At 39.2% G+C, this 144,179-nt stretch overlaps 2 protein-coding genes across 3 annotated transcripts; one reads left to right on the top strand and one right to left on the bottom strand.

Annotated features, from left to right (window-relative positions):
* Positions 1 to 25,060: 25,060 nt before the first annotated feature.
* Positions 25,061 to 136,172, bottom strand: Nectin3 (nectin cell adhesion molecule 3). 2 transcript variants are annotated; one of them, XM_041673438.1, is made up of 9 exons: positions 135,862 to 136,172; positions 102,812 to 103,153; positions 100,536 to 100,832; positions 98,904 to 99,021; positions 95,621 to 95,772; positions 79,225 to 79,363; positions 76,166 to 76,250; positions 33,311 to 33,373; positions 25,061 to 32,505 (listed from the first exon to the last, which is right to left on the bottom strand). In XM_041673438.1, the coding sequence occupies exons 1-9, from the start codon at positions 136,025 to 136,027 to the stop codon at positions 32,332 to 32,334; spliced, it is 1,536 nt and encodes a 511-aa protein (XP_041529372.1). In that variant the 5' UTR covers positions 136,028 to 136,172; the 3' UTR covers positions 25,061 to 32,331. The 2 variants fall into 2 exon arrangements, with proteins under 2 accessions (XP_041529372.1, XP_041529371.1); XM_041673437.1 differs by lacking the exons at positions 25,061 to 32,505; positions 33,311 to 33,373; positions 76,166 to 76,250; positions 79,225 to 79,363 and adding an exon at positions 88,204 to 90,009.
* Positions 136,173 to 142,321: 6,149 nt separating this feature from the next.
* LOC121461834 (60S ribosomal protein L19) lies at positions 142,322 to 142,983 on the top strand. Its single transcript, XM_041673162.1, has one exon. The coding sequence runs from the start codon at positions 142,322 to 142,324 to the stop codon at positions 142,910 to 142,912; it is 591 nt and encodes a 196-aa protein (XP_041529096.1). The 3' UTR covers positions 142,913 to 142,983.
* The last annotated feature ends 1,196 nt before the right edge of the window (positions 142,984 to 144,179 follow it).

Raw genomic sequence — 144,179 nt, 5'->3', positions numbered from 1 at the left:
TTTCCCTTCCATGGACCCCACCTACTTATCATGTTTCTTGCTGTTGTGAGGGTCTGTTTAGGCAGCTATACTTAACAAGCATCATGTGTGAAGCTACCCTGTCTTTTCTAGGAGATAAAATCTCACAGCAGACTTCCTGGTCCTTTGGTTCTGGGCTGGGCACCCCATGGTCAGTTAATCTCCACACTAAGACCAGATGAGTTGAGAGGCATTTAAAGCTTCCAGAGCAGCACAAGATAAGGCAGCACTGACCAGGGTCAGCTCAGTATCATTATTGCTCTGTGTTACTTGAGGCCTTACTTGTCACTGGGATACATCTATCACAAGTTGGTTACTTTGAAACATTGTATCTTCTTCATTTTCCCCACCAATCAGCTAACAAAATAACTTCTTTTTTTTTACTATCTACCTTTGATAACGCCTAGGTAATTCTGCGTCTCTCTTCTCGCTTCATCAGCTTCTTCCACTAACTGTTTTAGGTGAAGGGCACAGTGGGCTTGGTGAGTCCCTCCTAAGAAAGAGGAGCAGGCTGTCATGTGAGAGACATAAACAAACATCTAATCAGCACCAGACAGGGAACCAATGACAGAGCAAAAGTAAGGATGCTATGAAAGTCCAACTCAGAAAACCAATAAGTTTTATTGAAGCTATTTAAAGGAGTATGACATACAGGTAAACAGAAGCAGAAATACAGTCACATCACCAAAAGCCTACCCCAGCATGAACGTTTGTTCAGGAAAGCTGAAACCCAGAGCTTATGGCATAAGGTGCTGGCAGGCAACAGACTGGAGAGTATCTTCTCTAGGTAGCTTAGGTGGCTCTACTTTTCTGAGAGTGGCTTCCAGCAGACCTTACGGCATGGATTTAAAATTTGAGGAGAGAAGGGCCTGGTAAATCCTATAATTTTCAGGGACTTCCTGAAATTTGAGTTGCTTGCTTCCCCTGAACTTAACAAGCTTTTCTCCAGGATGGACTATTTTATTTCCAAGGAAATTGCTACATAGCACAGGCACAGAAGTTCCATGGGATGTCTGAAATATAGTCGTTCCTTTTTCCTGCTAAGGTCCTTCTTGTTCTCTAGGGGACTTTCTTCCTTGAAATTCTGTAGGGCAAGCTCTTCCCACTTCTGGAGCTGTAGAGCAGAAAAGAAACAGATTTATCTAGACCTTCCTGGGAAATGGAAGCAAGTGAAGATACTCCTACTTCTGTTTAATGATGAGTCCATTGCAATACTTTAAAGCAGTCTGTCTCAGTAGATCAAAAACACCAATCTTCCTTTTGAATTTCCATTTTATGAAACAGAACGTTTGATGATATTAAGGAGACACCTCTTAACCCCTGTGTGATCACAGTATCTGCCTTTGCAGAGGGGAAGGTGGCTTTGCTGCTTCCCCACACTGGGCTCAGTGCTCTTCCTAAGCCTTTCTAGGCAGAAAACACAAATTTTTCACACTATCCAGGTCACATCATCACCCAGACACACACACACAAAAACACACATGAGCACACACACATGAGTACACACACACACACACACACACACACACACACACACAATTTACAGTGTCAAAGGCCGGACACATCATAGATGCCCAGTGATAACAAGTTACTTGAAAGACCAGTCTGAATTGCCTTTCTCTCTAAGGAAAAGGCCTGCATTCTCACCCTGTTTAAGCTTTGGGGTCACACAAGAACATCCTCAAGGTATTTGAACTGAAGTGATATTCATGGTAAACAGAGATGAACTTCAGTCTGAGATCTCAGAGGTTACACTGTGATGGAGGAGGGTCATCTTTCTATCTGTTGTTTCATTGGTTAAATAAAGAAACTGCCTTGGCCCTTTAATAGGACATAAAATTAGGTAGGCGGAGTAAACAGAACAGAATGCTGGGAGAAAAAAGCTGAGTCAAGGAGTCGCCATGATTCTCCTACCGGACACAGACGCAAGTTAAGATCTTCCCTGGTAAGACACCTCATGGTGTTACAGGGATATTAGAAATGGGTTAGAGCGATATGTAAGAGCTAGCCAATAAGAGGCTGGAACTAATGGGCCAGGCAGTGTTTAAAAGAATATAGTTTCTGTGTAATTATTTCGGGTATAAAGCTAGCCGTACAGGCGGCCAGGTGCCAGGAATGTAGTCCGCCACTCCTATTACTACAACACTGATCTTACACTGAAAAGTGCCTGTCATACCCAGAGAGAGCATCTCAGACTGTGGGAAGACCCTCAAAGTTCCTCAGTCCCTGCTCACTCCTTGATTGGAAATGGCTATTTAAATACTTGGTCAGACAAGCAGTATTTAATTTGAGATAAACTGCCTCTGTCTTTGGCTGACCTTTGGAAAATATGAAACTTACACTGAAAACAGGAGAGAGAAGGCCATACGTTTTAAGTGCTCATCCAATACACAGAGTCTTTGAAAAGCTGAGACAACAACGAGGAGCAGCGTAGCACCCTTGGGAGGAGGCTCGGAGCTGGGAAGCTGCTGAGCTGTGGGCTCATAAGTGGCTAAGCGATTATGTGCTTGGTTCCCACTGGGAAGGAGCTGCAAAGGAAACATCTGCCAGGCAGGAAACGCTGCCAAGTTTAAGCTGGAATCACGAGAGTGGCTTGCAGGGGAATCCCAGGAAGCCCTGGCCGAATCTTCAGGGCATCGCAGGGATCCTCAGCCCAAGTACAGCGACCATGAAACTAGATGGACCGCAAAGTCTTGACTTCACACAACTTTTCCCTTACTAAATATAACTAAATATGATCTAATTTTTAAATTGCAAAGACTTTTTTTTTTTAAACAAATTGAGAGCAAGTGTCCTCCCACATGCTCTGGGGTTTGAGGTTAGGAAAATACAGCCTTAACAGTCAGGAATGCTTAAGTCAGAGCTAGGGCACTCGGTGCTGATGAGGAGGGAAGAGAAGCCAGCAACGCCAGGCCAGAACATCCCTTGCCCACAAGGAGTCTATGGAAGGTTGGCAAGGACTAGGAAAGCTGTCCACACGCCTTCAGTGGGGAGGGTTCCTTGGAAGGGAGAATCCAGAGGCAATGGCTCACTGCACAGCTGCACTGCGGCTCTGAGAACCAAAACCACATGTGGTTCAGCCCAGGAAGGCGGCTGAGGTTTGCCTCTTTCTTTCTTGCCGGCCTGACTCCTACACTCAGTCGCAAAAGCATGTAAAAACGATTTTGAAACAGTTTGAAGACACTCCATGTTCTCAGAGTTCACAATTGCTCTGAAATTTCCGGCAAGCATCTCTAGTATTCTTTGCAGTCCCTCCAAAGAGATGTGCCTTACTCTGCTCCCTTGAATGCACTTCTCAGGAGGCATGCGCAGTGGGCTTCACTGTTCACCCACATATGGAACTACGACAGGAGGATGAGAGCTGGCCACTCTGGTATTTCCTATAGTTTTGTTGTATGGGGTTTATCTCAACAAAGACGACTTACAGTATTATGACTGAGCATGAGGAAGTAAGACTGACGCTAACACGCCGGGAAGCCGGAAGGTGCTCTTTCCCAAGAGCAGGAGCCGTATAACAGGAAAGCTATGCAAAAGGCAGATATGCTTTTTTATTCAGTTCTCCCTCTCTTTCCTTCCCCCATCAGAGCCAGTATCTGAAAAACACTGAACTCCAGCCTATCTACTTTCAGGTTTTTAATGACATTTTTGAGACTATAAAAGCAATATATGCTTACCATGGAAAATATGAAAAAACACAGGAACAAAATACAATGAAAATTTATTATAGCTCCAAAATGCAGTTAGTGTTATTCATGTTTTAGCTGCTTTACCCTGCCCTTATTTACAAAACATACACACACACGGCAAACACATGAACACACCATGACACAGGCACATAACATCACAGAATACAGTATTTTGAATTTTACTGTGTCCACTTAACAATGTATTATTTTCCCACATTAAAATATTTTTAAAAAGTATTTCAACAGTTCCCTGATGTGACACAGCATATGTTATTATTATATATTAGCTTTCTGCTATTGGTGACATTTTGTCTTCCTGTGTTTGCTCTTTTAAATACAACTGGCCTTCCTCACTTATTGCTTACACACCACAGATTCAACCGACTACAGATCAAAACCATTTGGGGAAAACATATTTGTGCAGAACATGTCCAGACACCGTTTCCTTGTCATTATTCCATAGATTCTGCACCATAATAGCAATTGACCCAGCACTTATATTGTGTTAGATTTAAAATAATTCAGAGATGTTGGCAAGCATGTGGGAAGATGTGATTGTATTATGCAAATGCAATTACAGGATATTTTACTGCCAGGGCTTGAGCATCTGGTAGATTTTGGTACCCACAGTTCTCAGGGAACCAGTCTCCCATAGTACAGAAGGGCACTGTAGAAAAGTTAAATAAATATCTTCATCCATGTGTCCCTGTCTGATTATTTTACTATATCCATAAGGCATATTGTTAAATGGAACATTACTGGGTTACAATGAATGAGCCTCCTTTAAACCTGGATGAGAATAAGTAGCTGGGAAGGTTATAGGCCCCAGCGGAGGAACTGCCACTATTTTTGTTAAATACATACACAATATCAAACTGTCTAATAAATACTTTCTTTAGATCCATAGAATAGCGTAGTTCTCAGCCCTCTTTATAGATGCTTCCTTCTGCATCAGACAGTGGTTCACAGAGCCTCAAGACTGGTCTATGTGCAGAGAGTGGTGATTAGTACTCAGAACTGAACGCTCAGGGGACATTACAGAAGATGGGGTGCAAAGAGTCTAAGAATCAGAAGCCAGAGAGGGCCGCTGCCAGCATGTGATCACTACTATGTCAGGGCGGTAACAGTCGTAAGTGCCCAGCAGCTGTGGTGGCTGTCACAAGACCAGAATAAGATAAGCCTGCTAAAATTCCAGCATAACTGGAGAGAAGCTCAAGAGGCCTTAATTGAGGAGCTGTAGGAGATCAAAGATCTGTGAGGAGGAAGAGCCAATTTTCTTCAGGAGTTTGGTCCACAGCAAGTTGCCCATACACATATGAGCAGTTCTAATTGGACTCCATGGGTTATTTTTAAAAAAATGAAGAAGACATGAATTTGAGAAGGGATGTGAGGGGCAGTCACAGACAGTTAGGGAGGAATGAGGGGAGGGTATGAACAAAATGTATCATATGAATATATGGAATTCTCAAGAACTAAATTAAAATTTTGTTGGAGGAGGCCACTTGTTGGTTCCCGGCTTCTTAGCCCCGAAATAATCACACAGAAATGATATTATTTAAATCACTGCTTGGCCCATTAGCTCTAACTTCTTCTTGGCTAACTCTTATATCTTAATTTAACCCATATCCATTAATCTGTGTGTCACCACAAGGTTGTGGCCTACCAGCAAAGTTTCAACATGTCTGTCCTCTGTCTCCAGTGGTGGCTCCATGGCTTCTCTCTGACTCTGCCATCCTTCTCCCAGCATTCAGTTTAGTTTTCCCCACCTACCTCTATTCCCCTATAGCTCTGCTATAGGCCCAATGTAGTTCCTTTATTAATCAATGGTATTCACAGCCCACAGAGGGGAATCCCACATCAAAAATTAGCACAAAAATATGTTATGTATTTGTTTCCTACTTCTAAGAGCAGAATATGAAAGACTTGATTATCTTGTTTTCAAAGCTGAATATTGTAACTTAAAATGAAAAATCACTCTTAGTATTAAAATGATTGCTTTATTGCTCTTTAAAGATTCATAGTTGCTAATGTTTATTTTTTGTAGAACAGACAGACAGTCTGTATACTGAGAGTATAGAATCTTCTAATCATCTCCAGAGGGTCTTTCTTATTATTTATTTATCTATTCGTTTTTTCTAACATAATATTTTTATTGACTATTTGGTAATTCACATAATGACCACGATCATACTCAGTTCAGTTCTCAGCTCTCCCAGGTCCACCTGACCACCCTTGTGACTTCCCGTCCATAAAAAAAAAAAAGAGAGAAAAAAAGGCAAGTCCAATTTGTGTTGCTCATTCATATATGTATTAAAGCTTGGTCACATTCCCAGTGGCCAGTCCATTAAAGAAACCTGAGTCCTTCCCCACTCGCACCCCTGCCAGAAGCCACCAGCTGTGGAGAGCTACACTTCAGCATCCTTATCACAATTTTTAAGAGTTCTCTTTGATGGCTTCCTGTCTAGACTGTTACTTCTTTTTGGGGAAGGGAGGGAGGGAGAGAAAGAGGTTGTCATGGAAGTCATCTATGTCTTTCTCAGCTGTGAGTCTGCAGTCAGTGAAACCACTTTAGAAGAAACGTCCTTGTCCTTGAGTGTCAGCTGGAGCACTGACCACAGGCATCTGTTGTGGAATATGAGCTTAACTATTTAAAGACGTGTTCCATGTGTTTAATTGTATAATGAGGTATTGCTGTTTTGCCTTGCCTGCCTAAGGTCTAATAAGGCACCTAAAAGGCCAATAACTAGGCAGGAGGTATAGGTGGGACATCTGGACAGAAAGAGTAAGTAGGAAGAGGAATCTAGACACACAAAGAGAAAGGGGGATGCTGAGGTAATGCCATGGACAGATAGACATAGAGGAAACAGAAAAGCAGGACACACAGGATGAAATAAAGGTAAAAAGCACTGAGACAAGACAGATTAATAGAAACAGGTTAAATTAAGTTATACAAATTAGTGGGACAAGTATAGGCTAAAGGCCAAGCTTTCATAATTAATAAGAAGTCTCCTTGTCATTATTTGGGAGATGGCTAGCAGGACAGAGAAAGAGCTTGCCTACAGACATCCATATATCCTCTGGAGTCAGTACATGTCATGGACCTCAGCATGGTCTCTTGTAGCAATATAAACCATGGTCATCAGCACAGAAAGCTTTTCTTAACTCTCACGAACAGTGCCATATTATGGTAATAAAAATGGATGCAAGTTTCAGGAGAAATATAAGAAGCCTGGAGGGTGGCCTTTGCAGAATCAGCACACCAGAGTCCTGCTGCAAATAGGCAAAGAGGAAGGGGAGTTATCAAGACCAAACACCATGGCAGGAAACAGGCAAAGGTCAGAACGGTGTTTTGGCAGGGGGACTTGGGATACTGAGATGGCACTGACAGAACAGCATCTTAGGAGATGGATGAGATTCAGACAAACCCTATAACGTTTTGGTTTACTGAGGATGTTCTTTTTTTTTTTTTTTTTGTTTCGAGACAGGGTTTCTCTGTAGCTTTGGTGCCTGTCCCGGAACTAGCTCTTGTAGACCAGGCTGGCTTCGAACTCCCAGAGATCCGCCTAACTCTGCCTCACGAGTCCTGGGGTTAAAGGCGTGCGCCACCACCGCCCAGCTGAGGATGTTCTTAATGAAGGAAAACAGGATAAATTGAACAGGAAAAAAAAAAGTAAAAGCCCTCCTAGAACAGGTGTGTGAATGAGATGCTTGCTAGAAGAAAACAAGGTCAGACGTTCCATGGTGAGGCATCCTGTCGAGAAGCAGATGTGGACAGATGTTCAAATAGGAAGGCAGAGTGAGCCATCCAGGGGACAGGGTGGTGCCACTTCTCCAAGTCTCCATTTGGCATGGAGAATTTCCTGGAGTGATCCTTGTTAGTTGTCTCTGGCCCTTAATTAGACACAAAGATCTAAGTACACTGTTGCACAAACACGAGGCTAGATCAGGGTCTCTATATGAAGAAGGTAGCCCTGAGCTCTTAGCTATGGACCAGGAAATAAATACACAACGGCAAAACTTGGAATATACTCAGGACCAGCACAAATTTTTGAATGAGGCCTTAGGCCCAAAGCATCTAAACATAAAGTCAGATACTGAAATTCATTTGTAGGGTCTAGGCTGGAAAATAATATTCTTAAGGCATGTGATGGTATGGGAGGTCCTTCTGTCTATGTGTTGCTTTTATTGGTTAATAAATAAAAAAAAACCTGCCTTGGCCTGTTGATAGGGCAGAGCTTAGGTAGGTGGGGAAAACTGGACTGAATGCTGGGAGAATGAAGGTGGAAAGAGAGATGTCATGGACCCGCCACTGAAGATAGACATGCTGAAACTTTGCTGGTAGGCCACGACCATGTGGTGATACACAGATTAATAGAAATGGGTTAAATTAAGATTTAAGAGTTAGCCAATGAGAATTTAAAGCTAATGGGCCAAGCGGCAATTTAATTAATACAGTTTCTGTGTGGAGCTAAGCTAGCTGTGAGGCCGGGACAAACAAGCGGGCCCTCTTCCTACAGTGTGACACCTCCCCCTCCACCAATGACACACATTCTTCTGGGAAGGCTTGTGATTGGTTACTGAACCTGCTCACAAGTGAGTGTGTGATAGTTAATCCATGGTACTGACCAATAAGGAGCCCAGAAAATTATCAGAGCAAACAGGAAGACAGATCTGAAGAACACCAACCCCAAATGAAATTCATAGCATTACATTTCCTTTTTCCTATTCAAGATCATTAAGAACTAAACACTTCAAATGACAGATCACAAATTACATATAGATAAAGGTAAATTAAAAAATGTATGCCAAGAAGTCCAGTAGGAAATGAAAACAGATTGCATTCATTCAAGGAGGAAATGAAATGAGCCGCCAAATTCAAATGTGTTTTTGATATCATAAATAGACGAGGAAGCAGGGGAAAGGCTCGTAGGGACACAGTTTCTTTTTAAGGCCGCTAGTAAAGCAAGAACATGAGACTAAATATGGCTTTAAAATGGCTGAGGTACTGAAGTGATTTCCTTCATCTGTCTTTAATAAGAGAGATGGAACCAAGCAGTCATTTCAATTAGTTGGTAATGTAGAGCTTGCAAAAAAAAAAATGTCCACAGCTGGTAGGAAAAACCTAGAGCCTGTATAAATGTGCAGCTCAGAAAGTTTGAATGAGACCTGTCCTGAAAAGTGAGGATTGTAAATAATCCACAGAATGCAGGGGGAGGAGAAGAGGGCAGGGAGTGGGAGGGAGAGATGGTAGGTTGCATGAGAGATGGCAGCTGGTGCCTACGGAGTGAATTTTGTGTGCTGGGGAAGATGGATTATATAGGTGAGGTGTGTGAGATACCATCATCACAGTTCTGGAAGCAGGCACACATGCTTGTGACCCCATCAGTAACTATGTTCCTGGGAGGGTAATCATGAATAAGGGGTTGCAGGTGTTGCTTGGCACCATCATGTTCACCAGCATGTCTTTTACCTGGTCAAGAGAGCTGGCCAGATCATCATGCAAAGACTAACTTAATGTATTAATTTTTTATGTGAGCATACAAAACAGTGGGTTTTATCAAGGCATCTTCATGCATACTTGTAACACTATACTCTCATTTCCTTCATTTTCCCAAGTCAACCTTAAACACCCTTTTTAGACTCTGTCAGTCCAGCAAGTATTTGACAGACATACATTGTTTGCCTTCTCTGTGCTGGAGGGATATAAGTTACAAAAGTAGGCTTTATTCCATCTGTCACTGTGGAGCTTATGGATTTAGTAAGGCAGCAAAACATAAATTAGAAAACAAAGCAAAATAGTGTAAAGTAACAAGTCAGTGGATGTGGTATGGGCTTTGAGAGATAGGCAGAGGATAGTGGTGCTAAAATGAAAGTAAAGAAGAGAAAAGCATCAGGGAGGTGGAGCTTAATACAGACTGTAGGATGGGAAGGTCGGGCAGGAAGGAGAGTATGGACTCTTGTTGGAGAATGGGTGGCAGGTACTGTGTGTGCATCAAGGAAGATGGTCTCATAAACAGCTAGAATAGACATCTTGGGCTGCAATCTCTCAGATCAGAGCAGGAAGGAGAAACACCAGCTACAAAGGGTTAGAGGACTGGAAAAAGAAAAAGACAAGGTTTAGTGAGGAGGGAGTGTTTATGATGTGGGATTTCTCTCTGTGTTCTGTGAATACCATTGGTTAATAACGAAACTCATTTAGACCTATAGTAAGGCAGAACTTAGCTAGGCAGGGAAAACTAAACTGAATGCTGGGAGAAAGAGGGCAGAGTCAGGGAGAAGCCATGGAGCCACCACCGGAGACAAACATGCTGAAACTTCGCTGGTAGGCCATGACCTTGTGGTGATGCACAGATTAATAGAGATGACTTAAATTGAGATGTAAGAGTTAGCCAATAAGAAGTTAGAGCTAATGGGCCAAGCAGTGTTTTAATTAATATAATTTCTGTGTGATCATTTCAGAGCTGAGCAGTGGGAATCAACAAATGGCCCCTTACAACATGTTTACAAATTGAGTAAGAGAGTGGCATAGGAGACCAGCTTTTGTCCAGTCACAAGGAACACAAACTGGATCAGAACATGGACAGTGTTCCTCTAAAATAATCTTAAATTTACCTGCTCTCATTATGATCTATAAGTTCTCAGGTAAATGAGTGAATTATTTCTCTCATTGGGTATTCTGCGGCTGTCTGTGACTCTGTGTGCCTTAAATTCCTTCTCAGGCATCATCTTTAACTGCTATATTCCTCACTCACAGCTACTCCTCAAATATGATTGGTACAGTGTTGACACAGGACTGCTAACTTATATACCTGCTTTTTGTGATTAGATAATTCTTCCCCTTAATGTGCAACCCTTTCTTTTTTCAGGTCTTCTTAAAGGTATTATTTTTTCAATGAGACTTACTATTCTTTTCTCACTACTGTGGCAAAATACCTGACAGAACGGATTCAAGGGGGCAAGGTTTATTTTGTCTCAAGGTCTCAGAGAGTATGGTTCAGTGGGGAAGGCAACTTGGAACAATTCCCATGGCAGCAACGCACAGGGCAGTGACTTGTTTACATTATGACCACAGACCAAGAAGCAGAGAGCAGAACCGGCAGCAGGACCACTCCTAGTCTGCTACTTCAGCCACCCAGGCAGGCCTCACGTCCTAAATACTCACAAAGCTTGAAAGTCACAAGACACGCTGCAGACCAAAGACTCAAAATGTGAGCCTGTGGGGGACATCTCTGAGTCAAACCAAGGCATTCCACCCATGGATCCCAAAGGCCGGTGGCTAGTTCACAAGGAAAAATGCACCCGATCTAACTTCAGAAGTTCCCTTGGTCTAAAGACTCAGCATTGTTCAAAAGTTTAGACTCACTTATGAGGCCCAAGGCAAATTACTAGCCATGAGCATGTAAGACACACACACACAGTAAGCTAAATAACTCCAATGCATAATTCCAGAATAAGCATTCCCATTCCAAAGGAAAGAATGAAGATACAGAAAGGACAGATCGGACCAGGTTATTTACAGTAGATCAGGGCCAAAATTTAAGTCTCATAGATCCTTATCTGACATCCATCCCATGAGGTAGCATGACGTGAGATCCAACAGGTTCAGGTTGGGGCAACCCTGTCCCTATGGCTTTGCCTTTAGTAGTACATATATTTTCTTCTTTAGATTCGCTCCATTTGGCTCCTGAAGATTTCCTTGGCGATGTGTTGTGGCCTCTCCAGCACCCTTGTGAATCAACAGTAGCTTAGGTTTCAACTCCATCTCTTCAGACATTAAATTCTCACAGCTTCCCTGCAGCCAATGGGAACCTATGAAGCACTGCTTGGCCTTACTGGCTTCTTCTGGAACCTAGGTGCAAGCATTCATGACCCTAAAGCTCTTGCATTTTGCATGGTTACAGAATCAGAATAACATGGATGATCTGTTGCTTGAAATGTGGCCAATTATCCTTGGCTACAGCATCTTCTGAGGACAAGGGTGACTGAATCCAGAAAATCATTTCCATAAACAGTCATTTTGGAGCAGAAAATCCCCTATGATTCTACCATTTTCATATACAATCTTTTTAAAGGAACGTTTTCCATATAACTTAGTATTTTCACACCCTAGAGCATTCAGTGGGTCAGGGTCTTGCGTTCTAGACAGGTTTCCTGTTACCTCAGTAGAAAGTATACAGGAACGGGAATGCCTTTAGCAACTGCCACGGTTTTCTCTACAGTGGTTAACTTGTTAAAACTTTGAAGAAGTTTAAAGTCCCTTGACTCCCCACACTGCTTATTTCAGGCCAGTGAGATGGCTCAGCTGGTAAGAGTGCTTGCTTCCAAGGCTGCCGACTTAAGTTTGATTCCCAGGACCCAGTGGTAGAAGGAGAGAACCGCGTCTTCTAAGCAGTCCTCTGACTTCCACAAGCATGCTGTGTGCTGGGGTTTACATGCACCCACGTGACATAGCCATCGCAGACACACACGCACACTAAAAGAAATAAAATGTTTAAAAACCATCAATTTCTCGTGTCATTCGGCCCAAAATTTTTCTCTGAATTTGCATTATAAACATGTTAAAATCGGCCAGATACAATCATGTCACAACCTGAGCATTGTGCAGCCCTGAAATTTCCTCTACCAAACCAATAGCAGCTGCTTTTCTTCTCCCCGTCACGAAATAGCAGGCAGAAGTCAAGTAAGAGAGGAGCGGTTTACGCTGGCTTGGCATTTCAATCAGTACCGTCGATCCTGGGCATGGGAAACATCCATGCAAGGCAGCCGAGAGGGGCTCTGACCGTAAGGCAGTGGTTTGTTTACATCATGACCACAGGCCAGGCAGCAGAGCAGCACAGCAAAGGCAGAAGTGAGTATAACCTTCAAAGGCCCACACAGTGGTCTACTTCAGCCAATCACAGATAGCCCCCACCTTCTAAATCCACAGTTTTCAACCTGTGGGGCACGATCCCTTTCACACGGGTCACTTGAGATTATCTGCACATCATATATTTACATTACATTTCATAACAACAGCGAATTATATTTGTAAGGTAGCAAAATAATAATTTTATGGTTGCGGGTACCACAGCATGAGGAACGGAATTAAAGCAGTGATTCTTAACCTGTGGGTCATGACTCCTTGGGATTGACCGTTTTGCAATGGTTGCATCTTAGATAGACTGCATATCAGATATTTATATTGCAATTCATAGAGTAGCAAAATTACTGTTATGAAATAGCAAAGAAAATGATTTGATGGTTGGGGGCCACCACAACTTGAGGAACTTTATTAAAGGGTCACAGCATTAGTAGTTGAGAATCACTGCTCTAAAGACTTCGTAGACTTCAAAATCATACCACAAGTTGGAGGTCAAGCATTCAAACCATGAGCCTTTGGAAGACATTTCAGATTCAAGCCATAAGTTGCTTTTCCTGGTCGCTTTTTTGAAGATATGAGTCTTCTATCCATCAACAATTTCTGCTCTCTTTCTTTTTCTTTTCCTTTGAAGTTCCTTGGAAAAATTTAATGAAATCTCATTTTTTAATTGTTTTTTATTGCACTATATATTTTCTCCACTCCTCTCCAATTTTCCCCTTTCCCCTTTCACTCCCTCGTGTGACCCCCAAACTCCCAATTTATTCAGGATTTCTTGTTTTTTTTCTTCTTCTTACATAATAGATCCATGTATGTCTCTCTTAGAGTCCTCTTTGCTAGGTTCTCTGGGGTTGTGGACTATTGGCAAGTTTTTCTTTGCTTCATGTCTAAAAACTACTTAAAATGAGTACATATTATATTTGTCTTTCTTCCTGGGTTACCTCACTCAATATGTTTTTTTCTTGATCCATTTATTTTCTTGGATGTCATTATTTTTTACTACTGTGTAATACTCCATTGTGAAAATGTACCTCGTTTTCCTTATGCATTCTTTGGTTGAGGGGCATCTAGGTTGTTTCTAGGTTCTGGCTATTACGAATAATGGTGCTATGAACATAGTTGAACACATGTCCTTGTGGTATGATTGATATCCTTTGGGTATATACCCCAAAGTGGCATTGCTCGGTCTTGAGGTAGATTGTTTCCTAATTTTCTGAGAAATTGCCCTACTGACTTCCAAAGTGGCTGTGCAAGTTTGCACTCCTACCAGCAATGGAGGGTGTTCTCCTTACCCCAAATTCTCTCCAGCATAAGCTGTCATTGGTGGTTTTGATCTTGGCCATTTTGACAGATGGAATCTCAGGATTATTTTGATTTGCATTTCTCTGATGGTTAAGGATGCTGAGTATTTCATTCTTTCAGCCATTTGAGATTCCTCTGCTGAGAGTTCTCTGATTAAGTCTGTAACCCATATTTTTTATTGGATTTTCTTTTGATGTCAAGTTTATTGAGTTCTTTATATATTTTGGAGATCAATCCTCTGTCCAATATGGGGTTGGTAAAGATCTTTTCCCATTCTGTAGGCTGCAGTTTTTATCTTGTTGACTGTGCCCTTTGCTTTACAGAAGTTTCTCAGTTGGAGATCAAGGGATACAAATCAGAAAAGAAGTCAAACTCTCACTATTCTCTGATGATATGACAGTATACATAAGTGATCCCCAAAATTCTACAAGAGAACTCTTACAACACATAAACAGCTTTAGTAATGTAGCAGGATACAAGATATACTAAAAAAAAATCAGTAGCCCCTCTCTTTATAGATGATGATAAATGGGCTGAGAAAGAAATCAGAGAAACATCACACTTCACAATAGCCCCAAATAATATAAAATATCTTGGGGGTAACTCTAACCAAACAAGTGAAAGACCTGTATGACAAGAACTTTAAAACTCTGAAGAAAGAAACTGAAGAGGACACCAGAAAATGGAAAGATCTTCATGCTCTTGGGCAGGTTGAATTAGCAAAGTAAAAATAGCAACCTTTCTTCTCTTAGTGTTCATGCATTGGTATTATTCTAGCATATTAATACAATTATTTTAAATGTTCATTCTCTTTTTCCCTCCAACTGTGCCCATGAGTGGGAACAATTATTTGCTCTGTTTATTTGCATGTTCTCGAGAATCTGGAACAGAGCTTTGAAGAGAGTTCACTGCATTCCTTCAATGACTGCATGGGTGAGTGACTATCACACAAACATAGGAAGATGTGATAAAGATGACAGTGGAGAGAAGCTGGAAGGATGGAGAAAAGGGCAAAACCACAGAGAGACTGCTATTTACACTGGGGCCTTTGGATGATTAGCTGGATGAACGGAAGAAAGTCAAAGTCTCTCAGCAAACCCCTGCAGTCATTTAACATGTCTTAAACACCAGCTGATGAGGTCATGGTTTTATGAAGAAGAATCATCTTGGAACTAAGTAAACATAAATCAGACTCATTAAATAGCCCTCTGCATGAATAAACCTCAACATCCTTTTCCTATTTATTTCCAATGAGGTTGAGAAATGCACATTTTTCTCCTTCTATTTTTAATTATGTTTGATAATCACTGCAAGAGGGTTGTTTTAATTTAGCCAGAATTCTAACATCGGTATGTTACAGTCCTTCAAGAGCTCAGTTTTAAAGTGACATTTTGAAATTTATATGAGAAATACTGCAAACCATTGCTTTAAAGGAGAAATCCCAAGGAACTCATACAAAGCCATGTGAAGGAACACAATACAAGGCAAATGATGTGAAGGAAAAGCAAATGAGTGTGAGAAGAAAAGTCCTGTGGAGAAAGGAAAACAGTAATAGGGTGGGTTATTTTTCCTAAAGTAATGCTATAAATAACATGCTTGGAACAAGAAATGAGATCAGATTAATGAATGAAAAAGCAAACAGGATGGGTGTGGAGGAGGGTGTGCCTGCTCATGACCTCAGATGGATAACAAGGTGCAGGAAGACAGCTTTGAAGAAAATGCTTACCCTGCCATCAGCATCCATCTGGCGATAAGGGGTTCAGATGGCCTGAAGACACAAAAAGAAACAGTGTCCCTAGAGTTCCTGAGTGGGGAACGAAGGAAGTGCATGCTTTCAGACAAGCGACAGGTAGAACACACTTAGATATCAGCCCAGAGACGACATTAGAGCATCACTGTTGTCTTCCCATCTAAAGTCTTGCTGGGTTTCTTCCAGGTGAGCTAGATACCCACAGCTCTTCTTGAGTTGTCCTCTTCTGCTTACCTCTTTAATTTTAGAGTTATGACAAAGGCGCAAAGTCTCACAAAGAACCAAGTGGGTATCATGTTCCTCAGACACCTGCCAAACCAGGCCCTGTGTTCCCACATGTTCACCACAGAGCTGCTTTGGGGATGGAAATATAAGGAACTTGGTAACTGCTCTATTACCTTCATGGTCTTTCTGTCTGTCTGTCTGTCTGTCTTACTCTCTCTCTTTCCCTCCCTCCCTCTCCCCCCTCTCTCTTTCTCTCTCTTTCCATATCTGTCTTATTACTTTTAAAAACTTTCATTCTGGGATATCTTCTTTAGCTTTGACAGAAGTCACTCCTATTCAAACTATTTTAGAACAACAGATTTAAATTCCAGGAAAAACTCCAGAAAGAAACAGAGCAAATTTCCCTTGAGATGAAGAAATACATATATGAGGTCTCTATCATTGAATGACAAAAATATATAGAGAAAACATAAATATAATGTTGTCATGTACAGAATGTTTTTAGCTTGTAAAGCAGTTGATAATCGCAAGAATGCAAGCAACTCCAGATTCCTCCAGTTCCTATCTGGTTGTGGAAGATGAGAAAATACACCCCCATTCCCCTTTCAGGACAGGACCAACTTCCAGGTCCCATCCTCCCTGGCTGACCCATTGCAGAGAGTCACCTCTCCCAAGGATATGCCCTTCTCAGGGGTAGTATGCATCCAAAGACTGAGGGAAGCAGAGGTTAGAAAGTCCAGCCGTGTCACTCCAATATTGGGATATCTGAATGGACCAGACATTTTGTGTTTTTTTTTAATTCCCTTTTGCCACAGATATTCCACCCTGATAGACACCATTCTAAATTCTACTCCACATGCTTTCTATAGAACCTATCTTGAAAGTTTGTTTAGGAATGACCCTAGAAAGCACCCAACTCATAAAAGATGGAACATTGAAAGTTGGGCATGGTAGCTCATGCCTGTGATTCTTGGCATTTGGGAGGCTGTGTAAGAGAACTGTTAGAAATTTAGGGACAGCTTGAGCTATATAGGGAAATTGCAGGACAACCTGTATTACAGTAAAACCTATCTAAATCCCCCAGCACCAAAGAGGGACCAGGTACCTACTGGCACAAAGTGACGGTCTAATGATTGACATGGACTGTTGCAGCCATAGAAGGGAAGCAACCTGGTTAAGGTCAGGAACCCTGACAGAGACATCTGGAAAGACATATCTGAAAAACCCAAATCTCAAATCTCTTTAATCCCAGAGTGTCTTGATAAACGTGTGTGGGCCTGTGTATGCATGTTCATGCGTGCACACACACACACACACACACACACACACACGCACACATGTATTCTAAAGACAAAATATATATCAAAATTTACTCCACATGAATTTGTACTGTCCGATATTTTCTAAACAGGAAAGAATATAATACATGCTCAAATCAATAGTCAAATGTACTATCCAGACCTGTAACCTAATTACCCAGATCTAAAAGAGGTACCATCTTTAACAGTGACTGGAGTTGAGCCCATTACGTGGTTGAGTGTAAATCCTATTAGTTCTGGAAAATGTATGAAAGTCAATGAAGTCTTTCTCATGCCAGGTCATCATACAACTCCATGTGACAAGCCAAACCTGGTACTTCTGTTTTTCCTGGTGTTAGCCAGTATGTATTAGCCGGACTCACAAGTTCTTTGGCAAAGAATTCTGCTACAATCCTACCAAGATCAATATGTCTCTACTGATTATTCTTCAATCCTACCTATCAATCTAGAAGTCAGAATAAATGAGGGAAGTTATTAGTTATGTCTTTAGAGAGAGATTTCAAGTTTTCAGACAAGAAGGAACTATGGGCTCTAATTAGGGAGAGGCGGGTCCCTGCTGCAGGCTCCTGGGTATTGCACAGTGGACAGTGGACTTGGTTTGTTACCAGGGTTTTAGTCCTGAAATATTAACATTCCAGGAAGCCCCATAGATGAATTCTATATGTATGTATGTGTGTATGTGTTTTTGAACATGTAGACCTAAAACATTTGGAACATGAACAGAGAATCGCATTTATCTAATATATCTTATGGAGCTGTCCAAGCAAGAAATGATTGGAAGTCTATAGGCCTTGTCCAGTTGTAGTAATAGGAGCGGCAGGCTGCGTCCCCAGCACCTGGCCGCCCCCACGGCTAGCTTTACCCGAAATAATTACATGGAAACTGTATTCTTTTAAACACCCCTTGGCCCATAGTAAGCTCAGACTCGACAGCTCTCCTCTCGGGAGCAGACGCCTCTGAGAGACGCCATGCCCCGCTCCTGGGCAGACACATGCGATGAAGCTCCGACCCAGGATGGACTTAGGCTAGAATCTTCCCAGTAAGACTGGTGCTCATAGATTATTAGATATGGGTTGATCGGGATATCAGAATTAGCCAGTAAGGGCTAGAGCTAAAGGGCCAAGCAGTGTTTAAATGAATACAATTTGTGTGTTATTATTTCGGGACATAAGCTAGCCAGGCGACTGGGGTGCTGGGGATGCAGCCCCGCTGCTCTTATTACTACAGTCCAGTAATATGAATTCCAGAGATAAATTCTCCAATAATTCAAAGAAGTGAAATTCCAAGCTCAGCCTGGTGTAGTAGCACACACCTTTAATCTCAGCACCCAGGAGGCAGAAGCGGAATCTTTGTGAGTTCAAGGCCAGCCTGAGCTGCGTAGTCACTCTAGGACAGCCAGATCTACATAGAAAAATCCTGGCTTCCAAAAAAAAAAAAAAAAAAAAAGAAGGAAGAAAGAAAAAGAAATTCCAAGTTTATTTTAAATGTCAGTAAATTGTTTAAAACTCTAGTTGTTGAAAGTAGCTATATATCAGTTTTTTATTTATCTTCACCTTTTACCATGGAGAAATGAAATAAAAGGCCTGGGTCTTCTCTTCATGTTCTCCAGATAGAGTTTCCACTCCTGGAGATGCTGCTGTGGTGCATATTTGTGCTCACAAGAAAGTTTTCATCTTTAAGTGAGACTCCTGGGAGGAAAATGATCTATATAACACACCCAGGCTAACCCCATGGTAGGAAAAATGCTTTGTGAACCTCACAGTAGGTTTAGTGTGGAAATCATAGCATAGGCACTGAAGGCCAGGACAAGGGTAAGACTTTTCCATTTATAACTACGACTTTAAAAAAGCTATTCCTAACATGCTACTTTGCTGGGTTCTCTGGCAGAAAGAGCAGGCATAGAGCCCGACCCACCAGACTCTCCCTGGGGCTGAGTGGGATGGTGGGTGTCAAACAACCCAGCCCTCCCCTCTGGTCACTGGGGAGAAACACACCCACTGAGTTGGGAGTCTATCGAAACAGGATCTCATTTAGTGGTATCAGGCAGAAACCCATACAGGGTTATAGTGTGGGTGGAGAAGCTTGGGATGGGCTGAGGTGGAGTAGGAATAAGAGACAATAATATTCTACCACCCTAGCAGTGGTTGGGTAGAGGCGGGTCTATGTCCTCCAGCCAGAGGCAGGTCTTCAAGCTTGAGCCAGGCTTAGGAAGTTACACTAGGCCTCACCAAACTCAAGATAGGCTCAGGAAGTTACACTGTGCCTCATGCCCAGGCCTCATGGTGCCCAACACTACTTGGCTCTGCAGAGATGGCATAACTCATCTGGGGACACCTGGCATAACAGCCAGGCATTCTCATTGCATGCTCAGTCCTCTCAGAACTCACCAGTGATGGCCAACAGGAGGCCATTTTCATGAGATAAGACATTGTGATCAAGTAGGAGCAGGACTTGAAGGCACACAGTCCATACTGCGCACAGCCCACACTTTTGTGCCGCTGCTACACTTGTGCCTTTCTCTCAGATCAACACTGTGGTCAGCTGGTTACAACAGGAACTTAGTTTAGGGAGGTTCTATGAGCTGCACACCTGTCCCTCCATACCTCACACTGAAATTCAATGGGCAATGTAGTAGTACGAAGAGGTGGGGCTGGACACGGTGAGTAGGTAGACTGTCTTACATAAAATTCCAGTCTGACCCCTTCTAGCTCTCTCAAGCCATTGGTTTCGTCTATGAGATGGTGTAATTGGCAGATGTTTGTCCTTTAGTCCTTGACTTTAGACTTCAGAATGTCTAACGAATAAATGACGGCTCTTTTTAACTTGCTCAGTCTCGGGTGTGTTACAACAGCATAAAATAGAGTCCAGCTTCAGGAGCTATGCATGGTTAAATGCATAAATAGTGGTGCAACTGTACTTGTGCAAGAGAGGGGTAGGACTCATCGGAAGTAGTGAAAGGCTGAAAGGGAAAAGGAATGGAACATTTAGGACAAGGGAGCCTCTCATGGGTATACGTGAATGAGTCCAAAGGATGAGGATGTATTATCATGTAACATCCACTAGCAAGAACCCATCTAATTGAAGAAGCAGAATGCAATCACTTGGGTGGGGTGATGGAGCAGGCTGAAGCACACCTGGTGGTCATTAACCAATTAGCCTTGAATAGGCACATGAAAGGATGGTCACAGCGGACAGGTGTCATGAATGTGGCTAGCAGTATGGACTCCTGCTTTCAGCACGACTTCCAAAGTATTGCTGCCAGTCAATAGCCAACCTGCCAGCAGCAAAGAGCAAGTCTGCGTCACCAGCATGGCTTAAGAGATCAACTAGCTTTTTGGAGACACACAAAGCATCTTGGTACTGTCTATCTTAAATAGATACTTCCTGTGTAACGATTTAATTTTCCCTTTCGTAAGCCTTCAGCAAACACAACCTGAGTGCTGAGAGAGCATGTGGCCCTCTGGCATGGCCCCACGTGTGTCAGAATGTTGAGTCACACATAGGGGTTCTTTGATAGTGAAGAAAATGAAAGTAGGTCCAAAAGTATGAGATTCACTGGATATTTAACATAAGATGACATTTAGAAACTGTCTGAAAGCCAGCTGAAGAAATGTGGTCTCACCAAAACCATGAAGAAGCTGCCCTCAAGTAGATTCCCAAAATGAATGTCATTGTTAAGCACGTAAGGCAGGCATGAAGCACCATAGGCCTCCTCCACCAAGGGAAGGCTTGCAAAGCCGGCCGCCAGCCTTGCGAGTGCTTCCACAGTTGTAGACAACGGCTTTGCCTCCCAGAGTGACCCATATTCAACAGCTGATGGAGACAGAGACATATTGGACTATTTGGCCCAATTGTGATAAGCTATGCATGTTGCAGCTGCAGCAGTGACACATGCATTAGATTGGTTGCCTGATACTACTTCCTGTCTTAAGATGCACAGTTACAGATGCCTAATATTTACCCTACACCCCAGATCCTTTTATGTTGTTTGCAGTCTGCAAACACAGCATGCATATTCTGAGAATATATAGAGAAGGTCTCCTGGAGCTGGCTTAGGAACCCCGCCTTTTCCTCCTCATATACTCCACTGCATACCACGTGCACTGGTGAGCAGCAGCCCAGCTGTTTCATTCCTGGCCTTTGATGAATGATATCTTGCTATCCTGTTCTGTAAGTAATCCTTTCTACACAGCAAAGCAGCACTGCCTTGCTCTCCTGATGACATCACACTGCCTTTTTAGAAATGGGCAACTAAAGAGATAGAGATTTTCTTCTTCTTCTTCTTCTTCTTCTTCTTCTTCTTCTTCTTCTTCTTGTTCTTCTTCTTCCTCTTTTCATTTTTTGAGACAGGGTTTATCATCATCATCATCACTTTTTTTCCTTCCAGACAGGGTTTCTCTGTAGTTTTGGAGCCTGTCCTGGAACTCACTCTGTAGACCAGGCTGGCCTTGAACTCAGATATTTGCCTGCCTTTGCCTCCTGAGTGCTGGGATTAGAGATGTGCACCACCACTGCCTAGCAAGAGTGGGGTGTTCTTTGTATTCACAGCAGAGAAGGGTACAGTGGCACCATTTCTCACATCTAACTGCAGCACACAGGAGATGCTGAAATGTGCGAAAGATGGGCTGACGCATGAGGCCATTTTCCTTCAGTCCCCATCTTCGCACTCCCATCTCAAGCCCGGATGTTTGGAGTAGGGCAAAGGGTGCAGACTCTGGGTGTTGAACCCACTATAGTGGGGCCTGGTCTGAGAGGCTCCTATGGGGATAAGCATGCTGATTTTGGAACAAAGGGCCATTCCTGGAAAATCCTGGAAGCCTGTTGGATCACAGCAGGGGACATCTGTGTCAGGACATTTTTTTGCATGTTAGTAAAGGCTCTGCTTTTCCTTTAGCCAGGAAAGAAGTCACAGAGCTGCTTCACAATTAGTCACAGCACGCTCAAGTCTCAGTCTCTATATGCCCGTGTGGGAAGTCTCCAATTGGTGATCTGGCAATGGGGAGCTGTCAATATCCATATGCCTTTCTGCAATTAAGAAGACCATCCGTGCCAACCTATACAAGGTAGGGAGGGCGCACAGCAGCATTGCTGCTTAGCAAAGCTGCTGCTTTCTTTGCTCTGCTTGGCACAGACAGATGCATGGGCAAAGGAGGGAAACCCTCACTGAATTCTGTGCCTTACCACTAGCAGGAGGGAAAGGATTTTGAGAAGAGAGGCGCCCAGGACACCGTAGAGAAGGAAGCACGGATGTACTTAGATACACTACACAAAGCAACGCCAAGTGGGAAATGATAGACCAGAATTGCAGAATTGCAGAGGGCTATTTAAGGTTCAAGTTATGACTGCTTATTTTCTGGGTGATTCATCTAATTTCTCCAGAGCTTTTTCAAAAGATATAGAAGGGAATCCCCTGTCCCCTGACACAACCCCTTGTATTTTGGTGGAAACAGAAATCTAAACTTGAGGCTAAAATTCAGGCATTACTTGGAACCTCTAGAGTGAAGAACAGAGAGGCCCAAACATTTGATCATGCATTGCATGCATGTCTAACCACTGAGACAGGTCATTTGAATTTTGTGTTATCGTTTCCTCTGCTTTAAATATGCACAAGTGATCCATGGGTGTGGAACATGTCTGTGTCTCGATTTGCATGGCCGTCTTTCACCCACGTAACCTCCAGCTAAATGCACTTTCAGGGAACTTTTCTGGGGTGGGTGTCAGAGTGTGGTCCTCCTTGTTTTTTTTATTCTGAAGCAGATTTTTGTTTGTTCTTACATTTTGAGCATTATAAATGTTCATGTGATTTAAAAAATATATGGGACTACCTAGCTATGATTCTAAGATACAAGAACTGACTGAGAAACAGTGAAAGACTGTGATAGTCTAGTGATACAATGAAAGGGGCAATTTGTAGAAGACCTAGAATAGCTGTGTAGATATTAGTTGTATTTACTGGCTACCATGGGTCATAAAGTGGCATCAGGGATTTGTGGGAGGAGCTGGCTCCAGCTCAGAGAGTGAAGGGTGCAATCCTTCTAAGGACCAGGCTCAGCAGTATCACCTCGGGAGCTTAAAATGGGCCGCAGTAACAGTACATACACGTGGGACTCAGGCTGCAGTTATCATACATACATGAGGGAACCAGCAATTGACACAGACAAGTGTTTTGTTTTTTTTTTTCCAGATAAGCCTATTTTTTTTTCTTTTTGAGCCAATGTCTTGTGTAGCCAAGGTTGGCCTTGAACTTGATATGTAGCTGATGGTACCTTTGAAATCCTGATACTTCTGCCTCTACGGTCCAAGTGATAGGATTACAGGCGTGTACCACTGGGATTACAGCCCAGTACGTAGTGAGGTAACTTATTAACTCTCTTATATATTTTCTTTAATCTTCCACGTTGGTTAATGGCTCATGCTTTCCTCTGTGCTTTTCAGCATACAAAGGGTATGTGGGATGCTTGTTTCCATACATTCGTCCCCTAAGTCTACACTTCCAGTGAGAAGTCCAATTCTGGCAGGCATATAGTCTGTAGACTTTCTATACTGTTCATGGACTAGGAATGGAATTTCTTCCTTAAAGAGTTGTATTAAATAAGGAAACATTGAGAGACAGCAGGAAAAGCCCTGCAACAAAAATACTAGGGTTCATATGATCACCAAGACTCAAAATAATTATGATAGTGAGAATGGTACAACAGCATTGGAAAAGCCAACAATTAAACTACAGAGACCACATGACCTGTAGGTCCACTCTTAGGTATGTATCCAAGGGAAGCCAAACCATTCCACATGGAAACTGTATACACATGTTCACAACAGTAGCATTCACAATTCATAATTACTTCCCAAAGGCAAATGCTCTAAATGTCCCATGCTAAAGGGTACAATCTGTTATGGTGACCCTGCTTTAGGAATGAGAGAAGTGTAGGAAGCATCAAGATTATCTTTGGAAGCATGAGGCAAATGAAAGATAGGATCACCAAGGACCACCTATTGGATAATGCTGAACATATGTAATGCCCAGAATAAGCAGCTAACAGAGACAGGACAATGTGGTTTCCAAAAGGCCAAGTCAGGAGCTTCTTAGAAGGAAACTCTAATGTGTATAAGTTTACTCTGGAGAGCATGAACAAATTTAAAAATTTACTGTGGTAATGATGGTTCATAACCCTGTAAATATACTAAAGCCTATGGAATTTAATACTTTTTATAAGGATGAATTATAGACTCAATAAAAGGTTACTTTTAAAATGTGGTTCCTAGATTTTGAGATTTTGGAGACTAGCAAGGAAAATTCTAGAATTTACCATAGTTACTCACTTTGTTCATTTGCTTTTGATAAAGAGTACGCTAAATAATACCACTTAAGGACCACTAACAATGGTACTGATATAATTTACTAAGAAGAAAGTAATTTTAGTGATTAAAAGAATCAAGGAATGATGAACTATTTGCTAACTGGAATAAATGTCGCTTCATTTAAAAAGTAATATGGAGCCTGAATGGATGGCTTAGTGGTTAAAAGCACATAGTGCTCTTTCGGAGAACCTGAGTGTGGATCTTAGCACTCCTATCAGGGCTGCTCCCAACTGCCTAGAAGTCCAGGTCTAGGGGCATCTGATGCCTCTTAGCCCCCAGGGTACCTGCACTCACATGCACATAACCACACTACATGCATATACATATAAAATATGTGATTTTTTATAAGTAACTACAACAATACTAAATTTTCCTATTTATACTGTTTGAAGTATGCACCGCTCTTGTTATTACTTTGAAATTCTTCTAGGAAGGCCTCAAGCATAGAAATGTTTCAGATTGTTTGCAGTTTGTACATTCCATGGTCATGTTAGTGACTTCATATACATTTTGGTAATTTATTTATTGATAAATGAAAAAAATCTTAAATGATAAAAAAGACTTTATTTATATCTAAAAAGTCATATAATCCAAAACTACAAAAATAAAAGACAATTTCTGGAAACTTAAGGACTGTCTATAAACCACCACAGTAACACTTACTATGTAAAATATAATATCAAAGTCTAAGCAGATATTTATGCTTCTTTCTATATAGTCTACAACATCTGAGCTAGAATTTTCTTCTTGGAATACACTGTTGACTTTCAGTTCTAATGCTTAAATTTACAACTTGGGTCTTTTCTCACAAGCAGGAACACATAGCATAAAACCCTTTCTACACAACGAAATAAAAATAATTAAAAAAGCAAGCAATGGATTTCTACTATAAGAAGACAGAAAGGTATGTTTCTTTCACAAACACTGGGGGTAAAGGGATTCCAAATCCAGCTAGATCACACCTACTTGAGGGCTGTCTAGATTGCCCATTTGAAGAACAAGGTGTAAAATGCTTCCACCATTTATTAACCAGGAATCAATATCCAGATATGGGGAAGCAATACCTCAGTTTACATATGAGGAAGAAGGCTTGCTGTGAGGCCTAGACTGAGCCAAAGCGAGGCCTCACTGGCTTCCTGTAGGAAAAGCTAGAGATTTCTCTGCAGAAGACATCATTATTTTTTAATAGCAGTATAAGCGTTGGGGTTTCCACTGAGAGACTTAGTTTTAGGTCAGAGTGAGAAGTTCAGAGCACAGACAAGGTGGAGATTTCAGGGTGAGGGGGTTAACAGAGGGAAGGTTAAAACCAGGATAAGGCCTCTTTTCAGACAGAGATCACTTTGCAGAGGTAAAAATAGCAAAACAAGAATAGAAAAATATAATAGCTAGAGAGATTCTCATTTCTAAGCCCAGACGCTTTTGTAAAATCACTTTGAAAGAAGGTGCTCTCTTGAAGATAGTCCTTAGCCGTCTTATTCCCCGAGACCAGGGTCCAACCCCTGTGAGGTAGAGAGCACTGACTTGAAGGGACAAAGCTAAGAAGTAGGGATGTTGAGAGCGGAGGACCACGTGGAGGTGGTTTATTGCATAGCACTGGGTTAGAGATGGAAACAGTGAAAAAGGGGGCAACAGGAACTTTTACTGATGGACAAGTGGAATAGTCCAGGGATCTAGGAGCAACATCAGCTACTTATACTTTTACAGACAATTAGGGATTTCACGTATAAAGATGATGGACACTGGTCTGGATACTGAAGCACTCAGGTCAAGGGCATCATGCAGTTGTATTGCAGGAGAGTGTGTGAGAGCCCGGGGTACTGAGCCGTGGTGTGGGCTGGCATAAACTAGTGCGTGCACAACAGACTTGCTGCATGTAGTTAAAATATAGAGAACCCTGGGCTACGCATACCATTTCAGAGAGGAGTTTAGTTTGATCAATACACTAGGGCGGATTTAAAAATCCTGCCTGTTCCTGGAAAGGTTATTGAAAACCAAAACAATGGTGTCCAGTCACTTGGAAAACTGTGTGCAACTCTGGGCTTCACAGATCTACTGTGTGTCATTAAGGGAAATTAACCTTGGAGGAAGACAAATAGCCCATCTCCTCATGGCTGTCAGACACATCTGTGGTAGGACAGGGCTCAGTTCTAAGTCACTGTAGCAAATCCAATGTTCTGGGTTTCCAGGGAGGATTTCCCTCTGGCTCGCCTCTAATCACCTTCCACAGCCAAATTCCATGTCGTGGAGATAAACCCAACCCAGGGTAGGTCACAAAACCGGCCATTGTGTTGAGCCGAGGAGATCTGATCCTAGAAACATTCTTGCAAAAGCCATAAAGGGGCAACTGGGTGGCCTTCCACCTTTAAAGTGGCAGAAGACTGAGCTAGCTCAGAAAGTCCTTTGGTGACTCGGAATTGGTTAGAACATTAAGACCAAGAGCAGCTCTTTTCCCATCCGAGTGACCTGCCTCCTATGAAACATTTTCTTGTGACAACTGTGCCAAATCCACTGTAATTGGAACGAGAGGACAGAAGCCTATCAATTTGCAGATAATTTGCTTTTTTCCATAAATCTTGATGGTGCTGACAGTCCATCCTAAAATACAGTTGTTACTATGGATAGATGTCAGCACAACTCTCCAGCCGGTTCTTGACTTCAGTCAGTAAATAGTCCTATCCCATCCCAGGGTGAGGGCATGACAACCTAAGAAATTTTACCTAATTCTGTTACACCAGACTTTAAATTTTTGAAGTTACTTGGAAGTATGCTGATTAGTTTTAGCTCTAGGGGTGGCTGGCTAATATCTGATACACCCTAACCAGGAGCACACGTCTTCCATGTGCTACCAGCAGCTCTGGTCCCTTCTAAGGCTGTTGCTACATGCTTTATTTTCAGTCTAACTTCAGACACTTGGCTAATCAAGCAAGTGAATATGTCTGTGGCCAACTTGGTGGTGATAATGAAAAGTGGATTGGCACACATTGTGTAGGGCTAGCCCTCCCATAGATAAGTCCGACAGACTGTGGAGAAGTCAAACACAACATGGTCTGGCTGACACAATTAGGAAGAATATTGCTGGATTTACTTCTGAGAGCTTTCAGATAGACACGAGATGGTGTTACATTGCCTGGAAGGGCAGACTACGGACTTTCTCAGCTTTATAGGAGACTGGGAAACTGTTCTAGAGCCTCCTGGCTTATTAACACACATGACATAGTAGATTAAATACTGATTTCAGTGTGAACCATTACCCGATGAGGTTGGGGAGGAGGCATGTAGCCTTTACACATCTGTCTACCAAAGGCTACCAACATAGCCTAACAGCTGGCAAAGGCCAGATTATAATATTCTTGAATGGAAGAAATCCAGGAATTCATCAGCTATAAGAGGGTTACTGTTGTTGCACTCTGTATTTGGCTAGGTTTGCAAACATTAGGTTTTGTTTTAACAAGGATAAAAGTCCTGGGTTCTTTTTAGAGTCTTCAGATGACCCAAGGAAGGAAAGGCCTTGCTGTTGAAGCACCAGAACAAGAAAAACACAAAGCTGAGAGGCACAGGTCGTGACCCTGGCATCGTGATCTTTCACCTTTTTATGCTTCTCTGGCTTCCTTCCAGCTGTCCCCAGTATGAGTGTTAGAATCTAGGGAGTTGGATCTTGACTGGACAAAGACAAATAACAAGAAGCATGTTAAATTAAGTCCAGGAAAGAATGATAGACATTTGTGCCCAGTAAAGCCGAACCAACTGGTATGGTCTGTGCTATTTGACTTGACTTCGCCTTCGTAGCTTAACCTAATGTAAGTTAACCTAGTGGACAGAAGGGGAAAAAGTGAGCACATGTACTTACTTTTATTTTAACATTTCTTATAGTTTTATTCCATGTAGGCGCTTGGATTTCTGCTTTAGAAAGAAAACCAAGACAACTATACTGTCCAACAATCAAAGTGGGCATTAAAAAAGTAACAGCTGAATGATGATCTGCATAGCCTACAATGGTGTGATGGGAGAGGATACACCTTTCTGTTCCCATGTCAGCTCCTGAAAGAGGACACACCAGGGTGTGACCCTAGTAGGTGAGATGACTCATGTACAATGATGACCCTAGAACCCGGTCCATACAATACACTCAGTAAAGCTCCTCATTCATAGTTACTTGAAAAAAAGAATCAATCGTGGATTTGAAAGTATGCATTTTCAATCCTATCTAAAGCTGGACGGGTAAGCCTTTATTTATTACTATCATTGCATGTGCATAAGGTGTGTGAGCTCAAGTGGTGGTGAGGGGACCAAGTTGTGGCCCTTACCGTTCCTTCTACTTTTTGCGAACTTCAAGGATTAAACTTAGGTCTCTAGGCTTGCATGGCCCAGATAGAAAACATTTATGGGATAAACGTTTATTATAATAAATGGAATGTCTGAACCTGCCATTGGTTATATTTAAATTAGATCAAATTGAAATTTTCACATGCTGAATGGTTCTCCTACAGAATTCCAGTACTCTAAATACTGGCAAAGGCACTGGAGGTTGAAGTTCAATATGCAACAGTGGAGTCATAGGAAGTTCTGTTTGAGAGAACCCACCATTCCTTAGTGTAATTCTTACCACAGTTCTGAGAGGTTGACGGGGAAGGTCTCTATGTTATGGATGGGGACAGCTGATACGCTACATAGTTTGTTTTCCTTAGTTTTTAAAGTTATGGGTAAAGCTGGGTATTGACCTGTCCTGTTGACTCTGAAAACAACAGGGGATCCTCTAATTTCAAGGCAAGCTGTATATTATAGTAAGAATACCACCAGTGAATGCAAGAAAAGAAGAGCAACAAACAAACTTTTTGAAATTTAGACTTCTACAAAAGACAACTTGGGGAGAAGGACTTGGTCTTCTTTCTCTGAGCAAATAGGACTTATAAAATAATAATGTTGAGAACTTGGTCACTTACTGGGGATTTCTTTTGTCTTCTGTGTGTGTATGGGTGTGTGGGTGCACACATATTCACCTGTTATACAGATGGTTAGCATGGATAAGAGTTTCATATACTCCAAAGAGCATAGAAATGTCTTCAAATATAAAGCATACAAAATGTCAGGCTGAAACGAACTCTCATAGAAGACATAACAAATCACTGCTGTTTGCATTCTTACTTCATTAAGTCAGACTGTTCCTAGCTAGTACACATGCTTCACTGTAGTGAGATGCAAAAAATCTGGGTCTGCTACTGCAGCCACAATGCTGGCAGGTAAAATAGGCAATGGAGGCTGGGAGGAGAGTGAGCATGTACCCGTCTCCTTGGAATGCAGAGTGGCGGCAGTACATGGGAAATGCCATACCAATTTACTCCTGTTTCAGTGAACTTTGACAGAACAGTTATGGGCAGAGCATGAGCAGCTGTGAACATGTCCCTCAACCTCACTTACTGACCTTTAGAGTCTAACTTCCAAATTTAAATGGTACCATCAAGTCTTCTAGGCTCCAAATTCAGAAGTTCAAAAATTAGCAGACTAATTTTGGGTGGCAATATTTGGTTGTTGAGGGGACTGGTTAATCAACCCCCTTTAAAGCTGTTCTGTATTTGGTTAACTTTTTAATAGCAGACAGGAGATACCAGAATAAGCTATTATGAAGCTTATGTGACTGTCTGGGGTCAACAACTATCAAACATAGCAGTATGTCTAAGAAATTTCCTAGCTGACAGAAAGGCGCAGATGATAGTGAACTAGCTGACTGCATGAGAATACCCACACCCTAAAATAGCCTTTTCATAACAATACTAAGATTCGTTGAAAGGGAGACGGTGGACAAGAGGCTTCCAGATCCTTTTCTCGGTCACAAACGATGCCATCCCCTTCCCTCCCTCTGTGTCCACAACTAGCTTTTGTGAAGTGGACTCTATGACCTGCTTCCCAGCAGGAATCTAGCAACTCTCTCCTGTGTTAAGATATTTAAAGCCTTCTAAAGCAGGGGTGCTCCGCAATCTGGCCCCTAATATTGAGGTCTAATGAAATGTTCACTACCCAAGAAAACTATACCGTCTATCTACTGGAAACCAACCCCAAGGAATCTTGTAACTGGAGGTACACTGACTTAGTTAGTGAGTTAGTGGTGGCGTCCTGAACAATGAAGTTGGCCATGGTCCTTGCTACAAAGGCAGACAACTACACCCAGAGCAGCACAGGGATGGAGCAGAGAAGACGGGGGACTCAGGGTGCTCTGGAGCTGTCACCGCTAAAGGCACCAATCCTAAACAAAGAAGTAGGATGGAATTTGAGTATTCTTGCTCCTAGAACTGCTGATAAGGGGAAGTGGTTTGGGTGGGTATACTACTACAGCAGAACCAACTTCATGGCTTATCTGAAAGCCTGACAAACAATAAAAAGAAGCAAAGGGGAACCCAAGGCCAGTGTGGCATGAATAAAGTATCTTTGGTATTTCACTATAAATCTGGGAATGTTCTTATTTCCTCTGTGGTTTAGGCTGGAAATGTATACTGTTTGTTCTGATGTTGATACCACTCTTTCTTAATATGTAACAAGTACATAGTGCTTTATTTTTTTTTTAATTCCTGTGACATGCTCTGACCATCCAGAATACATAGTAAAGTGACATCCTCAAGATGTGCCCATGATCCTTTTGCTTTAGGTTTCCTTCTGTGACCATTGTCAGTCTCAGTGATAGACAGTTGGCAGAGGGAGATGAGAGGATTCCAGGCAGACATGAGCAGGCATAACAGCATCACGGTGTAGCTGTTCACCCTGGCAGAGAGGCTACTGTATTATCCAATTTAGAGTATCTCTTTAGGCTTGTTGACCAGGTGATGTGGGGAGGAGGAATAGAGAACATGCAGACTGAGCCAACATGTCATATAGAAGTAATATTACAAAAAAATAGTTTTCAAATTTTTCTCCTGGCTTTTAAGAGTGGGAGTTATTTTATGGTGATTTCCAGTAGGCTTGCTGGTTTGTTTGTTGAGGTAGATAAGACAGGGAAGAAAAGTAAAGAATGCAGAAGAGTAGCTAGCTAAAGCCTGCGTGGAGGGAGACTGGCTTGAAATCAGTTTAAGAAGTGAAAGCTGAGCTTGACACGTTCAGAAAAAGAAGGGCAAAGCTAACGGGACTGCAGCCCATTTTGACAGGGATTTTAGGACTCAGTTAGTGGGAAAAAGGCTGACGCAACAAGGACAAAGTGGGAGACTTTACAGACACAGCTCGTCATGAGGGGACAGAGGGCATATGGCCCTGTGAAGAAGCCCTTGGAGCCTAATGGCCAGGAAGGACACTTAACATAAAACTGGTTCACAAGCACTCGGAGGCTTGAAGGTTCTCATTGCTTTTGTTGTTTGGAGAGAGGCAAGTCCGCCTCTTTCCTTGGCTTCTGTACAAAGGTATTGTAATCGTACTGAAATGTTAGGGATATCTAAATCCCAGCTTAATAATTAGTGAACTGGATTTGGAGCTCCTTTTCCCACCTGTTTAAATTACAAACGAGCACTGCCTGAGACCCAAGCAGAGTGGCTGCCAGCAGCTGGGCCCTTTCCCTGCAGTCATCACAGGCAGCTGCCGAGATTTCAAATGAACATGCCATTGTAGGACAATGTTAGTAGTTAAACACCAAAGTTACAGAGATGCAAAGCTACAGGCAAGTTCGCAAACACAGCTGGTGGCTAAGAAACCCTTAATGAAGTTAAGAAATCCACTAGTAGTTCAGAGCCATCTTCAAAGTTCCAACACATTCAGACTGAAACTGTTTAGATGCCTCAGTTTCTCTCTCAAATCTAAGAATAAGCATTCGTTAGAACACGCGTTACAACAAGAGGAAAATCACACATAATGTTCTCGTGGGTGGATGTAGGGTCTCTCAGGGTTGTTTGAGTGATGTTTGTGAGGGCTTGGGTCTTGGTAGCACATCTGGTTGTAAAGGGGGTACATCTGCTGAGATCCATCCTCTTGTACTGTGTTCTCATCTTCATAATCAAATCTGCTATTTAGTCCATTCTAAAAAATCAAACATTGCTTACATTAGCAGAGAAACTGTTTACATTCTTCTAGCACACTGACAAAAACAAGCAAAAGTTGAACTCATTAAAGTCCATGTCCCTGATTCACTATCCCACAAGGAGCTGGATGGCAAGGCAAAGTTCAACAGCTCATCATGTTCCAGGCATTTGGTGTCCACCATATTCGAATAAGAGGGTAACTACAAAGCTCCAACTAAGGGGACTGTGAGAAATTTTAGGTTTTGAAATTTGAAATTGGTACCGATCAGGGTAGGCTAGAGAAGAGCATGGCTGTGACCTTCAGGAGCATTTCAAACAGGGTCTCAGCTTGGAAGGAATATATGAGACAGTCAGAGAATTAAATCAAACAAAACAAAAACAAACATCAAGATTCAGCATTGGGGGATTAGGGAACGGACAGAGCAAAGTGAACTGCCATTTGACCATATGCTTGATCAAAGGGAGACTTAAACTGCTGCCCCAACAGCTTCTCTCCACCTTCCTCTGACTGACCTAGAGCCGCAGCTCACACTTAGTCTCCAATGAACTCCCTTTCATGCTCTCTGGTATTTCTGAAATGGCCCCTTCTGCCTGGGCATTTCAATCATCTGCAGACGACTGAAATGCTTCTGGGATTACTTAGAAGTGTTCTTTAGATTACTTGCAAGAGTAAGAAAGTTCAAGGACTTTTTCAAGTCATGTACAGACATGTAAACAGGGAGCAATGGATAAAATTAACTCTTATGGATATCTGACCAGACTTTCAAATGTACTTGGGTGGGCACAACATGAGCTTTACTTACAGAGGACTGAAGACAACTAGCTCCCTTCTCTTTGAACTGAGTCTGCAACGGCAAGTGTTCAGCCTGGAAGACATTAAAAGATACACACTATAAAGTACCAACATATCAACCGATCAACACCTAAGAGACTCCTGTGTTAAAAGAGCTATCATGTCTTGTAAATGTCTACCAATGAAGCAAAATATTCTCAGGAGCATGAAAAAAAAAACCTCATCTACATAGTCTCTTTTTTCCTCTCCCCTGGCTCCTGGCTTCTTCAGAGAAAAATAACCAGAACATCTGACACACAACAGCTGGAGCAAACTGTATGACTTGAGAGTTTTAGGTGTGCGGGTCTTGTCTTTCCCCAGTTGAACAGTTTGGTATTTTGAATCAGGTAAGAAAGAGTGGGCTGAACTGGCAATGATAAGCCTTTATCTGTGGCCACCCATGTGGCCACTCTTTTCTCCCTGATTTCTACCTCATGGGTCATAAAGGGAGCCATCACTTTGAACATAACCTCAGCTGCAAAGGCTCGTCCTTGGCTCCCTCTGCCTGCTACATTAGGCCCCCATTCAAATGTCACAGCCGCTGTAAAGCCCTGTAATATCCACAGGTGGAGGCAGCCACCAGAGCATAGAATAGCAGGACCGTTTTCTCATCAGTCTCCTATCTGGGACTGAGAGTTCTGGAAGGAATCTTGTAAGCTTTCTCTTATCTAACCCTTATAAGTAATTCTATAAAGATGGTCCCCATGGGAATTGAAGTTGTTGGGGTCAAGGAGATCACCACACTTATGTTAAAGATACCATAAAGCCAACAACTGACTTCATGACCACAAGAGTTATCTTCGGCTTTCAGTCATGTTGGAAGCTATTCAGTGCTGACTCCTATTTGACTTAACATCCTGGTAGCTATAAAACCTGAAAAATGTATTCGTAGTTTCCCCTAACCCAGGGGCTAAGGACTGTCATCAAATAGTATCTGAAACCACATACATAGGGCACCCACCCAAACATCTGGCAAATACTTTGATTTACAACTTTCTTCTGTAACCAATAAAATCTCATGTTACTGCTTCCACATTAGAACACAGGGTTTGAACATAGAACACTATGTTCCCTCATGATCAGGCCATGATCACTCATAGTTGACTCCAGAACCAAGGATCTCTTATTCCCTTTGAAGCACAAACTGTGTTTTTCAATCAATACTATTTTACATGTGACTAAATCTGGGGTCAGTGTGGTTAGGGTGCCTCATCTCACAGACGGTTAGTAGGCTGCTACTCAAGCATAATTTTGTCAGATTCTATGTTTTTGAGACTTATGCCCCCTGCTTCGATCTCTATGCAAATACAAGAGGAGGAAGACGGAATGTCCTGTGTAGCATATCTACCATGTCTTTGCTCCTGGTGTGCTTTGGTCTGGAGGTAGTTGAAATCCCCTGCATATACGGTGGCCTGACTAAGATTATTCTTCTCTTCCATGGAGCTTTCTCGCAATAGTCAATCCTTTTACTCCTACTTTCTCCACTGTTCTCTGCATGTCTCTTATGCCTCACATCATAGTTTGCATTGTCTGATAATCTTGAACATTTGTAATCTTCAACTCCAGTAAATATTGAGGCTGTCCTGTCTACTTTTGTGGCTTGAACATTTGTCCTTCTCCAAATGCATTGTTGAAACCTAATCTGTGATGTGATGGTACCAGAGGTGGGACTTTGGAAGGAACAATGACATGGGAGTAGGGCTCACATGAATGCAGTTAGCGCTGCCTTGTAACGCACTGAAGAGGCTAAAGGGTTCTCTTCTAAACTACGAGGTCACAGTGAGTAGGAGATGAGGACTTTCTCCAGACACTAAATCTGCCTGTGCACTGATCTTGGACTTCTCAACCCCCAGAATTAAGTGAGTATCTGTTAGTCATGAGCTTCCTAATTCATGGCTTGTTTTTACAGCATCTCAAATAGATCAGACAGTGTCTGTATCCTATGATCCCTGTATATAGCCTATCTTCTGTAATAACAAGTCAATAGTTAATTACCTGATTGGAATCGAAACTCATTGGTTTTTGATCTCTGGTGTCAAGTTTATTCACAAAATTATCTGTGATAATCCACATCCCCCTAATGTCATCTGCAATATGGTGCTAGGGTGCTTTTCCCATGACCAGTTGATATTAACAATACAATATGTACTGTTTAAAACCGCAGGTGGGTCAGTTTAAAGGACTTGTGGCCAATCATGTGGAACCCTTGGAATTCAATACTCTACAGTATTCATATTTGATTTCTTTCCTGCTTCTCCTATTAGGGAAAGTCTGAATGAAGAAACACTACCACCCTGCAGGAGAGGCATATCCTAGGAACACAGTATGGCTGCATGAGTTTAAGGAGAGATGCACTACGGAAGTTGTAAACTTCCAGATGGTCACTTTAACATGACCAGAAAACACATCATCATCCCCATCTTCCCAATATGCTGGTAAGCCTCTCCTACGTGACAATAAAACACAGAGACGACTTCCTGGAAGCCAAAGATAGGATATCATGAGCAACAATGTCAAATTACTCTTGCCAGGGCAAGGGAGCTGCAGAGGACAAACTCCTTTTTGCTTCAGTATAAGTATGTCAAAGAGCCACGTGCTTTATGAATAACGTAGAATGGTTACCTTTTCCTATAGTAGGCAATAGGAACTTAGCCTTGACAACACTTGACAAAACAGACCTGAAAGTGCCTCTACTCTATCTCACGTTTGAAATGTTAATCATCAAATCACTATACCTTGGGGAACGCATAAGTCTGCAAGGCTGGATATACCAATTTAGATCTTAAGTTAATAAACTGATTTTCATAGGCCAGTTTTATGTTTATATAAAAGCTAAGTGCAAAATACACTTTCATATATCTCTCCTGTCCACTCCATATGCATGTATAAACCCCACCTCCAGGATAACTTCCAACTTCAATGAGGCTCATTTGTTACAAGTGGTGACTTTTGTACACACTCTTATTGTTAGAGTCCAAGATTTATATTTGAATTGGTTCTTGGCCGTGCACCTTATCTGGTTGTTAATAAGGGTCTACTGCTACGATGCATCATTCTATCATTACATACTTGATAGTTTCACTGTCACTCAGATAGTCATGAGCCACTATGTTGGTGCTGAGCATCACCCACAGGGCCTCTAGATTGGTAGCTCTTATTGAGCTACTTCTCCAACCCCTAATTATCTTTGTGAAAACACACTCCATTTTCTTCAAGCCTTTTCCTATCATGCTCTCTTTAGCCGCTAGCCACTGCAACCTAACTTTTCTCAGATTTTTCTGAGAATCCAGAACTGCCTCTGCTGCCATTCCATTGGTTAAGACCATACTTGTCTTCTGACAGAAGATTGGGCACTTAGATCAATGCTTTCTGCTCTCTGCCTGTGCTATCATTTTACCCTGATGCTAAAACTATGACATCTTATATCCCCATCTTGCTTTTGGGTCTTTCTCACCATTCCAGAAGTCCCCATGCCTGTGAGCATTTCCCCCCTTTCAGATCCGGGCTCTGTAGCATGCTTACTTCTTTTGCCACTCATTTTCCTCAGCTTTTCTCAGCTGTGAGAGTAGCAGCTTGAAAGAGGAGAGATATATTTTGGCTCATAGTTCAGTTCTTGGTTGGCAGGATATCTGTTGGTTTGGACTTGTGCAAGGCAGAATAGTGTATGCTTCTGTGAGTGTGTGTCAGAGCAGGGTGCTCACACCATGGTCGGGGGAAAAAAAGAGAGAGGGAGAAGTGTATATCAAAATATGCCCCAGGGACACATTTTCTCTAATCAGCCCTATCCTCTACTTCCTAGCATGTCTCAATAATGTTACCAAGCTATGATCCTACCAGAGAATTGATTAATTGGCCTACTTATCCAATGGTCCCTTACTAGCTGGGTCTACGACCTGGTGACAGAGCGTTGAACACATGAGCCTTTGTGAGGATCGTTCATCCTCATAGCATCACATCACTGACGCTTCTGTTCAGCATATCATCTATTTAAGTTTCTCCCACCATAAAAGAGAAAGGCAAGTTCAAGGTTCTTAGAATTTTCAAAGACATAACATTTCAAAAGCCTCTGCTCAATAGGATACAGTCAGTCCTTTCTCCTCAAAGACCCCCGTTCCCAAGGCTGCTAGTGAAGACACCCTTAGTGTTGCTCGCTCTTCTGTCCTCCACAACTGCCTTTCCAGTCCCAGCATTTGCTAAGTTCTCTGTCCCAGCCATGGGGAACTTTCCACTGCCACTAATAGCACACTGGATATAACTACATATTTTTTATAACTACATATTTTAATACACACTCAAATTTTTTATGAAAGGGGAGAGATTATATGAAGAAATCGTGAGTAATGAACACATGACTTAATTATATTGACTCTGCATATTGTCTCCAGTTCTGATGGTCCATAGAACAAGAGTTTCAAACACTGGATAACTGTGTTGCACAGAGGTAAAATCCCAGAGAGTAAGTCTTTTGATAGTCCTGAATTTTCTGTCAGCTTCAGGAGAGAACAACTCAAGATGATCACAGTGTCTCGCTGAACTCACAGGGAAGAGCTCCACTTTTAGGAAAGTTGAAGTATCTAGAATCTGGCGACGGGACCCGAAAATGAGACACAGCTAGAATAAGCTCAGCTACTGACACAGGGGAGGTCATTTGGCTCAATTCTAGTCTGAGCATACATAAAACAGACAAGTGAATAGGAGAGAAGGAGATATTCGAAGGGAACTATAATTTTAACCACTGCCAGATCCGGATTAAAGTTGAGAGATGCTAAATTTCTAACCAGCCAGAACAGAAAAGGCCCCTCTCAACATGATACTGAATTACTTCATTATTGGTTACTACCTCAATAAAAGAGGTTGCCTTTGGCTCACTGTCTTGTGAGTGTAAGAGAGGGGCTGCATGTAATGCTGGACTTCTCGCTGGCAGAGTCCTGAGGTAAACCAGGGAATCATATGGCAGGAGACAGGGAATGCACACAGGGGCATGTCTAGTTCCCCCTTCCTATGAAGCCACCTGTAAAGGATTTAGCTATGGGGATCATTTTTAATGGCCTTATCTAACCCTCATCACTTCTCAAAAGCCACCTCTTAACATGATAGTTGCAGTAAGTTTCCACCCTCTTAATACAGTAAGGATTAAATTTCGACAAATAAAGCCTTAATAGATATTGAACATATATACAAAATACAAAAGAGACAAGACTTAGTCCTCCTTAGGGGTAAGGATAGGCTTCTAGAACAAACCCCCAAAATTGAACATAAGCCTCTGGAAGATGAAGTTGAGTTTTAAGTTACCTCTGACAGAAAATAACCCAATTCTTTCTAAGGAATAACATTAAAATTAAGTAAATTGATGAGACATTTACAATGTCCAGTGTCTAATATTTATTGACCATGAAAAAAGTGGAAAAAATAAGTCAACAGAAATTAACCTGAAAATGATAGATACAGTACAATTTGCTCGCCAATACTTTAATATATCTAACATAAGTCGGACATAGTAGCACACAGCTATAATTCCAGCACCTGAGATGCCAAAGCCAGAACAGTATTATTTCTAGGGTAGCCATACTATATAGTAAAACTTATCTCAAAAATAAAACAAAATATGGCTATTATAAATATGTTTACGGCTACAAAGGAAATGGGATTATTAATAATGATGAAAAAGAATCAAATAACTGTGAAAAAGTCTCCATGAGATTGTTGTATAGGCAAACCTGTGGGATATTTTCTTAGCTAGTGATTGATGTGGGAGGCCCCAGTCCACTGTGGACAGAGCCCATGGTGGTCCTGGGTGCTATAAGAAAGCAGGTTGAGCAAGCCATGAGGACCAAACCAGTGAGCAGCACCCCTCCATGGCCTCTGCTTCAGCTCCTGCCTCCAAGTTCCTGCCTATGTTCCTGCTCCACCTTCCCTCTGTGGGTGTGACCTGAGAACAGTGAGCTGAAATATGCCTTTTCTGCCCCAAGTTGCTTTTAGTTACAGTGTTTATCACAGCAATAGACATCCTAACTAAAACAGTAAGTTAAAAATGAGTTTGCTAAGTGTTTGAGAAATCACATAAATAGTAAAAATAAAAAGTAATAATTCAACAGAGAAGTTAATACCAAAAGACTCACCTAGTTAGGGAGAAGGCAGGGAAAGGATGAGGGATATAAAGAATAAAAGAATGAGAAACGTAAGATGGTGAAGTTAGTCCTATTGTAGGTCTAAGAATGGAATACACATAGCAATAAAAGGCAGGAATTTATAGAGTGAGTACACTCATCAAACAGCACATGACTGATATAAAATTCATTCGAGGGACAAAGAGGTTAAAAACAAAAGAAAGCAGTGTGTGTGGGCTCATGCCTGCAATCCCAGCACTTGAGAAGCTAAGGTAGGATTGCTGCAAATTCAAGGCCAGCCTGGGGTACAAAGCAAGACCTTGCTTCAACCCTCTTCTCTCTCACACCCACAAAATAAGAGGGGAGTCATACCAGGGAAACACAAGCCGCTAGAAAAGCATTAGAAACGTTTAAAACCTGGAGTGATTATACTAATAGCAGGCCGAGTGATCTCAGGACAAGGAAGCTTACTAGAAATAAGAGAACTTCCATAGTGGCTGGCCGGATCAGCATTGCAGGGAATACTGCTTCTCTCAGAAGCTGTAGCATATTAAACAAGAAGCTGAGTGCCCATGCTACAATCTGTAAGTCAGAGAGGCACAGAGTCCCTAAACCAATATGCAGTATTGCCATTGCTGTTGGGTGTACATTAGAATGTGAGGGTAGACCTTGCTGCTGAAGACACTACATACTTAGGTCACAGGATATAGGAAAATCAAGTTAGAACTGAGCTGGAAGCTTACTTTCCCCAGGCTTGCTTTCATAGTGGTAGAGGATTCCCTCCACAGCAGAGAATTCATACCTGGGACTGTAAACCTGGCTAAGAGCCTGGGGCTTGGGAGGTCACCCCCAAGAGAACCTTCTCTAACTGTTTTGTAGTGGACATAGTATCAAACTGCCTTCTAAATACTTTCTATTCTTAGATCAATACTTTCATCAGAGAAGTTTTTTGTTCTCTTTTGTTTCTGCAGTGGACAGTGGTTAATGAAAAACTCAAAGCCAGTCAAATAGCAGAGAACTTGTGACTGTGCAGTCATCAGCACTAAAGGGGACATTGGTGTCACCCCCATCAACAGTCCCATGGCTCAAGGAACATCATGGAAAAGGGGGCAGAAATAATCTAAGAGCCAGAGTTTGAGGAGATTGCTGCAAAACTATGTCTTCTGGAAAGGACATGGCTGATATGCATGAAACTTACTGTAGCTTTGGTTACCAGCCCAAGCTTAGGTGCCCTGCATTTCATATGGAAGCGGGGAAGACTCATGAGGCCCTACTCCCAGTAGAGGTAGGTAGGGTCTCCCTGCGTCCTATGATCTCCCCAGCCACAGGTTTACAGTACCAGGCAGGTATGAGTTCCCTCCTGTGGACTGAACCCTCTGGCAGTATAAAGGAAGCCAGTAAAGAGAAAAAGAGTAGCATTTATGAAGTCCCACCCCCTATGGGACTATTGACAGACAACAGTGTCTGGAGGACGGGGTGTCATTTTCTTAGTGGTTTAGTCACTGATAAATTATGTGTGCCTCAGTAAAATACCTCCCACCCATGCTCAGGCAGGCAACCCTATTTAAACATAGTGAGTCACACAAACATCAAAGAGTCATGGAAGTAGGAGGGAGGCTTGTTGAGAAGTGTTTTAGCAGAAAAAGGAGTGAGGGTAAGAAGAGGGAGAGGGCGAAAGGACTGAAATTTATTATATGCATGTATGAAACTGTCAGGCAATATTAAAAAAGGAGCTTGGTAAAGAGAAGAGACATAAAGCAATGCTCAATGCATATGAACCCAACAGGAGAATTACAAAATACATGAATAACTGACAGAGCTAAAAGGAGACACAGATACACTTGCATACACAGCTGAGACAAATATTCCTTTCCTATCAACTGAGCATCTGTATGTGACTGAAAGACTTGACCAACTCTCCTAATTAAGTGACATTTGTAGACGACCACAGTCAACCACACATAATGATATCTGCTGGGTTTAAAGTCTCAACATTAAATTCAATAGTCATTTTGATAGCTATTAATTCTCACTGAATATATATGCATATATCTCTAGAAAAATAATATCAGGCTAATAATAAAATACTTGAAAAATTTTATAATATCTATCAACTTAAAAACATACTTCTAGCCTGGTGGTGCATGTCTTTAATCCCAGAATTTGGGAAGTAGAGAAAGGTGAATTTCTGTGAGTTTGAGACCAGCCTGGTCTACAAAGTGAGTTCCGGGACAGCCAGCTAGTGCTATACAGAGAAACCCTGACTTGAAAAGCCAAAAAATAAAAAAAAAAACAGAAAACAAAAACATAATTCAATGATTGAAGGATACAATAAGGGAGACCAAAAACTGCGATCTCTCTCTCTCCCTCTGTGTGCATTTACACGCTTATTTGTTGAGGTGCATATCTGCAGGCCAGAAGACAACCTTGTGTGTCACCCTTAGAGTCCCTGTCAACATTCTTTTGGACGAAGCTGCTCCTGGGCCTGAACTTCATCTATTGGGCCTGTGTGGCTGGTCAGGGAGGAACCACCTGCCTCCCCACCCTCAGCACTGGCATTACACGTGCATGCCAGGAGACGCAACATTTTTCTTTAGGAATCTGGGAATCAAACCTAGGTCTTCGCACTTGTAAAACTAATGACTGAACCAGTTCGCAGCCTCATACTCTGAATTTAATATAATAAAACTGTCAGTTTGAGATTTCAAAGAATTGCTAGTACTTTAAGTGTTTATACTAAAACATTTCTACTTTAAATGCTTATACTAGAAAACTCATATTAGAAAAAGAAAAACATCTTAATCATCTATAGTCTTTCTTTAAGGAAGAACAACAACAAAATATCAAATTAAGCCTAAGGAATGAAATAGTAAGAATGGAAAATTAGTAAGAACGAACAGAGAATTTATGAAACCATAAACTGCCTCTCTGAAAAATAAGAAAATCCTAGCAAACATAAAGAAATCTGGGAATGAAAACAAATGGTACTACTGCACTCATCCACATAAATTAATAGGATGAAAAGATACAAGACAGCAATTCTCAACCTGGAAGTGGCAAACCCCAAAGGGGTTGCATATCAGATATCCTGCATATCAGATATTTACATTATGGTTCATAACAGCAGCAAAATTACAATTATGAAGTAGCAACAAAATAATTTTATAGTTGGGGTCATAATAACATGAGGAATTGCATTAGAAGATCATAGCATTAGGAAGGCTGAGAACCACTGTTATAAACAATTTGATGCCAATCAACAACCTAGATGAAACAGACAAATATCTTCAGGATACAAAATAGATCCTTTGCATAAGAAACTCCTATCTAGATGAACTCAATAATACCCGTCTGAACTCCTTCAAGAAATGGGGAGAAAGAAGACACATCGAACCCTCTTGTGATATTGGCATCATGTGGGTTCCATAGCCATCACAAGAAAATCAGCTAATGGACATTATCCACAGTTATTCCCAAACCTTAAACTCCCAGATTTTAAAACAAAGCACTCCTCAACAATTAAGTAAATTTAGAAGTTTGTGAATCAGTAAGATATATAGTCATTCAATATGAACGAATCTTAAAAACATCATGTTGATCAAGAGTATCGAATATAAAAGAGCACAGACTCTTTTATGTGTGGGTCTTGACAAAAGACATACCTAATGTACTGCAAGAGAAATCACATCAGCGCTTGTGGAGGGAGAAGGAGCATGTGTGAGAGGAGGTGGTGATGATGGACACTATGTGAGAAATGTTTCAGGTCACTGAAATGGCCTTTGCTGGGGGAGGGGTACAAAATGCATGCATCTGGCAATGTTTAGTAACGTTTACACTTAAAATGTAGTATTGCTATATAAGTTGTACTCAGTGAAGTTGACTTTTTAAAAGCTGTATTTCTCTTTCATCACAGTTCCCCCACTTAGGAGGAACTCAAGTAAAGAGATGAAGTAGACTGGGAAGTTATTCTGGCATCTGCCACAATAAAGCAAATTCTCAGTTATAACCTTGTCTGACACAGAAAATTTTCTGTTAGTGTATCTGAATGTGTATTTGTATTTTAATGACTGAGTTGCTTATCTTTGCAGATGCTTTCTCTATGCTAATAGAGAAATACATAAAAACTAGCTACTATACATAATTCATAACACACAGACTCTCCCAAAATATGATATTCTCCTTCCTTAAGTTCCCCTATGAAAGAAAACAAAACCTAGCTGGGTGTGGTGGAGTACATCTGTAATCTCAGCTACTTGAGAACGTGAGACAGGAGAATGACTTGAAGTGAGGAATCAAGGTTAGCCTGTACGTCACAGGGAGGCCCTGCTTCAAACCCAACAAAAACCCCAAATAACACTGCTAGGAAATGGTTCTTGTTCATTCCTTTTAGTTTTTACTTGAGAAGCCGATCATTCCTCAGGAGCAATATCCGTAAGGATGGGGTTCTGATTAAGCAGCATTCACATGAATCAGGTACCTGTTCAACAAGGTAAGTAATCACTACACTCTCCTGACAGTCAGACCCAAATGGAAACTTACAGACTGTCTCTTCATTTACCAATAGGCCCTCAGTATCTTAAAGACTGGATGGTATCAGTTGCCAGTGCTCACAAATGATCGTAAGAGGTATATGCCCGAAGATAAATTGTACTTTTGTTAAGAAATCTGGAGTCAAGACCAGAGAGATATTCTTGATAGGATCAATCAATTAATTAACCACCAAGCTCAGTGACCACTTAATATCCAACCTTAGCTATTATTTTCAACTTTTCATGACATTTTTGTAAATACAGAGATATTTGGAGATGTGGGGCTTCTGAGAAGTTTATAGAGTATCTTCTGGAGGTCCTTTGACTTCCCACAAGGCAGGGAACCCGGACTGCTCTTCAGGCTGATGAGGGAGGGGGACTTGATTGGGGGAGGGGGAAAGATATGGGAGGCTGTGGAGGGGAGGAGGCAGAAATCTTAATAAATTAATTAAAAAAAAAGAAACTAAGAAGGAATTTAACTTACAATTCAGTAAATAAATGTTTAATAAATGGAAAACAAAATAAAATAGCAATCACGCAATTCTTTTTTTTTTTTTTTAAAGAGTATCTTCTGAATGCTTGGAGAAGTGTTGTGTTGCTAAGTTTGGACTTTTCCCCTTGTTTTATTAAAATTGCTTCTTGGTTCTTTGGTATCTGCAGGCAATCATGCTCACTGTAGACCGCCATCCCACATTATACACGTTAACTGTGGAAAGTTTGTGTGGACTAGACAAATACTTGAGAATTCCTTGCATAAAGCCCTTCCTTCTTTCCAAATGTCTGGCGGTTAAGTCTTACCCCTACGTACATTCTGGAGGTCTCATCTCGTCAGCATTCTCCTTAGTTTTGTAGGAGCTTGGCAGTTGCTCTCTCAAGCCTGACACAGAGCAATGCACAATAAATCCTTGCAGAGCTGCTTTTGAGACATGGAATCTCTTCTGTGTCCCACTCCTAGTAAGGGATCCCCACAGACCACTGGGACACTAGACAACAGATAGTACTAGAAACCTTAAGTTCTGAATTACTTTCTGCAAAGATCAGGGGAGATAAAAGGGAAGAAACTTCCTAAAACGGGCTCTCAATCCTTGGTATTCCAAAGTATTATTAAAATAAAAACCAGGAGAGAAAGAGAAAACAAAGGCTGGCTCTGTAGTGCCATTGATAAAAAGAGACATCACCAGATTTGGTGTGATAAATGTACACATATAGTTTTTAAGGAACACAAAAAAACTCTTCCTTTACTGTGGTCCTCTCCATTGCAATTCGAGACTAAAGGTTTAAAATGAAAATCCTACACAAATAATACACTTACGCCAACAATTATGATCAAACAGGCCTTGAAAAAGAAAATCTAGATGTACATATTCTTAATATCGTTGTTATGTTATGGAGGAAGAAATGGAGTCTAGAATGACCAAGTGATGCTTACATTTGTAGAGTAAAGATTTAAATGCATTTTGGTGTAATATCAAAGTCTGTATCTTCAAGCATCATATGAAATTGCCTGTCTCGAGAATATCTAGCTTTCTTAATTTGACTGCAGAAGACAAAACATGGAAGTGGAGATGGCAGATAATCCAAGGAAAGATCTGAAATGCTCAATCCTCTTTGCCAGTTCCCTACTTTTTCTGGTTCATCTTTATATGATCAGATAGAAGCTATGGCATAAGTGGTGTCCCAACACCTACTTGGCTACAGCTTCTGGGAGGAAGATACAGACAAAGCTTTTCATGAACCATCGTGAACGTCATCCCAGAGGTCAATACAGAGTGGTTATCTGTTGTAGGCTAATGCTTTACAACAACTGGATTGGGAAGCATTTCTCTCTATCTTTTGGACTGTTTGCTTATACCAGGAAGAGACACAAGTTATTATCTTAAAGTTCAATACCCAATTCCCTAACTCAGGATATTACAGATTTTAATGAAATAGTAAAGGAAGAAATGACTTCATGGAAATATTTTTAAATATAGGCTTAAGACATAAGGCTTATTTTCAAGATAGAAGTACATTATCACAGATGGTGCATGGGACTTTTCTGAATCTGTCATAGGACTCTAGGACTTTAGGAGCTTCGTTGCTGCAAATGTCTCATCTAGAAGGAAGGCTGTGCTCCCATTTCTCTAGGGTTGATAAGTGCACAGCTTCTGCTGAGTAGACACCCTAGATTTTAATTTTTAAAGTGAAATTTGATAAGACATATTTTAATGAAATTTCTTCTCTTGGGTTATAGTCTCAATCCTTGCATGAAAATACACAAGATAGCAAAAAGTTTACTTAAGTTGCAATATGTATGCAAAGCAAAGTATCTGACTAAAGTGGACAGACGAGAAAAAGAGATAAAAAATTATTTATAAGCAAACTAGTCACCCACATGCAATTCTAAGATGCCCTCCACTCAGGAATCCTAACCATTTCTAGGGAACAAATCAAGAGGATTTGTGTGCCCAGAAACTAGTTCTGACAATCAATATACACCACACGTTTACATCAGAATGCTCTAAGATCTATGCTCTGAGTTGTTTTGCTCTTCTCCTCATAAGCTAATCATATTCCTAATAAAGCATATGCCCCAAGCTATGTCAGAGATGGCTTATACAGAATGGTGAAATTCTCTAACCTAAAATTAGAACTGACATCAGGTCCCCTCTGGAGATCATCAATTCATTAACATGAGCCTTACTAAACTTCACATATAACCTATGATCTAAGTGTGCATACCCATGGACCTGAGTCAACACGCCGTACACTAAGACCAGATGTTGTTTCCTCATGGTTCCTGAGAGGAACCATGTGCTGGAAGTGAGCTCATGAGTTAACATGAGACAGCAGCAGTGACTTGCATGAGAATACATACAATGTGGTTCAGGAGAAAAGTGAATCAGGTGACACCAAGGAGGGGAATTCTAGGGGACATAGCTGCTTAGTAACAACAGGAACAAGTCAAGCGGTTTTTCTTATCTTTGGCTCAACCTACAGCATTCATACTTGTTACATGGTGGCACTACTTTATTAGGTGTTATTATTGCTGAGGCAAGAAATCCTGCATGCCAAGAATAAATGACAGTTAAAAGCCTTTCCTTTTCATGCATACATAATTCATATGACCAAACAGTCAGAGTATTTCACTACTGGCTTCTAAGCGAGGCTACACAGCAAATAAGATCATTCACTTAGTATGAGACTAGTAAATGCCTTTGCAAGATGACATTCCATTACTTGAGAGGAAAGGACTCAGTCATTCTGTTAGGATATAAGCATTTCCATTATTTAACAGAGAACTTCTGAGCAACAAGTCAAGAATGCTTAGCAGAATACTCACCAGCAATTTAGTGCACTCCATTCCCTGCACAAACTGGAACAGCCCTAGCCAGCAGATGACTCTGGATAGTACTGACCACACCAGGAGGCCTCCTTTGACATTAGGGATCCTGAAGCAAAAATAGCCCAAACCTTAGTCCTATGCATATAGTACAAAAGACAAATGATGGGATGTTTATGGAATTGAGCTTGAGATAGGATATGTTGGTTTTGTTATCTGTAAAATGAAAGCAATGAAAGGGAAGTAGCTTGAAAATTTATAGTTAATTGCCTACAAAGCCACACATTTGTAACACTCTACTAAGAGTGTTGAAAAGAACTCATGGGCCTGCGATCACCAGGAATTTATTAATCTGATTCATGTAGGTTTTTTTTTAAATAGTTAAGATATTGTGGAAGTAAGCAATATGCTATTGTTATGCTCCTTCTTTTCCTCATTTATGATAGTTCTCAGAACACAGTAAACCCATGATATCTAAAGCTATTAGGGCCAGACGTAATTGATAATTAGAAATATGTATATGTAACAATCGAATCAGTGCAATTAGTCTTTGTATTTAAATCTTCAAATGATTCAAACGTATAGTTATTTTTAGATATATACTACATTTTTACAAACTGTTGTTCCTCTGTTGTTCAGCAGGTGAGTAGAACTCATTCTTCTTACCAAACTTCATGTTGGTACTGTTCAACTTTTCTTTTCAACTGCAATAACAGATCAACTGTTTTATAGACTACTTATGAGATTTTGTCTTTCTGTTCCTGGCTTATTTCTCTTAACATTGTATAAAATAATCCCTGAAGGAGGCTGACCAATATTAGCAGGGGCCCATTGGTGGGAGAGAGGAGCACTGAAAGCACTGGACTAGGAACAGTGGGCTCAGATCACACAGAGAAAGACTTTGAGACTCAAGCTCCCAGAATTACTCACATAGGGAGTTGGGGCAACAATCAGAGTAGGACCTGAGACTCTAGTCTGACTGATGTTGAAGATGATGGTGGTGCTAATGGTTGTAACAGAAATGATTAGGTTCCCATCATCGTTCAGAATGCAAGATTTGATCACTAACAGCTGGGACTGGAGAAGGGAAATAAGAGTAAGGAAACAAAAAACACCAAAGAACCTCAACCAACCCATGCAAGCAGGAGCCAAAGGAATGCGGAAAAATACTCACAAATGCAAACCTTTTATTCTATTAAATAAAGGTTTGCAGGGTCAAAGTGTATATATCAGCGTATCAACATAACAGAACTAATACTACAGATAAACTTCAGAGTAAGCAGGGTCAAGTTCCATCAAGGAACACAAAGGGAGAATGCCAGGTCAGTTGGAAGAGGGCTTGTACTGTGGGGCACGGCTGCTGGGGAAATGACTAGTTCTCAGGAGGGGACAAAGGTATGAAATCCCTGAGTTATGTTACAGGCACTGAAATAACTGTGAGGTTTAGAAGGAGGGGTAAAGGTCTAAGGCTGCCAGTCTCTGAAAGAAAGAGTCAAGGTTTTATGGGCCCCATAGAAAAATCCTAATGAGAAAGATCATGTATGATTATAAGTGAAAAAAAGATCCACAAGAGGTAAAAGCTGCCCACAGCCTGAAACATATCAGAATAGGTGAGGGCCTATGTGTTATCACATGTGAAGAGTAGGGGCAGACACAAGTCCAGAAATAGACCTTCCTTGTTAATGGAGACAAGCATCTTGGACCAAAGAGTGATAGGTCTCTCCTTCCTAAGAGACCCACAGCGGGAAACACATCAAAGACAACATGCTCTACCTATGTACTGAGGGCATCAGCTCTGGCCAGTTGTTTCCCATTCTGCACCACTCCCCACAGAATGTGACATCTGTGGGCAAGCTGTTTGGAGCAGAGGAAGAAGAGGACATACTCAATGTGAGAGGCTTTGAAAGCACAAAAATTATCACCTTTCTCTCAAAATAGCTTTGAGCAGTTAACTGAAAACCTGCTTTGGGAGTTGGAGAACATATTACAAGGACTCAAAGAGTAGTATAGAATTTCACCCTGGAATGCAGAGAAAACAGGAAGCTACCAATGTGTACGCAGCAGGGCAGATCACCAGGACAGGACAAAGTGAAAAACATCCCCGATGACTTGTGGGTAGAGAATTTTCTAATGAATATTATAGGACTATTCAGAATGAAGCCAAATAATGTAAATAACTTTGTGTTAAATACAATTCAGGCTAACTTTGGACTCTTTTACTGTGTAAACATGAGAGGAAATAATTTTATTTTTGTACTTATTCTTCCTAATCCAAAATTTAAACATGTTCATGCTATCTCAATGTATTTTGATTTAGCAACATTTAAGATTCTGCATCACAGTAATGAGGAGCCTGATGTGGCAGTGCCCTCTGTGTGCTGTTATTACCATTAATGAATAAAGAAATTGCCTTTGCCTGTTGATAGGACAGAACTTAGGTAGGTGAGAAGACAGAACTGAATTCTGGGAGAAGCAAGCAGAGTCAGAGAGACGCCATGAGTCTGCTGCTGGAGATAGACGTGCTGCAACTTTGCTGGTAGGCCACAACCTCGTGGTGATATACAGATTAATAGAGATGGATTAAATTAAGATGTAAGAGTTAGCCAATAAGAAGTTAGAGCTAATGGGCCAAGCAGTATTTTAATTAATGCAGTTTCTTTGTGGTTATTTCAGGGCTAAACTAGCTGGGTGGCCACAGTTTAACACAGCTTCTTGCTGTTTGCTGGCAGCTTGCTGCAGTTCCTTTAAGAGAGATTTTCCTGATCCAGCCATAGCAGGAAAAAAGCTGGAGTTGTTTTAAAATTCTGGCTTTCTGACTATGCTGCTAGTGTGACCTCTGGAGCTTTTAGGAGACAGAGAATTTGAGTGGGGTTTATGAGCAGACTGCTGCAGCTTGCTTAATGGCAGCATGTGCCTAGGAGATGGGGCACTGTGCATGTCTCTCAGAGGCGGTGAGCAGCTCTGCCAGTCTGGACTGTGCTGAGCAAGCAGGAAGTACCTTATATATCATAGTAACAGTGCCGCTTAAGTTTTAGACTGGGCAGGCAAGCCGGAAATACTGTATATATCATAATAATGGTGCAGCTTAGGTTTTAAGAAGCACTTAGCATATTGAAAGTGTTCCTAGACAGTAAATAATTACAGGTATGCAATAAAGACAAATCCAGATAAAAAAGGGCCTATAAATGGGTCACAATGTTGGATAAATGTATGTAGGCTTGGTAGAGAGAATAAAATGAGTATAAAGAGTTATAAAAAGAAGTAAATGGTTTTAAAAAAGACAAAGTCTTTAAAGAGACAGAGTACAGACAGTTATAGATTAAAGTAAAGAAAAATAAGCCATGTAAAAATGGAAAATTCAGAGTCTGGATTATGTATATTATTGTATTATCTTTGAATTTTTTGACTGTGAATAAGCTAAGTACAGAGACTTATGTCATCTTATGGGCTGCTAAGCTAAACCAGCATGTATATTATAAAGGCATCTTGATTCCAAAATTTGGAAAAGAGGTTCTTTTGTTTTCACAGAAGATGAGAACCTGTGGATTGCTTCCAGACCAACATAGTTTCATGGAAAAAGACCCCCTGAACAGTCTCTGTGAACCCCCAAAAAATACCCTCAAAAATTACTTCACCCAATAAACAGTAGGAAGCAGTTTGGAGAGAAATAACTACGCCCATATTTCCAAGTATTGTCTATAAATGTTTGTTTACATTTAAAGGGTGATATGCTATAGAGATTTGCATTAGTATGGATCCTGGCTCACTGATACAAATATAAGGTCAATGTTTTGCTTAGTTATGATAAAAGGTAGATATATAGTAACTGTAATTATTGCTTGACATCTGTATTGTTATATGTAATTTTTCTATGTTAAAGTTATAACCTTCCTTTTTAATTAGACAAATAATGGGAGGTGATGTGGAAATCCCCTCTGTGTGCTCTAATTATTATTAATGAATAAAGAAACTGCCTTGGTCTGTTAATATGGCATAACTTAGGTAGGTGGGGAAGATGGAACTGAATGCTGGGAGAAAGAAGGGTGGAGTCAGAGAGATGCCATGGATTTGCATGGGAGATAGACATGCTGCAATTTTGCTGGTAGGCCACAACCTCGTGGTGATATACAGATTAACAGACATGGGTTAAATTAAGATGTAAGAGTTAGCCAATAAGAAGTTAGAGCTACCCCAGCAGCACAGACATTAAGGGCAACATTGAATAAATGGGACCTCCTGAAACTGAGAAGCTTCCGTAAAGCAAAAGACACAGTCACTAAGACAAAAAGGCAACCTACTGACTGGGAGAAGATCTTCACCAACCCCGCAACAGACAAAGGTCTGATCTCCAAAATATATAGAGAACTCAAGAAACTAGACTTTAAAATGCTAATTAACCCAATTAAAAAATGGGGCACTGAACTGAACAGAGAATTCTCAAAAGAAGAATTTCAAATGGCCAAAAGACACTTAAGGTGATGCTCAACCTCCTTAGCAATCAGGGGAATGCAAATCAAAACAACTTTGAGATATCATCTTACACCTGTCAGAATGGCTAAAATCAAAAACACCAATGATAACCTTTGCTGGAGAGGCTGTGGAGGAAGGGGTACCCTCATCCATTGCTGGTGGGAATGCAATCTTGTGCAACCACTTTGGAAATCAGTGTTTCGGTTTCTCAGGAAATTCGGGATCAACCTACCCCTGGACCCAGCAATACCACTCTTGGGAATATACCTAAGAGATGCCCTATCATGTGACAAAAGCATTTGTTCAACTATGTTCATAGCAGTATTATTTGTAATAGCCAGAACCTGGAACAACCTAGATGCCCTTCAATGGAAGAATGGATGAAGAAAGTGTGGAATATATACACATTAGAGTACTATGCTGCGGTAAAAAACAATGACTTCTCGAATTTTGCATGCAAATGGATGGAAATAGAAAACACTATCCTGAGTGAGGTAACCCAGTCCCAAAAAGATGATCATGGGATGTACTCACTCATAATTGGTTTCTAGCCATAAATAAGGGTCACGGAGTCTACAATTGGTGAAGCTAAAGAAGCTAAATAAGAAGGTGAACCCAAGGAAAAACATATAGTTATCCTCTTGCCTATGGGAAGTACACAAAATTGCCGGAGAGAAAATTGGGATCTTGGGGGTGGGGTGGGATGGGGGTTAGGGGAGATGGGGAGAGAAAAGTGAGAAGGGGAGGATGGGGGGAACTTAGGGAAACAGGATGATTGGGATAAAGGAAGGTTGGATAAGAGAGCAGGGAAGCACAATTCTTAGTTAAGGGAGCCACCTTAGGGTTGGCAAGAGACTTGAACCTAGAGTGGCTCCCAGGAGCCCAAGGCGATGTCCCCAGTTAGTTCCTTGGGCAGCTGAGGATAGGGAACCTGAAATGACCCTATCCTATAGCAATACTGACGAATATCTTACATATCACCATAGAACCTTCAACTGGTGATGGATGGAGATAGAGACAGAGACCCACACTGGAGCACTGAACTGAGCTCCCAAGGTCCCAATGAGGAGTGGAAGGAGGGAGAAGATGAGCAAGGAAGTCAAGACCACAAGGGGTGCACCCACCCACTGAGACAGTGGGGCTGATCTATTGGGAGCTCACCAAGGCCAGCAGGACTGTGACTGAAAAAGCATGGGATAAAACCGGACTCTCTGAACATGGCGAACAATGAGGGCTGATGAGAATCCAAGGACAATGGCACGGGGTTTTGATCCTACTACATGTTCTGGCTTTGTGGGAGCCTAGCCAGTTTGGATGTTCACCTTCCTAGACATAGACGGAGGGGGGAGGACCTTGGACTTTCCACAGGGCAGGGAACCCTGACTGCTCTTTGGACTGGAGAGGGAGGGAGCAGTGGGGGGAGGGGGAGAGGGGGAGGGGGAGAAGGGTGGGAGGAGGGGGAGGAAAATGGGAGGCTGGGAGGAGGGGGAAACTTTTTTTTTCTTTTTTCTTCCTTTTCTCAATAAAAAAAAAGACAAAAAAAAAGAAGTTAGAGCTAATGGGTCAAGCAGCGATTTAATTAATAAAGTTTCTTTGTGGTTATTTCGGGGCTAAGCTAGCTGGGTGGCTGGGAAGAACAAGCAGCTCCCTCCAACAGGAGCTTGCATGATGTTTAACATGTGTGTATGTGAGCAGCTCTGTGTGCTAAGCAGGAGGTCTAAGAGTAAGGGAGGATGGAAAGGAAGAAAGGACATCATGGCAAGAAGCAGCTGCTACGTACAAAAGGGAAAGAGTTTAGGATTTAAAGCATCTACTGTAGGATGCATGGAGAAGCTCATAAAATACAGCCATGTAGCCAATGAGGCCTATAACAAAAGCCTCACTATCTTCGCAACATTTTCTCTTTTTCTTTCTTTTTCGCTCTTTCTTTCTTTCTTTCTCTTCCTTTCTCCTCCCCCTCTTCCCCTCACCCCCTTCCTCCTCCTCCACTCCTTCTCCTCCTCTTCCTCCTCCTCTTCTTCTTCTTCTCCAGATTTTAAATGCATGAGTATTCTGGTTAATGTATATATATATATATATATATATATATATATATATATATATATATACACACCATACGTGAACATGCTTTGAGGACAGGAGAAGCCACCTGGAATTGGAGCTACAGGCAACTGGAAGACTATGGATGTGGGTGCTAAAAATTCTTAATAGTTAAACCTTCCCTCCAGCTCTGTCATTTTAACTTTTAAATGTTATAGTTAACCTATATTCAATTCAAAGAGAAAGCACAAAACATTAAAAGACTAAATCAGAAAATCCAGAAAAATGCCTAAATGTTTCCTAATTTTTTGAAATATATAAAAGAAATCACCTTAATTATTTCACTACAAATCTATATAACAGACCTTTACCAAGGCAAGGAGGATGACCATGTGAATTTTTCTAAGAAAACATGTGCCTTTACACTGGAACAGATGGCACAGACATGCATAGACACTTACACTGAATGTGCATGTCCACAGGCATACATGTCAGTGTTTTTTTAAGTTTTTTTTCCTTATGAGGGTCTATACATGCTAACATCCCTGAACAAAGAGCTTTCAGTGCCAACACACACGGTTACATAGAGCTGTGTCCCACAAAGAAGCTAGCCATGTGATACACTGGGAAAGGACATGCATTAAGTTGCAGCAGTAGGATATATTCTGGGGACAAACTCAGAAGGTGTGGGATGCACAGCAGAAGAGGTTCACAGCATCCTCAGTTGATGAATCAGAAGGTGCTCTCTCACACTGACCTTTTCATCTTGGCAATTCTAAAATATCAGTGCAAGAACCACAGGACTTACCTAGAAATGCCCCCAAGAATTACCTAGAAACAAGCGCCCTTTCTTCTTGTACGAAGAAATGGAGTCCCTGAGAGATAAAAGCATTTTGCTCAGGGTTCACCTCTAGGAGACTAAACAATGAATCTAAATCCATATTCTTTGACTCCCAAGGCACTGGTTACAGCGTGGGCTCTTTCCAGGTGGCCAACACTGACGAGATGGTGTTACTCTAGGAGCTCACTTCTCTTAATACAATGGTCTGTGCTACACAAGGTGGTTATGAGGATTATGAGTTAATACAATTAAAGCACTTAGAACAAAGCCTTTCATTTTAAATTGCAACATAAGTAGATGCTATAATTAGGATTAACATATGTTCTCTCAGTTGGTAGGTAGTAAGGACAAGAAAACCTCAAGCTCAGGAACTATCTCTTAGAGATGACCTTGGAAAAACTAACCCAACAGATTTAGCTTGACTAACCTTACGCCTACTTTCTGAATCTTAGCTTACGTTTCTTTGTGCATGTCCGGTATAATCCAGTTCTTCCATCCTTGTTAAGATAATCAAGCAAAATTTCTCACCCACTAATGAAGTGGTCCTCAACCTGTGGGTCATGACCCTTTTGGCAAACTTCCATCTCCAGAAATATTCACATATGATTCATAACAGTATCAAAATTACAGTAATGAAGTTAAAACAAAATAATTTCATGGTTGGGGCCACCATAACATTAGGAACTGTATTAAAGGGTCGCAGCATTAGGAAGGTTGAGAACCACTGCTCTATTGTGTTAACTTGGATAGTCAGGTCCTCACCCTCCTTGTCTGGTTGTGTTTGATCCATCACCCATGCCTCACTTCAGCAAGTGATGGAGGAAGGTCATTGGCTAATAAAGGAACTGCCTTGGCCCATTTTATTGGTTAGAAGGTAGGTGGGAGGAGGAGACAGAACAGAACGCTGGGAGGAAGAGGAAGTGAGCTGAGTCTCGACAGCTCTCCTCTGGGGAGCAGACGCCTGAGAGAGACGCCATGCTCCTGGCTCCTGGGCAGACACATGCTATGAAGCTCCGACCCAGGATGGACATAGGTTAGAATCTTCCTGGTAAGCGCACCTTGGGGTGCTACACACAGATGATTAGAAATGGGCTAAATTAATATGTGAGAATTAGCCTAGAAGAGAATGGGTCAAGCAGTGTTTAAAAGAATACAGTGTCCGTGTAATTATATCGGGGCATAAGCTAGCCAGGCAGGCGGCTGGGGTGTTGGGGACGCAGCCCTGCCGCCCATATTACTACAAGCAAGAATCTCCTTGTGCCTGTTTTCTCATAGTAATTTCCCCCAGCCTCTTCTTTCCTGTTTCTCACCCTACTGTATTCATATTTATGCTAATTCTCTCCCCTGTACATCCAGTTGTAGTGGGACCTTCACATTCTGGTTGTGCTACCTAAACCTCTCTGTGCCACACTTTAACATCTATTGCTGAATAGTTTTCTTTAACAATCCTCAGAGTCTCAATTTCCTTACTGATAGGAAGACAATAATTCTGATCTTAGGATAAAATGAGACAGCTTATGTAAAACGCTAAAAAGGGTACCTGCTATCTAAGTAATACTAAGTAAACAATATTGCTTGCAATAAAGCAATTTGAGAAAAGCTTTTAGCTTTAAAATTTTTATTGCTTGAGAATTTTACCTAAATATATAATATGCTTTGGTCAGGTCTCTTCCCCCATTCTCTCTCCTCCAATTTTTCCCTTATCACCAATATCACTATTACATAAATTCAAGTGTTCTTAAAAAACAAAACATATTCTATTTCCATCCATTTGCATGCAAAATTCAAGAAGTCCTTGTCTTTTACTGCTGAGTAGTACTCTAATATGTATATATTCCATACTTTCTTCATCCATTCTTCCATTGAAGGGCATCTAGGTTGTTTCTAGGTTCTGGCTATTACAAACAATGCTGCTATGAACATAGTAGAGCATATACTTTTGTTGTATGATAAGGCCTCTCTTGGGTATATTCCCAAGAGTGGTATTGCTGGGTCCAGGGGTAGGTTGATCCCAAATTTCCTGAGAAACCGCCATACTGCTTTCCAAAGTGGTTGCACAAGTTTGCATTCCCACATAGCGGACAATGAGGACTACTGAGAACTCAAGAACAATGGCAATGGGTTTTTGATCCTACTGCATGTACTGGCTTTGTGGGAGCCTAGGCAGTTTGGATGCTGACCTTACTAGACTTGGATGGAGGTGGATGGTCCTTGGACTTCCCACAGGGCAGGAAACCCTGACTGCTCTTTGGGCTGACAAGGGAGGGGGACTTGATTGGGGGAGAGGGAGGGAAATGGGAGGGGGCGGCGCGGAAGAGACAGAAATCTTTAATAAAAAAAAAAAAACACAGCCTCTCCAGCAAAGGCTATCCTTGGTGTTTTTGACTTTAGCCATTCTGACAGGTGTAAGCGACTTTACTTGGTTTAGGTTATGTCCACATCTCTCTAAACAACAGAGGTGGCAACCCAGGGAACACACCTGCACCAAACTGCAGATGCATTCCACTTTAAATGATAGAATAAGTTACTATTCCTGGCACCTTTGTAACTCCCATCTTGGTGGCCAGTTTCTACTCAAATGTATCCAGAACATATCAGGACACTGGAGGCAGGGAAGTGACCTGCTCTGAACTAGGTTTAGATACATTCACAATAAGGCAAACTGTCCTCTGAGTGAACGTTTAAGAAAAATCCCCATGCTAACCATCTTAAGCTTATGCTTAATCAGGTATGCATATAATTAAAATCAGATGCATCATGGGAAGGGACATGCTCAGTGAACAAAGTCTCACATAATCAAGCCAGCCAATCAAAACAGATTCATCCACATACACTCCTTAGCAACTAACTCTTCCTGTTTCTGGATCCTTTAAAACAAAGCCACAAATAACAACAGCTGAGGCCTTTGAGTGCATAGTTCATTTGTGGTATGTCTGACCTGAAATATCACTTGGTTTTTTAATAAAGTTTACTTGCCAATTTGTAATGTGTGTGCTCCTTGGATAAAATATGAAAAACCTGAAAATTACCAACTCGGAGAGAAATCCCCAGCAATAAAGGCACAATGTCAGCTGATTCCCTCAATTCCAGTTTTGGAAAGCAGCTGCAGTGAGTGGCCCAGTTCAAGCCAGATGAGATCTTTCTAAATTTTCTACAAAGAAAATGGGTTGATAACTTGTTTTGAGGTCAGTCTGGAGATAACTTGTTGGAGGGTTGTTCTTTTTGTTTTTCATGGGTCATATTATAGGAAAACAGGCAAGGATCAGAGAAGGAGCCCGGCAGACATATATTCTTTGCTGATATGTGGGTCACTTCTTTTTCTGGGAACTTTTATTTCATTCTCTCATGTTCTTGAAGTTATGTGATAGGTATGCACCACACAAGCAGGTAAGGGGGAATGCACCTAAGGCTGCACTGAATCATGGGGCAAAGCTCCCTTCCAGCTCCTGGGTGGACTCCAGTGACTGCAGAATGTGTACTGTTGTGTAACGGAGCTGGTCAACAAACAGAGAAAGCTGCCTTGAGTCACCGCCAACAACTGCAGCAGACCCTGGGCACAGCAGTAAATGTTTGTCTTCTATCAGCTCCTAAAATCAGAGACTGCTGGTTCCCTGGAATAACCAAGCTTGTCCCTAATGCTGGAGGAGCCACATGCGGTAGCTCAGGAAGAGCTCCGTTGTAGGATGAGTTCAGGCTATGGTTTCTGAGTTACCAGTGGAATTCAATTAGCTGTATTTTACTGTCTTTTCACTATGGATAGCTAAGAGCTGGTTATTGTAGCAAGTGAAACAGGATCACTTATACAGTTTTATAACAATTATTTAAAAGTCTATATAATCTAATAATTATATTTTATTATATTATATACATTTGATATATGTAATTTTCTCTCAGAAGAGAGTTTAAAATTAACTTAACACATTTGGCTGCAATTAAAACCTATTTCCCAATACTGTTCTAGAAAAATACAAAGTATCATTAATTTGTGATTCCATAACTAGAGTCTCCCATTATGCTTGTGCAAAGTAGCCACATTAATTACCTCTCACACACGTAGAAAGCATCCAAGTTGACTTTAAGGGAGTTCCTGACTCTCTGTGGCTGTCACATAAGAGAGGGATCACAGGAGACTGTTTTAAACATGGAGAGGACAGTACAGATCCCGTTTGATAACGAGCCAACTAGGTCATATCGTCTCCTGTTTTTTGCTTTGAGTTGGTTTCATTGTATCTCATACTAGCAAAGGGTTTAAAATCAGGAAGAAATTTAGTCTTGAGTGTAAATGAAAACTTGGCAACATGCACTCATCTAAAATAAAGGTGACATTTGAGGGAGAAAAGATAATTAAATTAATAAAGTATGATGACAGAGTTTGAATGAAGAGATAAAATAAGGGTTGTAGCAGGTTGTAGTACACAAATGCACACACACACACACACACACACGTGTACCCATACAAATGGAAGTAGGTCAATTAGCTAGAAGTACAGGGAGTAGGAAAGGGGAATATAACTAAGTTACTTTAGCTTTACCACACCATCTTTTCTTTTTGGTCTTTCGAGACAGGGTTTCTCTGTAGCTTTGGAGCCTGTCCTGGAACTAGCTCTTGTAGACCAGGCTGGCCTCGAACTCACAGAGATCCGCCTGCCTCCCGAGTGCTGGGATTAAAGGTGTGCACCACCACCGCCTGGATCCACACCAATATTTTTCTAAACAAAATATAACACGACACATACGAAACCTATTTTGATGGTTGGTCCACAAAAGGAAGCTATGTTACATTATATAAGGAATGGGGAGGGTGGGGCAAAAGGAACATTTCAGGTTTTTTTCTTTAAAAATAAAAAAACAACTGATAAAAGTCCATGTGGTAGTGGCACACACCTTTAGGCCCAGCACTAAGAGGCAGCAGCAGGCGGGTCTCTGTGAGTTTGAGGCCAGCCTAGTCTACAGAACAAGTTCAAGGACAGGCTTCAAAGCTAAGCTACAGAGAAATCCCATCTTGAAAAACCAATAAAATGCCAAAGGGGATATTATCACTTATAACAATGATAAGAGTGACTCCTGAAATTAGAAGGGGCTGGGAACGTAGCTCAGTTGGTAGAGCACTTGTCTAGCATGCAGGAAGCCTTGAGTTTGGTCCCCAACACCAAAATCTAAATGTGGTGGTGCAGGCCTTCAAGCCCAGCACTTGGAAGGTGGAGGCAGGAAGATCAGAAGGTCATCCTTAGGCTATTTAGACTCCATCTCAAAAAATTAAAAAAAAAACCTGAAAGAAAACTAGATTTCCAATTTTCTAGTAACTTTTATTCTATATGCATTGGTGTTCTGCCTTCATGTATGTCTTTGTACCATGAGGTTGCCTCATGCCTGCGGTAGTCAGGATAGGGTTTCAGATCCCTTGGAAGCCAAGTTAAAGATAGTTGTGAAGCACCACATTGGTACTGAAAGAGCAGTCAGTGCTCTTAACCATTGAACTATCTCTCCACATTTTTGAGATGAATAATAGAACGGAAAGTCTTGGGAGGCAAAATATTACTTTGTGTTTTAATTAATGCATGATGACTAGCTTTTGAGATGGGGTAGTGTTAGAGGAATTTTTACCTAGAGAGAAAAGACTGGGTTATGCAATCTCAAATGGTTTCTGACTTTAGAGCATGGTTCAGAATTGCCATATGTTCTAAGTCCTTTGACAAACCTGCTAACAGTCCTATAACAGTTTTCGTTTTAAAAGAGTGGATTATCAATAGCTAGCTCACTATAGGAAACTACCAGGAAGGACAGGTTTACTCAGTAATAGAGAATGGAGTCACTTTGTGAAGCCCCAAGCCTTGCCCATCTAGTTCTTTGGTGTAAGAACCATAATGGGAGAAGGGGTGAGGAAATCCCGTTTTAGTTACTTTACTCTATGACAATGGCAACCAAAGAAGTGTAGTGTCATTTGATTTGTATTTTAATAAATACAGCTTGCCTGATGATCAGAGAGTAAAACAGCTCCACTGGTCAGCCTTATAGACCAGAGAGTGGTAACACACACCTTTACCTCCAGTAACAACAATAGTTTGCCACCGAAACCATGTGGTGCATGCCTTAAATCCCAGACCTAGAGAGGATTATAAAATGGGAGGAGACAGCTCACAGTCACAGTCTGATTCTGAGATTCCTGGAGGCAGGACCACCATTTTGGATTGAGGTCAAGGTAAAAGCCAGTGGCTGGCTGCTTTGTGTTTTGAATCCTCAGGCTGAACCCCAATATCTGGCCCTGAACTTTTATTAATTGTGCTTCAAAGAAGCGTTTAGTTGGGCATGTGGTTTGAGGGAAATCAAGTCCTTAGTGGTGTGGAAACAGGAGCATGAGATGACATCAAGTTCACGGGAAAGAGACGTGGATGCTGGTGCTCACCGTTTTTATTCTGCCTGGGATGGTGCCAACCACATTCAGGGCAAGCTTGTGTATTCAGTTAAATCTTTCTGAAAATGTCTCACGGAAACATTAAGAGGTAAGGCTTCTAGATCAGTCTAAATCTAGCTAAGCTGATAACGAAAATTAACCCCTATAAGCCCTAAGATCAATAATCTATGGCTTCCAAATATACGCAATTATCTAAAATAGAATATAGAATAATGTACATACTTGCTTAATAATAATGGAGGAGATCAAGTATAAATTGTTTTATATAAACTAAATGAATAAAAGAGCAAACTTATAAAAGGTAAATCAGGAGTTATTATTATGATAGTAACTCCTAGCTCAATCAATCATTTTAGCCTTAGCCAATCTAACCGGAGTGACACAGATATCCATTTCAATCAGTTGGCTTTTCATTTTGATTTAATTTATGTCTCTGATGATTAAAGATGCCGAATAACATTTACTATATATACATTTATTTCTCTGATAAAATAGCTACATAAATCCATTTGTTAAAAATGGAGTCACCCTGTCTTTGTTATTGAGTTGTATGATATTGTATATAATTCTTTTAATATATATCAAAACAATTATGATTTTTTTGTCTGATACGTTAAAATATTCTTACTAACCGTTGGTTTACTTTTGTTTTCTTAAGGGTGCCCTTTAAAATAATAATTTTTGATTTTCAGTTCAACTTATTTATTTTTCTATTTTATCTTTCTGTGTTCTAGTATAATTAATTAATTTGGTGTATGCAAACATACACCTTACACCCAGTCATATTTTAGTAAAATGAAACCACAGCAAACATATTCAACCTTGTAGTTATCTTTTCTCAAATACAGCCTATGATGTCTCAGTTTCTAAAAACAAATAAAGCTAATGTTTTGCATCATTTTTCTAAAGAAGTTTCAAGCAAATGCATTTACATGCCATTTTGTTTAATAAGAGTGACAGTCCACAAAACTACTGTCTATTAAGAACCTGAAGTTGAGATTACCTTCTGTAAAGTGCCTCTCACTTCCAATAGGAACTATCACAATGCTAAGTATTTTACTTTGAATACTTTTACCTTCTACCTCCTTCTACACTTACTGTAAAAAATATTCTGCATCTAGCAGAATTTATACTTTATGTAATAGTCGTTGTTAAAGCAATGGTTAAGGTATGTGGTGTGCATCTTCAGCTTTTCTTATCTATATGAACAGAATTAAACGTGCAAATTGTAGTGGTCTGAATGAGACAGGCCCCATTGTCTCACATATTTGAATAGTTGGTCTCCAATTGGTGGAACTGTTCGGGAAGGATAAGGAGGTGTGGTCTTATTGGAGAAGGTCACTGACTCTTATCCTCTGAAAGTGTAAGCAAGCTCCCAATAAACTCTTTCTTGTGTCACTTCCCCAGTTATGGTGGGTTGCCACAGCAGTAGAAAGGTACCCAAGCATAAGCCAATGCATAAACTGTATTTTAAGACGAAAATTCTTTTGTTCTTGAAAAGGGCGAGAAAAAAAAAAAGCAACAACCTCTCTGAAGGAACATTTGTTTTTTTTAATATTGTTCTCTAGGAAGACCCATTAGTATTTGGAATCAACAGTAGCTCTGGAAATTAAGCAGAATAAAATATGCAGAGTCATGCTGATACTGCAGTTGGCAACTCTTGAGCTAACTATTCTAGTTTGGATTGTGAATGTTCCTGAAAGCCCATGTGTTAGAGGACTGGTCCCTAGGATGGTGCTACAGAGAGGAGGCAGCCCAGTGGAAAGAAGTTAGCTAACTGGAGGTGTGATATGGAATTATGAGACCTCTCCCTCTCCTTTTCCCCTTTTGTTTCCTGTCCATGAGAAAAGAAATTCTCTTCTGCTACCCTGTCCATGCCACAGGAACCACCACCAATCAAGGATCCAAATCTCCACAACAGTGAGACAAAATTCAGCTTTTGTCATTATACTTAATTTGGTTATTCAGGTACATGAGAAAATCTGTATTATTTCCTCATGGGAAACAAAGGTTCAAGTCAAGAAGGAGTCTTAAAAACTCAACTTTAGGGTTAGAGAGATGGCTTGGCAGTTAAGAACACTAGCTTCTCTTTCATATGACCTGATTTTGGCTCCTAGCAACCACATGAAGGCTCACAACTGTCTGTAACTCCAGTTCCAGGAGATCCACTTTCTACTCACCTCTGCATGCATGTGACACAAATACCTTAAGGTAAAACATCTATATACAGACGTAAAAATAAGTGAATTAAAAATACTTTATTCTCATTAGAGAAGTGGCTTCTTTTACCTAGAGTTAGGGCTATAAACATTAACACCATCACCTCTTATGGGATCCACTTGCCCTTTCCTCTAATCACTAGAAAGTCTTCTTTAAAGCGCATGCTCAAGGGATCTCTCCCTGCATCTTCACCTTCATGTCTTAGCCCTGGGCTACAAGACAATACAACAATTATACTAAAAAAATCAGGAGAATACAAAACAAATGTCAGAGTTTGGCTCTATAGGATAAGACAGATAAGCAAGAATGTCATTCTTCCAAATGTTAAAAGACCCAAGCTGGGTTTCTTAGAAAGTTACAAAGTCGAGTTACAATGATTTCACAGAAACTCTAAGTTATTGTTCCATTGCCATGGAAATCATTACAGGAGATGATCCTGATGTAAATGTGTTACATATATATTTGATAATAACACAAAAGGAACAATGGTGGGTTATGACACTTTAAAAGACTTAACTCATCCAACAGTTTTGAAAATTATTTGTTAAGCAACACCAATGACTCAAACTAAAGAATCACTCTAGATCACTTTCCCCACCTCCAAGTAGTTGGTTTTATTAACTCATCAATGATAAAATGGTATTAGTCTGATTTACAAGATTAATTTTTAGGACCAGCTGTTGTAAATAGGGGAGGCGGGGCTGCGTTCCCAGCACCCCGGCCGCCTGCACGGCTAGCTTATGCCCGAAATAACAAAACACAAACTGTATTCATTTAAACACTGCTTGGCCCATTCTCTTCTAGGCTAATTCTCACATATTAATTTAGCCCATTTCTAATCATCTGTGTGTAGCACCCCAAGGTGCGCTTACCGGGAAGATTCTAGCCTATGTCCATCCTAGGTCGGAGCTTCATCCCGGGAGCGGGGCATGGTGTCTCTCTCAGGCGTCTGCTCCCGAGAGGAGAGCTGTCGAGACTGAGCTCACTTCCTCTTCCTCCCAGCGTTCTGTTCTGTTTACTCCTCCCACCTATCTTCTAACCAATAAAATGGGCCAAGGCAGTTCCTTTATTAGCCAATGACCTTCCTCCATCAACCAGCAAGATAGCTCTGTGGGTGATGCAATTTGCCATTAAGCCTGATGACATAAGTTGGATCCCCAGATGGTGTTGAGAGCTAATTCCTCCAAGCTGGTCATGGCATATGACTCTTCATAAATAATAAAAATAAAATTAAAAAAGATTAATCCTTTAATCTGCCTGGTCACAGAAACACGTAAGTTACTTGTGGCCTAATTGATCCTTAAAACAAGATTCAAAAGAAGAAAAATTGACTCACCGATAGGCTAACTGCTTGCTCAGAACATCTCCTGTTCAGCAAATGCTAGTAAGTCAGTAAACTACTGCGTGTGAGACTGAACTGTGTGTGTCTTGGTTTACCAACGACACAATGAAATAAATTTGGAACCATGTCACATCAAATGCAATCAGTGATGAGAAACACATTGCTGGGACCTAGTGTGATAACCTATGTCTACCACTATGCTTCAGAGCATGAAATTTGTACCATGCTAGCTTAGTAGCTATGGAAACTCATCTGACAGGTTGCCTAGGGGATGAGGTGGAAGACTCCCAAACCCATATAAGAAAATAGAATAATTCAGTGTTTGTAGATGAATAACAAAGGACAATTTACCCACAGATAAACTGGTCATGACCACTGTACCCTAAACAAATGTTTCCTAGTTTTTCTAGCTATTTGATTATCTTTAAATTTTTCTTACATTTTGGTGTTTTAAAGATTTCTCAACCAATATATGTATTGAAATTAATTTAGTATAGCTAGTGTCCCTTTTCTGCAGACTCCACATTCACAGATTCAATCAACTAAGTTTGAAAATGTTAAAGTAATTTCAATAATACAAATTTTTTATAAATGCCTACATACATACATTTATTTCTTCATATTGCTCCAAACACTACAGAATATTAGCTATTTATAAGCATTTATGTTGCACTAAGCAAACAAGAGATAGCTTTGTTTCTTAAATTAACTTTACTTTTTTCTTCTCTCATATGTTACATCCTGACCACAGTTTCCCTTTTCTCCTCTCTTTCTAGTCCTTCCCTCCCAACTTCCTTCTGCCCCAGATCCACTCCTCTTCCATTTCCCTTCAGAAAAGAGCAGGCCACCAAAGGATATCAACCATATATGGCATAACAAATCTAGGGACATATCAAGGTTCAACAAGGCAATCTAGCAGGAGGAAAAGGGTTCCCAAAGTAGTCAAAGGAGTCAGAGATAAACCCCACACCCACTGTTAGGAATCACACAAGGAAAACAAGCTACACAACCATAACAAATATGCAGAGGTCATAGGTCAGATCGATACAGGCTACCTGATTCTTGTTTCAGTGTCTATGAGCCCTGGTTAGTAGATTCTGTGGGCAATGTTCTTGTGGCTCTCCTCTGGCTCCGACAATCCTTCCTTCCCCTCTTCCTAAGATTGCCTGAGCTCTCCCTTAATGTTTCGCTGTGGGTATCTGCATCTGCTTGCTCCCTTTGATATCTTAGCTGGTAAGGCAGAAGACTTTAGGGTTCATGTTTTGGCATTTAGACAGTATGCTGTTATCTAGAAATGTATTGAGTGACAGACATCCAGAACCATCCTACCATGCACACAGTCTGTGGGTCACAGGTGAGACACAAATGAATTAAAGTATATGGAAGATCTGCAAAACCCTGTGTCTTAAATTTCATGTTAGGACTCTAAGCGTACCAGTATCTGTGAAGTCCTTGAATCAATCCTTTTCAGGCATTGACTGATATGTTGATTCTTATTTCTAACTCTTCCTTTGTTGAAAATTATAGCCTTTGTTTTAACTGCTGGCATTTTTATACTTATTGATTTGTTGGGATGGGGCATGATAGTGTCATAGTATGTATGTAGAGGTCAGAGGACAACTTGTACTTGTCAGTTTAAAAGAATGTCAATACAACAATTTGTCTACATTATACCAAGTCTAAATGACCACATTCAAGATAAAACTGATAATGTATGAAATTTCATTTATAAGAAATCTATCTTTAAAAAGCAAGCAAAAAACATGAATCCCCCAAACTTAGTCACTCTTTCCTGAACATCTAAACCAGCCCAGCTCTGGGTCAGCAGGAAGGTTTTAGTGGGTAAAAGTGTTGGTTGCCGAGCGCAGGGCCGGAGTCAGATCTTTGAGATCCATGTGAAAGAGAGCTGACTCCCTCATGCTGTCCTCTGTCCTCCACATACAGATTGCAGCACATTCATGAGCTTGCACACACACAACACACACACACACACACACATACACACACACACACACACACACATACACACATCAAATCAAATCAAAACAGTCCACTTCTGTGTTCAGATATTTCTGAACCTGAAATAAAATTGTTCCCTTTAAAAAGGATCATGGGTGCTTCTTGGTAAGGAAAGGTATTAGTCCTTTGATATCCAGGAAGAAATCTCAACTTACATAGCCTCCAGTATTTAACTTCAATCAGTTTCTTACTGCCTCTTACTTATGAGTCAACCAAGTCACCTCTAATTAAGACTTAAGTTCCCTAATGGTAGTGTGAACTTAACACAAGTCTAAAATACACCACAAGAATTTAATGCTCTGATTATATTTCAAGTAAAAATAATCTAAATTTAATTCTTTAAAAGTTAAAAACTACAGTCTTAGTAAATTATTGATTCAAATAATACCTTTCTATAAAAGTTTCTAAGTAGCACTGAGTCATTAAAATTTTTTTTGCTTCCAAAGTTTTGGAATTGCATCTGTGTTAATTCAAGTTTTTACTATGGCTTATGCAATGCTTTAGAATATTTTTATGAGGCTGTGATGTGGCTCAGTTGATAGAATGCTTGGTTTTTATATATGGGCAGTGGGCTGGATATTATCTTTAGAATCTACCTGAGAAGACCAGGTGCTACGGTGCATATCTCTAACTCCAGCACTTTGAAGATAAAAGGCATCAGATAAAAGGATCAGAAGATCAGGGTCTTCCTCAGTTATATAGCAATTACCAGATCAGTCTGGGATTCATGAGACCCTGTCTTAAAAACATTCCCATCTTAAAAAAATATTAGTAATATTAAAAAGCAGGTCAGTCTCTGCTTATTATGAGTTGACACTGTTAAAAGCTTTTAACTTGACATGACCTAGAAACTGGCACCTATTCCAAAACTTACCACTTCTTTTTCAAAAACCATACACTATACAATTAAAAATCAATTACACAGGGAGAAGTAAAAAGCGAAATGTAAATAGCTTTCCAAGCATCCCCTGCCGCCATCCCAAATCTCTATCATGTTCAGCTGGATTGGGTACTGATTTCTATGAACAATGAACTTCACTATCACTGTAAGGCAGCACCTTTAGAGTAACCATGGTAAAGGGCAGTTTAGTAGATATGAAAACACATGGTACAAATGAGGTAATAGTCACAGTTTCTTCTTGTAGAGCTGAATAAGAATACAGAGAACAAGGAAGGAAAATATCCAAATATAGGAGGACAAATAGTTACCTTTTTTTTTTTTAAATCATCCTATAACTCAGCTCTAAAACTCAAAACGAAGGAGGAGGCTGGGGGATTATAATGTAGACAGAACCACATGGAGTTAGACTAAGGAATCTTAAGGAAAGGTAAATTAGATGTTCTCTTTGAGTTGTTCAGACAGACATAAAAGGATGATTTCTATTGCTTTGCTTTTAACCATCTGCTTCATTCTGATATTGGATACTGGTGGCTAGAATGAAGTCAGTTTTTTCCAATCATTAATTATGCAAAAGTGTAATTTAACTATTGTTAGATATATTTCTGAAGGAATCATTACAAAGCCCAATGTTTATTTTACTTTCTTAAAATAGTGCTAATTAACCTCCCACTTGGAAGCAATCCAGTTACAAGCCAGAAGTGACTATTGCAGTCAGATTTTAACTCCTGTACCTAGTGCTAAGGTATGTGCTCAGTCTACAAAGGGTCCCTCGGTTAAAACCCCAGCACCAAACACAAAATCAAACTGATAAAAGCCACATATTTAGTGTGTCAATACTAACAATTTCCACATTACTAAGGATTCCACATTAATAAAATATTAAAAAAATCAATGAATGTGGAATCTTTGCCTAGAAACCACCACTGTATAAATAAAATGAAAGAAAATAAACCATATGATCATCTCATCAGATGCTGAAAAAGTATTTGACAAAAATCCAACATTCCTTCATGATAAAGGTCTTGGAGAGAGCAAGGATACAAGAAACATACCTAAACATAATAAAAGCAATAGACAGCAAGCCAACAGCCAACATCAAGTTAAATGGAGAAACGTAAAGTGATTCCACTAAAATCAGGAACAAGACAAGGCTGTCCACTCTTTCCATATCTATTCAACATAGTTCTTGAAATTCTAGCTAGAGCAATAAGACAACAAAAGGAGATCAAGGGGATATAAATTGGAAAGGAAGAAGCCAAACTTTTGTTATTCATAGATGATATGATAGTATACATAAGTGACCCCAAGAATTCTACCAGGGAACAACTACAACTGATAAACACCTTCATTAATGTGGCAGGATACAAGATCAACTCAAAAAATCAGTAGCCCTCCTAAATACAAAAGATAAAGAAGCTGAGAAAGACATTAGAGAAACATCACCATTCACAATACCCACAAACAACAAAAAATATCTTGGGGTAACACTAACCAAACAAATGAAAAACATGTACAACAAGAACTTTAATAAAGAAAGAGATTGAAGAAGATTCCAGAAAATGGAAAGATCTCCCATGTTCTTGGATAGGTAGGATCAACATAATAAAAAATGGCAATCCTACCAAAAGCAATCTACAATAATTAAGATAACCCAGACCCAGAAAGACAAATATAACAGGTATTCACTCATAAGTGGCTTTTAGACATAAAGCAAAGAAAAACCAGCCTACAATTCACAATCCTAGAGAACCTAGACAACAAAGAGGACCCTTAGAGAGACATATATGGACCTAATCTACATGGGAAGTAGAAAAAGATAAGATCTTCTGAATAAATTGGGAGTGTGGGGATCATTGGAAAGAGCAGAAGGGGAGGGAGGAGGAAGGAAGGGGAGCGGAGAAAAATATATAGAACCATAAAAACAATAAAAACAAGAGAAAAAAGAAAGAAAAACAAGAACAACAAAATCCCAAAACACCAAAACCCAGTGGAAGGCAAGAAATAGTAAAAATGAAAGGAGAAATTAATGAAATAACAAAGAAAACTACACAAAGAATCAGTGAATCTAAGAGTTGTTTCTTTGAGAAGATAAACAAGATTGAAAGGACCAATTAATCAAAAGAAAGAGAGGACCACAAATTACTAGAATCAGAAATGAACAGAGAACTATCACAACAGACACCAGAGTATATTAAGGGAATACATTAAAAAACCTGTACTCCGTATGCTGGAAAATCTAAAGGAAATGGATGAATTTCTTGATTCCTCCAAACTACCAAAGTTAAACCAAAGAGATTAACAACCGAAACAGACTCATAATAAAAGAGGGGATTTAAATAGCAATAATAATAGCAGAACTCTACTATATTTTCAAAGAATTACACCGAATACTTCTTAACTACTCAAAATTGTATATATATATGGATCATAGCCAAACCCGTCCTATGGACCCAGTCTTACTCTAATATCCAAAGCAGGTAATGACACATAAAAAACCAAAACTACAGCCAATGTCTCTGATGTTGTTCATAGATGCACAAATAGCCAATAAAACACTATCACAAAAACATAGGCACATACCAAGATCATCCACAATGAAAAAGTTGGCTTTATCACTAATATTCCAGGATGGTTGGTTCAATAAATGCAATAAACCATATATATGGATTTAAAGACAAAACTCACAAGATCATCTTAATATATGCAGAAAAAGCCTTGAACAAAATCCAACATGTTTTCATAATAAATGTCGTAAAGAAAGCTGGACTGAAGGGAACATACCACAACATAATAAAGGCTACATATAACAAACTCATTATCTTAAATGGTGAAAAATTGAAGCAATCTTATTATAATGAGGAATGATCCCAGGCTATCTGCCCACTATCCCCACCATTTTCAATATAGCACTAGAAATACTAGCCAGAGCAATAAAGAAAGAGAAATTAAAGGAATAAAAACAGCAAAAAGAGAAGCCAAATCACGCATAGTTGCAGATGAATATGATATTACATATAAATGACACCCAACAAGTTCAGCACAATGGCAATGTAGAAAATTAAGTTACAAAACGCAATAGTTACATAAATGCTAGGTAGTTGTGAAGGTTCACCTGTAATTTGAGCCCTGAAAGGCAGAGACTAGATTCTGGAGTAAGATGACAGTGAAATCACCAAATCAGAGAGTTCTGAGCTTGACTAAGAAAGAATAATGTAGACGAGCCATTAGGAGAAGAGGATGCCCCACATTAATATTGGGCCTCTTCATCATGTGCACTCTCACACATGAAAACATCTACATATAAATGTGTGTGTGAACACATGAGTGCAAGAAAGAAAAAAATAATCAAGCCCCCAAAAGGACAACAAAATCAGGAAGAAAACTAGATATTCCTATTAGTTACAGTGTGTTTACTCTGTTGTAATATGCTCTTTAGTTGAAGAGCATGAAGAAAAATCAGCAGCACAGAGACATGCAGGGAAAGGAAAGCCTATTTCAATAATTACTTTAGGTAAACAGAAAAGCTCTGCAGTACTGCACCAAAACTGTGGATCTCGTTTCTTAAGGTTACTTGCTATACAGAATCTTTAGACTCATCAGTAAAATCCACATTCTGTTTCCTAAGTACAGAACATCTATACATATGCCCCTCCACACCCCAATCATAGAAAATGTTCTCTATAGTCAGTCTTACAATAGAAATACTACTCAAACATTATTTTCAGTACTGTTAAAAGTTTTGCATTTGCTAAAGTCATCTGACAGATGACAGCTTTACATGTATACTACAAGGACTAATATTAAAAAAAATCCTATGTGGTTTTAGTATGAATCTTTGTACATGTTAGCAACAACCCTCTAGAAGGAGCCATGGAGGTAGAGACAGGGAGCACCACTGGCGATCAAAATGCTTAATCTGTGTACAATAAACCTAAAGAGAAAACCAAACACATGCTCCAGAGAGGAAATGTAATTTCTTTTCAGAAAGAAACACCAGCATGAAGGCCTCTGTGATTTCTTGAGTTGTGTTACCACTCAGTTGTCAGATTGCATTAAAGTAATCCTTAACTTCAATACATGGTTTTATGAAGTCTGGGGAGTAACTTATAAAGTCAAAGGAAAAACTGACAAAGAAATTTGCTCCAGTAAATAGTAAATCATATCACCAACTCATGGTTTAGGAAGAGAACACAAAAATATAACATACTTAGACAAAATCTCAGAAATGTGAACGACTGCTCATCTCACTGGTTAGAACAGGCCTCTACTTGAAATCCCAAACACAAAATTTGCAATTGTAAAGTAAAACATAAAACCCATCAGATATTTCTAAGATTTAAAAATATACTCTGGCCAGGAGAGATAGAAAGGAAACTTGTTCAGACCAAAATACAACCTCCGAATAAATACAAGAAATTGATCTGGTTGCAGAAATCCTACACAACACCACGAATTTAAAAAATAGGAAATAGCCGGGCGGTGGTGGCGCACGCCTTTAATCCCAGCACTCTGGAGGCAGAGGCAGGCGGATCGGGAGGCAGAGGCAGGTTTCCAGAAACCCTGTCTCGAAAAACCAAAAAAAAAAAAAAAAAAAAAAAAAGGAAATAATGTTAGACAAAGGACCACATTTACATCAGAATTCCTAAAAAAAGAATCAATCAAAAACTCAAAACACAAAAATGGGGGGGGGAGTGCAAATAGTAACTGGTAACTAGGTTCCACTTCACCCAAGAATCCACGGAATGTTTAGTTATAACGCCCACAGAACACCTCATGCTACACGACAGAGAGGGAAACAGGTTTCGTATGCTATATGTAAGAATGTATACTGTGGCTGATAATATGACACCTTTTGTAAAAAATACAGTGATTCTACTTCTTGGCATAATTCTCATGAATACACAAACAAAACAAAAGGCATAAAATATTTTCACTATAATTCTGTAACAAAAATAAGGATGTAATTGGATGAATTTTATGTATCAATGTAATGGAATAATTTGAAAGTCACCCTGAGTGGGACAGAGATATACAAACAGAACTTAGTCTTGAATTCCGTTAAAACACCTAGTTGGCAGGGGCATGCTAACTGTTAACAATCCAAAGTAATTGAAGCTGTGTTTGTGAATACTCATTGAATAACCCAGAGTATCTTGATAAAGCCAACTGCATTGGTCAGTCTGAAAAATACATTATCATGGAAGACATAATGAATAAGAGAAAAAAATTTTCAAAGAAAATATGTACTTATAGCTCTACCTGTTTTAAAATAATCATTCACAGGGAAATATGAACATGTATGAAGTTAGGTTATGGAGAGGAGTGTGGCAGAAGTTTAAATCTTCAGCAGCAGTGTTGTCTAAGGGAAAGGGACTGGGGGGATGAAAAACAGATTTGCACAACTGATCTTTTAAATTTCTGTAAGACTGTAATTTATATTTTATATGATGAGTATCCTTGTGTATGGAATACAAGAAAAATAGACCATCATAAAATGGTAAGACACAGTTTAGTGTTGCAACCTTGTATGTTTCATAAATAAAGATCACTTCTGTCAGATGTTCATTTATGAAGAAGACACGCTGGTATATTTAAGTGCTCTTTGCTTTCAGACAAAACATCTCTTCTGATTTCCTGAATATGTGCAAGGCCCCTCCAGACATCTTCTCTGTATGAGAACAGTTCCCACTCAAGAAAAGTGTCTCTTCACACTTCCAGGGTTCATTTTCCTGAATAACTTATATCTGGAGGGAAAGCTCTCAGGGATTAATGCAGGCACTGCCACCGAAGTAACTACTACTCATCACAGTGAGCTAGCATACATGGGTAGGAATCATTTCTTTCCATAGTTTCTCAAGGAAAACCACCAATGAAAAGGTCAGCACAAACAAACTCTCAGAAAAAGAGTCGCACTCACTATAAAGATTCAACAACGCTGACTGATGGATCAGAATTTGATTGTTGGAACGCTCCAGATCTAAAGTCAATGGTTAATCCCCTTAATAGACATTCACTGCCACTTCAGTGATAGACCTAATGTTCTTGTGTTCACGCGGTCAAAGTTCTAATAATGCATTAACATAACAGACAAGTAGCTTCCACCAACTGCAAAGGTATGAACACCATCACAAAGCACGGAGCGCCTACATTAGAGAAGTCTGCACTCTGCTGGAGTCTATCTGCTTCATGATTCCACCAGTGTGTTTGAGATTGTGTCTCAATTTAAGATTTTCTTTTGTTCTAACCTCGTGTCTACACTGGCGCATGTCATTTGAGGCTACTCTGTTTCTGGGCTGTGGGCATCCATATTTGACTCAAGAATAAACTGTCTTTTATCTTCTTTGAGGAGAGAGTGGTTTTTAATGTTGACATCAGACTGTTCCTTAAAGTTAGGCTGGCCTTTAGGGAACATGACACACATGTCATCAGGCTGGTTGTGAGAGCTAAGTAATGAATTCAAGTAGAAACTATTAAAGTTGTTATTTTTTGAATAAGAGCATGGCCACCATAAACTCACAGATTCCATAGTAACCAAGAAACGTATATATGCTTTGCATTTCTTTTGTAAAATAAACTCAAACATATGCACACAAACAGTGGAAGACAGTATTTGTAATAGGAGTGTCACAATAATAAATTAATTTTCCAGAGCTTTAACTCTATCTCTAGATGCACCTTTAAAAGAATATAGAATACGACTGATTTCATGTCCAACTCACGTTCTGATTCTCCTATATTTTATAGATTTGGCTTTAGATTTAGAAGAAAACATTGGTGACTAATGCTTTTCACGGCTCAAATTGAATGAGGAAAAAATTGCAATAATAACTGGTTGCTTACTTCTAAACAGCCGACACTGCTAATCTGTTTATAGGTGTTTTCCCATCAAGTTTGCTTTGACAAAAGGTATTGACTACATTTTAATGTCATCCTTCATCTGCTCAGGATTATTCCTGTTACTAAACTTACAACAATTGAATTAATTATTTTTTCTGAGTACTTTATCTTGTACCATCCCAGCCAAGCCATCCTGGAAGCCCTCTGCTTCACTGTCAGTTCCAGTCATGCAAGGTATTACACCTTCCTTTTGGTTTTATGCAGTGTCTTATAGTATACATGTAACAGTTATATTTTAACTAAAGCCCAATACATATGATCTGAACCAAATAATTTTTTTTAACTCAAGCTTCTATAAAGTCATCTTGAAAATACAAATAGTAAGTTTCATACGAACTGATTTTCCTGACAACACTTAAATTATATTCAATTAAGGTTATTCTAAAGACTAATAATAATATCCTAAGAAAAATCAGCACAACAGACTCTGGACACCCACAGATTAACGTACAATTTAGCAGTTCTGGTCAAGGTTTCCAAAGGCATTTCATGCTATTTATCACTTTTATTTATTTGCTAAAGGCTATACTTTGTGTGAAACAGAGCTCTGGAAAGATGACACATTCCATGTCCCGGAGGACAGCGAAGCAGGAGTCACTGCCACTGTTACATGGCAGGTGCTCCACATTCCTGCCTGCCTCACCCATGCTAACAGCAGACTGACTGTATGGTGAGTGAGTGAAGAACAGAAGCAAAGATATCTTCACAGAACCATTTCTTTGCAGTTCCCCACCAAATTAAGTGCTGTGTGTATTCAGACAATATTCAGGGTGAAGATCCAGGGCATACCTTTTAAGGAAAACAGACTAATCGAGGCAAATCTCAGATACAAGGTGAGAACCCAATACACTGTCTAAACAACAGAGAAAATGGTAGCAAAATAAACTAAAACAGTAAACAAAGAACAAAAACACTGCAGTTGAGAATGAAAGAATTCAAGTATTTGTTTTAATCTTTCTAAAACATCAAGCAAAAATATTAGCCCAGGTATTGACCCAAGATGACAAGTGTTGAACCTGCACATGGGCTACTGCACAGACTCCAGCAGAAATGCTGAAGTCACCATAAATGTAGTGTGAGGATCCAATGCTCGTTTTCACTGTTTTAAACTGGAACATACACCACCTGTTTCTCAATGAGGGAATGCTAAAATTTAGACCTTTTCATATGAAAAGGAAGAGTAAACTGCGGGGCTCAAAGAAAAGCAGATGTCCACAACAATCTACCAAAGACACTCAGGGTCTTTACTTTTTATTCACATAAAAATGCCTATTGTTTACAATAGATCTGTGGGTCAATACACTGCATCCACAGCCAGTCTCTAACTGCAGCTTTTCGGAAGGACCAGTACAGCAGTGACTTCCTGCCACATACTAGCCGTCTCGTTTCTCACTAACGCACACACTAAGTCTGACTCATCACTCACAGGCTTCAGAGTACATGAACATGTTAAAAAGTATGCGCCATTACAAAATAGAAAATGATGCTTTGAAAAATTAATACAGATGGAATAGAGTTAAAAAAATTTATTCACTTCAATTTTCACAATGGGGTCTCCTGCAGGCCAGGCTGGCCTCGAACTCACTGTGTAGCCAAGGATGACTTTAACTTCCGGTCCTCTTGTTCCAGTTTCTCACGTGCATGGGTCACAGTTGTGCACTGCAACAGCAGGGCAGATTTTCAGAAGATAGTTCAGGTGATGTTAAGTGTCTTCACAAACACGTACCTGACACAGAAGGCCTTTTTGAGGCAGAGAAGAAACTCGTTCTTCATACACAGGGGGCGGCTTATGTGTAGGTGGAAGGTCAATTCTGTGTTCAAAATATTAAACAGAAGTGTGTGAGGGGGTTCCAGGGGGAAAAACAAAGAAAACAAGGTTCTCACAAATCTGAAGGATGTTTTCTTCATACTATAATACATAACCATTCTTTCTACTCTGCATGCTTAATTAAGTTATATTCTGTCAATGTGTCAGGAAATAAAAAGTTATCACTGTTTCCAATACTTCAACACCAAACTAACTTATTCACATTAAAGAAACAATTAAAATAGAAACACTGAAAATTTTATTATTAAACAAGTATCTTGTGCATGAGCCACCTGCTTAAGTTTGGCATATTTTCACCTCTGATTACAATGACAAACATTTTAAAGATAGTATTTTTTTTTTTTTTTTGGATTTTCGAGACAGGGTTTTTCCGTAGCTTTTGGTCCCTGTCCTGGAACTAGCTCTTGTAGACCAGGCTGGCCTAGAACTCACAGAGATCCGCCTGCCTCTGCCTCCCAAGTGCTGGGATTAAAGGTGTGCACCACCACCGCCCGGCTAAAGATAGTATTTTTAAAAGATCTTTATTTATGTATCTGTGCATATGTCTATATATCTGTCACATGTAAGTTGATGCCCACAGAGGACGAAAGAGGGGTCAGATCCATGCAGTCAAAATTACTGGTGGTTGTGAGCCTCCAGGAGTGGGTGCTTAGACCCAAAGTCAGAGCCTCTCCTGAAGCAACAAGCACTCTTACGTCATTAAGCCATCTCTCCAACCCCCAATGTGTGCGCTATTATGTTTTTCCAAATGGTCATAGAAGTGACATGGAAAATTGACAAAGGCTTATAGTATGGAACTGCTTTCCAAGATGGATTTTCAAAAGAGCCACCTCGGGGCTGGAGAGACTGCTCAGCAGTTAGTACTGCTTGTTCTCCCAAAGAATCCATAATAATTTTCCAGCACCCACATGATGATCACAATCACCTGAAAGCCCAGTTCCAAGGGATCTGATTTCTTGCCTGACCTCCATGCGCATCAGGGAGAGCATGGTATAGAGACATACATGTAGACAAAACAAACATGCACAGAAAACAAAAATCAATAAATCTTTTGAAAAGTTAAGTTTTTCAGGTACAATTCACGATAAATTATGCTATCTGAAATAGACAAAGGGCCATGGTTTGCTTAAAGAACATATTTTTGATGATCTTATCTGTAAAATTCCCTAATATTCACACATTTGTTAAATGTCAGATATTTTAAAAGCATTTATGAGTCTATAGATGTATGTTTCATAGAAAATAATTTGTCATATATTTCAATGATTTGAAGACTAGAGCTGTGTTTCCAATACTTTTGATTAGCAAATAAAATAAAAAGTAATCTATATTAATAGATAAAATAAGTGAAATCTTTAGATGCTAAATAATAAATGTGGCATATCAACTCATTTCTCAATATGGGAATAAAGTAGCATTTTCCATTGAAAATAATTCAATAAGTACATAAAACAGTTTACTATAAAAGAACTCCAATTTTACAATTATCAAATTAAAGCAGCATGTTACCATCTTTTACTCATAAGCAGTCACTTTTCTTTAATGAAATCGCAACAAACTTATAGCAGCATTTAAGTATAAACCCAAAGCTATGCTCATGATGAATGTTAGCATTCAGGCATTATGCTGCCTGACCTGTCACCTGGCAGGATGCGCTTGCCAGTATTCAGGCAGTATTCTGACCTACACAGGCCCTGACAATGTCAGTAGCTACACTGCTACAGTTACATCATCTTTGACAGCAATGACTACATTATGACAGGGTCTATAGTCCCAAAAGACTAGCGCAGTGACTGTCAGATTGAAGAAGTGGAGGTCTACCCCAAAGCACTTTAAAGGAATGTATAATTTGAACACCAGCCTCATGCCCTCACACAACAACAGATTGCATAGGAAGATCCATTACTCAGTTCAGGAAATAAAATCATTCTGTTCCCAACACAGCCATGTGAAATATGGAAAGTATCATACAGTTAGAGATAATGACAAGATTAAAATGAAAGGATATGTTAGTCATTACATTCTTCAACAAGATACAATACTTATAATCTAATTTCAGTGATTAGGCAAAAAAATTATTTAAATGAAAAGATGCTTATTTTATAACTAAATGAAACAAAACTTTTTTTCTTAAGAAAAAAGCTTTAAAATGAATGTCTTCAAAAATAATTCTTGGTAGTTTAGTTATATCTATATATAAGACAAACATATAATCAATTAAACCTAAGATGTTTCTAATACTGAAATTAGCACTTAGTACAGGTCTGAATTCTATTCAGGTTTGACAACATAAGTTATCAATACAATGCATTTGGAAAGATGTCTAATGGTATGGGACAATTCTGTATTCTGTCAATTATGTTTTAAATAAACACTGATTGGCCAGTAGCCAGGCAGAAAGTATAGGCAGGACAACCAGACAGGAAGTGTAGAGGTGGGGCAATGACAACAGAGTATTCTAGGAAGGAGGAAGCTCTTTCTCCAGTCCTGTCCAGACACCGAAGAAGCAGGATGTGACCTGCCCCACTGAAAAAGGTACTGAGCCATGTGGCTAACATAGATAAGAATAATGGGTTAATATACATTACAACAGTTAATAAGAAGCCTGAGCTAATGGGCCAATCAGTTTATAATTAATATAGACCTCTGTGTAATTTTCTTTGGGGGTTACTGGCTGTGGGAACTGAGGACAGAAACCCCAACAAGCAGGCCCTCATGTTACAGTCTAATGCCTGTGGATGAGGAGCTGCCTAACACGTTTGCTTTCAGCAGTCCTGTAACGACTCTCATTTACTAGGATACAGTGTAAGATGTTCTGATGAAATCAAGTCAACGTGGTCCAACACTATCCTTATTTCCATCTGTTGAACACTGAATATAAGTAACATAAATGTGGACATAAAGGCTAATGGATAATGGATGCTCACAGCTGAACACAAGTAAAAACTGCTACCTACACTTTGTCAAGATAGGAAGGTCTCTTCTTCCGCGGTGTTAGCAACACAGTCACAAAGACAGCGATGATGAAGAGGGCCAGGACAGCTCCAATCACAGCTCCAGCTACTGCTATGGATGAAGTCTGCTTAAGTGGGATGTCTGTTAAATAATAAAAAATTAGACTTTTCAAACAATTTTTAAAAGTTGCATGCTTTAACTTTTACAGTGCTCAATGGCCACTGGAACTATTTACCCAGCAATTAATTTAGAGGACCCCAAATTTTATCCATCCATTTTAGAAGCATCATGTTAATACCCTTATATTTTTCGTAAAGCTCCACAACCTTGTTTAACTCAAACTATGGAAAGAATATCTCCAATAAAGCATTACTGAATACATCTATTTTCTACAGTCAAATAATGTCTAAGGAAAAGATAAAAAAGATGAAGATAATGTTAAGTTCTCCTTCAATCAGGCAATAAAAAATCAGTTGACTAGTAATATACACACTTACCATTTTATTCTGTTAAAGTGAAAGAGAAACACTATTAAAAATAGGACTATATTCAATAACCAAAAATCAAAAAATCATATCACAGATGTAGTATAAAAAGTTACAGTGCGAACTTTAAAAACTTTTAAAAATGTTTTAAAATAGAGAATTTCAAAAACAGTAGACATGCCAACAAAAGCAGTTCTTTCCTACGTGGTAAAGGCTACATTTCAATATATTTTTATACAACATTTATATAAGTCCTGAGTACTAACTCACTTCTCAGGTTGAAGGACACATTTTGTTAAGAAGTTAATATAGCAGCATCTCATACAAAAATTTAAAAGACACTACCATTCATAAACTCACAAATGGAACCACTGCAATTCAAATGTAATGACTAATATTATCTGTTTAACTTTGTTAATTCTAACCATATGAAATCCAACAGTCCAATTTTGTGAAGTGACTCATAAGTTATAAAGTTTTGTATTATTTTTTGTTTTGAGATTGTGTACCATGGCTTTTTTTTTCCAGGCTATTCTGGCAGTTGCTGTATAGCCAACGGTAACTATGAACTCATGATACTAAGTGTGAAGCCTTGTAAGTGGGGGTTGCAGGCATCTGCCATGATGCCCAGTTTGTGTTGCCAGGGAACCAAGCCAGTTTTGTGCCTGGTTAAGAATATACTCCACCAATGAACCACACCCTCAACCCATAAATTTCACTTTTCTAACCAATAATGTAGACAGTGGGAAATGCCACTTTGAAAATGATGACCAGACTCTAACTCAGCCTGCCCATAGTCACCCAGCTAATGAGCAGTAGAGGACAAAAGCCAAAGCAGGGGCAAAATCCAAGTCTCCAGCCAGTGCCTGTGCTCTGATCTGGGGGCTGGAGTGAGAGGCATCAGCTGATACAGCCTTGCCCTTTTGCTCCCTATGGGAAATCAAAAACTGTTTTCATTTCAATGATTTAGTCGCATGTCTTACTCACAATTATTTCTCAGATCAGACCTAACAAACTGAAATGGAACTGAAGCACTAGAATGTTAAAATTTTTACCTATCAAAGTATTTTTACATTTATTAAAATGTGGTTTGGAGCTGGGGGCATGGTGGCATATACCTTTAATTTCAGCACTAGGGAGACAGAGGCAGATGTATGTCTATGAGTTCAATATAAATCAATACATAGGGTTTTACATGGCTGAAAAGTTTTTACTTTCTAAAGTTTTCTTTAGCAAATTATAATAAGACAGTTTATTAGTGGGTCATTTCATTAGCTTCATTTTAGACTCAAACTCTTACACTTTAGTGCAAGTCATTCACTTGAATAAACTGTCAACCAATGAATAAAATCTAGACAGTGTGGGCAAGTAATTACAGTCAAGCTACAACTTTCAATTTTAACACAACTGAGATTATCAGTCTAATCACTAGCACATTTGTCAGAGCAGTGAAGAGGATTTAGTGCTTGTAAATGTGAGAGAGAATAGAATCGTTCCACAACCACTTTCTTCAACATATAAATTCTATTTTCAATCACTGCACCAGACTATGATGTGGTGGTTTAGTGCTAGGCCAACTGAAATTGGTCCTATTAATCAGGTCCACATTAAGGACCTGACCAAGCAAGGTCAACCACCTAACAGCAGTGCCCAATTGTCAAATTTGCTATTTATTACACAGTAGCTCTTTTAAATGTCTTTAATGCAATCTTTCATCTGATATGGATAAAATGTCCCTAGCATTCTGCCCAAGGACTCGGAATTTAAATGTGTGAGCTTTACAATGACGCTCACAGCATAGAGCAGCAGCACTTCTAAACTGTTTCTCAACAGCTCAGGTCACTCGAGTATGAGTGCAAACTAAGATTTTCAACCCACAGAACAGTTCACTTCACACAGGCAAGCTGCTGCCACATGTGTATGTGATGTATCACATTTCCTTTCCTGATTCTTCTACCAATTATGGAAAAGAAAAGAACACAGCATATTTCAGCATACTCCAGGGCTTTAAAGAGGTAAGTTGTTGAGTGTCAGAATGAAATACAAAGGAAGCTGTAAAATCTTTTGCATTCAAATTGAAGTATTTTGATGGAAATTTGAAATTTTGCTCCAATAGTAATACTGTTGTCTCAGATACACACACACACACACACACACACACACACACACACACAAGCTACAAAAGCTCCTCATACTGCACAAGTACAAAAATTCAGTGAGGAAGTGAAACCTGGCATTTAAAATCTAAGTCAGTGACTTGAAGGAAGATGAGATTACCGAGGGAGATGGTCTACAATGTTGAAAGTGACAGAGAGTAAGAAGCACTTTACCACGACAAAATGGTATATTAATCTCTATGAACAACTGACTGCTGTCATCACAGTACTTACATCAATCACCTCACATACACTGGAAACTCACCCTCCCACCCAAAAAGAAAAATGACAATCCCCCATATGCCAAAAAATATCACCTGTAATTATAGATAGCAAGTGTACATCTTCTAAGAAAAATATTCAAAAACAAGTTATCAGTCAACCAATGTATAAGGAACTTCCCAGAAAGCATGCACACAGTAAATAGTATAGATAGCAAATACAATTAGTTTTGTTTTTATTACCAATACTTACTCTCATTCTACACAGAACAGTCATTACCACCTTCCCTATAAATAATCCTTGCACATGACAAGCATGTGATCTACTTCGGAGCTACACTGCCACCCTTCTGTCTTCATTTTCAACAGCTCCTTTATGCTTTCAATTTGATACCTAAGCTTGTAGCCATGCAAAATTTATCTCACCTTTTTTTCTCCTGTAAACACCATATTTAGCTCAGGTCATTTTCAGTTGTTCATTAATAAATTACCAGGCATCTACGTGAACCACTTCACCACTGCTAGGAATACAAGGGTGAAACAGGCACAATCCTGATCCTCACAAGAAAGGGAAAGGGTCCCAATGTGAGGTTACAAATTCACACAATGCAATCCAGCCACATTACAGAAATGGAACTTAGATTTAAAACATATTTAATAACTCAGCAGTAGAACTTATCTAGAATTATCAGCAAATTACCTTCTCCTCCAAGGAAAAGCACAAATAAGCAACACTGGTTAAAAACAAGTGGTAACTAGCATAAAATACATAAATTGGCACTATCAGCCTATGATCCAAGAGTCCGCTGCTCACCCACCACTTGGGGCTGTACATTGGAAGAACAGAGTGGAACACTCCCACAACAAATGTAAATTGAGGTACTTCTTCTAGTCCTTCGATTATGTGTTCCTTCTCATATAATCAACACCACGACACATGGGGTTTAGCCTACTGACCCAGTATTTATTTTTAACACTAATGGATCCTATGTGTCAGGTGAGCACCCAACCAAATGAGGTTACCAAAACTCATGTGTGTACACACTAGATAAGCAATCATGCCTTGCATACGCTATCTTGCAAAAGAGGTGGCATCATGAAGGTATCACCCCATTCATATAAAAGCAGTGCCAATATCTTACTCAACACGTGAACTTCCAACATTAGAGTATGAAAGTAAAACCATGATAACCGAGTGAGCTATGATATACATCAACCAAACATAATTCAAGTACATCAAGAGACCAATTAAAACACATTTATATTTTCTTAGTATCAATTACACTCATAATAAGCCTACATAGGGTCAAAAGCAGAAAGTATGTGAATTTACTGCAATTTTGCAAGACACTGAAAAACAAACATCTTGTACATAAAGACAAGCTCTCAAACTAGAAGCTGTGACAAAATAAAGTTCTCAACAATGTTCTTTTTCCAAGCCAATCAAGCTGTCTTTGAGATCACCACATTAAGTACCAAAATATGTACTATAGAATGAATAAGGTCTTTTTAAATTATTGAATCAAAAAGTCTAAAAACCAAGATTTTTAAAATGAAGCACATTTAATCTTTTTTAAATACCAATTTGTGAGAAAAGTGATTAACTTTAAAAGTGAAGCACATTATGCATCCCAAATAGCGACAATGACATTGACATTTAAAAGCATTTATGTTATCAGAGTTAAAATGTCCACTTTGGACTAATTTAAAATACATACAATTGAGTTGCTCTAGTAGCACAAATATATACGTAATACACACTAATTTTTTTTTAGCTCATGTTACAATCAAGAGTTTTCACTGATCTACAAAAGACAGGCAAAAACAAGAATAAAATGTAAACATACAAGATGATAGAAAAGACCATGGTTGGCATTTTTTAATTCTGCTGAAGTATCATCAATCTGTCATTTCAGATACACTTACATGGACTGGCCTTCCAGTGTGGAAAACGGGACAAGGGGGAAGCATGGGTAGACTTATTCATGTTTCAGGCACACCACATATAAACGCACATTTAATATATCTGGACATGAGTAGGCCCTCTGTTACTGTGGCTCAGCATTGAGGACCAAATGGTTGCTAGTGTCAGAGCAGAAAAGCAAGTATTATGAACCTCATGGTGGAAGAATGCATCATTTCCTATGAAGTAACCCTGTCACACAATGAAATTTGAATGAAGCAAGGCTTTAGACCTTACCAACAACTTATAAACATGCAGAAGATGCATTCGGGATGCAATGGGACAATCCACACAGGAAAACTGTAGGAAAGTGAAGTCATTTTTAGAAAACAAACAAAAGGAAGGAGGGAAGGAACTTCTGGCATGTGGGCCAGAACACATGAAAAGGTATTTCTAAAATTACAATATACAGATTATACTTGGCATCCTGATTAAACCTTCTAAAACATGAAGAAATGTGAATACTTACTGCTTGAAATTTGAGAAATATTTATTTTTGGTATAATAAACATACTATGAAAAGTTTTTTAAAAGATACTATAGCTGATTTTTAGAACTATTTTTATCTTTTAGAATGAATGACGATTTGCTGTCAATGAGGTAATGGCAGGAAGGCTGATGTGCTTAAATTGTGACATTAGTGACAATGAACAAGCAATAACCAAAGTAATTGGATTCAAAATAAAAAATTAAAAAAAATTCTCCAAAGTAGGTTTTCCCTGAGACATTTCTGGTAATTGGAATGGTATAATTTCTGTACTAATGTATATCTATTGAAATAATATGCATGTAAAAATATGTCTTTGGATTGTTCTCAAGAGTTAAAGATTACTTCTGCTGTAATGTGACCACTCTCAAGTGTGCAGCTAGTGAAATGCTACTCTCTTCCCACAAAGAAATATGCTTTCCTCTTCCAAAGTCAAGCAGACATAATCAGTACCAAGCTTCAATAAATGGCCCCTCCATAAAATATAGTGCGATGTTTTGTAAAAGTAGCCTTAGTTTCACTACTCATCTTCATGTTCTAAAAATGTGGATGTAATATAACAGAAGAAAACAGTCATATGCAAACAGAGACGTTTAAAACTTTAGGGGTACTGTCGATATTATCTAAAGATGCTTTCATGAATCAATTTTTATTGGTATACCACAAGGTGAACAAAACAATCCAAAGTGTATGCCACTTAAAGAAATGGCTACTTGTTCAAAAATAGTTTAGAAAAATATATGCCACTATTAGAAATAACAAGCAGTAAACAGGAAATTGATTATAAAGTGTGATTTCTACTCAAAACAGTTCATAAGCAGTAAGTAAACACCACTAAAAGACAAGTTAAGATTCCTTTAAAATGAGCTGATCTGAAAACAAAAACCAACTGGTATCTATACCAGGGTTCCAGGATCCCAAGATGCCAACATACAGCAATGTTCAGATCCCGAGTACACTACGAGATGAACATAATCTGTATAAATCCTCCTATGTACGACTCATCTTCAGATCCTTTAAAATGCCCAATAACTTGTAAATTCTGAGCAAGAGTTGTAAGGAGTGTTTAAGAAAAGGTGAGACAAACAGGCTGCACATGTTGGGTGAAGATGCAATTTTTTAAATATTCTGAATATCTTGATGATGAACACACAAGATAAACATGTTAAAAGCAAACTGTGTAATGGCTAGCTTGTCAATGTGGCTAACATGTCCACTTAGAGGCACTGTCAGAGTTTCCTTAACTCTATCTTTAACCTGATATTAGTAGTTTGGGAAGAGAAATAAAGTAGATCCTAATTCCTAAGATTATTAATTGCATTTTAATTGTTAATTGAAATGAAAATGGGTTATACACACATGAACATACAAACACAGTAGCCAATATGAAGAGCAAGAAAAAATACAGAATTTCATCTCACTTTAGAAATATACCACTGAAAAAGCTTTTTTTTTTTTGAAACTTTATGAGTTACTACATGGCAATGAGAGCTAACACCTAAAAACCTAACTTAATTTAAATAAGAAATGGGAGGGTTATTGATTAAAAACTAAAATTGGAAAGTGAAACCCAATCCCACAATGTCAAAACAAAAAAGCTGAGAAATAGAAATAAAATCCCACCCTTTTTTCACAGGACATTTCCAGTTAACAAGTGGGGGGATAAATCTCTACTTTAGACCCTGTAAGGTTAAAATCTCCCTCTGTGGACCATTCTTTCCTTTCCCGAATTGCATGTAAACTACTGCCATGTACAAATAACATGTTATATTTATATAGACTTTAACACTATCAAAATCACACTAACTTTTTTTCATATGAAATGACATTTTTGTCAAATTTTGCACTTATTCTAATTCCTATAATCCTATAATAATGTAAAACGTGGAGCTTTAGCTTCTTTCTAGAACTTTCTCACATATGAATGACTATCAGAAGCAGTAGTTACTACTAAAAGAACCTTAACAATTTCTTTATATATAGCTTTGTATGTGTGTGTGTGTGTTTGTGTGTGTATGTGTGTGTGTGTGTGTGTGTGTGTGTGTGTGTGAGAGAGAGAGAGAGAGAGAGAGAGAGAGAGAGAGAGAGAGAGAGGGGGGGGGGGGGGGGGGATCGGCACAGCAACACACATCTCCTATCAGGCACATGGTTAAATACTAAATGTTCAAACACAGTCAAAAACTAGTCTATAGCTAACTTCTAGCTTATGGAAGCTTTTGTATTTTAATAAAACTTACAGGAAAAAAAACAATGTGTTATTGAAATATTTTAGCAGTAGAAAAGAAACCATGAGATAAATATAAAAATGGAAAAACAGTTCAAAACATATCTAAGTAACAAAAGTAAACATGGTCTCTATAGGGTAAAAATGATCTTTCAAACACTCCACAGAGATAGATTTGTATATACCTGACAATCAGCTGTGCACATCACTAGTATTCACGTGAATACTCATGTTCACAGACAACTCCCTATGTACAGTGTACATACACAAAGCTTTATCAACAGTGCAATGCCCTCTAAAAGCCTTAAGCACCAGTCTAAGATTCCTAAAACCTGCCAAGCTCCCAGGATGCCAAATAATCCAGATTATGAATACAGAGTATATTAAATACGTCATAGATTTCCAGATTGCCTTATGCCCACAAAACCAAACTAAATGCCTAAAATTAGCCACATAATAGGCACAGCATGAGAGGGAGTTCATCATCAGTAGGTATCTGTACTTTAGAAACACAGTTCTTAAGCACTAATTTCTTTTAGGTTATATATTCAAGTCGAGACTTATAAAGAATACTACATGTGATCACTCTGTTTGGACTCATACAGCATATCAAAAACTTCCTTCTCAAAATAAAATTTTGATCAAAAGAGCAATAAATTCTTATCTTTCATTGAAAGAAATCTTAGGCCTATCTTTCTTGTGGCTCATAGCACTACTCATACTTAAATGAACATCAAGTTAAGTTTGTCACAGTGTATTACTACTAAGGAAGTGACTTCCAATGACTCAAACTAATGTGTCTTACTATTTGTATATTAGATGATTAAATATATTAAAACATATTTTCAATGAGATATTGATGAACTAACCATCTTTCTTAATCTGATATTATTGCCTTATAATACACGTTAGGGTAGATCCTCTAATTTCTACAACAGTGCTAAAGAAAAATAGTATCTAATTATTCAGAATAAAGCTTTCACTACTTGTTATATTTTAGGAGTATGCCACAATTCTGTCTTCTATACGAAATATATAGAATGGAATTTTATTATATATAATAAAATTCATGTATACATATACATATATATGTATATATGAAAAAAGATGATTGGGAGTAGGTGGCTGGTGAAGAGCATTTAATTTACATTTTTATTAAAAATAATTTATCTATTCTGATTCATTTCATAACATCTTCACTGTCTTTCCAAGACACTTGTTCTATACAGTCCTTTTTCATTATCAATAGAAAAACATTCTTTGGGCCTTAAAACATTTGCCATTATCACAATTTTCAGAACTCTACTGCAGCATTAAGTTACCATACAAAGGTTAACATCTGAAGATTTATATAACATGTCTCAAAAGTTATATGATACTGGAAAGAATATAGTTAATGAGCTATGTGATACAAATGAACAAAATAAACCCAAAAATTCTCATGATATGTTTCCAGTTTTAATTTGAAAAAAAAAACAAAAATGAAAACAAAAAAGTTTGAAACATATACATACATTTAGGAGGACATGGAGAGAAAAGGGATGAATTACCAATAGTCATCGGCAAGTGTTATCAACAACTGGTTCTATAATTCAATTTCTTTAATTAAACCTCAAGCTTCAAAGTTTATTTTAATTGCTTTTTACAGTTACCCGTTTGAACAACACTAACATTAAATACTAGATCAAGATTATCTAGAAAATTCTTCGCGTAGATTCCTAGCTGAAACAGCTCATGTCTAAATCTGGCACACGAATATACTCAAATACTCTCTCTGTACTTATCTGTGTACCATACTTTCATCACTATTCATATACTTAGCAAATAAAGCATTAAAATAAGGCCAATGCTTCATATACCAAAACCATGTTCACAAAACAACTTAAGAACTTTCTTCCAGAGATGAAAAAAATTAATAATTATTGTATTAGGAGGCATATATTTTATTACTCTTGCATGTATTGTGGACAAAAATATTGACCTGCTAATTATGCTCTTCCAAACATCATATTCACTGAGTTTATGGCCATGGTTTTAGTGCAACAAAATATCTTTGAAAAGCCACTCTACAGAAGTTATGGCAAGGCTCATTAAAATTCAGAGGTAAAGATTCTATTAATATAGAAACTTAAAAAACAATGTTTGAAAATGAAAGATACTCCATCAGAATGAATAATTTTAGTATACTAAAAATATATAAGCATTTCTGAATTAGATTTACTGTCAATTTTGATGGAGCACACCTAGTGGTGATACGCTCTGAGAGGTACCATGTTACATGACATTATACTTGAGATTATAGTCTTAGGTAAACATTTAATACACAATGCCAAGGTAGTTTCATTTTTTTCTGTTTTTAATTTTTGTACCAAAAACGGCATACATTTAACGTTGACATTTCTTCTTACCTGTGTGCCTCAGACCAATAAAGTACTCTGCATTAGAATTTAAATCTTGAGACAGTAGTACAGCAGTGAAAAAAATTGTAAAGCAGCTCAGATACATTGAACCCAGATTTTACATTTTCATTTGTCAGATCAGAATATAAAAAGTAAGCTTGAAATCAACTTGGAAAAGCTTATTCTTCCTCAAGAAAAAGTATGAACAATCTGAAAATGATCAACTAGTATGAATGAAACATTGTACATAGTGAAGTCACATTAGTGGTTGTTAAACATACCACTCCCTCCTGGAAATTACGGAACCATCTACATGGGAAACTAAATCATCTTCATTTTCATCGTAGCGTTCATCACTGACGAACTTCATTCCCAATTTTAGATCTTCGTAATAATCCATCGGTCTTTCAAACCTAGTGAGATTGTCTACATTATTCCACTGTGTTTTCTCAGGCTCCTCTAAGTAGTCTTTACGTATTAGATTGTTCACTGGATTCTTGTTCTCTTTTTTTACACTGTCGGGGTAAGAATCAAGCTCATCTTGTTGAAGAACATCGATTTGCGATTCTTTTTGCATGTCTGATGGTGGAATGTAGTTTTTGGCAAAGTAGTCTCCACGAAACGTCCGTCGTCTCCTATAGCAGAATATTCCAGCCAAAACACTCACAAGCACTATGAAGAGAGCCCCACCCACTACACTAGCAATGATGGTGCCAATTGTGTCATCCTTAATTGTTGCCAAAGTTGACAATGGAAAGGGTAATTTTTTAGGTTCTGTTGCTAGATCCTCGATGTCAGCAGTTGAGGGATGCCACTGAACTGTAGGCTGAAGGGTGGTGGTAGTAGGAGGATCTAATGGAAACAGTAAAGATAGACAAGACACAGAAAGGCAGAGAATGTCAATGAGGCTGATCCAAGAGCAGTGAACAGGCAGCACAGTTAATGAATACATATTCACAGTAACAATAGTTTTTCATTCTTAAGATTGGAAAGTAGTGTCACTTACAAATACTGAAAATCAAAACAAAACAAAAGAACTGACACTTAGTCAGCTGTCAATGAAGTGAGAAGAATGAAACCGACAGTGTAAGTCCAGGGTATTCAACCCACGTCTGAGTGAATACTGTGCTCTAAGAACGGCAATTGTCTCAATGTAGATGTAGATTATTACTTAAGGCATCTATACATGGCTGGCTTAAGAATGATCAGAAAAAATTCAATTAAATTAAGTATTCAAGTGTATCTTCTTAGCCAGTAGCAAAAGGAAATAAAAAGACAATAAAAATGAAATGTTTTCTTAATATGTATCTTTACTTAGTCTGTAAGATAAGAACTTATCTTTTAAAAGAATGAAAAACCATAGAATCTTGTTAAGTGAGCATACTATATAAGTCGTTGGTTTAATAATTCTCTCAAAAATATTTTAAAATAAAAAGTACTATAACTTTTTATTAAATATATATAATAGTAAAGACTATTATTTGGTAATCTTAAAACACAAAAAGCATATATTTAAAACTGTGTCAATCAAGTGCTACAATCAAATGAGACTAACACACAAATTTAATGTAATAATCGCCTCTAATAACCAATGAATAGCATATATGAACATTTGTAAAATGAAGGAATTTCAACTATATTTGCAAAATTCCATGCAATTGTTTTAAGATCGACTGTCAAAACGAATATAGCTAATATTTTAGAGAGAACATTCTAATAATATTTAAATATTAGATGCAAATGGACTATTTATTGACATTATATTACAGAGTAGCCGTTAATATTAAGAAGCAACTAAACATAAATAGTAAAAATTAAAGAATGGTTAACTGTCCATTAAGTAGTATCTGTAGGCCAAGTTACATAAAGTTCTAGATTTAAAAAAAAAAGATGAGTTTAAAAATGTTGAGTTTTTTTCATAGATTAAAAAAAAATGACCCAAATGGTGATCTCCTAAAATTAATTTTTATGTGAGTGGGTCTGACAGAGCTTTTTAAAATGATTGTTAGAAAAATACTAAATCTACATGGGGTAAGTTATTCTAACATCACAAGCTAAAGAAATGTACTTACTGAAACAGGTTTCATCACGGAATGCCATATGTATAGAATGTGGTAAAAATTTAGCAAGTACAATATTAAAAAAACAAAAAACAAACAAACAAAAACCCCAACAAACCACCAAATACCATAGAAGTCTTGTTCCTATGGTTTTAAGCTATTGCTGGGTGCTATCAAATGCTACGTGTATGTGAATCTAGGTAGACTTTGTAAGAGTCTTCTCTAGCTGAGCAAGTTCATTCTGCAGAAAGCAATTGTAAGATTGATGGATTCTGTTCAGTGGAAAGCAGTAAAGCTTCATGTGGTCCAGCTTCGATGAGTTTAGGTACTACAGAATTAAGTCAAACATCTACATTCCTTTCTGAGACCAGTTATATGTTTAGGGGACTAACGGGTTGGCCAAATCACTGAATAGTACATAACACTGTAAAAAGAAATGTACCAGTACATTGAAATAAAAATACAAACTGCCTACATTAATTATTTAAATATATAATGTTAATATATATTTATATAATTATTTAAATATATATATATTCGTCTGTATACATGGAGATTTCCAAGGCTTATGACAATTCCTGATGCCCTAGATTTCTCAGAGCAACGGATAGATCTGTGCAACAACCAAGCAGAAAATATGAAACTAATGGTGTTACAATATATTGCTAAAAATTTGACATTTTTATTTCAACTTGCAAAGTTCTTTAAATGTACACAAATCTGTTTTTTTCTCATATTTAACAAAATAAAGATTTCAAAAAAAACTAACAAAAATTTTTAAAACTTATTAGTGGCCTGAGAAAATTTTCAGTTTACTATTCTCAACTAGTGTTAAAGGTAACATAGCCATAATGTTATACACATAATGAGTTAACACTTCACTGTACATTTTAAGCAGTGAACATATGGAATATATAGCAGACCTATCTTTTTATTTTAATCTAGAATGAATCAGAGTTCATACATGGAGTCAAAGGTTCTAATAATCATCAACAGCTACTTTTCAATAGTGATCAACATTCTTATTGTTTCAATCAGACATTTTTATATTCTTTGTTAAAGGTTGGACATATGAGAAGATGATAAAGATTTGCAGTTGATTCTGAGATTGCTACCAAAAAAAGGGCCTTTGAAGTCTGTTTCACCAACTAATTATAATTAGTTTTGCCAAGTAGTATAACATATAGTACATACAAGAATGTCCTTGTAGCCACAAGGTACAAGTCAGCCTAGTGGTAACAGTGTTAAAAATTACACATATTGACTTTCATTTCTTTATACTATATATAGGTTGTTTAAATTTAAAAAAAAATCTTAAAATCAGAAATTGTCATTTGTAGATCCTTGAATTTACGCCTGGATCCTAAAATCAATAATATGACATTCACCTTTACAGAGGAGTAAGAATGCTAAGCACGGGGTGATGATCTGAAACGTCACAATGTGCGGTTCTACTTTCAGAGAAGTAATGAATCAGTTATGTGAGAGTACACACAAACAGCAACCCAGAAAAGTACCATTTCCAGCACTCGGCTAGCCTTACCCTAAGAATTGCTCGAGAGCCAGGAGAGTGACACTAGGCTAGGATACAGTGCAGCAACCTAAGCTGAGTACTGCAATCATGAGCCCATGGCCTTCTGTTCAAAACCTGATGGCCATTAATGTGAGAAAACAAAGATATTAATAATAACTTCAAATTTTCAGAGTTGTTAACTCTATTTTTCTAAGCAAAGCTTTGACTCTTGACATTAGATTACATATTTTTAGAAGTTCACTTAACGCTAAGATGAGATCTCACTACGTCAATTACAGCCTCTTATCCTGATAAGAACCCAGGAGGCTAATGACAAAGCAGCTCTGTAAAAGCAGCAGCACATCTAGGATGCTAACAGAGCACGAGCCACAATGGAGAAGGGAATGCGCCTGCACAGAAATCAGACCACAGACTCCGCAGAGAAAGGTAAAATCTGATTCTTGATTACTTGGTAAACATCAGCACTACTTTGAGGTAACTGAATTGACTTTTTATATTTACCTAAAGTTTTCACCCCAGTTTATAACACTTAATATATTTTAATTTTAAAACAGGATTCGTTATCAGTTCCCTAAACAACAAAAATAAGGTTGTTGTGTTACCAAATCTAATTTTTTTTTCACTCATACAACAAAAATGTAATGAAAAGCTATTGTATGTCACAGATTATTGGGCATGGCAGCAATATAGCCATGATAAAAATGGATACAAGCCCATGCCCTCTTAAGAATTAACTTCTAGTGGGATAAAAAATAGATAAGCATATGGATAAAAATATACAGTACACCATACTGACAAGTATGAAAACAAGGATAAGGCAGAGGACAGGAGGTAGTAAAATGGTACGAAGAATCATAGAAAGAGGAGAGATTTTGTTGGGAAACATGACATTTTGGGAAAGCTGCAAAGATACCTGAGGCGAGCTACTCAGGCACAGAAATAGAAAAGGCCAACTCTCAGACAGAAGCATACCTGTTATGTTCAGTGAAAATGGAGGCCCGTGTGATGAAACCATGAGCAAGGAACATAGATGATGACATGATGTCACAGAGTACACGCGGAGCCATTACTTACTGTGAAGATCTGGTTTTTTACCACAGGTAAGTAAAGTTGAGGGACGGTTTTAAGGAGGAGTGATATAATCTAACGCACTCTTTAAAAGGATGACTGGCTGCTTATCTGATTAAGGGCTGAAGGGTGACCGGTCCAAAGAGGGAGATTAACAGCTTTCTAGGTAAAAAGTCCCGGTTGTTCTGGATCCTAACAGTAACAGCAGGAGAGGTGTAGAGTGGATAACACTACTTAGCTTCTAAGAGAGCTAAGACAGGTCTGCTGAGAGAACGAGGGAGCAAAGGACAAAGAGTGGAAAGAAGATTGTCAAAAGGGCTGTTATCTTGAGTGACCATGACAGAACTCACAAGCACTGAAAGGAGGGACAGACAAGATAAAAAGGTGTGGATTAAGGGACAGACCTTGGTTTTGAACAAGGTAAGTTATAAATGCCTGCTCAATTTCTGTATATATTTAATGATTCTAAAGAAGCAGCTGAAACAAAAGTGGAGAATTCTTAAATAAAAATGAATAAATAAATGAAGTCTAAGTTTAACTATCACCAATGGACTCAGTATACATATGTAAAAGACCAATTTGAACCTGGTATGTAAAGAAGATAAAATGTAACATTTGGGCTAAGATCAAATGCCCCACAGAAAGCTGTGTAAAAGGAACAAAATGTAAATAAATACTCTCCAGGAAACTAAAATTTAAGTTTTTAATATAATTTAAATTTACACTGATTATGGCTTATCCTTGGGGGGAAAAAGCAACTCATATACTTTAATTAACTTCCCACTGAAGTGCTGTTACTAAAGAGCTGTATGTGGATTTACACAGCATTATGTTCCTTGTGAGGATCATACAAAAAGAAAACGGGAGTCTGTTATATGCTAGACACTAACCCATGTCCTGAGCACAGTTGAACATCAACAGAAGCATGCCACTAGCCTGCAGTGGTGCTGGGGACAAGCACAGGTTCATACTGCACTGAAAACATAAGCACAATGCTTTCTAAAATCCATAACTTATTCATACAGTTGGAGAGACTGAGCCATAACTATCCATTCCATAATACAAACCTTCATCTCAAAGTCCTCCTTTTGATCATCCTCATTTTCCATATGTTAGATGTGAAGATTGCTATATCCTTCTGATCATTAAGAATTACTCAAATATTTAATGTATTTTTTCCTACATTAATACTTCATGGGTAATTTATAGATATTAATAAAAAATGTGGATTCTGTTCATATTCTGTGAATGCTCAAATTTATACTAAGCAAAATTAACAAAACTTTCATAGTGAAACAAATAGTATATGAAAAACAAATACTTTCAGGGCTGAAAATAATGACCAAAAATAGCAAATTTTACATCATTAAAACATTCTTACTTCACCTCTCATTACCCTAAAATGGCAGTCTCATTTCCAATGGCAAACAATGTTATTTCACAGCCAAACTAACAAAGTTAATATTCCATTTATTAGACAATTACATGCAGAGCAGCAAATAAAGAAAAAAAACAAAAATCAAAAATACTTTATTAATTAAACACCAAAGCATTTAGAAAGGCATGCCACCAGTCAAAGAAATGTGCAGAATTTGTTGTATACACATGTTGACATTTCTTTAAAAAAAAAACTGCTACTGTGTATACATATTTAAGATGCTATAACTTCCATGTGTCTTTTGTACTATCTTAAAACTATCAGTGAATCTAAGCTGTTGAGAATAAATGACTGCACAATATTACACTGTAATTATTATGATAGCACTACTTTAACTCATCTTGGAAGGAGGCAGGAGCTTACCTGAAATGTAGATGATCTTTTGATCACTTCTTTGACCAAGGGAATTTGTCACTTTACAGACATAAACACCAGAATAATTGAAATTCAGTGGATGGACAAAATGAAGAGTATTGTCAGAAGCCAATAAACCATCAGGCCATTGCCCATCCAACCTAGATGTTTAAGAGGCATGACGTTATTTTAAATAGCTTAAAATAGCAAACACTGACAATTATTAAAACTGTCAAACTTTTAAGATGCCAATAAAACTACCTATGTGTTGGATATTAGTTATGGATGTATATAAATTTGATTCCAACTATTTCATCCTTAACTATCCAAGTCCATTAAGTACACCCACTTCTTTAGAAATTTATTCTATGTATGTTACACAGGTCAACATAATGAGAAGATTTTCATAGCCTTTATTAAATTTCTTCCACAATTTCACCAATTAAATATATGTTGTACATATATTTGCTGGTAACTGTCATCCACAACATCTCTGAAGTTCCAAACCCCTTTTGCCTGACCCCTGAAGAGTTGTTTTTCCTATTCATGTCTTTTTGTGTCACACTGAGTTGACCAAGGTTATTGGTGTGACCATGGATTTAGAACTATTCCCTGGAACCTAGTGGGCTCATCTTTGGGTACCTAAATGAAGACAACACATTTCATCCCTCTCCCCAGAACACAGGATATCCAACAGTTCAAAAAGCAGGGGTTGTGTCCTATGAGTCCCTTCATGAACAACGACTGGCTGGAGACAGGTCAAATCTAGTGCAGCGTCACTAGAGGCTGCCATAGCCTGCACTGATTGTGTCAGGGACAGAAGACAGTACTTCGCAGCTCTTTCCCCATCTTCCTGCTTTTTGTTTCCCTCCCACTCTTCAAAATATTGCTCGAGCATTTGATGGGGTGGTATATGTCCCATCCAGGGTTGAGCACTCAACTATCATTTGATCTCAGAACCTTGAGCAGTCATGGAGCTCCGTATTCAACACCACTCACTGCAGAGGAAACTACATCTCTAGATGTCTCCTGGCACAAAAAACAACTCTAATTGGATGAAAGATCTCGGCATAAAACCATTATGTTAGAGCGAAAGGAAGCTGATGTGGTACAAGATGCAGCCATAGGTAAGGCCTTCTTAAACAGAATTTGAGTCTCTTTAAAAAACAAAGCCAAGAACTAACAAATCAGACCTCATGAAATAGCTTGTGTACAGCAAAGAAAAGTCCTTACAATGAATGAAAAAATCTTTGCCAGCTCCTTATCTACGGAGTTAATGTATACAATACACACACAAGAAAATAAAACATCAAGAAAAGAATCTAATTTAAAAATAGGCTACAGAGGGAGCTAAGTCCTAGTTTGCTTTAACTACCAGTCTGCTAAAGCGCCGAGTCCCATAAGAAAAGACTCACAACTGAAAGATTTCTCAGATCAGACTGGATTTATGGGCATGAATGGGGAGATGTTTTGGCATTTAATTGACTGTTAATTGATATAGGAAAACCCAGCCCACTGTGGGCACTACCATCCTTAGGTAGATGGACCTGGGCTGCACACAAAAGTTAGCTTTTTGCTTCAATTTCTGTCCCAACTTTTCTCAATGATGGACTGTAATCTATAGATGGGAATAAGCCATTTCTTCCCTTAATTTACTTTAGGTCAGTGTTTTACCATAGCAACAGAGATGACACTAACAATATAAACAGATAAATCTCAAAGGAAAAACAAAAGAAATACAAAGGACTAATAGACATTTTTAAAAGTTAGATATTGTTAGTGACTAGGGAAATTAAAACTACTTTGAAAGTCTATTTCACTGGAATGGTTATCATCAAGAAATCAAATGAAGGGCTGGAGAAATGGCTCAGCAGTTAAAAGGATTTGCTGCTCTTGCAGAAGACTTGTGCTTGGTTGCTAGCACCCATATAGTCCCTCACAACTGTCTACTTGTCTATAGATCCAGAAGATTGTAATGCCCGTCACTGGCCTCCATGGGCTCCTATATGAAAATAATATACATATGCAAGCACACACACATAAAAACCAATAAATAAAATGTAAAAGAAATCAATTGACAACAAATATTGTCCAGGATGTCAGAAGAGGAGAGCACTTATTCACTGTAAGTGGAAGTGCAAAGCAATGAAGCCACTATGGAAATCAGTTCTTCAAAGGGCTAGGAGCAGAATTATCATATTACCCAGTTAGAAATATACTCAAAGGACTTATATCCTACTACAAAGATATCTATTCAACAATGTTAAATGATGTTCTATTCACAACAGCTAAGACAAGGAATATCGATAAATGGATAATAAAAATGTAGCAGACAGATACAATATAATTTTATTCAGTTGTGAAGGAAATAAAGACTTACAAGTAAATGGAACTAGAAAAAATTATGAATGAGATAACCCGGGACCAGAAACAAAGAACTCCATGTTCTGTCTCATTTATAGACCCTAGTACTAAATCTTTAGGTTTGTGTTTAATCTGGAGTATCTGCAGAAGCCAGTCAAAAAGGGCCACTGGGATGGGTGTGCCGAAGGGGTGTAGCAGAACATGAGTGATATGCAAGCAGACAGAAAGAATACTAGAGATGGAAAGTTGAAGGTTAGGGTAGAAGATGTAGGGAGGCAACAGGAAGGGAGTAATTTCAATGACAGGAATGGGTAATCTCAGTGAAGTATATATGAAAAGGCCATAGGGAGCCTCGCTAAATTTAAACGTAGGCCAGAAACAAGAGTGAGAGTTTGAAGGGTGCCATTCTGCAGGGCGTGGACAGTGCTACTCTTAAAAGCCAGGATCATTAAAAGCCACAATCCCAGCACGAGGTAGATGCCTCTTTATAAGCCACTACTTAGCTAGGCACTAGAGGCCCCAAACTATATAACTTCTTGCTAATTCCTGTTGCCTACCAGAATTAGATAAGACTAGATCTACTGCTGCAGATATCACACTCCCTAATTATTAGGGTACAGAGAAATCAAGTTAAAACTGGAGTAGAAGCTTCCTCTCTATGAGCTAGCTTTCATCAGACCTATGATAGCAAACAGAGGGAAAAAAGAAAAAAGTTAAGTCTCTAACATTGCCGCCAGTAAGGAACAGAAATGCTAGGACAGGGTGGTGAGAGATAGCAAGAGGGTAGAAAAAGACTGAGAAACCTTTTGCTTAATTTCTTCAGCTATTAATTTAATTACACAATACACTGATTAAAATTAATCTTAATGCATTCAAAATACCTTTCTCCTTTTAACAACTGGCTACTGTGCATTTTACTCTGTATTACCTGCTCCATACGGACTTGAAGGGTGGAGGATTTGCATCAGCATTACATTTGAGGTTAACACCTCTTCTTCCCACAAACCAATTTCCATCATATCCTGTAACTGAAACTTCAGGAGCATCTAGAAAAATCAATGAATGCAAACATTATCATCCTTTGTTAGGAGTACATACAGTATACAATGAAAAAACATTAATGCAATAGGTAAGCTTTAGAAGAATGGAATTTATTTTTCCTTATTTTCAACATAATCACCTGGGAAGACAATATCCAGTAAACAGTAGTTGACTAAGACAATGAATGGATGAATGGGTGGATGGATGGGTGGAATTCAATACCAGATAAAATCACATATGGCTTTATTTAGCAAGAATGCTGAATGTAAGACTTCATAACTAATATTATAAAAGAGTAGACTCATAAACAAAACAAACATAATATATTACTTAATTAAATATGGAGACGTGGCATGTAGGTACTGCCTTAGTACCAAGTTCCTTATAAAACCATCTGGAAAAGGATGTTTAATCTGAGAGGAGTAAATTCATATTACAATTAAGTAATATTCATTGTAAATATAGAGGTGTGGCACATACTTTTTGAGACTATATACAAATACAATAAATATCTAGAGCTTCAATGGCAACAAAACAAACTATTCACTACAGCCAAAAGGGTCTTTAGCATATGTACAGCATAATCAATTTTAATTGTAATGAGTAGTGTAATTTAAACCCCTAAGCATGGCATTTCACCAAAAAGTAAAAACAACAGAACTTCAAAACCTCAGCATAGATGACTTCAATCTGCATGTATGATAATGATAGCAGACCTAAACACTTGCTGTTGTTATCTCCAATCTGCCTAACGTTAAGTCACTCTTGAAAGAAAGCAACAACCAATTTTACTCAAAAATTTAAAATTTCAAACAAATCACAATGCATCAAAACCAGAAACTAATGAAAAGTGAAATGTGGGTACGCATGAAAATATGAGAACTCCTCAGTACAAAGGAGGCAGCTAGGACTCTGGTATATAGTTTCTTACTATTCCAAATCATAGCTTTAAAATACTTTAACTACATAATAATTATAATATCAGTAAGATCAGCGTAGAACAATACTGAAGAAAGATTTTCAAACTAGCTAAAATGTACCTATAAAGTAAAAGATAATCCTTTGTTTTGTTTTTCAAGACCGGGTTTCTCTGTGTAGCCCTGGCTGTCCTGGAACTTGCTCTGTACATTGGGCTAACCTGGAACTCAGAGACCCCCTCCTGCCTCTGTTTACCCAGTTCTGGGATTAAAGGTGTGCACCATTACTACCCAAGTAAAGGATTCTTACTGAAAACAGTAGGACCCAGAGGCAGGGTCAGCAGCCTGGTTATACACAATGTAGTTGTTTGTCTTTTAAGGAGTACACATCTGAGGTACAAGTTTCCATAGCTTCCTTAAGGTTAGCCTCCTTTAAAGCCTCAACTTTTAGTTGAGCATCACTGCATACTCAGTACTCAAACCAAAGGCGATTTGACGAAGAACTCTGACTACAGGAGAAAACGCGGTGTGTAGCTTAAGCTGAACGTAGACACTGGTGTAGACACCGGATGTCTAGTAAGCAGACCTTGGCGTGTACTTACATTGGATGTCTAGAATGAAAGAGTATCGGACATCCTTTTCTAAGGCTGGATGTTTGACAACACAAGTAATTCGCCTTCCTCTAGCAAATCTCGTGGGAAAGAGCTTGTACTGGCTGACAATTGTGGCTGTTTCATTGGGAAAGGAAGTTGTAGTAGATTCCATTTCACCAAGATCACCTTCCCAGTCAATACGTGCAACTGGTTTTCCAGTGGCTGCTATACAAACGGCTGCTACTGTTTCATTTCCTCCATCAATTAAAGAGTCTGGCCCTTTTATCAGGCTCACCGTAGGTTCAACTGTTAAAATGAAAAAAAAAATATGTACTTCAATTAATAAAGTATTTACAATTTGTTCTATCCACATCTAAAAATAATTATAGTCTTAGGGACAAATACAAATAAAATCATACAAGTATATTTTAAGTAATGCCAACATCAACTGGATACCTGGAATAAGAGGTTAAGTTTTATATTATCATCACAAAAATGGCTGTCCTGATAAAGTTTCACCTTTTGAGATGAGTGAAATATAATCAAATTAAAAGATTTCTATGACCTTGATCATAATTTTCTTTAAAGTCTTTACTTCTGAAATAAAAATAGCTTTATACATTAAATACATTATATGTATGTATATATTACTTCATTCTAAGCGAACTTTAAAGCAAATAGCCTTTAAATAAGTTACTAGTTTTGTCTGTCTCTAATTCACACCTAGCTATTATTGCTCTCTATTTTACCTTAAAGGCTATTAATATTTCCTTAAGTACCCTTCAAGCAAAGGGAAGGGAAACAAAGGGAAGAGAAAAGAAACATACATAATGCATATACAGAGCAAATATCCACGTAACCACCACATGAACTAAAAATATGAGCAACTCATAAGTTCCTTGTCTCTCTGTGTCTTACCCTATCAACTTTAATGTGGAATCATAACTCAAACTTGGTAAATGAATTTTTAAATATCTTCTCAATAGAATCAATAGGGCAAATCCAAGCAAATCCAAACCAGACAGCCTTACTTTACCTGTCCCTGGAGTATATAACAGAACTGTTGTTAATTATATGTCCCAGTGTTTTGTTTTTAAGACATGGTTTCTTTGTAGCTTTGGATCCTGCCCTGTAACTAGTTCTTGTAAACTAAACTGAAGTCACAGAGATCTACCTACCAATGCCTCCCAAATGCTGGGATTAAAGAAAGGCGTGTGCCACTACTGCCTAACATCAGGTTTTCTTTGAGTCAACAGATTCACTTCTTTAGCTTTATTATTTTAAATTCACTTCAATTATTCATTTTCCCATGATTTAGATCCATGTGGAATTTTATTATCATAGAACTTATTTATACAATAAGTCATTTATTTATACCAGAATTTATTACGGGTAGATGACACTAGGATTTTTCTCTGTTTTTATAACTCATTCATATACATATCTTGGTGTATTTATAAACAACTTCCTCTGACTTGTCCCCAAACTAAAACTGCTTGTATCCTGGTTATTTTCAATTTTACCCAAACTTACATGAGGTGCCAATTAACTTGAATCTTCAAGGTATGTATCCATATATTCACCAGCTAATGTTATTAAACTATTCAGTATTCCAACCTCACATATGTCATGATGCATCATTAAGATTTACATTTTTCAAGTTATGAATGAAGGTGGAGGGTATCACATATGCTGTAGGGTCATTTTCAATTTCCTTTTCTGCCAAATGAATTTTGAGGTGAGGTGGTTTTTTTTTTTCCTTTTAACTGGTATGTAAAGGTTGGACATAAATCTTGGAAAATAATTTCTTCTAAGTTAGATGTAGCACAGATTATTATTATCAGTCTCAAGCTTATCTTTCTTTTTTCTGCTTCGTGTCTTGTTTCGTTTGATATTGAAGTAATAAAAATGTTATAGCAGTTCAGTTTTTAAGAACAGGATTTCATTCTGTAGCCCCAGTTAACCTGGAGTATATGGCAATAACCTGCCTGAGCCTCTCAAGAGCTGGAATTACTGGTGTGAGTCACCACTGCCAGCTGAAAATCACATCTGTTATTACAGTTCCACCTATTATGAAAAGAGCCAAAACTGTGTGGCATTACAGGCAGGTACACACAGGCTTTGCTTACATTAAGAGAGCCTAGAAACAACATTAAGACAGAATTTGAGAATGTATATCTGAATGTTTTTAATTTAAATCATATTTATAGAAATCTTTATTTTATATGATTGAAAACATTCTCAATAGGATATCATAGTCTCAAACTCAACTCAAGCACACCTACCTAACACAGTCACAGTTGTAGAGGACTGGGCATTTCCAAGTGGGAACGTAACAGCTTTGCATATGTATTTTCCAGAGTCTGAGAAGCCTATGTTATGCAGAGTAATTGTTGCATCATTAAGTGAGTAGTTTTTAAACAAGACTCTTCCCTGATAATCTCCTTGAACAGAGAATCCATACTGAGGATGATGAACTGCAACAGTCTGTGTACTTTTGCCATGTATCTTCTCCCATGAAATCTGTGTTATAGTTTCATTCACTTCAATTAAACATTTCAACGAAACATTCTTTCCCCACACTGCTGTGACATGTGGCTCCACGATAATTGATCCAGCTAAGGCACCTATGAAGAAAACAAAAACATATGTAATACAGTTTTGATAATGGAAAACGTATGCTTACATACAGTCACTCTCCCTCTTTCTTTACACACATACACATATCCACCCACCCATCCCACGCACTCACACACACACACACACACCTGAACAATAAGATCCTGAAAAGAGCTGGGATCCGGGCCAGCTGGAAGTCAGATACAAATGACCATCAAGCCATTCAACAGTGAGCTCAGCAGAAAGGGAACTACACTGGAGGCAGATTCTCCCACATCAAGACTTCACATGAGATTTCAGACATAGCTGCCACCTTGACTGCAACTTTGTGAGAGTCTAAACAAGGGTGCAGCTGAACTATGTCTAGATGCCCCTCCCCACTGAACCAAAGAAGAGTGGATGCTATTTCATAGTTAACAATTTTTAGGTATTTTTTAATATAACAATAAATTCCTATGGAATGCTAAAATTCTCTATAAAAAAACAATCTTGTGAGATAGACCAACTTCAAGAAAACACTGAAGAAATATTTATTATGAATACAAAATTGTCTTTTTTTCAGCAGAGTGAAAAACATTTCACAAGCAAGTTTAAAATGAAATGACACCAAACTTCTCCTAAATGCCAGAGAATCACGACTGTCCTGAAGGAGACCAATACTGATCACTGTATTGAAGACACTGCTCAGTAAATGCTTTAAAACATAAACAAACTGCCCTCAGAGAGCTCACCACACGTCACCTGACAAGGAAATAACAAAAACTATGAAGCCAAAGTAAGTCCTCAAAACATAAATTGCAAAAACATCTTTAAAATAATGTCATTTCTAACATTTTAAATGAATATACAAGTGCAGAAGGAATGAAAATAATTTTTAAATGCATTAAATTTTATTCAAACACTATTTTCTTTCTGTTTTGTTTTGACAAGGCCCGCTACATAGAAAAGCTGGCCTTTCGCCTGATGACTCATAGCCCACAGCTTTCTTCAATCAGGACTAGACAATGGTCTTAAACAATATTCTCTCTTTTCGGGGGGGGGGGGGAATATTGCAAAAAAGTCAATAAAATGGAAAAAGGACCTTCTAACAGATTACTATAGGAAAGGACTAATATTTATTATTTATAGGAGGAAACCGATCATTTATAACACTATCTTTAGCAACCACGAAAGAAAATGTTTTGGTGTTCTTTAAACCATTGCTCGTTATCATGAACCCCTCAATTCATCATCACTCATTATTGACTCGAAATGTCGAAAATAACTAGCTCAAGATGTACAGTATTCTAAGGTATTTTAGTATGAAGTAGGGTAAAGTTAGGCACTAAGCCAGAAATTACGCAAACTCATGAAAAAGTATCATGAATATTGACTTGACTGGAAGACAGGAACAGGACTATCAGATGGGAAAGGAAGGGAACAAGTGGGTAAGGGAGGGACAGCCAAAACTAAAGGCCATTTGAGAAGTCATATGGAAGTCTAATATAGTAGAATCCTAAAATATATACATAATTGAAGGTCATCTAAATGGAATTGCTAACAGGGAGACAGAACCAACTGGACATCTCTCTCATTACCAAACGAAGCCTCCTGTTCTGGGAATGGGGTTACATCTAATCAGTTGTTGGCCAAACAACCCAAGCCACTCTTAGGGCTACTGGTTGCTATCCACAAACTGACAGTAAGGCTCCACAACTCTTCAAGAGAAAAGGAGAGCTGGCCCTTACTTTAGAGCCTTCACTCCTATGGACTAATGTTCACGGCACCAGAAGGGACCCTGTGTGCACAAAGGCAAAAAGGTAAACACCAACCCAACTACAAATCCTTCGATCTACAATGATGTTCCATCTGCAAGATTCTCAAATGTAATAGCGGAGCTAACCAACCAATAATATCTGATTGGACTTAAGGCCCACTCCAAGAAATGGAACCCTTTCTTTCCCATCCTTTGGGTAGCCAAGCCAGGGACTAGGGGAATATCAAATACCACTGCTTTTCCAAGGAACATAGCAATAAAATGGTAGAACAAAATGTTCTACTATACTCATAGATCAGGGTTTTGCTCAGTCATCAGAAAGAGAGCCATCATCAGAAAAACCTCCTCCTGCAGGAAATGGAACACATACAGAGAGTCACACCTGGACAATAGAGAATACAGAGTAAGACACCTTGAATTAATCCTAAATGGATCTCAGTCAATTCCTCCCCCCCACCCCAGGACTCAAGAAACCCTAAGAAAGAGAAGATGGAAAGATTCTGAGAGCCAGAGGAACATGAAGGACTCCAAGGTATCAAGCCCTCTAAATATGTATGTACATATGAACTCATAGAGACAGTGGGAGCATGCAAAGGGCCTTTATAAGCTTGGGTCTGATGGGGTCCCAACACTGAGAAGTGAATATAAACACTCATTCCTAATCCAGAAGCTAATTCCAATTGATAACCACTCACAAATGAAAAAAATACATAGTTTTCTTCATTAGAGTCTCTCACTGAGGAAACAAACACTCTTAAGGCCAATCCCCATGCCCCATAGCACATGGCCAACACAGAACTAACTCAATGGCACCTTTGAAGGTTCTTTGTCTCATAATGTTTTGCCACTTATTTTTTCAATTGTTTTTGTTTTTTAACTTTTCTTTACAGGTCCTTTCCATACATATTACGGTTTTCAGTTTTGTATTTTTATGGAATACCTGTATTTGTACATGTGTCTCAGTGTCTACTGTGTTTCTTGAGCTTTTTGTTTGGCTTTTTTTCTTTGGAGTTTGTTTACTTTGTCCCATTCTGGTATGTTTTTAACCTAATTTCATTTTATTATTATTTGTTTTAAGATGATTGTTTGTATCTTAATGAGGGAAAAAAAGGGTAAGGATTTGAGTGGGTGGGTGGGTAGGTGGGGAGGAGCTAGGAGGAGCTGGGGAAGATAAAATCATAATCAGAACTAAAATTTTTCAACAAAGGTTTTTTTTTACAATAAATGCACATATCATGATACATTAAGCTCTATATTTTACACATAAAATATATAATACCCAGTTGAATTTTTCAAGAATATAAAGATACTTTTTGACAAATAATAATGAAAGCTGACACAATTTTCTCATTTGATACCAAAAAAAGGAAATTTAGTAACAATGAACACTTATTGCCTGTCTTTTGTCAAAGAAAAAGCTAACTTCTAAGAAAACAAGACCTCTCAATAATAAAGTTTGCAAAACAGTCACCATCATCATTGGGGCTTGAGCACAGTATGGTGCATACACAAGTGTCTCCAAGCTGTGTAGAACCCTGCACAGCGAATTTAGCTTTTACTTATACAGACGGGGGGGGGGGGGAGGGGGATTATGGCAAGCAGAAGAAGCATACAAGGCCACCACCTTGATCCTAGGCACACATGCTTAAGGTTCTAAAAACTCCCCTGATTTTAAAAAAAAGCATTATAGACACACAGTAAGAAGATATTCAGATATAAAAGAACTCTAAATTGGTCATACTGTATTTGATAAATGTACAGAGGCTTGGGAAAGAGAAAAGAAAGAGTACAGTCAAAGATTAATGGTTTTGCCAGGAGCCATTTCCCCCAAAAAATATTGCAGGGACCATTGTCCTGAGGAGTTTGCAGAGAGCCCCACACCCCAACGGTATTAAGAACTGTTTTGTTGGCAGAGCCTACCCCACACCCAACTATCTTGAGAACTAGGTGTGTCAACTCGTGACTTCCTGACCAAGGAATCGTGACCTGACCAATGATAACCTCCTGGCCGACGACCTCGTGACCTGCTCGAACCATCGCTGCAAGATTCCTTCCTGCCCATGCCCCTGCCCCCCATTCCAAACCAAATTCCTCATCCAGGGGCTATATAAGCTGCAACCATGACACTAATAAACGAAGGCTTTGACACACCTTGCTTGGCCTTCTTCCTCTCTCCCGCCCATGTCTTTTCAGATAGTGCCTCTCCAGGATCCTGGAATAACTGACCTGCCAGGCAGGTTACAATCCCTAGACTAACTGACCCACCAGGGCGGTCTACATGGTTTTAAAATCCTTAAAAAGGAATAGAATTTTATATGTATTAAGCCAGATAAAGATGGAAAATATACGGAGTCAGAATTAATATATATTATTGTATATTCTTAGAATTTTTTGACTGTTAATAAGTTAACTGCTTTGGTTATGGGAGGGCTACTGAGTTAAACAAACATATATATTTTAAAGGTATCTTGACCTCAAAATTTAAGTCTAAGGATATTTTGTTTCCACTGAAGATGAAAACCTGTGAATTCCTTCCAGGCTAGTATGGTTTGATTGAAAAAGAGCCCCTGAAACACCTCTGTGAACCCTAAAGATACTTTATCCACAGACAGTAGGAAGAAGTTTGAAGAAAATAACGTCTATATTCCCAGAGTTGGGGGTGGGTGGGTATGGAGGGCCTTTGGTTATTTGGCAGGTTAGGGGTGTTTGTTATATTTAGGGAAATATAAAAATAAGATAAAAAGAAAACCATTAATCTCAGATATTTTACAGTGACATGGACCTTTGGCACAATGATACAATTTAAAGTAATTTTGGTATACTGTATATATGTTTCTATTCTTGTTTATAAGATTTTTGTATATTGACACAAATTTAAGGTCAATTTTATTATACTACATGTATATTCCTACTCTTGTTTAAAGTATTATGCTTATGCAGTCCATTTAAAAATATACTAGTCATCTATAATAGTCAACCTTATAGACATGTTAGTTAGGTTTTCTAGACTTGCAGAGATATATTTGAAATGGAAAGGTAGCCTTTAAAACCTTCAAAGACCTACAGAATATGGCATTTAAGATATTTTAATAATTTTAAATTTTTTCAGTGTGAGACACTTGCTCCTGACAGTCCCTATTACTTCAAAGAGGATGATGAGCATTGAAGAAATTTGTTAGAGATTGCCTTCTGTGTGGCAAGGCTAGTCATTTGGGCAAGAGATTGCTCTTGCCTGGACTGCTTGACTATATGCTATATAAACTGGACATGCAGGACCCAGGGGAAAGTGACTGCTGAACTTGAAGATGGGACAGTCCTTCAGGATTCCTGCTTCATAGGAGATTCTTCCAGACATTCTATAGGACAGAGGAAAATAACTGACAAACTGTCAACATAGGCAAGACAGTTACAAATTTCCTGCCTCACTGTTGTAGGAGGCCTCTTGTTCATTCCCAGCCACTTAAGACCCAGAATAATCACAGAGAAACTATATTATTTAAATCACTATGTGGCACATCACTTAAGCTTATTTCTGGCTAATTCTTATATCTTAAATTAACCTATCTGCATTAATCTGTACATCATCATGAGTTCATGGCCTACCGGCAAAATTTCAGTAGGCGTTTGTCTCTGGTGGGGTTACATGGCTCCCCTGACTCCACCTTCTTTCTCCCAGCATTCAGTTTAGTTTTCCCCACCTAGCTTTGTTCTGCCCTGCTACAGGCCCAAAGCAGTTTCTTAATTAATCAACGGTAATCACAGCATACAGAGGGGAATCCTATATCACCTCATTGCAAAGTCTGCCAGACACTCTAGGCCTACAGGCTGAAAATGGATGCCCCAACATTACAGAAAAACTTTGGGTGACTGTCCAGACAGCAAGATAGCTCTGTCATTTCTAGAGGTTTAAAAGTTGCTTATAATGCATGTCCAGTTTACTTAGGTAGTATTATATCCTTCTGTTGTCTTTGAAGAGCTGAAGACAAGATAGTTATAATTATAGGTTTCCTAGTTATGATAAAAGATAAATTAGATAGATATGAAACTTTAGATTAATAATAAGATAGAGTATTTCCTTTAATTTTGTCAAATATAAACTAGGTATTCTACCTGTAATTCTTGCTTAATAACTGTTTTATTAAATGCAATATGTTAAAGTTAAAACTTTCTTATAAATTAGATAAAAGAGGGAAGATGATATAGGATGTCCTTCTGTATGCTGTGAATATGTCTTTCTCACTGGTTGATGAATAAAGCTGCCTTAGCCAGTAACCAGGTAGAATAGAGCCAGGTGGAAAATCAACAAAAATATATGGAGAAAAAGAAGGCAAAATCAGGAAGACAACATGTAGTTGCCAAAGGAGTAACATGCCAGGGCATCACAGGTAAAACACAGCAATGTAGTGATGCAGACTAGTAGAAACAGGTTAATTTACAAGTGAGAGCTAGTCAGTAATATGCCTAAGATATTGGCCAAACAATTAAAATTAAGCTTAAGTCTTTGAGTGGTTATCTTATAAGTGGCTATGGGGACCAGCGGTGGGAGAAATCAGTCCAGTGGGTCTGGGTGAGATGGAGAAAAGTCTCCATTTACACAATAGTACTTAAAACAAAAACTCTCTGTTTGACAACAAAGATTAAAAAAAGAGATCAAGAAAAAGTCTCATATACTGATACACATGGTCAGAAAAAGTAATCTCCAAGTACATGTAATGTTAAACTTCTACTGGAGTCTGTTCTATTAGTGGCTCGCTACCCCATAAGGAGTCACAGGACAGACTAAATGCAGGAGAAAAAAATCATCTGACTATCTTGATGAAATGGATAGCAGTACACATATAAAGATTAATTTTGGTGTTTCTTTGCTTAAAGTCTTAAACCTCTGAGCAGGCTCTGCACTACCCATCAAATAGTACCCTCTGGCTTTCCTTAAGGCTCTGTGAGGTTAAAAATTATAGTACTTTTGTTTGGGAATAGGGTTTTTGCTTCCTTCTAAGTAAGACTACTTTTACACATTTCCATTACTGGATTAAACCCACAGGTTATAAACTTCTGAATAAGATTTTCTCATTTGGAACCTAGAAACTGTGGAGGAACAGATTTTCTGTTCTAGTTCTTAAGCCAAACTCCTCTTTCCCCAGGAAAGAAGCACCCATTGCCACATAGTAAACCCACTCTCTGTCCCTGTTTTCTCACATGAAGCTAGATTTAACTAAAGAACAGAGAAGTCCTTGAAACACACAAAGGTTTATTAAGAAATACCTTAATTCTTAAAATTTATCATTATTTATAAGTTTAGAATCTGAGTCTAAGGAACAGCAAAAACAATTTTCCTACCAAGAACGTAGGAGCAGATAATGAGAGAGCACAAGCAAGGAACTCAGGACCGCAAGGGGTGCACCCACACACTGAGACAATGGGGATGTTCTATCGGGAACTCACCAAGGCCAGCTGGCCTGGGTCTGAAAAAGCCTGGGATAAAACCGGACTCGCTGAACATAGCAGACAATGAGGACTACTGAGAACTCAAGAACAATGGCAATGGGTTTTTGATCCTACTGCAGTAGTACTGGCTTTGTGGGAGCCTAGGCAGTTTGGATGCTCACCTTACTAGACCTGGATGGAGGTGGGTGGTCCTTGGACTTCCCACAGGGCAGGGAACCCTGATTGCTCTTTGGGCTGATGAGGGAGGGGGACTTGATCGGGGGAGGGGGGGAAATGTGAGGCGGTGGTGGGGAGGAGGCAGAAATCATAGATAGATAGATAGATAGATAGATAGATAGATAGATAGATAGAAAAAAGAACGCTGGCTTGGTCATAGGTGCTTCTGGCAGGAAAACCATGCTAAAATACACTATTTCTGCTCTATATCTCTTCGTGATTTACAAGCTAAGCTGTGTACCATTAGCTAATTAATTAAGTTGAATGTACTATTATTTCAGACAGGAGGGTATCTGTTGACCCATGAAAGCACTACAACCACAAAAAAGTAACTTTTGTATATTTTTGTATGTTTGCAAAGTCAGTCAGTATTCATGTCCCCAGATACAAGGCATCTGGAAACTTGCAGCTGAAGAGAAATTGAAATACCACATACCATAACTAGACGGGATTAGTTCTTCAAAAGCAAGCATCTGTGCATATGCACTGAGGATTATATTGCAGGGCCAGGGAAATATGAAGAAAGAAGTAGTGGTTCCTCACCAGCCTGCAGAAGTACAGAACTTCTCACAAATTTGGTCATATATCCTTTAATATTATCTGATATCACATCTCAATTTTTACCTCTCATCTATAACCAACTTACATATTTTAAGTCCCACTTTCTTTCAAATGTTAACATTTATAAGGTAAGTATATGAAAATATTCTTTAAATAAAAAGTTTATGGGAGGCTGGAGAGATGGCTCAGCGGTTAAGAGCATTGCCTGCTCTTCCAAAGTCCTGAGTTCAATTCCCAGCAACCACATGGTGGCTCACAACCATCTGTAATGAGGTCTGGTGCCCTCTTCTGGCCTTCAGGCATACACACAGAAAGAATATTGTATACATAATAAATAAATATTAAAAAAAAGTTTATGTTCAAATTAAATAACTCTAAGGATCATTAAAGAAAAAAGTTTACCGAGAATGTCAAGAATTTAGAGTAATTTTAAGAGGTTTACTGAAAGAGGTTTGTGTATCTCATCAACTCCAGTAGGCTCCAAGAAACACATTCTGAATGAATAATCCAAATTATTTTAAAATGATAAATATCATATCAATGTCAAACTTCTAATAAAAAAAGGCTTCTCACAGAGATTCCCCCAATTACTTAAACAGAATATTGGAATAATAAAGTGAACTAAATCACTCTTTATATACTGCAAACTCAAATATTCTTCCAATGGGAAAGAATGTCCTTTCCTCATTACTAGAAAAGATGAACTCTGAAGTTCTATTCTTAGGAGAAACTTGTGCCATATACAAACATTGAGAAAAACCAATCATTCTTGCATTCATCAATATGTATGAAACATATACTTTGGGCCTGGCACATTTCTAAGTACTGGGAACACTTCTGGAGCAGAGAAATCCTAGTTTTTAATGAGTTCTATATCCTGATTCAGAAGTAATATTAAGGAAGTAAAATCACACACATACATATGTTAACTAGACCTTTGGAGGGAAATGAAGCATGACAAGAAGGTTCACTTTAGGGTAGATGAGACCAGAGGGTGATGGAAGACAGCTTTAAGATAATACTGTAGCAAAGCCTTTAAAAAGTGAGAGATGCAAAGAACAATTCATGTTAACTGAGTATAATGAGTCCAAGAAATGCAATGAAGCCACCAAAGGAAGAGCGACCAGATCTGGATTATTTCTTGAGTGATATGGGAATTTCTAGGATGAATATGCACAGTTCAAACTTAAATTTTATAACAAAGCAAAATTGAAACAAAGCAAACATCAATCACACAAAAGTTAATACAGAAGGTGGGCTTAAACTACATTCTGAGAAGCACTGTAGATAGCATGAGCAAGAGAGTTAAGAGGAAGCTGATAAGGCAAAATTCCTCCATGGTTTCTAGTCAGCACATGTATAATGAGAGGAGATTACATCTATCAGACAGAACCAGCAGGTATAATTCTTTGAAGAACAAGAAGACAGTTCCAACGCACAGTTTTTAGACTTCTTGTATTTGTGATGTCTATTTTATAACTAGAGGGACACATTGGGAAAGCAGCTAGATCTATAACAGAATGCTGTTCTGGATAAGCTGCCAGATTTCATGCAGATTCCTAGTATCAATTTACAAAGACCTAGGCCTATGAAGACATGAGAATGCTTAAAATCATTTAAAGTTAGTAAGAATAAAGAGGAAACATAAATGCCAGTATTGGTGGCCCAGTAAAGTCCAAGAAGATGTGAAAGAAGAGGAGAATTCTACAAAGATGATAGAAGAATTGATAGGGGAGATGGAAGAGTCAAACATTCTGTATATCAATTTAAAAGTAAGAACCAAAAATGAGTGCTAAATATTCAAATGCTGCTAATACATCAAAAGGAAGACCAAGAAGTAATTACTGTTTTAGCAACTGCAATGAGCATAAAACTCTCATTGGGATACCTTTAAAATAGAGTCGAAGACTTTTTTTCATACAAAAAAAGTAACAAGATTCACTCTCCTGTATGAAACCACCATTTCTGAGAGTAATCAACAGTTAAAAGTATAATGGGCCTTTTGTCCACTTGTGGATTCTTTATCTGTGTACAGAAATATTGAGAGAGGAAAAAAAATCCTTTAAAGGTCTCAAAAGCAAATATTGACCTTATTGTGCACTGAACACCATGTTAAATCCATCAGTGAAGGATGTGTAGGATACTCTGTGCTATGGTTCTTCCTCCACTTCATAGGTTCTCACAAACAATCTGTAGAGATAATCTGATTTTTAAAAAACATACCAAAACAAGCAAAACAGAGACTGTTTAACAAGGGCAATGGACATCTTTATGAAGAGTAAAGAACAGTGTACATAACTGACTGAATTTCTACAAACTAACAATGAAAAGCCAAAAGATAAACATTTTAAATACTACTATCATTGGTAGCACCAAAAAAAGAAATGGTGATAAATATAGCCAAAAGCATCAAAAGCACTGCACCAGGTGAAACTAACAACAAGTATAAAGAGAAATGTAAAGATCTATGTAGAGCGATAGACTCTAGTCATGAGTCAGAAACTGTACAGTAAGATATATGTCTCTCTAAATTGATCTGTACACTCAAGCAATCAAAATCCCACTAGAATTTTAGAAAGAACTGACACGATGTTTGTAAAATTCACGCGGAAATATAAGAGTAATCTTGGTTAGGCAATAATCTCTCAGTTATGCAACTTGAAGAATATTGGTGAACACCATCAATAAAGTTCTGTTTGGTATGACACTCTTGGAGAAGCCTCCAAATAAAAGGTCTTACAAAAATATGTATCTAAAAGAGATTATCTGAAAAGGGCCAAAATGCATAAAAGCTCAACAGTTACTCTATAATTGGAAAGGCAACACTTTACAGGTGCAGATGGAGAGAAACAGCACCAAAGATAAATGCCAAGGTACAGAGTTGATTAGCATTACTAGAAAAATACAAGCTGAGGTCACAACAAGATGATCACTCTATACTCACTACTCTTACAAAAATTAAGAAGAATGACTACTCCAAATGCTGAAGAGACCGTGGACAAACAGAATCCCTCACACAATGCTGCCTGAGTATAGAATTATATGAACACACTGGAAGCATCAGATAGCTCCGTCCATACACTATGGCTTCTACATAAATGTACACAGCAACTTAATCCAAACAGCCTCAAACTGGAAATAGCTCGTTGTTCAACAAATAAACAAGTTGTGATACATTACACAATGAAATATCACTCAGCAATGAAAGAGGAACCCCCAAATAAGAACAAGCAGCAGGAACTTCCTCAACTTGAGAAAGGACATCTACAAACAAAACAATATAAACTCAGAACCCACCAGTCAGAATCTGCAACACAACTTCGAGTGTTGCTCTGGAGTTTCACTGAAAATGTTAAGTCGATTTGTGAAGAGTGAACACCTTGACACATCAGGCCTTCCTATCCATGAACGTAGCGAATCCTTTCATTTACATAGCTTTTTACTTTTGATCAGGATTTTGATAGTTTTCTGCATTAGAGTTTTGTATATGAAACTTTGTTAGATTCTTATATGAACATTTTAGAGATGTTCATGTAAAAATATTTTCCCCAGTATATTCTAATTAGGTTTCCCCTTCGCCAATGCCAACTTCTCCCAGATCCTTTCCCCTCCTCCCATCCAATTCTATGCCTTATTTCTTTCTCTTCTTAGAAAACAGATTCCACATGTTCATTGTAATTCGGTTTTTAAAAAATGCAATTTTAACAAAAGCAGTTTGAAGGATAAAACTTCATGGCTTGATAATGCTACTCCTAGGAGCTGTGGGTTAATACTAAAAAATTCTAGTGCCAACTATAGCGTATCTCCATATGACAACTGTGGATCAGAGAGGTCCTACGTACACCCAAAACAATGCACGATGGCATTTCCCTTGGTTTCCCACCAGAATTAGAGATAGGATCCTATTTCTGATGACACAACACACCTTGGATGAATGATACAAAGAAATTAACCAGAAACAGCATTGAATACTTCTTCTTTTCTGGCAGTTTTTATAATATTCAAGATGTTATACAGGCTGCTGGTGGGGAAGGAGCACCAATGATCATATCTGGCTATGAGTCCAACAAATGTAATATGAACTACCCAGACTGGAGGAGCCTACTTGTGCAGCAGTGGCATGACTAGGAATCGCCAACAACTCTGGATTTGACATCTGTTCTACAAAAGGAAATCCATGCATGGTACTATACACCTGGTCAAAAACTCATGAATGGGAAGTGAAAGGTACTTGGTGGGAACTTACTGCTATTGTTCACCTAAACTGGTACAACATCAAACTACCTTCTAAATGTTCATATTTAGACCCACAGTCAAATGCTACTACGACCCTTAAACAGATAGTCTCTCTCTCCAATGAATAGCAGAGAAAATCATGGATGCTCAATGTGTCAGAGTGAGTGGTAGCTGAGTATTCAGCCTTAATCAGAAAAATTGGCACTACTCCCTTGGATGTTTAGGTATCATTGATGAAAAGAGGGTGGAACAAGCCAAAAGACAGTGAGAAGGGCTGAACGCTGCCATCTTCTGGGCAGTAACAGTCACTGTAACCCTAATTCCTGCATAAGAATTGGTCAGTGAACAGTCAAGCATGAATAAGACCCTATTCACCTCACTGCTGAAAATTTGGTTCCTGACTGATGCTGGGAGAAGGAGTCATTGTCTTCAGTTGTGTGCCTAGCTGGATGGTTCTAGGCCCATGATCACACACAGACGCTAGTTAAACTCAACAACATGAATCTTGGAAAGAAACTAGTGTGGGATGAAAGGGATAAAAGGAAGGGAAGGGGGAAAGAGTAATCAAACTGCACTACTGTGTGTGTGTGTGTGTGTGTGTGTGTGTGTGTGTGTGTGTGTATGAAAGTGCCAGAGAACACATTTAATTAACAACAATAGAAAATTATTAATGACCACATAGAAAACTAAAATAGATGAAGGATAAAATAAATTCATAGCCTACTCATGAATATTACCAAAAGAAATAAAAAGATCACCAATGTGAAGGAGAAAGTTAAAACCACAGAAGAAAACTTCAGCACGGAAAGTGAGAGGCAGAGATAGAAAACAAATAATAAACAGTGAGTCATCAACATGCAAGATTAAGTATAAGAAAAAAATGAAGCCAGACAGTATCAGTTAGTCAAGTAAAAACAAAAATAATCTAGACCAAACCTAACAAGAGCCCAAACTTAAAAATATAAGAGTAGAAATGTTCATATAAAAAGTAGAGGGACAGAATCTATTCAATAAAATTACAGCAGAAAACTTTCCAAATCTGAAGAATTGACACTTCCCACAAGGTACTTAGAACCTAAAATAGACATGACCATAGAAGAACCACTCTATAACAGTGCAATGAAAATTTCCAAAAACATTTAAGAGAAAAATGTCAAATCACTTACAAAGGCAAATGGCCTTATTAAAGATAGCTTCCAAACACATAAAATACCTAAAACATCTTAACAAAGGAATGAAGGATCTCTACAATGAAATTTTCATAATATGGAATAAACTTGCTTAAAGATAGAAAGATTCTCACGAACATGGGTTAGCAGAATTAATATTGTAAAATGGCTATGTTATAAAAAACTATCTTCAATGATATCTCTATTAAAATTCCAGGGATGGTCGTTATACACAACTACAAAAACAATCCTAAAATTCCCATGGAAAAACAAGAGACTCCAAAGAGGCAAAGAAATCCTAAGCAATAAGAACAACTCTGGGGGCATCAGAATATCTGACATCCGACTCTCATAGACACACAGTAACAAAAACAGCATGAAGTGGGACAAAGGTAGACACTTAAACCAATGGGGTAAGACAAAATGACCTACAAATAAACTCAAACAGCTATAATCTTACACACACACTTGTGTGTGTGCACCAGGAAAGTATAAAGGAGACTGGAAGCTGACTGACTTATTGGGGAGGAAAAACCTCAAAGAGTCAGCAATGGGATATTTGTGAGATGAAAGAGAAGGGGGACAAACAGAGAAAGGAAGAGGACCAGTCACACGGGAAAGGATGGCCAAAGAATGGAGCTGTATACAAATAAAATGTGAGATTTATGTATGAAATAATGAAATCAAATCTTTCCTATGCTAAATTTAAAAATAATTAGCAAAATAAAAGTATAAAGCCTTATCATTCACATACAATAAAACCTTGAGAGATTGAGTATCTTTAGCCATTATCTAACACTTAAGGCTTCCATTTCACTAATGCTAACAGGAAAATTGAAAAGTGATTCCAAATATATTTACAACTACTGAAATTAGTTTACCTTATTCCTCTGAACCACTGAACACTTTTTATTACCTCTGAGTCCATTTCTGTATTTTCTTACTGCATAAATATTTGCTATCACAAAATTTGGACTAGACCATGAAAGGCCTAAATAAAATTCATTTTCTAAAAAAAAGTAATTTTTTCCAGAGAATATCATCTAACTTATTTTATAGGGTAGTAGGGTGGTGTTCCTCCCATATGCCCAGTTCACAGCAAAAACAGTCAGGAAGCAGCATTTTGGATCTGAAAGGACATTTTGCCACCCTCATCATGTTGTGCATAGTACGTATGAGAAAGCTTGCAAAGTAATGCAGAAAGAGAAACTCGATTACTTATCCAGTTTTCCCAAACTTTGATGACTTCCAAAACTAAAGGCAGAGAAGGGTTGTGGCCCACAAGTAAGCGTTACTTTCACCACAGGCAAATGTGTAAGGATTTTCACAGTAATTACTAAGCCTCTGCCCTTCTGATTTCTGAGATGGTTAATACTGTCAATTTGACAGGTCGTAGAATCACCATGGAATCAAGTCTATGGGCATAGATCAGGTTAAGTGAAGGGGAAGAACCCACCCCTAAATGTCAGTGGTACCATTCCACTGAAGGGGCTGTGGGTCGAGACTGTGCATGAACTCTAGTTGAGAACATCATCTCTTCTGCTTCCTGACTCTGCAATGTGACCAGATTCCCCAAGGTCCTGCTGCAACGACTTCCCTACCATGATAGGACTGAGAGCTAAAATAATTTCTTTTTTCCTTAAATTGCTTGTGAAGATATTTTGTCTCAGTAATGTTATATTTTAAAATAATGAAATTAGTTATAACTTTCAAATTTTACTCATAATAAAATGTATGACTCACAATACTTCACTGATCATAATTAACAACAGTAAACGATTTTCAACCAAATGAATTGTCTTTCAACCATACTTCAGAATTCACTTCTGACTTCTTTTGGTTCCGTATTTCTGATCTTAAATGTACAGCAGGTAAAAGGAAAGCAGGAACTCATAAGCAGGCAACTGTCATCTCAAAGCACAAACACTATCTTTCAAGGCACTAATCTACTCTCAAGTTTTATATATATATCAATTAGCCCTCTATATAATTAAATGCAAAATTTTGTATACAAGTTAATATGAATAAATAATCTTAAAAACCTCACTTAGTGTTAAGGGCAGAATGCCCAAAGCAGTACTCAGAGCTTACAGCTTAGTGGTGTACTTTTCAGTTATCAAGCAGAGATACAAAACTACTGGCGCAGATCAGCAGGTGAGCCCCAATGGGAAACAGCACTTGCCACCAAGCCTAATGGCCTGAGCCGAACTTCTAGAGGCCACATGGTGGCGAAGAGAACCAACTCCACAAATTGCACACGGGTGCCCACACAATCCACACCCACATATAACACCCACTTTCTACATAAATAAATACAAAGATTTTAGAGTGTAGGCAAGTAAGAGGGTGGAAATACAAAACCATAACTTTGAGCCAAACTTTGTATATTCAAGAACACAAAGATTCTCTAAATTATCACTAGTGACACTCAGGGTATTTAAGTTTACCTTACTACTTAAAAGACACCAAAGTTACCACCTAACTAGCAAAGTTTCAGCAAAATAAAAAACAAAAAGAGAACAGAACAAAACCAAAACCAAGCAAACAACAAAAAGAAGTACTAACTAAGCACTAGAAAGAATTAGCAAAAATTTTTTGAGGATCAGATTAAACTAGTTCAATTCTACAGTGCACCAACCCGTTTTCCTTCTGAACCTGGAATTTGGGCATCTCTGGTGCAAACAAGAGTCAATGGTTACTGATATTTTGTATTTGCCATCACAGCTTTTCCTGGGAGACTAGCGAAAAAAGTACTCTGGAAGTTTGTGTTTGGCTTTCCCCAGGCTGCCTTATGACTTGTTGCTTCTAATGCTTGTACTGTTTTGTTGTATGAAACTATGTTGTGTCCCAAATTCCTGAGAAACTTTCTAACATAGAAAACAAACATCAGGGCTGGATGGCTCTGCAGTTAAGAGACTGGCTGCTCTTCCAAAGGTCCTGAGTTCAATTCCCAGCAACCACATGGTGGCTCACAACCACCCATAGTGGGAACACTTATAGTGAGATCTGATGCTTTTTTCTGGAATAAAGGTATACATACATAGAGCTCTCATTTATATAAAATAAGTCTTTCAAAAAAGAAAGCATCAGTTGGTGTGCTCTTCCCTGGGACCTGAAAACATATCCATAAAAGTAACATTATATAGGCTGAACAGGTTGTATTTAGAAACATGCCCCCACACACACACACCAAAAATGAAAAGGAAACCACGAATTTGAAAGACAGCAAGGAAAAAGGTACACAAGAGGTCATGGAGAGAGAAAAAGGGATAAGGGAAATGATGTAATTAAATTACATTATAATATCAAAACTAAGAAAAATTTAAAAACCATCAAGGAACTATTTAGAGCACTGAGATAAAAACATGATGTATAGAAACAAGTAACAAAAAAGATACAATGTGAAGAAGTATTAGGAAAACTTTAAACATTTCCAGCATGAACCTTGCTCTTCATAAATTCATAAGTTTTTTTAAGTATGTTTATGGGCAAGATATTCATAAATGTACAAGTCCACTAAGTTTAAGTCTGTCTGTCTGTCTGTCTGTATGCATGCATGCATGCACATTCCGTATGATGTGTGTGTGTGTGTCAGATTCAGTACAGATTTAGAGCTAACAAGAGCAAAATTGATGAGATCTTCACTTTAAGGTAACTAGCAGAAAAATATGAAGAATCTGGAAAAGTCTTATATGTCTGTTACATCAACTTCAGGAAGGTATTCAATAGCATTTGGAGGCAAAAACTTTGGGAAACAATGAGGTTCTACAGGTACTCAAAATCGTAAGAATTCTAGAAAATGCCTATAAAGATACCTTTGCATCAGTTAAAGTCTGTGGAGAATTAAGTGTTCAGTTTAAGACAATTGTAGGATTATTACAGAGATGTATTCTCTCAATATATTCCTGGAATTAATAATAGCAACAACCCTGGAGGATGAGGAGATAGGCGTGCAGATAGGTGGTGTGTGAATCCATAACTTACATTTCACTGATGATACAGCACTACTTGCTGAAAGTCCAAATGAGCTGCAGGCCATGGTAAACAGAGTGAAAACCTTGTTATGAAAGTAAACATCGAGAGACTGAGATACAATCATGGGAAGGGTGCACAAGGATTTTAACACTGTAGTATCGAATCAGAACCTCAAGCAAACAGTCAACTTCCATCTGAAAGGAAACCTCAGTTCAAAGGAGGAAACTATTTCAGGCATCAAGAGGCGGATAGGGAAAATGAAGGATGTATTTCAGGTTCTAGGAAAGGTTTGCTCACCAAGAGACACAATGACAACAACAAAATTACTAGTATATGAGACCCTTGTCTTGAGCTGCCTTTTTTACAACTCCGAAACCTGAAACACAAAACACTCCTCAGACCAGCGGCTCAGTGTGTTTGAAATGGCATGTCTCAGGAGGATTCTAAGCATCACAGAAAGATACAGAAATAGCCTGCACAATGATGACATTAAGAAACATTTCCACCTACAGAAGGAAGTAAACTATAGGATATGGCAACAGCGCTTAAGATACTTCGGTCATGTTATGAGAATTAATGATGACAGATACCCGAAGATAGCACTGCTTTGCAGAGTGCACTGGATAAGGTGAAGAGGAAGGCCCCCAAAACGCTGGATAGACAGCATATAGGAAGACTTTGGAACCTTGGGTATGACAACAACACAAGCATCTCAGAGTGCACAGGATAGGAACAACTGGAGAACCGCCATAGACAGGCTGCCCAGGCACGTTGAAGCATTGCTAGGGCATAAATGATGATGATGATGTATGTATACTGATAATAAAATATTACCACTGTTTGTCTAATTAAATAAAGCAAAAAATAAGCTCCTACAGAGCAACTTGACTGTTCATACACAACAGGGCAATGGTGACAGTAGATAGTCAACAGAAAATAAAATATGGAAGCTAGTATTTATATTTATAACCGCAGAAGTAAATTCCATCTTTCTAAAGGCTAATCCTTTATGATACTATATCAGTGAAAAACATTGATTTTGATGACCTGACCAAAAGTCAAAATTCCATTTGTGAAGACTTCATTAGTAGGTGAAAAGCACAGAAAACATTTGCAATATATAAAGCTAACAGAGAGTTCAAACCTAGCACACGTAAAAGATTCCTACAATTCTAAACGAAGACAACCCAATATAATAAAATAAGAATAAAATGAACACATTTCACAAATAAGTATTCACATGGACCAAAATTCTGAGACCCAAGCCACTAGGGAAATATAAATTAAACTCATATTTTAATATTACACAACAATTAGAATAGCTAAAAGAAAACATGCTACTATAAAGGAAACTCTCATACTCTACTGGTAAAAGTATAAACTGTTAGAAGCCTTTTCAAAGCAAAGCATGCTTAAGTGTGCCCAGAAATTCTACTACCAAGACAGGTGATGCGAATGCTTATAGCAATACTATTCATAAAAGTCTTAAAAGTGAAAACAACTCAAAGAAACATCAGAACCCTAATAACTTTTACACAGTCAGGACAAAGAAAAATATACAATGGTTTTAAAATAAACGGTACTATATAACAATGTGGGTCTTCAATGTTGATTCATAATTTATTCTTCATTATGTTTTACTCTAATTTCCACCAGCTCTCACTAATACTGACTTATCCTCAAAATATATCATTAAAATCATTAAAGATCAATTTCTCCCTATAACTTTCCTCTCTCCCTGTGATTTATTCTTTTCTACTTAGAAGGTGCTTTAACTACTAAGGTCTCTTAAAGACTAGCCTTTCCCATTTTTCTTTTCCTGAACCTTGCTATACCCGATGTGCATCTCCCATGTCTTTCCTCCAAATTTATAAGTCATAAAAATTAACTGACGAGAAAGGGCTTTTCTTATCATTGTCTGTATACATGGACAACTGTGGGTAGTGTACTTTCCTGAGCTACAGCAAAAACATCAAGGTCTGGGGACAGAGTTTAGTTGGTAGTAGCAACTGAACATACAGCCTTCTGCAGGCTACCCAAGTACTCTATGATCAAGTCCTATCTCTAGACTTTTTGTCGACTTTTTTCAAAGTCTAAGTTGTCCTAGAAGGCCTTGAAATGAATGATCCTCCTGCCTTAGCCTCCCAAGTAGCTGGTTTTACAGGTCTGCACCACTAAATCTAACATCCAATTTCAACAAATTCAGTGTCAGAGGTAAAGCTAAATTTCAATGATTTTAAGAGGCAGCAAGTCTGAGGAGATTGCCTTCATGATGGTGTTGGCATATACTTCTAGATGCCCAAGTGGCCTCCTTCTGTTCTTCATTTCCATATCTGCACCACTCAGTATCCTTCCATCATTTACTTTAGCCAGAGACAAGTTCCTGGCAGTTCTTAACCGAGAATTCTTAATCTTAATGTCTTGTCTTGAGCTGCTATCGCAAGGGTGCCAGCTTCATTCAGTCCTACTAACAGATGATTATTACTTTCCTGCCGTGCTACCCTTCCAACCTATCCAAACTCGACCATCTCCTGATGAACTCACCACTAACAATATCACGGTGGGGATTAGAAGTCAACATGAGACACACATATATTCAGGTCCTAATGAAGTGACTCATTCTTTTTCTCTCAATTTGATTTTTCCCAAAAGTGGGTCCTAGCCTACATCCTCACTAGATAATTCATTGGGATTTGGCATTTTCCCCCAACTGCTAGGGCTTAGAGAGAGGGCTCCAAGGTTAGGAGCACTCACTGCTCCTAAACGTCCTGAGTTTGGTTCCTAGCACTCACGCTGAGCAGCTTACAGCCACCTGCAACTCCTGCTTCAGGAAATTTAGGGAAGCCAATGCCCTTTCCTGCACTCCAAGGCCATATGCATGCACACCTGCACACACACAAATAATCTATAAAATAAAATTCTTTGATGCTTCAATGTCTTCTTCCTAATTAATAAATCTACTGGTCTACTTTATTAAAAGCTTCTTTTATTCTTTCTTCCTCTCTGTCCACCAAGTCAGGATCTTACGTATTTCAAATTGGCCTCAAATAAAGACTCTTGATCTTCTGATCCTCCTGCCTCCACCCTCCCATGTGCTAGGATTACAGGTGAATCACAACATGGAGAGACTGCACAGGGTCCACGTATGCTGAGCAAGCATTCTAACAGCTGAACTATGTTTCCAGCTGTAGGAGAAAATGCAGGCAAGAGCAGGCAGTCAGTCTCCCAGGCACACTGTGCTTCTAAAGAAGGGGCATGGCACACTATGCTCCTAAAGTCAGAACACTGAATTCTGAAGCAGTGTATAGAACTGGGAGCTGGCTTGCTGAAGAGTCTGCATTCTCCACACCTCCTTTAATGTGCTTCTTCCTCATGGAGTCCCTGGTGGGAGTAGTGCTCACTATTCAATCTGAGGTGATATGCTGACAATCACAGCTGATGGGTTTCCACTATACAAGAGCTTGCTCACTTGCAACAAAACAGACACCGTTGCCTGAAACCATTTCCCAAGTGGTTTATCTCCACACCCTTTACTGTCCATGGGCACAGCTGTCCTGTCCTGTCCGGGACATCCTAGTAAAGACAGCATATAGCCCCTCCAGGTTATCATTGCAAGATGTCTCACTTCTTTGGCATCTCCAAAAACCCAGGCTTCACCTTCATAGCTTCCCAGGGCCTTCACTTGAGAAAATTAGCCCTGTCATACATTACTTGGACTCAATGGCTCTCTGAAACTGGAAGAATAATCCACTACCTTCTCTCAGTCTTTAATCGTGCTTGTTTCTAAACACAGCAGGATGTGAGGACATGCCAAAGTCTGCTGCCAGCTTGGGATGGACCCTGCCCCACACGGACCACATTTACAGGAGTGTCTGTAAAATGAACAGAAATGTCCACAACAAGCAAAGGTTTTCTAGGAACAAGAAACCCCTTGGATCTTTTTTTTACACATTGGAGGCATAGCTGGGTGGGGTCCTGCCTGCAGGAAACCTTCTTATAGTAGTACAGAGAAGACTTCTCTTTAAGGCCCTACTCTCCTAACAATTACTGCACTGCCTTTTTGGCCCACGACTCTACTGCAACCCTAAATTTCCCAGTGTTCTGTTCTTTAAAACACCCTTTGTTTTTGTCCCACTTGCTTTTTTTGTCATTGCACAGTTGCCTAAGAGTAATAACCATGCCACAGACTCAACATCAAACATCAACTATCCTCAAATTTTCTCTGCCAATGAAATTAGTTTGTTACTTTTTGATTTAGCTTCATACAAGTTCTCAGCACAAGGGTAAAATGCAACCAGATTATTTGCCAGAATATCAAACAAATGGCCTACAGCCCAATTGCTAACAAGAGCCTCTATTCCTCCCCTGAAACCTCACAAGCCAGGCCTCCCCTGCCCACATTACTCCCAGCACTACTGCTTTGCAGATTCTCTTGAGCTCTGTTTTTGCCAGTCCAATTCCAGAGTTCTCTAAAGTCCTTCAAAAAACAATGTGGTCAGGTTCTTCACACAGCACTCATTTCCTTCTGGTACCAATCTTGTTAGTCACTTTTCTGTTGCTGTGGAAAAGTGCTGGCTAATTGCAATTTAAGGAAGAAATTTGTTTATTAGGGCTTATGGGTTCCAGAGGGATACAGTCCATACTGGCAGGGAAGAAAAAAGGTATGATGGCAGGAGCAGGAAGCAGACTGATGATGGCATCTCCATCCATACACAGAAGGGAGGGACAGGAAACAGAAGGTGATGGATTTCCTCCAACAAGGCCATTAACTCCTAAAGTTGACATAACTTCCCCAAACGTCTATTGGAGATCTAGTGTTCAAATACATGAGCCCGTGGGGGACATTTCTAATTCAAACCACCATAGCTCCTAATTGTCTGCCACTCTAATCTCAGGCAAGACAAGAATCACTTGCCTTCATAAAGTTCATGTCTGAATGCCACAGTGATACTGATTCCTTCTGGGATCTTCACGCCAGTGGTCTTTTCAACCTACTATCTTCTATCTTACTAGATTCCCATTACTAATAGTAAAAGGAAATGTAAATGTCTTTTTCACAATTCAGCTAAACTGTTAGATCCTCCTCCAGTCTTCCTCTATCAGCAGTAAAAATATTCCTTCTATAACCCCACAAGCTTAACTTTCATTTATTTTTATGGCGCTGGAGACAGAAGCAGAAGGCGCCTGATAGTTACACATGTGCTCTACCACTGAGCGATATGCTCAAATCTCTTCTCACATTTTCCTTAGAGGCAAAGTCTCACTGTGCTGCTAGGCGGGTGGTCTTGAACTTGCCAACTGAAATCCTCCTGTCTCAGTCTCCTGAGTAGCTGAGATTGTAGACTGCACCACCAGGGCCTATTGCACAGACTTTACACTGGTTTTGTGTAGACCTAGAGTGCGATCTGACTTTCACAGCAATTGTGTGAATGAAGTATAATTTAGTCAATTTCGTAGATTTTGAAACAGGCATAAAGTAACTAGCACTCTCTCCTCTCTCTTCCCAGCCCCTCTGAAGATCTCCTGACACTTCAATTTCTTAGATGAAGGGTATACAGCTTAGTGGTTCACTGGGAGAATGTTTGTCTAGCATGTTCACAGCCTAAAGTTTGAGCCCTAGCACTACACAAAGTAAAAAAACAAACTGTACATGTCTTAAGGGGAGTATTACAAAGGCATCTTCTATGTTCAACAAAAGGGAGGAAAAGTCTTTCCTATTTGAAATAACAGCTTTACCCTTTTAGACCTTACTGATCATATTTTAAGCTATAACTGGTATGTTTTTACAGATATCACATATTTGTTCATATATATGTATAAATTTTATTAGTCTTACTACTGAGCTTATAAGCCTAAGAGTAGCTATCATGAATCTACTATGGAACATGGATGATTTCTATTGTGGTTTGATTAATAGTCAGTGAACAGCCTACCTCCTGCTCCTATTTCTAAGCTCTTCGATTTTTGCATAACAAGATCAAGTGTTATAATTACCTAAGCCTTATCAATAAAATATTTAATACATACATAATATTCAACCCACTCAAGAAACTTAAAGTTCACAAGTCAACAAGGATGTTCTCTAACCATGTCCCAGGAGAAATAGTTATGAATACAGACACAGTCACTGCACCATAGGACGGTAGAGGGCAGCAGAGCAACAGGAGTGTCCTAAAGAAAATCTGCTTCTTAAAATACAACTTCAAAATTAAAGCTTTGGAGGACAAGACACTGTTTGAATATTATAAAAAAAATAGCAGACATATATATATATATAAACATTTCATATACATCCAGATCCATGTATGTGTATTTATACATACACAATTACAATGCATGGCCTCAAAATAATTACAATAATAATTAATTACTTAGTTTTCTCATTAAAACTATGAAAATTATTTCTGAACTATCTTCTTAAATGCAGGAAAGAAACAGTTTAGCCAGACAGCTTTATTTTTCTAAGGAAGTTGTGTTCATTACGATAGCCAACCACAGACTTGATAGACCTTTTAAATTTTAAAACCAGTCAACTACAGGGTCTACAGCAGTTTAACTAGAAAGGTAACCCTTTGACATCTACTAATGTACAACACACAGAAGAAAACTTGTGAATGAACTGCAGCTCTACTGCCATTTCTATGTCAGATTTCCTTCCGTTTGAGTACTGCTTATAAGAACGGGGAAACTACTATGAAAATTGGTATCTAATACAAATGCATAACTCACATGTCTCTAGAGTCTTGTGCTTGGGATTTGTTTACCTCTTTCAGGTTTTACAAGAATTGCAGAGATCCAGAGTAGCTATTCCAGTCATTAACACATGTACAAGTTAGTGAAAAAATGCTGTTGAAGCATACTTGAACCAATGTTCAACTGTTCTGTGTGCATTATCCCCTACTCCACCCCTGAGACATAATCTCTTCAGAATTAAGCAAAAGGTATTAAGAAACATTTTTTTCTAAATAAGCATCCAACAGATTTCTAAACCAGCTGAACTCAGAACTATAAACAATCATCTCTAATTTAAATCAAATTGAACCACAATGGTAATACCATTATGAAATGAATTTTTAACCTAACTCAGTGTAGCTATACCTAAGAAATGTTATTCTGCTTTCAATAACAATGGTCCAAAATATTTTTTAAAGATAGTCATTGCTATCACGCCCAGTTCACAGAAATAATTCATGTATAAAGTTGATCTTGTCACACTTTTCCAATACTGCATTCACTAATACTTTTGTTCTCTGAAGAATGAAGCTCATTCTTAATTGTAATTTTCTCAGTGACTGAGTTAAAGGGCTAGCTCCATAAACCTAGTTTTATATTTTCACTTGATACTATCATGTCTTCTCAACAGCAGCTCTGGCATGATTCTATTGTAAGATAACATGCTATTAACTATAAGTGCACCCACTTCAGGGCACATCATAAAGGTATGCCCCCACTGGAAGCTGCTTAAACTACATCCACACTAGCGAAATACACAGCTCATGTTACAATACCACTGAAGAAAAAAAAAAAAAAAACAATACCACTGAAGAAAATTTACATTTCTCCAAAAGGTTAATTTTGAACCTCTTCAAATTCAAAATAGGAATACCAATGAGAAATCAACACACAAAACAAAACAAACCACAACGCAAAAATCATCTCAGTTAACAAAGCCAGGCCTATCAATCTTCCCTGTCTGTACCTCAAATTTAAAATACATCTCAACAGTTTCTTATCTCCCATAATGTGTTTTTTATAGCATAACGTTTATAACATAATAATAAGTATTTCACAAAAAAAGAGTTATAATAGAATATCTCACAAAACAATTTCTTAGACCACTATATTTTAATGCACACTGTGACTTTTTGTGTGAGGGGTATTAATTATATAGTATAAACCGTTTCTCATTTCCAAATAGGTATTTTCTTCCAAAGAAGAATGTTCCATAGAGTACTCCTATCAACACTATTCTAAACATAAAACCTTTGGAAAATGGACTTATACTCTCACTGTATGTGTAAGCAGTGGTGAGGGACACCTAAATGAGGAAAGCCATTCTTAGAGCAAGCACTTTAGGATTTAAGTTGGTAGAACAATATGATTCTAAACCCAAAGCACATAACCTACCCCAGAGACAGACAATTTATAGTTTAGGGCTTCACTGTCTGGAGTGGTGGCCATCAGCCACAATGCACCTAACTACTAAGTGCATCAAGTGTAGTATCCAAATTGAAATGATCCATGACACTTCAAAAAACATAATATGAAGCAAAATACCAATAATTTTACTATCAATTATATGCTGACATGGTATTTGGTTATGTCTACTTTTCAAACCCTCTAATGTAATATTGGGAAAACAAAATTATGTGGGTCCTACAGTACATATGCTCACTTAAGGTCCTACAGTACATATGCTCACTTAAGACTAAACTTGATCTTGTTGCTAAACTTTTGAAGTTAAAAAAAAAAAAAACAAAACTTGAGTGTCCCTACATGACAAGCACACAAGAGTACGAAATAGTGAAGAAAACGTGTATTTCTTTCACAAAGTATTCACATCCGGTCAAGTTGTAAACAAAGGCCGTAATGGTAAAAGTCGTCTGGGAGACAAATACGAAGATGTCTCTCAAAATACCTCAAGTTCTCCAAGCCTCCTGAAATCTGTTGACCTCATGTCCACAGCAGAGTCTAGTGCAGTGGGATTTTCAGTTTCCCTGGTAACTGAGATTTGCAACCATCCATACACTCTACTCTCTGACCCTGACCATCTGAGGAATTAGTCATACTGGCCTTCTCTCCTTAATTTAGCTATTTTATTTCTTCTGGGAAGAACCTAAATAGCTAACCTATTTAAAATGTTTTTTTTCCTGAAGCATTTTTTTTAGTTCCAAAATTTTTTTTATTAAAAATTTTTATTAAAAATTTCCGCCTCCTCCCCGCCCCCCTTTTCCCTCCTCCTCCCCCCACTCTCCACACTCCATTCTCCTACCCCTCCTTCTCCAGTCCAAAGAACAGTCAGGGTTCCCTGCCCTGTGGACAGTCCAAGGTCCTCCCCCCTTCCATACAGGTCTTGGAAGGTGATCATCCAAACAGGCTAGGCTCCCACAAAGCCAGTACATGCAATAGGATCAAAACTCAGTGCCCTTGTCCTTGGCTTCTCATCAGCCCTCATTGTCCGCCATGTTCAGAGAGTCCAGTTTTATCCCATGCATTTTTAGTCCCAGTCGAGCTGGCCTTGGTGAGCTCCCAATAGATCAGCCCCACTGTCTCAGTGAAGCATTTTTAAAGGAAACAAAATAACATTATAAAACTGCCATCTCTTTTTAATCTATAGAATCACATGCATAAATTATTTTAAGCCTACAGAATCACAAAATATTGAAACCTTTACTTCCATTTCTAAGCTATCCTATTCAATTACAAGCTGATATATCTTGTACATGTCTCTTATTCCATTTTAGGATCTAATCACAACACAACAGCTCTTCCCTCATCCCCTGGTTAGTAGAATGATGGCAATCAATCAACAGGTATACAGGAAAAGTAACCTCCTTGCCACTATGCTAAACACATGAAATTCACAATATAAGCATAAATTATTATCCCTTCTAATGTGCAATACAGATGAACCAAGACAAATGTGAGGAACCTCTCACTAAAAGTTCAAGTTGATGGCTTCTAAGAGAGCCATTTAGGAAAAAACTTCAAATCCACCCTGAACAGGTTCCAAACAAACCTAAGTTAATGACTTAACTGTCAGAACGTACTAAAACTGAAAAATCATGCAGGGTTTGGGAGAAGGCTCAGTTGTTAAAGTGCTTGCATACAAGTAAGACAGAGAACTGGAGTTCAGATCCCCAGCACCCACATAAATGATGGGAGGAGAAGGCAAGCAGATCTCAGGCTAGCCAGACCTGGGCTCAAGTATGGGTTCAGGTGGGAGACCTCAATGAACAACAAACAACAGACCAAGACTGCCAATCTCTACCTCTGGCCTTCATATACACACCCATCTGAAATATCTCTGCATACACATGCATGCATACTGCATATACACAGACATGAAAAAATATATAAGCTGGGTGTGGTGACACACGCCTTTAATCCCAGCACCTGTGAGGTAGAGGGGCATCGGAACTCTCTTGAGTTTGAGGCCAACCTGATCTATGCAATGAATTCCAAGTTCCTCACAGTTACACACTGAGACTGTGTCCAAAAACAAAGAAAATAAGTACTTTTAAAAAAGGAACATCACAAATTTAATGAAATTCAAGAAAGTTTATGTGTTTAAAACTTAAAATTAAAAGGCAATTTTAAGCAAGTATATTTTAAAAAACCAGAAGTATGACAAATGGTGTTTGGACAGTCAATTTTGTGAATGCTTGGTATGAAGAATGTTTAAAATTCCATTATTGTCTTAATGTTATTTGATTTTACCCAATTTACATACTAATAATAATTATTAAATGCCTTTTGAAAATTTATAGCCCTGTCAATTTTTAAGACATTAAAGTTAACACAACAATCTATAGAAATACACTTGCTACTTTTAACAGATCAATTATAGAATGTCAAAATAATTTTTATTTAAAATAAGACTACCATAGATAGCGTCTCTTCAATTAGTTTTTAATGAATACCTGGAAAGTTTTAGTTCTCTAAGTATACAGATTAAAGATACATATCACAATTTGTAAGTTACTAATGCGTGTGTATGTAAATGTATGAACCATTAGCTAAATCCATTAACCAAAAAGCTACAATTCAAATTGCTCCCCCAAAAAAGTTCTTTGCACATAATGCCTCAAGTCTAAATTCCCATACAATGCACAAATGACTGAAGACATATGAAGTTACTGTAAAGCCAAAAAGCATATGAAATTTGAGCACATTTCCCTTTTGGAACCTCAGTCCCATCATGATGGTATCTACATCCACATCACCTACGTGTATAACCCAATACTCGACTCTCAGAGGCCAGAGAGATGGCTCAGTAGTGAAGAGCACTTGATGCTCCTGTAGGGGATCCAACATCAGTCCCCAGCACCCACAGGAAAGTTCACAGCTATCTTATCTCCAGTGCCAGGGGATGTGTCACACTCTGCTGACCTCCATGAGCACCAGGCACACATGTGGTATTCATAAAGACAAGCAAGCAAATATTCATACACATGAGATAAAAATCTAATTTTCTTATCTTAAATCTGAAACATACCTGTTCTCAAGCATTTCAAGTAAGAGATCTTCCTAACATAAATACGGCATGCCAATAAATACACCTTATACTAGCACACACATCCATCTCTATAGCTAGGCCCCTTTCTGACGCTATAGACAGAAGAGTTTAATTTATTTGCATCTAAAAGTGGTTAACACTCCAATAATTTATGTTTTACAATATAGACTCACACAGACCCTAACTTGGTGGTATGGAGTCTACGGAAAGTAGAATCCAAATTGTGTCTCCCTTCCATTCTCGAGCCCTACATGTTCAACAGAATCACTGATTTTTCTAAGTTACATATGAAAAACTCCAAAATCTTAAAATACAGTCAACATTGCTGAGGAAGGATTTAAGTAGTTTCCACACTAATACACATTTAATTTGACTATATTCTAATATTTGGAACTAGCTACGTCTTTATAGAAAATATATCTAATAAATATTTCTGAACTACTATTTATTACACAGTCATAAACATGCAATTGTCAATTAATTAGAAAATTCAACTATTTAGGATTACGAGTCAACTAGGATTGACAGTTTATAATGTACAATGTAATAAAAGCTAGCATGCCAGCTAACCACACCCATGGACTCTAAGTGCTTTAGTTTATTCTTTCATTTAATATCGTAAGAACCCTATGAATAAGATGATATAAGTAAACTACCAGTGAGTGATTCACTTTTAGTAAGTGGCAGTCTTCATTCAGAATCAGACTGACTTTTTAGTGATTAAACTGTAAACTGCAGGAAAAGAGAAAAAATGAGAGACACAAATGTCTTAAATCATTAAACTGTCTAACCTCAAGAAGACTAACTCAATTGATTTTGAAGTTAATTTTAAAGTCAGGATTTTTAAAGTAAATCTATCTACTTGCTGAGAATATGCAACTCCCTGGATTTCATCCAGACAAATGTTCACACACCCGTAAACATATACCCATATACACAGACAACAGAACAACGAAGTGAATTTTTCCCTCATTTATGTCTTTTAACCTAATGAGTTGCATTCTCCTATCCCATGAAACTCACAGGATATCATACACATTTCTACAGAAACACCAAACTGTCCTGGAATCATCTACTTCCTTTCTGTCTATCAGCACACTGCAAGCATGTTGCGGGCAAGACACTGCCAAGTGTGTTCCCAAGTGTTTATAAAGTACCTAAAAATAGTCAAACTGTTCTTACAGAATTGTATTATGTGATAGCTTATTTTCTACCATCTTCTAAACATTTATCAGAAGATCAAGTCTTGGTACAAAGGCACAGGCAGTGTGGCCGAATCCCAAAGATAAATGGGGCTCTAGAAGGGTCAAAATTTCTATCTTCTAATTCTTCAATATTCTCAACCTCTCAGGAAAATCGTAGGAAGAAAAAATGAGACACAATTGGCAATTATCATCAAAAACAATATGGAATTTCAAAATTAAATTATGTTTGCTGAGTCAAGTATCATATAAACTTGGTCCCTTCGACCTTCTAACTAGAAATGTCTTGGACTTTAAAAAACTGGCAATTTCTTAACCTCTGAAACTCTCATTATAAAAACTCAGCTCTCAAATCAGAAATGGGTTTGCATCCTTAAAATCCCAGAATTTAGGAGAGTGAAAGAATTAGATCAGGAATTTGAGGCCACTCTCAACTAGATTGTATGATCCTGGCTCCTCATCCTGGAGAGAAAAAGTTTAGTTCTTCAAATTCAAGTAAGATAGTACAGAGTCCCTAAAATAACAGTAACTCTGGTATACATATACATTATAAAAAACAAGTTCTACCAGTGATGAGGGACATTTTTAACAGTCAAATTTACATGATGACATCAACCAAACTAGTTAATGCAATAATTTATAAAGAGAAAAACAAAACTACAAACGGGATAAAAACAAGCACAGCACTATGATTAACAACCAGGTAGAGTCATCATCTTAAAGTCTAAAATCTTTTAACTCTAAAACTGAGTGTACTCAATCAAAGAGTGAGTATGAGCCAAGTCCTGTTAATACTATGGAATGCTAATATTACCATCATTCATAGATCAACAGGTTGGGGGGGGGGCACTTACATGAAGAAAATTCTGTTTCCATACTCATTAGCATCCCCCTAAGTCAAGACAACTGTGCCCTATTCAAAGACTGTTTTCTAAAATAGAGGCCGATTTTTTAAGAGTCATAAGGGTTCATAAATTAGGATATTATAACACAAGTCCAAAAGGCAGCCCTTTAAATGAACAGCACATATTAACATAGCTACTGCCTATGTCTATAACAGCAAGCAGAGCTGACTAAAAACTCCAATGTACACTTCCTCTAAATCACAGTACACTTCCCTACACTGCTTAGTTTACAGGGTTCTAAGATAAGCTATCATCCGCCTCCACTTGAACACTATACAAGCTCTCCTCCAAACCTATTTCCTTCTCCTATGTAAAAATTAATGTGAGTTCCTGAAACTAATCAACAACTCACTCTAATGCTACGATGAAATTCTCAAATGTAAACTATTTTGGGGATCGACGTTTACATAGCTTTCAGTCTCCTATTGGATTTGGTCTAGACAAAAAGCCCTCTAGACCTACAAATACTCCTTTGGTACTGAACATAAACTAAGTCATGGCAGTAAAATGCTTCTATCACCCCCAGGATATCCAAGTATCCCGAAGTCATACGCACCACCCACCACCTACAATCCTCCTTAATGGCTTATAAGAACAACATACCAATTCAGTCAAGAATCTCCTATTAACAGAGGTAACCGGGCTAAGAACTGTCTTAGAACCAAATATTTGCAGAGTAGGGATATGCAAACTATGGATTAGATAGCATAGCACTGATAACGCTGCATTCCTCGTAGATCAGAAACTTGCCTCCCAGCACTGGAAATGGACTGAAATTCTCAGTCTGTAAGTGGCACTCAATCTCAACATAATTTCGTCTCCCTCAGAACCAACTACCCTGACTCACCTACCAATTATAGGATTTCCTTTCTTCTGCATTACAGTACAGACATTTGAACGTATCTAAAGAAATTTGCACATATCTCTCCTTTTTAATAAATACTGGTAGAACATCAGCTTTATAAGAACCAGTGTCTGAGCAATCTAAGATTTATTCCTCAACCTTTCCCATCAGCAATCCATAAATGAACAACATCTTGCAGCATTTTGATATTACCCAGACATTTACTCTCCTAGACTGGTGGCTTTCTTTCCTTTCTTTCCAAATCAGTGATTATCACGTCTGCTTCTCTTGCATGAAAAGTGAATTTATCATTTTTTTCATCCTCTTTAGAAAGTAGGAATCTAAACTAGACTCATATCCAGGGAACAGAACTTACAAAGAAATTAGTAGCTCCTAAGCATGTCGTGAAAAAAGACACACGGGAGAAACCCGGGGCTACTTGTTTCAATAGTCAGGGGACAGCAGACGCAATACGTATTTCAAAGGTAAATCCTGGGTCCCGGAGAACAAGGTTTTCTAAAATAAGCAGGGGCAGCGTGAAGGACGTCCAACAACTGGAAGGCTGTGTGTGGATAGCATCTGGACTCAACCCAAAGATACAAAGGTTGCCAGTGCTCAAATGTGGCTGGAAGGGGATGCTGCCGCAGGGTGGGTTTTAAGATGGTGCCTTCTCCCGGAGGCCAGGAGGCTTGGACCCGAAGGCTTCAGGGCTCCAGGCTAGTGTCCGAAGGGTTTCCGGACTTGCGGCTCAAGTTTCAACAGAGAGAAAGGAGGAGGCGGCAACGTGCATCCCGGCATCCTAACCTCTCTCAGCCCACAAGTCCGCGCTCTCCGCTTCTTCGGCGCACCAGCTCGGAAGTAACGGTTCCCGGGGCGCGCGGGGTTCCGCGCACCGAGCTCCACCGCTGGCCCCGGGGGCCCAGCGCGAAGATCCGCGCGGCCTCGGGGGCGGGAAGCCAGAGGCCGGCGCCTCGTTCGCTCTCCCTGCCCTTCCCGGGCCTCGCCCGGGGCGCGGCGAAAAGTTTTCCAGGCAAAGTCCGCGGCGGCCGCTCGCGCAGCCAACCGCCCGCTACAACCGCCTCGCCTCGCCTGGCCGCCCGGACGAGCGGCCCGCGCCCGCCCGCCCCGCCGCATCTCCCTCTGCCCCGCGCCCACCCGCTTCACTTACCACAGAGCCGGGAGAAGAGCAGCAGGGGAATGAGCAGCAGGAGCAGCGGCGGCGGCGTCGGGGCCGGCAGCAGCAGCAGCAGCCCGGCCGCGGGAGCAGAAGCAGAGGAAAGTTGTGTTTTGCCGCCTCCAGGACACAACGGGGCCGGGCCCGGGGTCCGCGCCATGCCCGCCCTGCCCCGGCCCACCCGCTCGCCCGCGCCCCGGCGCCTCTGGCTCTGGGTGGCGGCGGCGGCGGCGGCCGCGGCGTGGAAGGGCCAGCGCGCGTGTCCTCAACCCCCGGCTCCTGCGCCGTCGCCGCCCGCCGCCACTCGGCCGAGCGCTCGCGGCTGCCTCGACTCCGCCGTCGCCGACGCCACTGCCGAGGCTGAAGCGGGAGCCGCCCGCCGCCGCCGCCGCCACTCCCCTCCCCGCGGTCCCCGCCCGCCGCGAACTCCTGGGAACTCGGAACGCACCACCCCGCCCTGCGGGAGGGGGAGCCGCCGCCGACCCTCACCGCCGGGACGAGCCCGCCCTCCTTCCCAGCCGCCCGGCTGCCCGGACGCCCAGCCGCCCGCCGAGGCCCCTCCCACCGCCCTGCCCTCACGCTCCTCCCCTTTCAAAAAAAAAAGAAAAAAACTTCATCCACTTGGAAAACCGGGCTTTTCCCGAGGCAGAGCTATCTGGACCAGGGTAGGCGGCCCCGCCCCTCGGCCCCGCCTCGTCTCCCCCCTTCGCAGCGCTGGAGATGGTCTCTCCCACTCCGCCCCTCTCGGGGCCGTGGCGGCCGGGGCACACGGAGGCTCACCCGGGTGGAGGGCTGCGGGACTCCCAGTCTTGGCTCCCTCTTCTCCCGAGTGGTGCGGTTCCCCAGCCGGACCAGGGACGACAGGGGGTGGTGCGGGGAAGGCAGGATTCAGATACCCACTCTCCGGGGACCGGAGCGGGAGGTGCCTGTTTGGGAAGCTGGATGCCTGCCGCCCGCTGGACCAGCCAGCATTCTCCCTCTTCGCCCCGGCACGAGACAGAAGGGAGACACTCCAGTCCTTCCTCCTGCCCGGGGCATCCCGGCTCTCCGCTGTCCCGAGCCTGCGTTAGCCCAGGCATTTAGCCTGCTCCTTTCTCTTTGAGGGCGGTTTGGTGGAAGGGTCAGCGGAACTGGCGGAGGACACTAGGGGCCCCGAAAGGTTTGCTTTCTAGCTCTTGCTTCTCTCGGGCCGCCGGGTTGTCCACTTTCTGCGCCAGGCGACCGGCAACAGGAGGCCATGGATTTCTCCCTTCCGAAGGCTTCGAGTGCGGTCGTGTTTTTTCTTTGATCGTTTGCATGTTCGCACGTGTCATTTTATTTTCTTCTTTCTCTTTGAGCTATCCGCAGAAAAGTGAGCTCGGGAAGTATTAAACATTTACCCTTAAGAGGAGCTTTTTTGAGTCACCATAACCCTCCCTCAACCCCAAATGGTTGTCTGCTTGCCCTCATCTATCCACCACACACACACAGCCACAGTGACTTGACCTTGAAGCCCCAGCCACCTTAGCGTCTTAGGAGGAAGAGGAAGGATGGAGGGTTTGTGCCCTCTGCGGGGGCAGTGGAAGCGGAGGACACCGTCCCAAGGCCTGACACCATTAATTTTCCTTAGGTCCTGAAATCTCCACCAGATGCTTTCTGATGAGAATAAGAGCAGCCACCAGAGATGAGCCTGTGGCGGCTAAACTAAAGCTTGCATTGTGCCCAAGAGAACACTGTGCTCAGACTTTGAATTACGGGATCTCTTCACCTTCACACACTGATTTATGATGTTTTACTCACCTCCAAGACCACACAGCATCCTACCCAGTCAGTCTCTCAGACTCCCCTCCCCTTCCCCGCCCCCCCCCCAATCTTCCTCCTCACCTGTTTCCTATGTTGTCTCCCAGCACTGGGGCTACTTCCATTATTCATTATCACCACCCCTTCCCCCTTTTTCTCCTTCCATCAGCCCAGCCTTCCTGCAATCAGTCCTTTCTATCACCTATCCTCAAGGTTCGCTTATGAATAAACCTTACCCTGCATTGCTGGGGAGATCCCCTGATGATGCTCATAATTGACAAAATGTAGCTATTGTGACATTCCTCAGCTGTGCTGACACCACTGTTTCCCTTGAGAACATTTCTTTCCCTATTTTCACATTCCCTAAACCTAATTTCACTGCTAAATTTAGGCAGAGCCCACTGCTGCAACTACTAGCTAATTATCTGTTTAGATAGCACTTTAACACGTTGTTGCGATTCAGTTAAATGTTAAACAACCAAAAATTTAATATTGTTAGCCAATTTCATTTCTCCAGTCTTTCCCTGATGGGTCCAGATTCCAGGAAAAGTAATTTAGCTAACATTTTCAAAGGTGCCAAAGGCTTAATTCAGGGGCTATTGTGCAATTTGCTGCAAAAACCATAGGAAAGTAACAGGTTGAGGATATCTCAAAAGGATGTGGAACTTCTAAACCATTTCCTCCAAATATGGAGACAGTGAATAGTTGCTTGCTGTGATCATATTCTCTCCCCTAAATTGAAACAAGAACATCAAAGAACAGTACTTATAGGCATGATATGAGTAAAAAGAGCATTGTGCTGGTGTTTTGTGTGAATACATACTTTATGCTCTAATAATAATAATCTGTGTTGCTGTGGCATCTCCAGCCGGAGGTGTCAAAGCTCATGTTCATGTCACACGGAAGGTGGCAATTACTATTATCCCGACTTGACAGCTGGAAGAACCTAGGCGCAGAAGTTAAGTGTGCTCTGCAAACCCTGCCAGGCATGTGCCTGTTTTTGCTGCCAGACTGCCTCCCTGCCTTCCAGTGGTCACCACTGAGCCCTCGGGATACTCTTTGAAGTAAAACTGTAATTAGGTGATGTGATTTTCTGTCTTCTCGATGGCCAGTCTGAGGTGACATTCTCTTTACCAAGCTCTGTTTTTCCTGATGGAATTATTACTAGGCACACACACACACAAAGATGCTACATTTCATAGTAAAACTTCCCCCCCCAGACTAGAATTACTGATTTTTTAAAAACCTTTCACATGAGACCATTAATGGGCCTTATTAAAATTTTAGTTGTCTTTTCCAGATAAAGTCACATTAAGAAAATGGTTGAAGAAATAATCACAACTAATCCATTAAAGTTTTTGACACCATTGCATATTGAAATATGTATCTGCATGTCAGGAAAATTATCTGAAGAAAAAGTAACCCAATTCTAATGCCAATGGCAGTTTCATTGTTTCACATTAAGTATTGATGGGGTTCAAGCCCACTTTTAGTTTTAAAGATGTTTGCCAAATATCAGAGTTCATTCACTATTAACTTAAAATCAAAGACTGTTGTGTAAACAATGAAGTAATTCTGTGCAGTGCGGTGGATTTTAAATTGGTTCAGAAGTTTGAGACTAGTAAACTTCCGTGACAAAGTCAGCCATTTGTAGAGCAGGTTGGACAGCATATGCATTAACTAATTGGCCCTAGCATCCGCAAGCTTAACCCATGTAAGCATAACTTTTCCTTAATGGAGGAAATGAACAATGGTTAATGGAATGTTTGAATGTTAGTACCATATATGACACTATAGGTGATGTTAGCCACTTGACTTCCAGGATTCTCAAAAAGAATTTTCAAGCTACAAACCCACAAAGGAGTCTACCTTTGAGAAGTCTTCTTTGAGAAGTTTCAACCTCATGTTATAGCAAATGCAATTCTTCTTAGTAAAGAAATCGTTATTTTGTTTTCCCCCGCTTATTTCCTTTGGGTGTTTGCTCAGATTATCATTGAATTCTCCATGGACCACCTGTGTGAGAACTACCTCCATACCACTCTGTTTACATAATTTACATTTATTTTCTCCAGACATGTCTATCGTCTTTCCCCCTTAGAGTGAAAGTTTATAAAGATGCACAGGTTCCTTCCTATTTTTTTCACTACTAATAAGTTCTTAAAAGAGTACCATACAGATCCCAGATTGGATGGTTCGATGATCACTTTAACAACATGGCATAGTATGTTTCTGTGCACGCATTTCTTGCCCCTAACAGCGTCACCTTGGTGGTTATACACTATCATTCTTGTCATTAGTATTCAGACTTTCAGTTTTATACTTTAAATATCAGACTATTCATGACCTTCCAGAGATACCAGCTCTCGCCAAACTATTCCCATTCCTCAGAGGGCCAGTCCTGAGCTCCTCATTTCTCCTCTGGACTTCTGAGTTCTGATAAGAACATTCCTCCTTGTTCCCAGAACTCTAAAGGTGATAATAACTTCCTTCCTAGCAGATAAGTACCCATCTTTAGGAGGTTTCTCACACACACACACACACACACACACACACACACCTCTTTTTTTTTTAATGTAGAGACTCCTTTAAACCCCTGTTCAATATTTTCCTCTATTAATTTATTGCATTTAAATAGTTTGTGCCTTCCTCATTAGACCTCAAGTGACTCAGGTTTTCTTGGATTATTTCTTTATATCCGAACTTATGACAGCTGTTTTTCTCTACATAAAACTATTTGAATGCTGCAGTGCCAACATTAATCCATCAATAAACCAATAGATGTAAATAAATGTCACAAATCAAAAGGGTAAAACTGTTTCTACTTTCTTGGCAGTACACTACATTTTTCAGAGGTGGTCTTGAAAAGCATTGAAATTATGTTGATACTATGATATACACGTAGGTCTTGGTTCTTTTTTTATTATCCAGATATGTTAAAAATCAAATACACACTTCTCAGCTCAGTGATTTATTTCCTTTATACATCTTGACTGCATTTATGACTCATTATTGAAATAATAAATTATTTGGAAAACATTTAGATTTATCAAGCCAACAATAACAGCGAACGTTCATTTCACACATCTGACTACTGGTAAACCATACTTATACTTTGCTACACTTCTGTAGTAATGCTAGCATTCCAAACAATATAGATGGAAAGGGGATATATTCGAGCAGAAAGAAGAGCTATGCCACAAGATTGATGTGTTAAATAATAAAGTAGGTTTTATTAACAGACAGAGTTGAACTATCCCTAATATTATTGATAGTTTTCACTTAAAGATGCATAATATAAAGAGAACAGAGAGGGAAGGCAAAGTTCCACCTTAAAAAGACTGGGAAAGCTTCACAGTAAAAATGTTTGTACAGTCTTAAAGCATGGTCAGGAGTTTGTCACAAAAATGAGAGAAAGAAGCTGGGTGGTGGTGGCTCACGCTTTTTATCCCAGCACTCGGGAGGTAGAGACAGGTGGATCCCTGTGAGTTTCGAGCCTAGCCTGGTCTACAAGAGCTAGTTCCAGGACAGCTAGGACTGTTATACAAAGAAACCCCGTCTTCAAAAACCGGGGGGGGGGGGGTCTGTCAGTAGCAAAAAGATGGTTCACAGGGATGTTACAGACACATGGCATGTCATTACATGTTCTGAAAACACAAACATTTCTGTGATGCTAGAGGGTAATGCATAAAGGATAGAAGACTGAAGATTAAAACAGACTGAGGTTGGCAGAGATTTCTGGTTGGGTTGGGCTCGGTTGGGATATTTGGATACCGAGTCTTATGCTGTAGCCCAGGCTGAACTCATAGTCTTGGCAATCCTGCCCAAAAGTGATGGCATGAGCCACCAGCCCTGACTAAGAGCTTTTAACTTTTGTAAAGAATATTGGATTTTGTACGAGCTCATGGGAACAATTTAAGAATTTTGAGCTGCCAGATGATGGTGGTGGACACCTTAATCCCAGCGCTCGGGAGGTGGAGGTAGGTGGATCTCTGTGAGTTCAAGGCCAGCCTGGTCTACAAGAGCTAGTTCCAGGACAGGCTCCAAAGCAACACAGAGAAACCCTATCTTAAAAAAAAAAAAAAACTTTTTTTTAGTAAGAGAATGACAAGATTTTATTTGCTAAGGAAGTGAGAGAAAAATGGGAAGGAGGTAAAGATGCATGGGGCATCAGGCTATCTGGGGGAAATTGCAGTTGGGAATTTGGCAAGGGAGATTTGAGGAGCAGCGAGAGAATACACTTCACCCAGATGAAGCAGAGCTGTTTAAATTAAGACAGGTTTGGATGAACAGGCCTTCAGTCCAACACTTTGGAGGCAGGTGGGTCTCTGTAGATTTAAAGTTAGCATGAGAGAGAACAGAGAGAGAGAGAGAGAGAGAGAGAGAGAGAGAGAGAGAGAGAGAGAGAGAGAGAGAGAGAGAGAGAGAGAGAGAGAGAGAGAGAGAGGAAACTGTCTTAAATAATTCAAGAAAACTTGAGTGTTGTAAAACAAAATTCTGGCTCTCCATAGAGGCTCGAGTAAGATATTAGTAGATAGGAAATAATACTTTAGACGGTGGAGAGAAACAAGTGAAGGGACAAAGAAATGGGGTGGGGAGAACAAAAGGGAAAGCACTGAAAGCAAGTAAGAAAATGCATGCGTGTAGGCTCTTTCCTTTCGCTGCTGCGTCCGCAGCCATGAGTATGCTCAGGCTACAGAAGAGGCTTGCCTCCAGTGTCCTGCGCTGTGGTAAAAAGAAGGTCTGGTTGGACCCCAACGAGACCAATGAAATCGCCAATGCCAACTCCCGTCAGCAGATACGGAAGCTGATCAAAGATGGGCTGATCATCCGGAAGCCTGTGACTGTGCATTCCCGGGCTCGATGCCGGAAAAACACTTTGGCTCGACGGAAGGGCAGGCATATGGGCATAGGAAAGCGGAAGGGTACTGCCAATGCCCGAATGCCTGAGAAGGTGACCTGGATGAGAAGAATGCGGATCCTGCGCCGCCTCCTCAGGAGATACCGTGAATCCAAGAAGATTGACCGCCATATGTATCACAGCCTTTACCTGAAGGTCAAAGGGAATGTCTTCAAAAACAAGCGGATTCTCATGGAGCACATCCACAAGCTGAAGGCAGACAAGGCCCGCAAGAAGCTCCTGGCTGACCAGGCTGAGGCTCGCAGGTCTAAGACCAAGGAAGCAAGAAAGCGCCGGGAGGAGCGCCTCCAGGCCAAGAAGGAGGAGATTATCAAGACTCTGTCCAAGGAGGAAGAGACCAAGAAATAGAGCTTCCCTCGAGTCTGTACATAGTGGGCTGCCTGTGGCCTCAGGTGGATCAGTCATTAAAATAAAACAAGCCTTAAAAAAAAAAAACAAGAAAAGAAAAGAAAATGCGTGTAAAGGTGGGAGGTGGGAGGTGGTTAATGATCAGAGAACCTGGAGAGGAAGAAACTACACAATGAATGGATGGTTTCATGCATTATTAGGCAGTTTTCGGGTAAATTCTTATCACTTTTAAGTCTTAATTTGTTACCTTTCATATTGTACAATTTCTTCCCAACTGCCAATAATCAATAGGTGTTTTCTCAATAGAATGGAAAAGGAGACTAGACCTGCTGGTGCTTTTGCAATTGTGTTTCAATCACACTGAACTAACAAAGCCCATGTCATCATCATCCCTATAGCCTACATAATGAAAAGTCACTTTGCTCTCCTTTGGGGTTTCATTAGTTCCTGTCTAAGCTCAAATATTGTTTCTAAATTGTCCTCTGATATCTTATTCATAATAATATTCATCAGTGATTCCATGTACATCAACCCAGAAAGATGCACATAAGGATATATAATTATAATTGATGTTAAAAGCAATTGCTGCAAGGAATTCAGTTCACCGTCTCCCGGTTTGTGATCTTTGGTAAGTTACCAATTCTCTAACTTTCCTCAAGTGAAAGTAAGAAAAATGATTATTCATTCCTTAGAGTAGTATTGCTGAATATATTTTACTCATTCCTTAGAGTAGTAAAGATGCCTTAGTTTGTGTAACACCTTAAGAACTGGTCTGACACAAAATCCAGGAGACATTAGTTCTGATTGAGGTTGAGGTGTTATTAGCCACTGAGGTATTTTAAACATAAACTTGGGGATTTCTTGGTGAACACAGCAAACTTGGAGCAGTTCTGATCAGGTTCCTGTTCCCAGCAATGCCATTCCGATCTTGAAAACTGTTCTGATAAAGCTGTACCAGCTATTATTAATAACAGTATGCATCTTTATCTTTACAATTTGCAAACCTCATCAGTTTACTTCAGGTAAAAACCTCCAATCACGTGACAATCTTCAAAACCTAGAAACACACAATCTTCTAAACCTAGAAACACAGAAGGTCACATGGCAAAGGTGAAAGATCTTCGGATGGAATTCAGGTTACCATTGGCTGAGGTGCCCCTGTGTTATCCAGGTGGGTACCGTGTAATCACATCGTCCTTAAAAGCCAAAGAAGACAGAAAACAAGAGACAGAAGATGATGCCTTAGAATGGTCAGAGAGAGGCTGTG

The sequence above is a fragment of the Microtus oregoni genome, unplaced genomic scaffold (assembly GCF_018167655.1).
Source record: "Microtus oregoni isolate MIOR12 unplaced genomic scaffold, Mior012 000023F_ref0000262, whole genome shotgun sequence".
In the NCBI taxonomy this organism is placed as follows: domain Eukaryota; kingdom Metazoa; phylum Chordata; class Mammalia; order Rodentia; family Cricetidae; genus Microtus; species Microtus oregoni.
This window is presented reverse-complemented; position numbering and strand designations above follow the sequence as displayed.

Coding starts and splice junctions, on each gene's coding strand:
- Nectin3 (XM_041673437.1), bottom strand. CDS start 136,027: ATGGCGCGGACCCCGGGCCCGGCCCCGTTGTGTCCTGGAGGCGGCAAA. Junction 99,022..100,535: donor TTTCATTCTAGACATCCAAT/GTAAGTACACGC, acceptor TGATTTTTCTAG/ATGCTCCTGAAGTTTCAGTT. Junction 95,773..98,903: donor TTCAAGTCCGTATGGAGCAG/GTAATACAGAGT, acceptor TTAAACATCTAG/GTTGGATGGGCAATGGCCTG.
- LOC121461834 (XM_041673162.1), top strand. CDS start 142,322: ATGAGTATGCTCAGGCTACAGAAGAGGCTTGCCTCCAGTGTCCTGCGC.